The 123,390-nt window shown below is 27.4% G+C and overlaps 7 protein-coding genes across 12 annotated transcripts; 6 read left to right on the plus strand and 1 right to left on the minus strand.

The window, feature by feature from the left end:
* The first annotated feature begins 1,622 nt into the window (after nt 1-1,622).
* Nucleotides 1,623-5,119, plus strand: LOC112694161 (pre-mRNA-splicing factor SYF1). Its single transcript, XM_025569553.1, has 2 exons — nt 1,623-1,855; nt 2,489-5,119. Exon 2 carries the CDS (start codon nt 2,500-2,502, stop codon nt 5,047-5,049), a length of 2,550 nt encoding a protein of 849 aa, XP_025425338.1. The 5' UTR covers nt 1,623-1,855; nt 2,489-2,499; the 3' UTR covers nt 5,050-5,119.
* Nucleotides 5,120-5,990: 871 nt separating this feature from the next.
* Nucleotides 5,991-9,215, plus strand: LOC112694163 (leucine-rich repeat-containing protein 45-like). Its single transcript, XM_025569554.1, has 10 exons — nt 5,991-6,073; nt 6,157-6,420; nt 6,491-6,669; nt 6,776-6,904; nt 7,814-7,964; nt 8,072-8,306; nt 8,368-8,416; nt 8,486-8,557; nt 8,622-8,752; nt 8,817-9,215. The coding sequence occupies exons 1-10, from the start codon at nt 5,991-5,993 to the stop codon at nt 9,213-9,215; spliced, it is 1,692 nt and encodes a 563-aa protein (XP_025425339.1).
* Nucleotides 9,216-10,474: 1,259 nt separating this feature from the next.
* Nucleotides 10,475-17,047, plus strand: LOC112694183 (serine/threonine-protein kinase PAK 2). Of its 4 annotated transcripts, none has more exons than XM_025569575.1 (11): nt 10,475-10,742; nt 10,837-10,939; nt 10,996-11,218; nt 13,432-13,443; nt 13,943-14,102; nt 14,167-14,623; nt 14,692-14,878; nt 14,944-15,136; nt 15,859-16,055; nt 16,114-16,251; nt 16,770-17,047. In XM_025569575.1, the coding sequence occupies exons 2-11, from the start codon at nt 10,884-10,886 to the stop codon at nt 16,851-16,853; spliced, it is 1,707 nt and encodes a 568-aa protein (XP_025425360.1). In that variant the 5' UTR covers nt 10,475-10,742; nt 10,837-10,883; the 3' UTR covers nt 16,854-17,047. The 4 variants fall into 4 exon arrangements, with proteins under 4 accessions (XP_025425360.1, XP_025425358.1, XP_025425361.1 ...); XM_025569573.1 differs by having other exon boundaries at nt 10,475-10,695; XM_025569576.1 differs by lacking the exon at nt 13,432-13,443 and having other exon boundaries at nt 10,477-10,695.
* Nucleotides 17,048-20,643: 3,596 nt separating this feature from the next.
* Nucleotides 20,644-52,454, plus strand: LOC112694188 (collagen alpha-1(I) chain-like). The gene is made up of 55 exons (XM_025569584.1): nt 20,644-21,248; nt 23,242-23,976; nt 24,052-24,092; nt 25,350-25,431; nt 25,508-25,710; nt 25,826-25,915; nt 26,353-26,451; nt 27,069-27,114; nt 27,294-27,355; nt 28,163-28,226; nt 28,398-28,474; nt 28,650-28,688; nt 28,836-28,899; nt 29,418-29,471; nt 29,732-29,829; nt 29,910-29,964; nt 30,088-30,150; nt 30,317-30,370; nt 30,435-30,479; nt 30,605-30,649; nt 30,713-30,748; nt 30,855-30,949; nt 32,076-32,150; nt 32,300-32,345; nt 33,096-33,140; nt 35,705-35,775; nt 35,849-35,903; nt 35,960-36,022; nt 36,180-36,259; nt 38,103-38,156; nt 38,244-38,298; nt 39,146-39,181; nt 39,414-39,530; nt 39,651-39,722; nt 39,787-39,822; nt 39,904-39,993; nt 40,108-40,187; nt 40,274-40,310; nt 40,384-40,473; nt 41,505-41,583; nt 41,644-41,707; nt 41,980-42,024; nt 42,085-42,130; nt 42,231-42,302; nt 45,838-45,890; nt 45,959-46,048; nt 46,111-46,192; nt 46,519-46,581; nt 46,697-46,750; nt 50,789-50,851; nt 50,922-51,055; nt 51,110-51,299; nt 51,355-51,533; nt 51,593-51,814; nt 51,883-52,454. The coding sequence occupies exons 1-55, from the start codon at nt 20,954-20,956 to the stop codon at nt 52,027-52,029; spliced, it is 5,127 nt and encodes a 1,708-aa protein (XP_025425369.1). The 5' UTR covers nt 20,644-20,953; the 3' UTR covers nt 52,030-52,454.
* Nucleotides 33,470-58,601, minus strand: LOC112694189 (disintegrin and metalloproteinase domain-containing protein 10). 3 transcript variants are annotated; one of them, XR_003149544.1, is made up of 17 exons: nt 58,365-58,601; nt 58,030-58,302; nt 56,913-57,113; nt 56,569-56,822; nt 56,364-56,510; nt 56,015-56,210; nt 55,766-55,950; nt 55,524-55,698; nt 55,279-55,456; nt 55,042-55,219; nt 54,732-54,965; nt 54,555-54,671; nt 54,201-54,365; nt 54,041-54,137; nt 53,900-53,981; nt 35,711-35,788; nt 33,470-33,711 (listed from the first exon to the last, which is right to left on the minus strand). XR_003149544.1 is itself a non-coding variant. In XM_025569587.1 (16 exons), the coding sequence occupies exons 1-15, from the start codon at nt 58,420-58,422 to the stop codon at nt 53,902-53,904; spliced, it is 2,538 nt and encodes an 845-aa protein (XP_025425372.1). In that variant the 5' UTR covers nt 58,423-58,601; the 3' UTR covers nt 35,709-35,788; nt 53,900-53,901. The 3 variants fall into 3 exon arrangements, 2 of the variants coding, with proteins under 2 accessions (XP_025425372.1, XP_025425370.1); XM_025569587.1 differs by lacking the exon at nt 33,470-33,711 and having other exon boundaries at nt 35,709-35,788; XM_025569585.1 differs by lacking the exons at nt 33,470-33,711; nt 35,711-35,788 and adding an exon at nt 53,346-53,446.
* A 385-nt stretch (nt 58,602-58,986) lies between these two features.
* Nucleotides 58,987-62,299, plus strand: LOC112694192 (eukaryotic translation initiation factor 2 subunit 2). The gene is made up of 7 exons (XM_025569589.1): nt 58,987-59,090; nt 59,861-60,005; nt 60,371-60,513; nt 60,587-60,695; nt 61,355-61,562; nt 61,633-61,906; nt 62,180-62,299. Exons 1-7 carry the CDS (start codon nt 59,073-59,075, stop codon nt 62,222-62,224), a joined length of 942 nt encoding a protein of 313 aa, XP_025425374.1. The 5' UTR covers nt 58,987-59,072; the 3' UTR covers nt 62,225-62,299.
* Nucleotides 62,300-81,983: 19,684 nt separating this feature from the next.
* LOC112694198 (GILT-like protein 1) lies at nt 81,984-99,620 on the plus strand. The gene is made up of 5 exons (XM_025569597.1): nt 81,984-82,370; nt 98,509-98,649; nt 98,733-98,894; nt 99,160-99,312; nt 99,384-99,620. The coding sequence occupies exons 1-5, from the start codon at nt 82,200-82,202 to the stop codon at nt 99,549-99,551; spliced, it is 795 nt and encodes a 264-aa protein (XP_025425382.1). The 5' UTR covers nt 81,984-82,199; the 3' UTR covers nt 99,552-99,620.
* Nucleotides 99,621-123,390: the final 23,770 nt, after the last annotated feature.

Below are 123,390 nucleotides of genomic sequence, written 5' to 3' on the forward strand. Positions count from 1 at the left end.
GCAAACAGGAACAAAGAGACAATAGATATTCACACTACGAGGGACACAAACAGAGAGAACGACGGTGCCGACGACATTCACTACGAAGGCTATGACCGCCGGACACCACAAAATGAATATAAATGTCACAGTACCACCACATTAAACCAAAAAACACGAGAACTTACGAAACTGTGTGGTACTGAGAACATCACTAACTTTTACTAAAACATAACTGAAAAAACTTTTAAAACGTAGAATAACATTCACAAGCGACGATAACAATGCGATACGTAACGGCCGGTCAAACATGGAGGCTTATCACCACCGCCGACGATGGTGACGGATGTGCAACGCACCGCTATGCCAAGATTTATAGATCAATCTACAAATCTTATCGCTATGCATCGCATGAAATAATTTTAATGCGGCACATAAAGTAATCTCCGTTACTCTTTGCCACGAACTATGATTATAATCATAATATATATCATAGTTAAAATCATAATTCGTGCTCTATGTGTGACGAGCGTTTCCCCGCAGTAAGGCATTTGGTTGGCTTATCATAAAAGAACGTTATTAGAACTTCAAATTGTAAAATGTATATGTAAATGTAAATGTAAAATGTAAAATGTAGGAGCTAGAAGATCTCTTTTGATTTAAAAGGTATATATTAATATACTATTAGGTATATTATAATGTATAGTTTTATAAATTCTTTACATTTGATGAATATAAATTATATTATGTCCTAATGTATATGGTAGGTAGGTAATCACGTAGCTAAAGGAGGGCCAGGGTGTGCCTGGCCTACCCTAATATGTGTTCGGCCTTATGCCGGCCCACCTAAAGTATTGAGAGGGGCTCATTATTATATGATTGCTTTTAATTTTTACCAAATTTTTAATATTGCCTAAATATGATGCAAATAAAACCAAATACATCGGGTTTTAATTATAATCTAAGTAATGTAACTTGTAACTAAATTTAAACGATCGATTAGGAAATAATTGCTATTTATAGCTAAATACCGGTACTATACCACAATGTCAAGTTGTTCTTATCATATCTAGACAGTGACTACTGTATACTTGTATGTCTATTTTTAAAATATTTTGAGCGAGGGTATTGTCATTATATTGATTCATATAGAAATATAGAATTATATTATGGTCTCCGATTGGGCACTTACATTCACATTCAGCACACGTCGCACTTATGCTAACGTCACCTGCGTTAATATTTGTACAATTTATAGTATTTATACATTTTATCTTATATATTTAATATTTAAATTAATTTTAAAATGGCACCTCTCAGTGGATGTACCAAAAGAAAACTAAAATTACAAAGAGAATAGCAAAATGATAAAATATGGTATTATTAGGTTATATACTATGTTAAGAGTTAATTCCATTCTTGTAAAAAAATAACTACATTTTTCTAGTAATTAATATGTAATAAAGTAATTATATTTAATAACTCAAGTCTCCATTACAACTATTCATTTGCTCTACTACCTACCTACCATATACATTAGGACATTATATAATTTATATTCATCAAATATAAAGAATTTATATAACTATGATAACGTTCTTTTATGATAAGCCAGCCAAATGCCTTACTGCGGGGAAGCGCTCGTTATGTGTGTACCGCAGCAAGATTACAGTTTGGTATTGATGTTATAAACAAGATTTATTTTATTCACGATATAGATAATCTACATCGTGGTTTTATTTCTAACATAAACCTTAACAACTTTATCAATTACCACCAAAATCAAACGTTATCAACTGTAGTATTACGAACATTTTTTTGAAGTTAAAAAATTAATACAGTTGTTAATTGGAAACTGTAGCGGCACAGTAAATTGGTACGAATCTTATATAAATAATATTATTATTATTAGAACTCGGAAGTTAAGTTATATTAGTGGGATTCACTTCCACCGATCGAGTTGGGAATTCAATTTGAATAATGATGATACTGTAAATGATTGTATACTTGGTTGATTTTAAAAAAATAGTTTTAATTTTTATGTATATTCATTTTTAAATATCGTTTTCTAAAAAAATTTCTTAATTTATCTTATTTTATTAAAAACGTGTTGGAAAATCAAATATTCTCGTTATATTCTTTGTGGTCAGTTGCCTGGTACTTACATCAACTTTTATAAATTTAATTTTTCTTGAATTTAGGGCTTTGTAATCAATACTTTTTTAATTAATATTTATATTATTTAATCATAATTAAAGATTTTCAAACATGTGTTATGATAATTTTACATCATAGGTGTAGTTCAGTTGTTGGAGTATAGTTTAGTATTTATTTAAGCATTGAATTTAGAAAAATAGGACTTCCCATAAATCAAATTTTGAACTGATGACTTTGATAATTTGCTATTTTAATTTGTTTAGCTGTTTTTTTCTTGTGTAGTGTATTGAATTTACAGTTAGAAATGTAAATATGATAAATTCATTATTAATTGTTCTTTATATATTTATAGATTATACCAAAATGGCACTTGATAACAATATGGTTCAAGATGTTAATACTGTGAGAACAGAAATCTTTCAAACCTACCACCTTAACAAGAGAGATGTAGAATTTGAACAAGATATTTTAAGGAATCCTAATTCAGTCAAATGTTGGATGCGTTACATAGATAATTACAAACAAGGACCGTTTAAAAAAGTCTGTGTTCTTTATGAACGAGCATTAAAACAACTTCCTGGTAGTTATAAACTCTGGCATTGTTACTTAAAAATACGTCGTAAATATTTAAAAAAAATGGAGGATCCTGATTATGAAGAGGTAAACAATGTTTACGAACGAGCATTGGTATACATGAATAAGATGCCTCGAATCTGGATTGAATTTTGTACATTTATGCTAAAACAACCTAAACTTACTATTGCTAGGCGTCTTTTTGATAGAGCACTCAGAGCTCTACCAATTACTCAACATGTTCGTATATGGCCATTATATTTGAATTTTATTAAAGAAAATCATGACCCTGATGTTGCTGTAAAAGTATACAGGAGATATTTAAAATTATTTCCTGAAGATTCTGAAGATTATATTGAGTACTTGACTTCATCTGGACGACTTGATGAAGCTGCAGTACGTTTATCTGAAATAGTAAACAATGACAGTTTTGTATCAAAACATGGAAAATCTAAACATCAACTTTGGAATGAGCTATGCAATTTAATATCAAAAAATCCTTTGGAAATTATTTCATTAAATGTTGATGCTATAATACGTAGTGGTTTAAGACGTTACACAGATCAACTTGGTCATTTATGGAACTCATTAGCTGATTATTATATTCGTAGTGGATTATTTGAAAGAGCTAGAGATATCTATGAAGAAGCTATTCAAACAGTTACAACCGTCAGAGATTTTACCCAAGTGTATGATGCTTATGCACAATTTGAAGAATTAAGTTTACAAAAACGAATGGAAATTGTTCATGCTAATCCCAACAGTACTGATAAAGATGATTGTGAGATTGATTTACGGATGGCTAGGTTGGAAAATTTAATTGAAAGAAGATTATTACTTTTGAATTCGGTACTTTTAAGACAAAATCCTCACAATGTTAAAGAATGGTTAAAACGTGTACAGCTTTATGAAGGAAATGATGTTCAGATAATTAATACATTTACTGAAGCTGTAGAGACAGTTGACCCTCAAAAAGCTGTTGGTAGGTTACATACACTTTGGGTTGAATTTGCTAAGTTTTATGAAAAAGCTAAACAACTTGAAGAAGCACGTTTGGTGTTTAAAAAAGCTGTTTTAGTTTCATATACTAAAGTTGAACATTTAGCTAGTGTTTGGTGTGAATGGGTAGAAATGGAATTGAGACACGATAACTTTAATGAAGCAATGAGATTAATGCGACAAGCCACTGCTATACCTTCAAGAAAAATAGCTTATCATGATGATACAGAAACAGTTCAAATACGATTACATAAATCGTTAAAATTATGGTCCTTATATTTGGATATGGAAGAGAGTTTTGGCACAGTCAAGTCAACAATGGCCTGTTACGATCGAGTTATAGATTTACGAATTGCAACTCCGCAAACTATTATAAATTATGGACTATTTTTAGAAGAAAATAACTATTTTGAAGAAATGTTTAAAGCTTATGAAAAAGGTGTAGCTTTATTTAAATGGCCAAACGTTTTTGATATTTGGAATACATACTTAACAAAATTTTTAGATCGATATGGTGGTTCAAAACTTGAACGCGCCCGTGATCTTTTTGAGGAATGTCTTGAAGGTTGTCCTCCACAATTCGCTAAATGTATTTATTTATTATATGCTAAGCTTGAAGAAAAACATGGTTTAGGTAGACGAGCAATGGCTGTCTATGAAAGAGCTACTGAAGCTGTTTTACCAGAAGAAAAATTCGAAATGTTCAACATTTATATTAAAAAAGCAGCTGAGATATCTGGTATACCAAAGACCAGAGAAATTTACATGAAAGCATTAGAAGTTTTAACTAATAATAATGCTCGTACTATGTATCTAAGATTTGCAGAACTTGAAACAAAATTAGGTGAAATTGATCGAGCTCGAGCAATATATTCTCACTGTAGTCAAATATGTGATCCTAGAATAACTGAAGAATTTTGGCAAACATGGACATCCTTTGAAGTAGCTCATGGTAATGAAGATACTCTTAGAGAAATGTTGAGAATTAAAAGAAGTGTTCAAGCAATGTATAATATTCAAGTTAATATGATGTCTGCTCAAATGATGTCTGCTATTTCAGTAGAACCTGAAAAAAGTGGAATGAAATTATTAGAAGAAAAAGCATTAGAAAACAAAGAAAAACCATTGGAACCCATCAAATTCGTTTTGGGCAGTGAACAAGATCGTTTACCAATGGAAAAAGTACAAAATCCTGATGAAATTCACTTTAGTGATGATGATTTAGAAGAAGATGGTGATAAAGAAAATGAAGAAAATGATGACGATTTACCTGCTAAAAAAGAAGTGCCAGCAGAATTATTTGGTAATTTAGGAGCATATACTGAGAAAAATACTGAATAGTTTTTTAAGTGTATTTACCTGTATTGAATTTGAATGATTTTTTTGAATATATTTATTTACGCCAATCTAACATATTATATTAAATTCTTTATTTGATAATTAATTAAGTAATACATAACTTTCAAAAAGTCACACTCAAAGCAGTCACTTTCAACACCGTGACAATAGTATGTTAGTAATATAAGAGTTTATGTGTGTTTTATGGATCACTACAGAGACTTCAGAATTATAAATATTGACTTTTTAATGAGTGAATAATTGTAAATAATTAATTATTATTACAGAATTATAAGCTCTAATTTTATTATATAATAAATATTGTATTTTATATAAAATTGTTTTAAGATTTTATTACTCTTACTAAGTTTGAGAGTTACTCTTGATATTAATAATTAATTATAGTCCATTTATCTCAGCTGTTTAATCAGGCTAAAAATATTACCTCCTGTGGTAAGACAGATGTTAAATATTTAATTGTTTAAAATCATTTAAATCATTAATTATTTCTCAGAAGCCATTTTTCTATGAAAATATTGATTTTAATATTAATTAATTATTAACTAAAAGTATATTTTATGGCATATATTTCCTTTTTGGTTAAATTTTTACATATTTTATATTAAATTATTGACAGATAATAAAGGACATATAATTGTGATGATTATTTAGACTACTCGTAATATAAGGTCTATGGATATTATCCAATACATAAAAAACTGATAACTTTATCAAAGATGGTTATAAATGTACACTTTATTACTTAAATTATATTTTTAAACTATAATATTTTCATTAATTGTTTCATTCTTATGATAGTGGATTATAATGTAACTAAAATATGTAATATTTATTTAACATATACCAAGCTTATTGATAAAACATTCAAATATTTGTGAAATTTAATGCAAGTTAAAAAACATTAGTATATTATGTGTGCAGAAATGTGTAATATTTATCGAAAATTATGTTTCAAAAACAAAAAATCAATTGATGAAATTATTTTATCCCGTTTGTATTATGCAAGGTAATTAAAATAAAAGTATATAATAAATGTATGAGATAAAAAAATAACCAATTCTTTACTAATGTTCAACTTTTTTTTTTCAGTTTGTATGATGAATTAGATTTGAAAAGTATTGAAATAACTGAAACTTCTTGTTCATTAATAGCTGAAACTTTAAAACTTGTACCCACAATAAAAATTTGGAATTTATCTGATTGTTTACTTACGACCAAGAGTTTGAAATTATTTTTAGATGTTGTATACCAATTGAAAAACTTATCACAGTTAAATTTGAAAGGCAATCATATTGGAAATAATTTCACAACTTATATTTCTAATATATTATTAAATAATTCTTGTATTACTGAGTATGTTTTAATTGTAACCATGCTAAATTAATTAAAAATTGTAAAAAGCACATGGTATTAATTTTCTTAGGCTTAGGTTAGATTGGAATGACCTTGGAGGTTCAATAAATACATTTTCTCAGTTTTGTAATAGTTTAATGTCGAATACAGTTTTAAAAACTTTAAATTTGGCAAATAATAATTTGTGTCAAAAATGTGGATTTTATTTAGCAGAAATGTTAAACGTTAATAAATGTTTAAAAGATATTGGTAAATTATCTCTAATTAGACATTTAATATTTAGATTGAACCATACTGTTTAAATTTTTAATAAATTACATAAACTATACAAATATATTAAATAAATACATTTTAGATTTAAGTTGGAATTGTATAGGAGAAACAGGAGCAACTTTTTTATTGAAATCTTTAAAAAAAAATGAAATTCTTACAGTACTAAACATTCAAGGTAACTCTGTATCAATGGAAATAACTAATTTAATAGGTAAGTTAATTTAATAAATTAATAAATATTATTCTTAATCCAATATTGATTTAGATAGGAGGCTCTAACGTAAATAAAAACTATTTTATTTTATTTATAGATATATTTATAACTTCTTGCGTTTTTTAATTTCTTATAAATCTTTGAAGTCATTTTATCTGTTTAAGTTTATAAGCATCATTAATTGAAAAATAACTATAAGTGTACAATAGTACAATACAATAATTGTCAACAGAATAATATTGTTTATGAGATTTATGTTTTATATTGGTTATCAGTCAAACAATGTTAGTTAAAAAATTAAACATTATGAGAGCAATTACAAATTTAATTTAAATAAAACCCAAACAAAATGTATTAAACTCAATTAATTTAAATTAAATTAAATTTCAATATATAACTATTTCTGATGAATCAATATTTTAATACATAAGTCTTTATGAAGAACAAATAGAACAATTCATTGTTTTTTTACATATATTATATTATTTATATTTAAATAATTGGTAGGTATACAAGTACTAATAGTTAATCAATTACTATGAAAATATTGAAATTTATTAGGGTTTGTCATATTAATGTTACCTGAAATATTGAAAATTCAGGAAATTACTCGTATAACTTATAATAACAAACAATACAATATTTATTTTACGTCAGTAATGTTTTTCTAAAAAAATAATAAACTTATAAGAAATGTATTGCATTAAATTCCAAACGTAATCTCTCTAAAGTATAATATACCTGTGTTAAAATTATAAATGTTAATTATAAAAATATATTAGTTACAGCATGCTTGTATAATGTAATGTATATCTCATATTTGTATTTTTAATTTTTTGTAATCAACATTTTATTAAAAATACTCACACTTAATCTATTTCTTATTATTATGAATAATATTTACAGATAAAATATTAGAAGAAAAGAAATTGCGTTTAATTAATCAAGAAGAAAATCGGTGTAGAAACTTAAAAGTTGTTGAACAAGTAACCTCAGTTACTAAAAACTACCAAACACAGTTGAATTCCCTTAATAATCAATATCACCACAGAATTAAGTAAAACTTCTATTTATTTAATAAAATATTTAAAATCATGCAGTATAATTATTTAAATATAGTTATTTCAAATGTCTAAAATGTATAAAGTTATGAAATGTTTATAGTGAATTAAAATCAGAACTACATCTTCTTCAAGTAGAAAATCAGCAACAAAAACAAGAAATTGAAGAGATGAAAAAATATTGTTTAAAGGAAAAAGAATCTAATACAATAGTTATAAATCAAATAGAAAAGATGAAATCAGAATTGTCGTTTAAAAAACAAAGTTTAAATTCACTTATAAAAGAAATAAGTTTTGAATTACCTAGTTCTGACTTAAAAAATATAAATTCTTTAGAGGTTTTTAAATGTTATAAAATCACATGACCTTATATAAATTTAACATATTTATATTTTACAGGATTTAGAAAAGTTGACTTATATTATCAGAAAAATAAAAATTAATAATAGTAATACAAACGTAAATAAAATAATCAACCATCAAATATTATTAGAAACTCTACCAAAAATTAATAAAGAAATTAATACATTTAAATTCTTACTTAAAAACTTGAAAGCTTTAATGGAAATTGAATTAAAGAAATATACTGGTAATAATCATTATTAATTTTATTAGTTTAAAAATTATCTTATCTGTAAACTTTCTCGTTATAGATTATTTAACGGATATTAAAAAATTACTTCTTATACATACAACTCGTCATTATATGTCAAACAAAATTCACAATGACATAAATATGAAAATATTAATGGAGCAAGAAAAAATAGATGATTTTGAAAAACAGGTTCTATACAATTATAATTATATTTAATTTATGTTAAATTGTATATATTGATTAAATATTGCAGACAAAAGAGTTAGTCTTATTGAATATGCAGACAAAAACATTACAAAAAGAAAATACGGATTTAGAAATTAAATTAGCCAAAGCTGAAACACAGTCTGTAGAAGATAATAAGAAAATGAGAGAACTTGAAAATAGTTTAATATTAACTAAAGATGAATTAGTAAAGGCTTATCAAAAACACCTATCTGACAAAGAAATTCAAAATTCAAATACTCAAGCATGTTTTGATGCATTTTCAAAAGATATAGATACTCTTAATATTTATCTCACAAAGAAAGATCAACAGTTACAACTTTTTAAAATGGAAATACATCAAATGAATATAAATCATAAAAGTGAATTGTCAATACTTAAGGAAAAATTGCAATCAGAAAAACAAAAATTTACAATAAAAAAGTAATTATACTTAATTAAGGCTGTTAAAACCTTCTAAATAGTTTCATTAATATCATTCATAATTAAAATAATGGTACATTTTACTCTAAACCAATTTTACCAATTATATTAGTATTAAATAAAAGTAAACTATAACATTTTATGTAATCCATTAAAAGTTCAAACTTCAAAATATGGCAAATATTATTTTCATACACATTGATGATAAATAATTTTTTTTTTCAATACCTACTTTAATTAAATTACTAGTTCTAATTCATAATTATTTTTCAAGAATGGTAATTTATTATTGCTGCTAAATTAAAATTAAATTAATGCTCAATACAGCATTATTGCAATTGATTTGTAATTTAAATTAGTACCTAGGTAGGTACTTATCTCACCAACTTATTACATATTTTTTAGTGAATTTTTGTTATTTATGGTTAACTTATGTTTTATTAAATAGGAAAGAAGATGAAAAAAAAAATTGAAGAATTGTATGAATTATTTACCCAGTACATAACTAAATTAAAAAAAGATAACTTAAAAGACACATAATATTATAATATAGTTATAGATATTGAACATATTAATTAATTTATTTAATAAACATGTTTATGCTATACATATATATTTATATATCGTTTTTATTTAATATTAGTATTATTATTATTATAATATAATATTTTTATTATATTATATTATCTTATATTTTATTAATTTAATATTAAATTTCTTATATAACAACTTTAAGAACACATGACAAAATTATTCTATTATATAGAATGTCTGATTTATTATCAAAATAAATTAACTACCTACCTATAATTGAATATTTACCATTCATAGAAAAGAAAAAAATATATTTTTATATAGTATGTATAGCAATCATTTTTTCACCGTTCTACATTAAATCTCAATTTATCCTTACATTATACATATTTTCAAGCCTTCAAATTTATCAACACGGTCAAATATAAATATACTATGTTTTAAAAAGATTTAAATATAATTAAAATCAAAATACATAATTTATTCGCGTTGATATTATAATTAATTTTATCAAGTTTAATTGAAAATATTTTAAAAATATAAATGATTTATAGTATATATTCTATATCTTTATAAAGTGAGTAAATTAAAAAAAAAAAAAAATGAATAAATTTGCCGCGTTATTTACGAAGTCTTTGGGCATATCTTAAATTCAGTTTAACCAACCAAACATGGTTTGGTATGATATGATTTTTTGCGATAATGAATCTTGGAAATTAGGATCACTGATCTGCATTCAGCAGTCTTTTACAGGATGTGATATTTAGTTCATTTTTTTTATTGCTTCCTATTCATTTTAACTAGATAATAACTTGTTTTATATTTTAATTTATGGTTAAATTAATTAGTTTTAAGTGTATAATTATATCACAGCCAAAATGATTATGTCCCATTTAACGATTATTTAACATTTTTACGCACCTATGGGCCCAAGAACACTCATGTTTAAGGTAATCTAAAAATAGTCAATGTTTATTTAGGTGGAGTCAAAAACAATGTATGTATATATATATTTATATACACAAAATAATGATCAGTGGATACTAATGATGTGTTTTCCGCAAACGTAAATTATTTCTCTATTGTTTTAGAATGTTTTAATGTCAATCAGTTAGTATTTTTTTTCTAACTCATTAAAATGTCTGATGATGAGGACAAGCCCCCAGCTCCTCCAGTCCGTCTCACGAGTAATAGGTAATGGTTATATTAAGTGATTAATTTTTAATTAGTTATTTTATAGTATAAATCAGTTTTAGAGTTGCTCGTGGAGATTCTGTATCAAATTTGGATATTATGCGGCCTCTACCAAAAGAACCTGATTCAGATCACAAAAAGAAAACATCAAAAAGTCGAATGACTGGTAGACTGAAAACGCGGGGTACTGGGTGTGAAGATAAACCAGAAATATCTTATCCAACTAATTTTGAACATACTATGCATGTAGGCTTTGATGCACATACTGGCGAGTTCACTGTAAGTATTAATACTTAAGAATATTCTTATTAATTAGTCATATGGATATAAAAATAAGCTAAAATATAGTTTAATTTGCACATTTTACATTTGCTAAAATATGCTTTGCTATGTAGTCTAATTGAAAAAACATACATTAATTTCTTTCGGTTTAAAAATTTGAATAACTACATTTTAGTTAAAATATTTAATATAATTTATAATATTATTCATTTTACCAGATAGTTGTGAGGCTCCAAATTTTGTAAGGACTGGAATATTGAACAGTGGACAAGAAAACAGAATAGAAGATGAATGTTGTGGAGATTATATTAAAATGATAGAAGGTAGATAGGGTATAAGGAATTAATACATTTAAATGAGATGTAAGAATAACACCAGTTCTGTAGAAATAAGAAGAAGTAGGTTTGGATGATTCGGGCATGTTATTAAGACAGATGAGATTACATCAGTAATTGGTGTCTTGACAATCAATTCAATTGGAAAGAGGAGAAAAAGATATTGTTGGATAAAATCGGTTGTACCTGGAGTGCAGGGAGTAGAAATGAGAAATAAGCAAGCCCGTATTTAAAAATTTAGCGCCCCTGGGCATATAATTTATGCCCTCCCCCAAAATAAATAATAATAATATAACACTTATTGTTTTGTCCGTAATCGAGATTCTTTAATATTAAAATACAACTTATACATGAAAATCATTTAATACTTTTTTTAACTAACAAATTATAATATAATAAAAAATACAATTTTTTTTAATTTACAAATTATAACATAATAAAATATACTATTTTCTTTTTTTTATTGTTTTATTTTTTATTTTTTTTTTCATTAGGTACATAATTTTTAAATTAAATTTTGCTAAAATATTTTGTCGCCTCTGAGATTTGACGTCTCTGGGCATGTGCTTACCCGTGCCACCCCTTAAATACGGGCCTAGATATAGGACCGTGCAAAGGTGAAGGATAAAGATGACCAACCCAATATTGTTTGGAGAGAAGGCAAAAAAATAAAGTCAATTATAATTTCATAGTATTATGTAAAATATAGTATATATTGTATAGTATAATAGACTTTGAGCACTAGTTTATAGGTATAAAAAAATTTCACTGACAGTTTAATAATCATGAACTATTATTTTGTGTGTGAATACTGAAAAATGATTAAAATTAATACTATCCGAAATATTAAGGTTGTACTTGTTCCATTTTTATTATTTTCTGAATAAATAATTTGAATATAGACCCTTTGTATAAAGTTGTGCCTAGAATCAATATTAAGTATAGTCCCATTTTAAAGTGCAATTCAAGTTAAAATATCATATTAAGTATATTGGCAAGTAGATGTTTATTTTTTTAAATTGATTGATAGTTGGATCATTATTGCAATTAAAGTATAGAAAATTATTTTATATGATTTTAAATATTCATGTAAAATGTGTCTTTTTTTATTATTATAACATAAAAATATTAAAATTATAAGTATTGATATAATAAGACATAAAAATATATTATATGTCATTTATAATAAGATAAAACATGCTGAAAACAATTATATGTATTGTTCCAAAATATCAAAAAAATCAATAATTGTTTGTTATTAATTAATCATTAAAAAAAAAAACAGGTATTTTACTGGGTTCAACATTATTTCCAATGAATAAGTATAAAAATATATTTTTAAATTATTATCTATTGTATATTTCATTATTAAATAACAAAAAATTCTTGAAAATTAAAGAAATATTTTTTTTACACTACTAAATACTTCATCAGCACTTAATCTACTTTTTTAATCCTATATAGTAAATAATAATTCACATTTGCATGAGAAATATGTTGATTATTTTTTTATAACAATATTTTTATTCAAAATGTCTTAGATTTAAATAACATTCTGTTTTTTTTCATTGTCATATTTTATTGACAATGAAAATCAAATCTTAAAATAATAATTCAAAATTAACTATAAATTTAAAACGTTTTTTTTTTTTATAAAGCATAACTTTAGGTATAGGTACTTATTATTTAACCTAGATTGCTCATAACATATTTCATATATTTTATTAATGCTTAGGATTATTTACATAATATATTATAAATATTTGCTATAAGGAAATTAATTTGCTGCATGCATTAAATTAAATTACTATATTAATATCAGTTTGATAGACAAATGTCTCTTAGAATTTTGTGTTTATTTTTTCTTGTTTCAAGCTGCCATATAAAGTGAGTAACACCAACAGCTTTGTGAGTAGTTGTAAAATATTGTAGACATAAAATGTGTTTAATTTTCTTGTAGTTTGCAGCATATTATTACATTGCTTGTGAACAAATTGTAAAATATTGTTATATTTATTATTTTTTGCATAGTGAAAGAACATTATAAATTATAATTTAAACTACACTTTTATTTTATTTTTGTATGTTCAAAATTTTAGTTAATAAAATATTTGGAGTATAAACATTAAATATTTATAGTCCGTACAAAACCCTAAATTAAAATTTAACTAAATATTCTATTTTAAATATACTATGTGGATTCTCATTATAAATATATATTGTATTGATATGCATTATATTTTTATATATACCTTATTGGTACATTACTGTATATCAGATTAGAAATAATATATATATTTGTTTTTGTTTTTTTTATTACTTTTTATTTATACACTTAGTTTTTTTAATGATATTTATTTCTTTTGAATTAATCTTATTAATGCAGGGTATGCCAGAAGCATGGGCTCGACTTTTAATAACGTCTAATATAAGCAAACAAGAACAAAAAAAGAATCCTCAAGCAGTTTTAGATGTTCTTAATTGGTTTGATAATTCCAGTAAACAATCAAAGACTTCCAAGTATATGACCACAGCTTCAAATATTGGTAATTTAATTTAATATTATATTAATAAATGAAATTAATTTGTTATTTTATTCAACTGATCTAGTACAAACCAGTTCTCAAACTCCAGAAGTATTAGAGCGTAGTGCACATAGTGGGGGCAGTTCATCATATTCGGGTGTCAGTAGTAGCCAACCATCTTCATCAACAGGTAGCACTAGTCCCTCACTGACAACCACTCCTACAACAGATGAACAAACATCTCCTCCACCTCCAGTATCTGTACGTCCAGAACGTACAAAATCTGTATATACCAAACCAATAGAAGAAGATGAACCTAGGTCTATCACCCAAGAAGAACCTAAAGTAGTCTCACCAGTTCCACTTCACCGGCCTAGTCAAACTAATGGAACCATTCCAATATTGGATAAAAATAAAAACAATACAACTGCTACTACCCGTAAAAAAGTTGCAGATAATGAGATATTAGAACAACTTAAGACTATAGTAACAGTTGGTGATCCAAACAGAAAATATACCAAAATGGAAAAAATTGGTCAAGGGTAAGTGTTTAAAATTGATATATTTTATATATATTAATAATTTCATTTAAATATTTTTGCTATTATAGAGCATCTGGAACAGTGTATACAGCTATTGAAACATCCACAGGAATGGAAGTGGCTATAAAACAAATGAATTTAGGTCAACAGCCAAAGAAAGAGCTTATTATTAATGAAATACTAGTCATGCGAGAAAATAAACATGCAAATGTTGTGAACTATTTAGATAGTTACTTAGTACAAGATGAACTTTGGGTATTTATTTATAACAATTTAATAAATAATATTTAAAATATTTTTAATTTTCACATTATTTTTAGGTTGTAATGGAGTATTTACCGGGAGGTAGTTTAACAGATGTTGTTACAGAAACTTGTATGGATGAAGGTCAAATAGCTTCTGTATGTCGAGAAGTACTTCAAGCCCTTCAGTTTTTACACTTCAATCAAGTTATACATAGAGACATAAAGTCTGATAACATTTTACTTGGATTAGATGGTAGTGTTAAACTTAGTAAGTATTTTTAAAATATGTTGTTAACTAAAATAATTAGAATAAATATATCTAATTTTAAGTTTATAAAAAATAATGTGCATATTTTTGAAATTCATATTATTCATAGTAGTATTTTGTTATATGTATAATTTAAATTTTACTAAAAATAATTTTTTTTGTATTAGGTATAAGAGGTATAATATTGCTTGTATAGCAAGATAGAAAATATTGAAGATGCTTTTGTCCTTTTTATGTAAAAAAATTCTAATTTCTATATTCATTATATTTTTTAAGCTTTAGTGCTAAGAAATATAATACCAGTATTTTCCTCTAGTTTTAAGTATTTAGTTATAGATTTTGAAATTTTTACTTAACATTTCCCTATTTCGCTTACAATTACCAAGAATCAGTATGATTTAAAACTTCAGACCAAAAATAACTACTTCAAATAATTATTTAAGAACCATATTATTATAAGAATAAAATGTATATAACATATATATTATTATTGTATTATGATCATATTATGATCCTTTATCATTTTGTAACTTTTGTAATTTTTAACTTTCATAGGCCATCATTATTTTCATTAACCAAGTATATAAATAGCAGTTAAATAATAGTTTTTTAATTTATTTATTTTACATCCTGGTTACTAATTATTGTTTTTAATAAAGTTTTACACTTAACAAAGCCATAATTATTCTATGTTTTTATAAAATATGTTTTAAATTATTTAGCTGACTTTGGATTTTGTGCTCAAATTTCACCTGAGCAGTCCAAACGTACTACAATGGTTGGTACACCATATTGGATGGCTCCAGAAGTAGTTACGCGTAAACAGTATGGTCCCAAAGTTGACATATGGTCATTAGGTATAATGGCTATTGAAATGATTGAAGGGGAACCGCCATACTTGAATGAAAATCCCTTAAGAGTAAATAATAATTTATATTGTAATTATATAACATGTGTAATAACAAGAATTTGTTTAGGCATTATATTTGATTGCAACTAATGGAAAACCAGAGATCAAAGAGAAAGAAAAATTATCTCCTATTTTTCAAGACTTTTTGGATCAGTGCCTTGAAGTAGAGGTTAAAGATCGTGCATCAGCCTCTGAACTTTTAAAAGTAAGTTAATTTATTTTGTCTGAGGTCTGTTTTTGAAATTTTCCTAAAAAATATATTTAGGTTAAATTGTGTTTGTATAAATTTAAAATAATATGTTATATGCTTCTTTATTCTTATCTACAAATGTTTTTTATTACAAAAATAAATTTACCTATTGAAATTGTTTATCTGTTAATCTTGATATAACAGTAAAATTCATCATCCAACTATAACTAAATAGGTTAATAATCTACAATACTATTTAAAAGTATTATCAATTAAAATCATTTTACATATGCTTTATAATATTCAATAAATGGCAACAATTATGTAAGATAAAAAAATAATTGTATTTAAGATAAATGTTTTACATATAAAATATTTTAGATAACATTTAACCTTTTTTTAAATTTTATTAGGATTTTTAAATAAAAACAAAATTTGTTGATGAAACAATGTTGAAATGTTATGATTAAAATCTAAAAATCTGTTTCATTTGTATATTAAAAGATTTTTTTATGTTTTAACATTGTTTACAGCATCCATTTTTGAAGCTTTCCAGACCTTTGGCTAGCCTGACTCCTTTGATAATGGCTGCTAAACAAGCTGCTAAAGGTCATTGATACTTGGGGTGGAAAAACAAAAAGTGTTTCTTCAGTTTGAATCCAGCCATATTATTTTATTAAACAACGAGCCTGTCATCTATCAATCTTATTGATTTTTTATTATTTATAATAATGTAACATTAATTAACAATTATTATTAGTTATGGTCAGAAATAATGTTTGAATACATTCTCTTTTTACATATCTTCTCAGCCTGTGTTACTTTTTCTTCTCTTTTTAAAGTCATTTTGAACATATTTTATTGTATAGTCAATTTTTTGATACTTGATAATATAATAATTAAAGTTTCAGACTATGTGTTAAATCACCATTATTTCTGACATAATAAATAATGTGTGCAGAAGTACCTAAAACACACTGCAACATTTTATTTATTTTATTTCTAGCTATTTTTTGTGAGTTTTATTTATTTATTATTTTAATTGTTAAACGAATAGTATTTTTATTATTTATACTCATCTAATCAAAGCTTTATTATATACTCCGTACTGAATTAAATTTACATAATATATTTAAATATATTTTAGATTTATTCAATTTTTAAAATTAACTTTTTTATTGAAAATTTAAACCCTAATTTACATTTATGTATATATATATCTGACTATATATATTTATAGAAGTAGATAATTAGTAATGTTAATTATTAACGGGACGTTCGATAACAGGAGGACATTAAAAATGAAATAATCACATACACAGATGTCTGAACTTTGTGTATTTATTAAATACACCTAAAGCCTAAGTTATTCGTGAACACATACTATTGCTCAACAGGTTAAAAGGGGACTGTTATTTAGATTAGTAAAATTTTATGTAATTAATATTTTAGGCAACTGGAGTGAACAAGAACTCATTTTTGTTTTGATATGATTTTTTCCTAGTTTAGAGTTTTTAATAAATAATAAAATTAATTAAAACTTTTTATACATGCCATAATTTAATAAAATTAAAGTAACACAGATTCCTATTGTTTTTAAAAATAACGGAAATAATTAATTATTTACATTCTTGAAAAATTAAGAAGTAGGTAGAGATATCATGGTTTTGGTTAATAATACATTTTATTTTATCTTAAATAAATCATTAATTTATTTACAAAATTTACACAACTTTTATCAAATTTGAAACACATATTGTATAATCTGTTAGAAGCAATTAATTAAAAGTATATTATTGCATAATGATTATACAATTTAAAATCTTATGTTTATTTAACAGTATTTTTTTCCTATTATACTCGTTCATAATACTTCATATTTATTAAATGTTTAACTAATTTATACATTGTATTTAAAATAATAACATGTCATAATAATTATCCATCAATTAACGATTTTTAGAGCAGAATTGAAGAGCTATACATTTAATTTAATAAATAAATTTTTTTTTGGGATTCATATAAGTAATATTAATTAATCTAATGGTTGGTTGCCTGTTACAAAGCTTATCTTTTACATAATTTATTAATACAGGAACAATCTTAATTTTTAACTAAAACATGATTCATTCCCTTTTCATATTATACGTACCATGTGTACATACATTTAAATCACATTTGAAAATTTTGTTCGTAATTAAAATTAGAATATTTGCCCAGAATGGTTGTATTTTTTGCATTCACGTTTATATTTTATAAACAATAGCAAGAAGTATACAGCGGAAATTCCTATTTTAAATTAATTCAATAATTTATTTGTTTACACTTTTAATTACGCTTCTTAGATATTATTTTTGTATTGATTTGTATTGTCTATAAGTCTGGCTGTAATTAATAAATTAAATCTAAAAATGATAAAGATCTGAAAATAATAAAAAAATAATAATTATTAATTATTATTTATTTTTGCTGTAATAATACTATCCATATAATATAATCGATCCATCATATAAACGTGTTCGTTTTTTAAGACAAAACACTGTTGGAAAATATTTGTTTATGATTCAATAAATTATATCACATTTTTAACGAACTTTATAGCATGTGTTATTTAGAGTCTGAATCTAGTAAATATAACTAAATCTATTATTTAATCAAATTTAATGAGTGTATCGTTCCGAGACTACGTAGGTAAACGAAACTGACAAAATACGTGATGGTTGATAAATAATAGGTTAGGATTAAACTTGAAAATTCAAGACTTAGGTTTGTAGAACAAGGGATTCGGAAAACACGTGGTTGGACTTTGAGCTTAGACCAAGGCGCGAATTAAACGGTTGATAATGTTTTGAGGCGAAATTAATTACGATCCGAAAAAAATGACCCATGTTGACTTTGGTAAATAGTAGCAGCGAATGTTGATTGATAAACTTAACGAATAGTAGATAGTGTTTAGGATTAATTTTAACTATGGCGCGGCGGAGGAGAATATATACGTATTTTGTAGTAAATATATTAAAGTAAATAATAAAGTTGAAATAAAATTAGTTACAGTAATCAATAATTTATTAATAGGTATTAAATTGTTAGGGTTTAAAAGATTTTTGTAAAACTATGAATACATATACACGATTGATTTTATGAATTGAAGTGCTTAATAGATTAAAATATGATTTTTCTTCTGAGGACTACAAGTTATCAAGATTTCGTAACTGACTAATTAAGAATTGAAATGTTTTGATTAGATAAGATTGCTAATAAAAAAATAAAAAATGGTAATTGAATATTCCTTTACGAAAAATGTACGCGTTTCATATTATATAATACCTATTACAGATACTTCAATATTAAGTTTATCAAGATTTCTTATTTCTCTTTCTTATTCTATCGTAATTAACAATGCATACAACATCAATGTTGAAATTTTCGTCAATAACGACAACATTATCTAACGCGATGTTTTTTTTTTTTATTCGTCGCCGCCGGGTACGTTTTTCCGAAATCACAGTACCCATTGTCCCTGCACACGTCACCGAAGAGGACATCGTGACACCGAAGTTGTTTTAAAGTTATAGGACAATAGAGTATGATATTTCAACCGGGCATCATCTATTTACATGGAAAAATACCTTCATAGTAAAACTGATGAGGCTGATAAAAACGTGTGGCGAGTGACCCCGAGATACGCACCGACTGCCCAACGCGTAAACACGGGTTTCGACGCCGCTGCAGGGAGAGTAGGCAACACTATCCCGCGGCAAGTGCGCGTACGATGGCGATCGGTTCGCGCGGTATGCAAAGGATCCAACGGGAACGCGCCGTCGCGCGCTAAGAACAAAGCGGACGTGCGCAACTCGCATTACATGTAAAGAAAAAAAAAATGCACGCAGCGCTTAACGAGGTACACGAAACCGACCGCCGTCGTGGTCAATTGCATCAATTGCACGGCACATTCGATTCGTCTCCCTGAGGGCCGTGCATGTGGTGCACCGCATGTCATGTTGTTGAGTACGACACCGGTGCGCGCATACGCATGCGACGCATGCACGTCATGCACAGGGTTTGTCGTACAAACGCGGAACACGCGGTCGACTGGACGCAAGTCTAACGGAAGCCGAGTCGGTGGCCGCGCGGCGAAGGGTCATCAACGCCCGCGGTCGGTGGCCGGCTCCGTGTGCGGTACAATCTCGATAATGCGTGTACCACACGTATACGCGTTACGATCGATTACGCTTGATATTATTAATAGTAGTAGTACTAGTACTAGTAGTAATAATAATAATTTACATCTAATAAAATATCCAACATAATAATAATAAAATAATGGGACGTGATAAACGCGCAGCGCTAATTGATTGCGTTTGTCCGCGCGGCGCGTGTGGTTTTGCGTGCGCGCGCCAGCTTGTGCGCCTTTTCGGTGCCGATTTTTTTTTTCCCAATCACATTGCAGGCGCGGACCACCGTACCGATTGGACGTGTTGTCGCGCGCGACCGTTACTTTGAGCCCGTCGATCGTGAAAATCGTCAAACCAAAAGAACGCGGCCGCACGTGTCCGCCAGCGCAGTGCACAACAACTACGGTAGTGCAGTGTCCGGAAAAGCCGTATACGTGCGTAGAACAGGTAGTCCGTTGCGCCAGGTGTCTCCGGCGCAGGAGTTGTACAAGGCGTGTGTTCGCAACCACGCGACCCGCGCGCGCAGTGTCCGCCGGACCCATATGCGCGGTTTTAGTAGCGACGCGGTCGTCGTGACGTCCGCGCTGTTGGCCGTCGCGCTCATCCAGTGCGCGATGCCGCCGCCGGTGGCCGACGCGGCCGCTTCGTCGGTTGGCCATCACCGGAATCGCGCCCGGCCGTCTCGACCGCGGATGGCCGCCGACCAGCCGAGAAACGCCAGCAACGCGGCGGACGCGGCCGCCGACGAATACGATGGCAACAACTACGACGACGAAGATTACGACGAGAATGGCGTAAACAGCAAACGGCCGACCACTACGTCCACCCCCGACCTCCGTACGACGTGTTGTGTATTGTATTAGTGATGTAGATGTAAACCCCGCAAACACCTCTCCGACGGTCGATGTTGGGTACAGGGTCTTCCGGGGAAATGGGAAATATTTAAATAACTCGTACAAAAGTAAAAAAATGAGTTCATATAATTTTTTCATTGAAAACAGAATCTACATTTTATGTAATTTAAAGCTTAAATGTTTGAAAACTATTAATGGCATGTGATGCAGATCCTGTTTTTAACAAATTACGTGAACACATTTTCAACTGAGCTATTTCAAATTGTCCTAATCTTTTGGAACACGCTTTATTATGTTGTTGCGTTGTTAAAGTATAACGAGCATTACTGGATTATCGTCTTTCATCATCATCCGCAGGAGTGTGTGTCTCAGTGTAACGTACACTCGAATGTTTTACTTATAGTCTTAAAATAATTATAAAAATAATTACTAATATGTACACATATGGCACCGGATAAATATCTCGATATAGTAACGGATTCAGGAAGGAGTGGAATTGGTGCTTACCAGCTGAACCACTCATCATACCGCGTTGATCTAGTTTTTTGTTTTGTACATTAATTGGGTATCGTATTATATGTATTAATAATTATTATAATCTCGACTGGGTAATTTAAAGAAGGGTTTCTTAATTTTCTTTTTTGTTGAATATCATCATAGGAATTTATAAATAGGGCACCAGGGGTGGAGAGAGCTTATAATCTTTTTATAGAGTAATCGAAATACATGCACATGTACAACTAATTTTCCTGGTTATTTAAGCCCCAAATTATTAATTTGTTTTTACTTTGAATTTGAGCATAATACATATATTAGGAAAACTATTAGTTAAATAGTACTCACCATAAAAAAAATCTTAGATTCATCATTGTTCCAAACAAAATGTCCAATTTCAATAAAAACTGATTGCGATTTGGTAGGTAACTAACGCCAGGAATTATTTCTACCTATATGGCCACGGTTGAACTACAAAAAACCAATTTCTTTAATCGATTTAATTTTAAAGTATATAGTATGTATATAGTGCAATTGTATTATTATAATGAGCAGGAAATCGTAATACTCTTATCCATAAAAATCGTGGTAAAATTATTCTAATCATTTATAACTTATAAGCAATTTCATAGAAGTTTACAGAAATATTAACGAATAATCATTTTTAATCAAACTTCATTGTTTAAAGTAAGAATCAAATATATTTTTGAAAACATTTCAAATTCCGTATATTTATTTTTGGTATACAGACAAGTGCCAACACGTTACCTGTATTTTTATGCGTTGAACAAACTACGAGTTGCTTGGTATATACTCGTATTAGCTCCTTGACGTTTCTTACTATCACTTTTTGTAAGTGTTATTATCACGACTGATATATGATTTATAATACAATGGATATATTCTATTATAATTTCGGAATGCTTTTTTTTTTTTTTTTAGGTTCTGTAACACTTGGCTTTCGTACCAATTAGGATTATACGATTATTTTATAGAATTTTTTTTTATAATTTGTATCTATTTCTTTATTGTTAATTAACAGTAAAATAATCACTTGTAATTTATCACACACATATTAATATATGTAAATCGATTCTTGAAATAATACCAAGGCTTGAAACGACACGTGTTACATAATAAATTATAATTCATTATAATTATACGTTGGTGGTTTTTTTACTGATTCATCATCTCTGTCATATTCTAGAATTTAATTCATATTATGTTTTATTTAAAATTTGATTCTTACTTTTAAGCAAACCTGATAGAAACTATTAAGCATTGAATATATGTTCTTCTTTTTGACATAAATTGTCGTCTGCTTAAACTTTATGCTAATTATGCATCTATACATACGAAGATAGAACAAATGTATACAAGTGATTTACGTAGTACATATATAATTAAATTAGATTTTAAAGCTTTAATACATAAATTAAAATGCAGTAATATTTACGTTTTCTTTGAAAAATCTGTTGTAGAAGTAACAGGCAGGCCTTCTTTGACACTGGATACGTATTCCTCAAATCCTCAAGTACCTAATGAAAATTACCCTACGGAACCCAGTCAACCAGAAGAGTATACGGAAAACGTGTCAGAAAATATTATTTTGAGATCCAATCAGCAAGAATCTGAAATACCAGTTGAACTACCAAAAGTAACAGAAGAGCACATAGTAAAACCAGAAGAACCATTAGAAATATCAGCTGAAACTACAGAAATATCAGGGGAACCCACAGAAATACCCGTAAATCCCATAGAAACACCAGAAAAATCCACGGGAAAATTAGAAGAACCTACAGAAATATCAGGAGAACCAACAATACAACCAGAAAATCCTGGTGGAACACCAGAAGAATCTATAGGAAGGTTAGATGAATTTAGAGGAGAGCCAGAAGAACGATTAGAAACACTAGATGGATCCACTAGAAAATCAGAAGAATTTGATGAAAGATCAGAGGAACCCACAGAGATCCCAGAAGAACATACAGTAAAAATAGAAGAGAACACAGAATTACCCGAAGAACACTCAGAAATAATTGAAGAATCCAAAATTATTGATGTAACTGAAAGACCAAATAATGCAACTAGATTACCACCGTTTAATTTTTCAACTCGTTATATACCAGCACCAAATAAAACATACACTCATAAGAAACAATCAATTACAAAAGAAACAAATATCTACTTAGACAATAATTTCCAAGAAGTATTAAGTATGTCCAATTACAAAATAATCAATATATATTCAATATTAATGTAAATTATATTAAATATTATAATTTATGCAGGCACGACAATGTCATCGTTCTATGCAGTTCCTAAAATTAGAGTAAGTACGATTTACGATTTTGTTTTTAAAATTTTGTTCAATATTAATTATAATAACATTCAATTTATAGTACACACAGGTGGATTAACGGTTTAGTCGACAAATGTCGATGGGGCTCCTCCAAATCGTGTACTGAGGCCACCTAAATTATATAGTTGCTCCTTTTAAATTTTGACCACAAAAAAAAAAAAAAAAAAAAATCCAATACAAATTGGACTAAAATTTACAATTGTTTTAATAATAAAATAATTATAATATATATTAATATAATGCATCACAAGTAGAAAGTGTTTTAATCAAAAAAAAATAGAAAATGTTGAACAAATAACTTATACATGAAAATCAAAGTTATTCTATAGAATAAAGAATACCTACTACCCACCAACATTGATCCCAAATAAGATTATTTATAATCATCATCGTTTATATTGATACAGCCTACTAATCCCTATATATGCACAAATTTATGATTTCATGATCAATTTCGCAACATGATGTTTTATCTTAAAATTATATAATATTATGTACCTACTATTTTCGGTTTACCAGTACAATACAAATTGAAATACATCAATACCAAGAACTCTGTTATCGTGGAAACTAAAATAATCATCACCAGGTCACTAGTCTTTTATGAGTTTATAACTTATGAAATCTATTATTTGATATTCATTGTCTGATGCCTCTAATGGAAACTCTTAAAAATACAGTAAAAATAGAGTAACACAACTCCTTGATATGAACTATCTTATTAAACATTTTTTTAAGGCTTAAGTTCGCAGAGGTTCTCAACTATAATCTTATAATTTTATTTTATATACCTATTATTATTGAATTAAAAATTAAATTAAATTGAAAATTAATATTAGTTGAATATTATTTATCACGAAATTATCGGTTTGGTAAAAAGTGGGAAAGTATTGAAATTATTGATACATTTTGTACGAGGCCTCTCTTAAGGATTTTCCAATTTTATTTAAACCCTTAAATCTGCCATTGGGTACACAGATACACTATGTTATTGATTAATTAATTAGTAAAATGTATTCAAGGGCAGTAGTAAAGGTCGTAAGTATACCCTATCCATATAACTGGTCACATTTATACTTCTTGAATAAATTTTACCAGTTACCATATTAAAAGTTAAAGTGTGACGACTAATTATGCATTGAATTATAAACACAATAAATAATTGAAATTATATTATTGTAAAAATAGTAGGACAATTAATATTATTTTTATGACATAATAATGTAGGGTGAACCAGGTCCACAAGGTGAACCGGGAAAGCCTGGGTCAATTGGTGAAAGAGGTGTTCCAGGTACACCGGGTGTCCCAGGTTAGTAACTTAAAATTATTATTTTAAAATAAACATTTAAAATATTGAACTCTATTAAAATCAATATATGTTTTAGGAATTCCTGGATTCCCAGGACCCACTCCCGATGTTAGCACATATTATCAACAGTTAGCTCAAGTCCATGGAGGTCAAGATAAAGGTCCAATTAATAGTGGTTATCCACCTGAAGCATTTCACACTATGCAAGCACAAGTTGGTCCAGTTGGAATGAGAGGACCTCCTGGCCCTCCTGGACCTCCTGGACCTCAAGGATTTCAAGTATTATTTTAGTTTTAAATTTATTTAAAAACGTTATTAAATTATTTACTTAAAATTATTTATTTATTTTTTTAAATATTTTTAATGATTATAAAAATAATTATATTTTTTTAAGGGACCCCGTGGAGAAACAGGAGACGTAGGTGCAATAGGCCCTCCAGGTCCAGTTGGTCCAAGAGGAATTCCTGGTTTACCAGGCAGAGATGTAAGTAAATATTCTACTTCATACAATAATGAATAATTTGACACATGCGTTTTATTAAAAAAGGTATTAGTACCTACTATCTTAGTACCTACCTATTCAATGATGTTATATTAAAATAATTTAATAAAGATAATGTTGATGTTAATTTTATTAAATCATGAGACCTAAAAATATTTATAATATTTATAATTTTTAAAGACGGTTCTTGAATAGTACATAGTATAAAACGATTATAGTGACTCCCAAAAACTGGGAAAACCCTTCGTAACAACCAGTTGGTTATATAATCATTTTATTATGTAAATGCCATTCCTTATTTTTAACATGCATTTTTTTAACCAAATTTGAATGTAATTTTTTATTAAATTATATAAATCTTCACTTATTTTATTCGTATTTAATACACTGTATTCATATAAAAAATATTTTTGGTTTAGGGTGAACGCGGACATGATGCAGAACCAGGACAGCCGGGTACTATTGGTCCTCCTGGACCTAGAGGTTTACCTGGAATGCCAGGTATACCAGGAATAAAGGTGATTTAGTTTTTTTATTGATTTAACCTTATTATTATTCAGTTGCATTTTATTATTTTATACCCACAAAAAGCATATTCATAACTATCTTTTATTATATAATTTACATACCTATATACTTCATACTATGAAATAACATTTTGTAGAACATTTCTTTGTTTTCGTAAATACATATTCATTTTATTTGAATATCACTTTTCAGTTTTAATATGAAAATTTTTTTTTATGATAGTATGAGTAGGTGTTTTAAATAATAACTAGATAAATACAAAAGGTTATTAATTGTTTAGTTATTTTGGATTACTTTTTTAAATTTCTTTACTTTATACCCTAAATAACTACAAAATGAATAGGTAAACCACTTGTATGATACTAAGTAAATATTTAAGAATTCACATTAATTACACATAAAAAATTAAAAAACCAATAAAAATAATAGTCTCTTCAAGAAATCAAATAAAAATAATAAATTTATTATAAATAATTTATTTATCTTAAGAAAAAAATGATGACCTATTCTCAAATTATAGAAACAATTATTTTAAAATATAAGAAATTTAAATCATGTGATAAAAATTATAATTATATATTATTTACTCTGTATTTATATATTATAGGGCCATATGGGATACCCTGGTGTAGATGGTATAAAAGGCGAACAAGGTAATTTATTTTAAATATTCGCAATTTAAATTATATTTTTAATTCTAAAATTAAAAATTATCATTATCAAATTTAGTTGGGTTTAGTCTAACTATAGTGTTATTTATATAGATATATTCTTTTTTATGATTTAAAATTATTGTTTATATATTTATTATTATTATTTATTTTTATTGAAGGATCTGCCGGTGAAAAGGGATCCATAGGGTCCCCTGGACAACCTGGCATCACTGGTTCAGTAGTAAGTGTTTGTTTCAATTAATATTATAAATTCAAAATAAAACATTTATTGGTTAAGCTATTTCATAACTTATTGTCGATGAAGTTGAATAAAACTATATATTTTCGGTAAATAATATAAAATATAAAATTAATTTTTCAATCTTTAATCTATAAAAATAATGGTGTAACGTATATTTTTTAGGAATAACTAAAAAATCTATGAAAAGTCAAATATAATACTATCTAAAATAGTGATTCCCAACGGGGCTTTTTTGTTTTTGAGGGGGTGTTTAACTGAAGGGGGGCTCTAAGGGGGGGATTCAATTGCGGCTTTCATTTTTATTGTTCATAACTCATTATAATAAAATGACATCCATTGAGCCAAATATCATTTTGTTAGCAGGAAATCATCAACCTCAAGGTAGTCAATAGTCAAGAGTAATTTTTCTGAAATTATTTAATAGTCAACTTTATATTATATTTATATAATTAATATTATTAATAGATTTAAGAATTTAGTATATTAAAATAAAAATTGTTTATAGGGTTTTATCTTTTGATTAAACTAAATAGTTAATTATAAAAATGAAACTATATTTTTTTTAATTTGTCAAAGGAGATGAGATTTTTAAAAATCTAAAAGGGGCGTTGAGTAAAAAAAGATTTGGGATTATTAATTTAAAATATACATAAAATAAATGAAAATTAAATTTTTACTGTAAAAAATAAATATTTAATGTAGATAAATACATTCAGTGATTTTTATATTACAGTACAATTTTCAAGTTTAGGTAATTAATATAAGTTTTTTATTTATTTATTGTAGGGTCCAATCGGTCCTAGAGGGGAACGAGGCAGAGAAGGAGCACCTGGACCACCCGGTCTTCGTGGTTTGTTTTATAACCATTTAATTTAAATGAAATATACCTAAAATTCTATAGTTATATTAAATAGTTCGTTCTTATATATAAAAATTTGTTTTTTAATTTATCATTTAAATCTTGTAAATAAAACTATTTAAAGACATGTCAAGATTAAAAATATTATATTTAAAAATGTAGGTGCTGATGGTTTACATGGAGCTATTGGTCCTCCGGGAAATATTGGGAAACCAGGTCCACCTGGATTTCCTGGTTCGGTATGTTATTACATTAACTGATTTATTTATTTGCAGATAACATTATTGTTTGAAGTAAATATGAGAATTTTGTTTTATAAAATCCAATATGTTGTATTACGAATAATTATTCAAAAATACTAGTTAAAAATAAGAATAATTTTCATAAACTAATGTATCTGTATTTTAAATATAGGTTGGTGTGAAAGGCGATCAAGGATTACCAGGACCTAAGGTTTGTATCAATTATTTTTATTGATATTCGTTCAATATAGTAATAATTATAATTTGATGATTATTTAAAGTAAACTTTTTCTTATTGAATGCTTGCTAATTGTAAGATCACATTAAAGATTTAAATCGAGATTTAAAATGTTTTCAGGGTAGTTTTGGTTTACAAGGACCAAGGGGTGAATCTGGAAAATCCGGCGAACCCGGAGAAGCAGGTAAGGGCAGTATAATATTATAATATAGGCAATATAGGCTATTATAGTTATTATAGTAAAAGGATAGTATTATAATATATATAACATGGTAATTACAGCTTTAAACACTATAGTTATAACTGTAGTTACTTTGTTATGTTATGTTATGTTACGTTATTATTTTATTTTGTTACTTATTTACGTGCTGTTAACATACTTTACTTTTTCTTTACTTTTCTTTACTTTTTCACTTTTATATTTACCTATTACCTGTTTATTTATTTATTTATTTATTTATTTATTTATTTATTTATTCATATATATCTATTCAAAAACCCATTTATAAATTTATTATTTTATTTTTGTTGCTTTATAGTGTGTTAATATACTATAGCCGATGTCATATACAAAATAAAATAAAAAATTATAATATATATATTATTATTATTATTATTACTCTACTATTTTCGAAATAAATATAACTATCTTTATTTTTTATAAACAAAAAAGTTGACTGAAAAACAATTTATGTGTTCTAGGTATTCCAGGAATACCAGGAAAAGATGGAACTCCGGGAGAAAAAGGCAGTCCAGGTATATATTAACATTATAACCGTATCATAGATTGATATAATATTTAAATCAGTAACACGTAGATATAATGAATATATACATCTGCGTATAATTTTTCTCTTTTATATTATCACTTCTAAGTCACATAATTGTATTGAATACAATATTACAATTTTCAAAATTATGTATACGTTTAAAAAATGTTAAATACATCGAAATTAAAAGGAAATAAAATAATAAATGTCAAACTTAAAAGTAATAATGGGAAATACTTATTTTAGGAGCAAGTGGACCTATTGGTCCTTCTGGTTTTCCAGGACCTCGAGGAGCTCCCGGTGAACCAGGTAGCGTTGGACCACCTGGTATAAAAGGAGCTGATGTAATTTTAAAAATTTGTTTATAAATAAAACAATTATTAGGTACTCCTCGAAAATTTAAGTATTGTATGTTTAATTTTAGGGATTGAACGGTGAACGAGGTTATAAAGGAGAATCAGGAATAAAAGGCGAAATTGGTAAAATATCAATACTAGATATAAATGTATTTTTATAATTTAATATAGTTTTACTATATTATTTTAATAACTACGAGTATTATTCATTAATCAAACTCTGTTTAATTAAATGTATTTTTATAGGTATTCCTGGACCTAGAGGATTACCTGGTATGGATGGACCTGAAGGAAAACGAGGCAGAAAAGGTATGTTCTATTAATACCATTTTAATACAGCAGTGTGTATATAATCTTAAGAAAAATATTATAAACTAACAAATGATTTAAAATAAATTAAACAATATAAATTTTATATAAATAAGAAATTGTATACATAATATTCAGTAATAATATATCGTCAAATTTTATTTAGGTTCCGAAGGACCTCGAGGACTATCTGGAATACAGGGTGAACGAGGTCTTCCAGGTATATATTAAAAACAAATAAATCAATTTTTTTTATACGCAATTAATTATACTTTTATTTTTAGGGGAACGTGGATTACCAGGTCCAGATGGAGCACCTGGTACTAAAGGTAATTTAGATTGTAATTCTTAATAAATAATTATATTATATTGTTTTAAATATTATATTATATTAGATAAAAATATAAATCCAATAAAAGCTTTATAAAAATAATTTACACTAAATATTTTTCAGGATCTCTTGGTGATCGTGGATCAGAAGGACCCCCTGGTATAAAAGGTATAATTTTATTATAATTGTAGAGTTTTGTGAAAATTGGTTTAACATTTTTATTTTATGTAGGTGCGATTGGCGACACAGGAAGACCTGGAATGCCAGGTATGAAACGCCATGATTTTTCGTTATATCTTTATATATATTTATTATTTATCAGATATGTTTGTTGTTTATGTTATACAACTAATTATTTTAATATAATATTCAGGCCTACAAGGTTTAAGTGGACCAATAGGAAAACCAGGACCTCCAGGAAAATCTGGACCACCCGGTGAACGTGGTATACCAGGTGCAGATGGAAAGGTAATATTTTGAACATATTATATAGAATATACCACTTTAGTATTATAAAAATCAAAAAACGGAAAGATGTTTTGTTAAGTTAGTTATATTTAATTAATATGCAGTTTATTATCAAGCAATGATACTTTTAATTGGCTTCATACTCAATACCTGAGAACACTGTGATATAATACTTCAGATGGCGGATCGCCATTGTTTATTAGAAAAAACTTGTATAACAAACGATCACCCTTTTGGAGAGGGAGAGGATAAGATTGTCCTAGTTATACAATTTCTCACATAGAAGTGCACACTCTCAAAAAAATTAAAATTAAATATATAAACATTCACAACACTATCGAAAGTAGAAGTGGATAAAGATCAGTTAGCGCGTCCCGTTTCCTCGCCGTTGTTGATCTCGCCCACCCATATGTAGCTATATGGCTGCTTCTTTATCGGCCATTACGTCATCCTATAAATGAACCACTGCTCTCTAGTTTACCGAGTTGTCCAGTACTTATTGAGTTCACCCGGGCCAAATGGTCCGATGACTTGGACAAGACATTCCTATTTACGGTCGATGGAGCGAGCGCGGGGAGTCCACCTTTTTGGCACAACCGTCGGATGGTCCACAAAATGAGCACTCGGCCGAACGGGATGCGGCCGATGCTGTAGAGGAACCGGATGAAGCAGCTGTGCTCCGTCAAGAGTTGTGCAAGGTCAAAGATCATCTTTCCGTGCATTCTGTTCACTTAATGGCTTATCAGTTCCGGGGTATTCGGAATCCGTGTCCACTCGTGCCCACTGAGAGGTACCGTACCATAAAACCTTCGAACTCACTTCGTCACCGAACGGGCCGGTAGAAACTGAAAACCGACTAGCTGCATTACCGTTGCCGGCGTTTCCGTCGGTAGTGGTCCCTTATCATCACCCCCGGTTGGTCTTCGCGCCCTTCGTAGTACATTTTGAAAATAGCGCTGTTTTTGAAACGAAAATATGTTTTCTGCTAAGAACCTACAAATACCTAAAATAAAACCTAAAACACATAATTATTTTCTTGAAAATCGTAGAAAAATGTAAGAAAAATATTTAGGTATTTGATAAGCTCATAGAGAATGTAAATTATTCATTTAAATAATTTTCATAGATCGGTGAACCAGGAGCACCAGGTTTGCAAGGCTTGCCAGGACCAATAGGTCCACCCGGTGATAAAGGTTTAACTGTAAGTAGTTTATAGTTTTATATTATTATACAACCTCACAAATGTTTTGAAATATTACTAACTTTTAAAAAAAAACGTATTAGTGTTATATAATATTGATAACACAACATTTATACCTAAATATGAAAATAACTGACTTTATTAAACAGGGAGAACCTGGAGCAAATGGTGAAGTTGGACCTTCCGGAGCACCAGGTTTGTGTGAAGCTTTATTTTACCATAGCGTAGTTATAATATAAAAAAATTAAACCGGCATAATTAGGCGTATAGGATAACCATCGAGGTTTTTATTATTGAAAGTATGCTCCTACATACTACTATGTGTTTTTAATCTACCAACCAATCGAATAAACTTAGAGTTTCTTTAATATGTATCCAATGTCCAGAGCTGTTACAAATATAAAAAAATAAATATTTTAAGGACTTATGTATAAACAAATCATTTCCAAAAAGCGATTATTGATCAATATGTTTAAAATTCAAACATACCTATGTATGTAATAAAGAAATTATTTAAAATATAGAATACAAGCTGACCCGTGCCCACTTTGCAGGGCAACAAACATTTTTACTTGTGATAAAATTACCTTGTGTGGTTCCTAGTACTGAGTTGTTAAGATTTATTTATTTTATATATATTGCTGAAAAATATTTTGTTAACAAATTATGAGTTTGAAGTTTAAAAATGTAGATAGGTTTGGCCAGAGAATTTAAAAAAACCAAATACCAGGGGGGGGGCGATCTACCTAACGCTCTTTATAACCGCTACTGGTTGGAGTTAATTTTTGAGAACAAACACAGTGTATATAATAAAGATTTATATACATATATGTATTATGTACATATATTCAATGTTATGCACTGTAAAAACTCCTATGCCGTTGAGTAGTTAAAATGCCTATTCTTTACGCCGTTTGACTATCTTAACATACTTTTTTTGCTCAGGTCCCAGAGGCGATCCAGGGAAAGAAGGTCCTCCAGGCAATGCTGGTAAGTATACATGCAAATATTACAACAGTAAAATAAATAATTAAATACAACAGTACATTGTTTAATTATTCATACTATTTATTTATTTATCTATTTATTCGAATGGCTTAACAAATCAACTTTACAGCAATATATATTTCGAATGATGAAATTAAATAATAAATAAAATAAAATATAAAATATGAAATATAATTATAAACAAAAATTAAATTAAATTAAATTGGGTTTTAGATAGAAAGGTTATTAGGATGTGTAACATATATGATAGATTGAATATAGTGATATATATATATATATATATAATATAAAGATAGATAATAAAGTGAGGTGTGAATAGTTTACAGTTGGACGTTTAGTTCCCTTATCCACCTTAATGCTTCTGGTGTTATCTTATGAATTCCTTCGATACCCTGGTTGAATTTCCTTAGTTGACATTCCTTAATAATGTGATTTATGGTCTATCTATCGTTGCCGCAATCGCATGTTGTGTTGACTAGGAGTCGCCATTTAAACATCATATCAGCGCAACGGCCATGGCCTGTTCTAAGACGGTTAAGTACAGGCCACTCGTCTAGGCAATTCCATACCCCATTCATATTATAAAATTTATATTTAAAAAAGGGCGAGATTCCTAGGTCGGGTGATACACGGGGATGGGCAAATAAGATTTATGTATTGGTATTTTAAACTTAGAACCAATATACCATGGCTCTCAAAAACTAATATAGTAAAAATAAAATTCGATGAAATAAATAATTTTATCAAAAGTCAAAATTAAAATTTGTAAGGCTCATAAGACATTTTTTGTGACTTTTAGGTATTATTTTTGTAACAAAGAATATCTTATGAAAAATCTTGTATCAGTTTAAAAATGCGTTTGTATCTCTATGTAATATTTTCGAGATTTTTATTGTTTTATGAAAAAGTAATATTTTTATTTATTTATTTTTTTTTTAATTTGCTTTTATTGTATAAACATTACAGCAAGGCAATTATGATAATAACATTAAAAAAAAAAGGTTAGACAGACTTATTTACAAACATTATTAACATCTACATTCTTTTTTTTCCCCTATTTTAAATTAGAAAACCAACTGAGAAGATAAAATTAATGATGGAATGAATAATATGAGTAGTACGAGAGTTAAGAAGAAGTATGAAATCGGGAGTGATGTAGCCAAGGGAAAAGAATAACGAGAGAAGAAGTTGTCTTCTCGGGAGTAGCGCAGGGTAGTTGAAGATGAGGTGGTGAAAATCGCAAATAGTTTGTTCTTCGTATAGGGTACATAAGGGTGAGGAGTTAAGTTCTAGTTTGAAGGAATGATGAGGTAATAAGCTATGTCCTAAACGGAGACGAGTGTAGCTCACGATTGATCGCCTGGAAATCACTAAATCTTTAAACCATGGACGAGTCGGGATAGTTGAAACAATCTGCCTGTGCCATGCCGCAAAGTTTGGTGGGTTTAGTTTGCTAGGCACTGCGTAGAAGTTTGTGGTGGATAGGAAGAATATTAGAAGCAGGTATTTTAAAAGGAGACAGAGTTAAATGTAATTTGGTGCAAAATGCTAGGTAGTCGGCTCGTTCATTACCAATGATACTAACATGGCTGGGTACCCAAAGAAAACTAACTGTTTTATTGTCTAGACTAAGGCTATATATTAAGGATTTTATATTGAGTTCGAGAGGGGATATAAAAGAGTGGAAAGAGTCATATAAGATAGCAATGAGGCATGATTGGGAATCGGAAATTATGAGAAAGTTATGAAAATCGAGAGAAAAAACAAATTGTAGAGCACTTATTATGACGTAGCATTCCGTAGTAAACGATGATGCATGGGAATTAAGAAGTAATATTCAAAGACTTGTATTTTTTATTTTTATTTTTAAACTATGCTTGATTTTTTTCATCAATTAGTAATATAGATGGAATTTTGTATTACATTTTTAAGATCTTTTGTCAAACAAAAATTATTTTGTCGAAAACAACCATCTTGTGTTCTCGATTTTCAGATAGAGAATTTTAATAATTATAATATTTATGAAAATAAATAAATATAATAAAACATAGTTGATAAATATTGGGTTCAATGTAAAATGATTGTTGAATATTTATTTGTCCACTGACAACTCGAAAAATTGTTCTGATTAACATAAGCATCTGAATATTATAATTCACCATATGTGTGACAACGATCATGTCAACTCCAAAGTAAATGCGTACTTAAGTATATACTATAATTTTTATACGTTTGGTCCCATATAACTATACTCAATGGTGCCAAACTAAAATTAATTTTGGAGGGGGCGCCAAATTAGTTCTTGCTACTCACCATTTATTACACCATAGAAATGTATAGTAATTAATACATAGTTCTTTTGGGTAACCACTGAAAAAAAGGAAGGGTGGTCACTTCTCTTGAGTTATGGGTTTAGTGCTACTGCCCACAAAAGTATTAAATGACAAAATCTGACATTGAAAAATTGTAAATGGTTAACAGCAAGATCCTAATAAATTCCCAAATATAGAGACGTCTTAAAATATAACAAAGAATAATTATTTAAGGTATACCTGGTAAGCCGGGGTTGGACGGAGAACGAGGAACAGTTGGTCCACCAGGATCTATTGGTTCTCAAGTTAGTACTGGAACTAAAAAATTAGAATAAATAATATATATCATAATTTAATTCTATAATTAATTTGATTTAGGGTGTACCAGGAGTACCCGGAAATCCGGGTCAACCCGGCAAAGACGGTGAACAAGGTAAATCCGTCAAATATATAGTTAAATTCAAAAATTAATTATATAACTAATTATAGGTCAACAAGGACCAGCAGGAAAACATGGTGAACCAGGGGCTAGAGGTGAACGCGGATTTCCTGGTTAGTATAGCATGTATGAAAATAATAATATATGTAAAATTTATAAGTGCATAAGTTGATTTGTAATTGTTATTTTATATAAGAACTGTATTTTTAATATGCTAATTATAAATATTTTTTATTTATATAAAATTCATTAAATACAAATATATTTTAGGAGAAAGAGGACCTATTGGTCATCCAGGACTACAAGGTATTAAAGGAGAATCAGGAGTAGCTGGTCCTGAAGGTCCCATTGTGAGTATTTTAATTTTAAAATGGTTATATAAATATAAATAACAGGGTGCGTCGCGGGACTAACCGCATAAGCGAGAACTATATTTTCAGGTTAGATATTATGATGGCATGATATGATAAATGCAATTGATAATAAAATTATATCAATGTTAAGTCATTATTTTATTATAAATGCAAAATATTATTACAAAATAACAATCAAATATACATATGTCATCTTAATATTAATTATTTTATTTCACTGTTCACACTCTCTATCAGTATCACTCATTTTGTCGCGATACAAACTTCAGAAGGAGCATGCAATCACGTATAAGTTTCTTTCATAAAATAAAATTTAAAGCGGTGTCCGGCGATACTTAGTTCTCCGTATCGTATATTTTATATTATATTATCCGCGATATTATGCTCCGTGTATACACAGAGTTGTATAAAATGAGACGAAAAAGAATCTGTGCTTGGCTGCCTGCGCGCGAACAGATACTGAAGAGAGGAGAGTCGCAGCTGTTATGCGCGCGCCCCGCACCATGATCCCATCCTAGACGGACGCGGACGCGGACGTTCAACGAAATAGGTCCCCAACCAAGCGCGCGCAATAAAGTTCTCACTTTAAAAACTAAAATTAAATAATTGTGGTAAGTTTTTGCTTTCTTATTGACTGGAAGTTGTCATTTGTTAAGCCGTTACCAAATTTAATTTTATATATTACTTATTACTTTATTTTTAAATATGAATTATAATTTTTGATATTGAAGGATATAATAATTGTTTTTGAATATTTATAGAATTTATTTTCAATACTTTATTAGAGCTATGAAAATTTAAAATTCTAATCCTTTTTTAACTATCTTATTTTCCTTATTTAAATTATTGTACCTAATTAAACGAGAATTAATATTTAGCTACTACCAGATAGAGGGTTCAAATCTCTTCACCAAAATTTTTTTTGATTTAAAATTCGTATTAGATTTAAAATTGGCACATCATACATGTATCACTAGGATTAAAAGACACTAGAAAATAAAAAGGTAGAAGAGTATTTTATATTTATATTGTGTTAAGCGATATCTAATTTTAATATAGGTGCTTTCATAAAACTAAATATACAATTTACATAATAACTACAGCACTTAACCTTAATTATTTTGGAAATCGATAGTAAGTAGAGTAGTATATTGAATTTTGTTTATGCCATTGTTACTAATTACGGAGCGCCTTCAATCATACACACGACGTTTGCTTTTTGGTACATAGTTGATTTTTTATTTAAATAGTTACGATCATGGAACGTTTATTTTAAAAAATGATTATATATTCACAAACTAATTTATCATCTTGGTTTTCAATAAGGCGAAATCGAAAAACAAAAAAAATTAAATCGAAAAATTAACAACTCAGATATTTAAGTTCTAATAATCACGGAAAAGTACAATAAGCTGTTACTTAACTCCGTTAATTATCTGTTCATATTGGACAATTTGTTAATTTTTGTATTAATGATTTGAGTACCAAAGAACAAACAAGCCTTGGTGTCTTCCAAAAGAGTAAATATTCCCTCAAAATAAAGTTAAATATAAATATAAAATAAGTATATTATAAATAAAATATAATATAATATAATATTTATATTTATAAATATAGAATAAATAAATCAATGTGTTTTACAACTATGACAGATGAAACAACCAACATCATAAAAAATGTAACAACTATCTTTATATATCTGATTTGTCCGATAATTATAATAAATTTAGAATAAGAGAAGATTACTTAATATGTGTTCAAGTAATTTATGTTACCGTAGCTGTTTAGTAAAGATCAATAAATAAATCTACATTTTTAGGGACCACAAGGAATCAGAGGTGACAAAGGACATTCCGGATCACCAGGTTTAATGGTAAATTAAAATGTATAACTAGCTATATTTATTGATGAAGTATATTACGTGTATGATAAATCATATTTGTAATTTATACATTAATAGGGTTTACCAGGATCAAGAGGTGAACCAGGAATTTCAGGTTTAAAAGGAGAACGAGGTATGCCTCTAAAATGTTATTTATAATTACGGCTAGAAATTTGCAGCATTAGTATTTTTTCTCTATAGTGGACCAGAACATAGCTCATCATATATAAAATTATATTCATAAATCATAGAGTTCAAATATCTAATATTTTTTTGCATTTTTTTATGGTATTCGTAATTAAACCTATTTTTGGTAATTTTGTAACAGTTAAAAGATACTACTCTGAAATTTAATTTAATGGTTATAAAATTAAATTATTTTTAAATAATTTTTTAGACGGCTAATTAATAATTTTAGAATCCTTTTACTGTAGGTTTTCAATGCATAATTTTTCTAGCCGTTTATTTAAGTATCTAAGTTTTTAGAATTTATTATATGATAAATATATTTCCAATGTAAACAAAAATAATTCACGATTTCATAATTCTTAAAATGATGCTTTAAAACTAGTAAATTTTCAAATTGGAACATTATAGATTTTTCTAACCAAGGTAATTTATTTTTAAAAATAGAATGTAATAAATATAATCTACAATTAACTTATTACAAAGTGATAGGTAGATATATACAGTAGCAAAATTAGACTAACTTTTAAAGGACAATATACAATTTTCCAACTTTCCAATTTTTAGAAATTTACTTTCCCTACTGTTTATATCACAGTGCCAATGATTCTTAAATTGTATTTGTATTTATAGTCCACAGATATTTTTTTTATTTATGTAATTTTATTAATTTTATCAATACATTATTAAAAAAGTTTTATAAAAAAAAAGTCATAGAGAAGGAGTACGATACCTATACCCCTTAAAAATTACGTTACAAGATATATAATAATGTATTATTGCTATTATCTTAGGTTCTACTGGAGCTCAAGGACCTTCAGGATCACCAGGTAAATTTATCAATCTAGATTCTGAGTAAAACGAGAAATGTATTTATTATTTTAACTACTATTAATAATAACTAATAGTTAAATTATACTAAAAAATAAGTGTAAAATATATCACAAAACTTAACATTTTATATTTGTAATTATTTCTTTAAAAAAATTCAACACGCCTATAAATAAATGACGACAGTTATATTTTTAATTTTTTTTAATCTTAATATTATTAACTAATAAGGTCCTGCTGGAGAACGAGGGCCGCAAGGATTTGTTGGCCCAATTGGTCCACCAGGTGAACCAGCTGAAAGAGGAGAGCCCGGATCTACAGGTCCTCCAGGAGAACCAGGCGCACCAGGTTGGTATAAAATATTAATAAAAAAACAAAATCTATCAAGGCTTTTATTAAAATGTTTAAATAAAATATAATTGTTTTCTAATTTTTTTTTTTAAACTATTTACCTATATTTCTTTTCAGGAACACCTGGTGAGCGAGGACCATTTGGACCTCAAGGAGTTCAAGGTTTCCCTGGATCACCAGGATCAGTAGGTAAGATAATTTAAAATGTTAATAAATGTTAATTCAAATGCACTTAATATATTTTTGAACACAGGTATGCCAGGTCCTAAAGGTGATAGAGGAGATGGAGGTTAGTATATTAATCATAAATAACCACAAATTAATGACTTCTAAAGAACATTGGTAAATATTTATTTAATATCAACTTTAGGTATGAAAGGAGATCAAGGAAATCCCGGACCTATCGGAAAAATTGGTGAACCTGGCCTTCCTGGTGCAATGGGTTTAGTTGGCCCGAAAGGTATTTATTTTAAATAAAAAATATAGATCATCTGAATTATATTAATGATTATTTTTTATTGTAGTATTTTTTACATGAAAAAAAAAATTATAATATACATGTGTGATATTTTAGGTAGTCGTGGGGATCAAGGTATTAAAGGTGATTTAGGTTTAATGGGAATACCGGGAAGAGCTGGAGAACGAGGACCACCGGTAAAAATAATTATATAATATTAGTTTTCGACATTTTTTAAAATCTATTATTGGTCATAATAAATATAATAATACAATTATTTTAGGGATATCCTGGACCAACTGGACCTTCTGGACCACCAGGTTAGGTTATTACACTGTATTCCAATATACATACATTAAATGCTTATCTATTAAATATAATTATTTACAATAGGTTTGGTTGGACCCAAAGGCTGGCAAGGTGAACCGGGAAAACAAGGTGTACCTGGAAATATTGGAGCACCAGGATTACGAGGACTCGAAGGTAAGTAACATTCAATTATTAAATTATGTACTCATAAAATATTAATAATTTAAAATAAATAAATTAGTGATGGGCATATCTGGATTTGACAAATCCGAATTATTCGAATTTAGGAAATCCGGATTTCATGGATTATCCAATTCAATTTTGCTCTTCAATTACTCATTTTTATATTGACATAAATTTCATTATATTGTATTGTAGTATAAGTTCAACTTATCTTCAGAAAATCTTAATCAATAACCATTCAAATTTTGAAGCAAAGTTTACATTAAAGTCTCCACTTAACACCAATGGCAATTGATCTCTTCCATTGAAGTTAGCAAGGGAGGGAGAATTCAAAACCCCGCGTTTCCCAGCGGCGGGGTGGGTCCTAGTGAAATCCTGGACTGAAATACAGAAAAAAATCAAAAATGCAAAAAGGAAGGAGGGATGCTCCGTTCCTTAAAGCATAAAACTGTAGTCTAGCACCTTCGGAACGGTTCTCAGTTGGTCCGGAGTCATTAAATTCTAACCCCACTGAGTTATGGCTAACTCAAAATGAGGGGGTGGGGACTTTTATTCCCAAATGGGAGAAATTACTCTGCGGCCATAAAAACTCAGATTCCCTGGGTCCAGGGTCTCTAATTCCAATAACCGTTAAGTTGGGCTCAGAAAAAAAAAAGAGTAGTGGGGTGGTATACTGACCGTTGCGTAGCAGATATACGACGTACATGCGCCTTATTAGCGTGTCGGTCAGTCGTTTCATTCTGATCAGTCAGTCACGTGACTAAATATTTTTGTCATACCCTTAATAAAGAAATTTCACTTCAAAAGCAAATTCATAAATCTGGATAGTCCGGATACTTCAGCAAATCCAGAGAAAAATTTGATTCAAATTCGGATTTGAATATCCGGATGTCCGGATAATACAGGTATTCGGATTTCATGCCCATCTCTAAAATAAATACACCTTATATAAATTAAGAATGTCTGATACTCAAGAGAAATTATCAAATAAACATTAGATACTGATGGCCAGTTTATTTCAGGGATTAAAGGAGAAACTGGTGCAGATGGAGTACCAGGACCTGCAGGACCCATTGGTCCTCAAGGGGCTCCAGGTGAAAGGTGCCTATTTTACGTTTATCAATTCTAAATGTAACCAATATTATAATGATATTGTTTCAGAGGCCTGCCCGGTGTTCCAGGCAGTCAAGGGCCAATGGGAATGCGAGGAGCTCAAGGATCACCAGTAAGGAATACAAATATAATCTAGGCTTAGTATTTCAAAACCTAAATAAATAAATGTGTACATTTTAAAATAATGTAAATAGATATTTATTTACATTTTTCACAATTTTTAGACAAACATCAAATTCTTGGACCGTTTGAATATTTGAAGCCTAGATAATATATTTTATATTTTTTCTGAAAATTGTTTTTTTTAATATAAGCTACAATAGTTTTCTAATTTAACTAAATCTTAAATTTTTATATATTCATCAATAATTTATTATATTAAAGGGTGAAAAAGGATCACCGGGGAAACCAGGTTCAGATGGTTTACAGGTACCAATTTAATTTAAAATACCTATATAGAGTAAATAAATAAAATTTATCTATTATTAGGGAGTCCAAGGTTTAGCCGGACCTCCAGGTGTTCCGGGGCCTCAAGGTTTGTAATATATATAACATAAGTAAAATAATCAAATTGTTTTTACATTTTAAATACTAGAATATAACGAATCTATATCTGATATAATAATATTTTGTAGGTGAACGAGGTCAAGATGGAGCAACAGGTTTACCTGGAGTACCAGGAATTAGTGGAAGGCCGGGAGACAAAGGTATCTATAACAATATAATATTATGTATATTATTAAATTAATATTAATATTAAATAAATATATTAATCTATATACATAAAAATTGAGCCAAAAATGTATAACATTTCATCAATTGAGAACGACTGGGCTGATTTGGTTCAAATTTTTTTTAATTATTCATAATTGCCAGGAGGTTTTTACGAAAAAAAATGTTGGAAAAGTGCTATTGTTTGGTAAATCGTAGTTTAATTTAATAATTTTTGACCGGGTCGATAACTGCACGATTGAAAATTAATTATTAAATGAAACTATTAAAAAACTATTAAAGACTATTTAAAAACTATTAATTTTATTTTTGGTGTTAAATGATGGGTATTGCATAAATATTAAACAAGATCCCGCAACAGGTGCCAAAACAAATAAGAATGTTAGTTCGAAGGATTATTATGCATATAGGTTGATGATTGGACGCGATCGGGACAACGTTATTCTACGATGCGTGAGCTTGGTCAACAATTCATGGTCGATATGTATGTAAAAATAGAGAGCAAACGATTACAATACTTGCGATTCAATCAAAAAAAGCTGCGTGCGGCAGATTTTCAAAACAATTATTAGATATCGGTGATGGGAACGTTATTACAGATGAAACGGAATGTATAAAATTACCGACCGATTTCTGCACTATCATTGATTCACAAGATGCTTTCATTGACCATATATTTCCCAATATACACAGACAATACACGAATCATGAATTTCTGGCAGAAAGAGCAATTTTAGCAGCAAAAAATGTGGACATCAATGAATTGAATCTCAAGATACAACATTTGTTACCAGGAGACTTGGTGTCATACAAATCTATTGAGACAGTTTGCGATGCTACTATGCGTCTGTATTCTGTAAGTGGTACGCGGTGTCCTGAACAGATACTGAGCACAAGGCAAGTAGAAATGTAATACAGTAGAAATATTTGCAACTAGTAGTACTGGTATTTCGTTGCCTTGACTTGCAAAAAGTTGTTGACGGCTTATTGTTTATTTATATCTATTTAGTTTATCGTTTATTACGATTTTTCGTTCCGAAGTTTCCCGATATTTTGGAATAATTAATTTGCGCCTTGCTTGTTAAACTTGAAAAGAATTTCGTACTGTTCTGATATTCAAGGAAAACCAGTCATTATGTATAACTCTAAGAGTTCAAGAGAGAGTGATTACACGAGAAAAATGAAAACTGTTCGGCCGTTTTTTGTGGAAAACAGAAGCAAGAAAAATGCCCTATGCAACAACATTTGTAATAGCCAAATCAACTGGGCAGACTCTTATGCATCAACGAAATATAGCCCTAAATAATTTGCCACCACCAATCCAATACTCTCTGTCACAAGTTCAAAATCCAGTTTCTGAGTTTTCAAAGGTATCTACAGTCAAAGATAAGAATAATTTGATTAAAAATAAGGATGGTCAATGTGTGGATGAATCAATATCTGGAAAAACAGAAATCAAATGGCCAACCAAACGTAATATTAATAAGAGAGAACAAAAAAGCGACTCAATGTCCGAAAGCGAAGTTTAGAATGTTCCAAGAGTTCATTAATGGTATTTTATTTGTTGTACAAAGATGTACCAATTAAATTGGAAGGTCATCTACATAACAATAGCTTTGCGGTTTTTACTGCTTCAATTGAAATCGATGGACAAGTTTGTACTGGAGATCATGTTTCTAAAACTCAAGCAAAACAAAAAGCATGTGAACATTTTTTGCGTGCTATGATGAAAAAAAAAATTAATGAAAGAGCAGAAAAAAAAGTGAATGTTTCGAGAAATCAAGTGGAGGATGAAAGTGTTACATAGTCAAAACCTAAAGGACCATCTGAGGAAGATTTCCCATGGTCACACTTTGTTTCATTGACTATGCACAATTTGATAACTCAATGGAAATTACAGTCAGTTTCAAAAGTTATACCAGAAGAAACAGTAAGACCTCCACCTAAGGTTGGTGGTATGAAAAAATTTCCTAATAAACCAGAAAATTATAACCCTGTACATTTATTGCATCAAATGGCACCGGGTATTTAATTCATTGAAACAACAATTCATTCTAACATCCTAACATGTTTTGAAATAGAATGCGAAATGGATGGTGTTTCGTTTACTGGAAGAGGATCAACAAAAAAAGGCTGCTAAAAAACAGTGTGCTATTGCAACAATAATATTTTTGGAATTTTGATTTTCACACTGTAGAGAACAAATGAATTTTCACACATTTTTGTAAACTTATTTATAATTTTGTTTAGTATTATAGATTTATTGCGTACCTAAAAAAAAAAAAAATTTGCATCATATTATTATTGATAATTGATGTGAAATTTATTAAGAAAGGTTGTATTTGTATTTTTTCTAATTTATTTCTTGTACTTGAGACACATCTACGCGGTCATGTCGCCGTTGAATGCCTAAGACGAAACGAAATAGATAAAAATACCGGTTATTATAAATGTCACGTCACTGATCTATGTACCGTAAAAACAGTTGTGCAAACAATAGAAACAACTATAGGTCATCGAAAGTCAGTGGCACTGAGATGGTCAAACACACGCGGTTCTTTACTTTTGGGCATACTTAATTAGGCTTTTTTTTTCTCATGTACTGTTTGAATATGTCAACTTAACGCTGTCGAATTCGTATTAATTATTTATAATTAACTATAGGCTAACAGATTTTTTTAAACTCATTGGATTTACCAGTCAAGCCTCCGCATAATTTACAATTGAAGGTTGGATCTCCGGTTATTTTGCTTCGTAATTTGAACCTACCACGGTTGTGCAACGACACGCGATTAGTCTTTAAAAAATTAATGAAAAATGTTATCGAAGCCATCATTTTAAATGACAAATTCCGAGGTGAAAATAGATTATTACTGCGAATCCCTATTATATCCACAGATGTGATAATACAATTTAAACGCCTTCAATTTCCAATTAGATTAGCATTTGCAATGACTATCAATAAGTCTCAAGGCTAAACGATGTATGTCTGTGGCTTAGATTTGAGCATATATTTTTCGCATGGACACAATTATACGTGGCGTGTTCTCGAACCATCTAGTTTGTGTTGGCAAAAGATGGGATAACCAAAAATATTGTACACTCTGTTGCATCAAGGAATTGATATTGTTTTTCACTAATATTGTCATAATTAGCGATGTATATAATTTTAAAGGATCAATTGTAATAAATTATTAAAAAATAAATGTTTGATGTTTTTTCATTTTTATATTTTGTTACCGTTTACAGCACTCCATAACTCTTCCGCTTATACGACATTCTCGTATACCACATTCTTACACACTTATTATTAAATTAGTTATTTTTTTCAAAATAACAAAACAAAATAATGACAATACAACGTATGTCGGGTCAGCTAGTAATATATATACATATATACATAAATATACAAATATATTAAAATTATGTTTACAATATTTTTTTTATTCAAATTATAATATATTTGTTTTCATAAAACAAATTAATTAATAGACATTTGAAATTATTTAGGTCCGCCTGGATCTCCTGGTAATTTGGGTAATCCTGGTCCACCAGGAATGATGGTGAGTTTTATGTTTATATAAAAGAATATAAAGGAGTTCATTTATTTAATTAATATATTGAACTTTAGGGCCCCCAAGGTTTACCTGGTCCTATTGGAAATCAAGGTGAACGAGGTTTGCGAGGTGAAACTGGCCCACAAGGAGTTGAAGGGCCTCCTGTAAGTTTATTTAAATGAATGGTAATTTTATTTATATATATGGCTATTTTTTTTAATCTTAGGGCCTGAAAGGTAAACCAGGATCTCCTGGGATTCAAGGTCAAAAAGGAGATCGAGGAGACATAGGTCCTGAAGGAATGAAAGGTCATAAATTATTAAATTTGAAATTGTAACTAACTAAATATTACATAAAAGGACTAATACAATTTAATTATTGACATTTTCACAAAATATAGTTAAACTGGTAAAAATTTAGAACATTCAAATGTATAACTATGGATTACTAAACTAACAAAATATTTTATAAAGGTCAATGGTTTATGACCAAAAATTCAATAAAAATTGAAAAATTAATTAACTGCTTATGTAGGTGCAGTATTATAAGTTAGTAGCAATTTTTTATCAATATCATTAAGTTCACTATGAAATCAAAATTAACTTTTTTGAATAACATATTAAAAATTGAACAGGTCATAGAGGCTTAATGGGTTTACAAGGACTACAAGGTGCTCCAGGAGCTGATGGTCAAAAAGGTATGATTCTAAACAATTAAATTAATTTAAAATTACAATACTCTAAAACTGTAATAAAAAGCACTTTTCTAATAAAATATAATTTATCAGTTTTAAAATATTTTTAATTTATTAGGTGATATTGGATATCCTGGACCTGTTGGACCACCAGGGGAACCAGGATCAAAAGGTATTATAACATATTTTATATAAATAATATATCATATTTCTACAACAATACAGTGGCATATTTGAGGGGGCGATGGGAGCAATCGCCCCCCCCCCGAGAATTTTTATATAATGGGTATACTATTAAAAAACAAAAATTATGATTTATTTTATAGTACAGTCGACTCTCAGTAACTCAAAGTTCAAGGGGGAAAAAAAAATTCGACTTACTAAAAATTTCGAGTTATCAAAAACTTAAAAAGTATGTTTTTATTTTTATATAATATTTACATTAAAGAAATAAAAAAAAAAATTTACATGTTATCATTTTTAAAGAATTGGTGTAAAATTAATTGTTTTTGTTTATTTAACACTATATTGTTCTCAATTCTATTTTCTAAAATACCGAGTGGCTTAAATAAATCTTTCATACCTTCATTGCCTTCAATATATTTACGTAATGTTTCTAATGCAAGTGTTGCTTCTTTATTTGCAATGGTGGTGGATTGTACTTGTTGGTCTTCGAATTCTTCTTAGTTATCTTCGTCCAATATGTCAGAGATAATATCGTTCTCAGTCCATTCTCCACAAATATCCAAATTTTTATCGACATTGACGTATGATGTAAAGGTTTCATCATTATTTAATTTCTCCGTTAATTGATCCCATTCATCGTTATTATCATCAGAAGGTTTATAAGGAGTGTTTTCATCGTTCTCAATTGAAGTTCTAAAACAGTTTACAATCGTCCCTTTTTTTACGTGTCGCCATGCTCTATCGCATAGCCGTATAGCATCCAATATGTTTATTATGATTTGATTGTTACCATTTATAGCCGATATAATTTTTTTACCATTTTTTTTCGATAAAATATTTTAAAATTATTATGCCTTGGTCTAATGGTTGTAATATAGACGTAGTATTAGGAGGTAAAAACTGCACTTGAATAGCATTTAAAGTTGAAGTAAAATTGTGTGCAGTACAATTATCAATAAAAAGTAAGATTTTTTCACGGTGACCATTTTTTTATCTTATTTCATTAACCACAAATTAAAAATTTCAGACATCATCCAGGATTTTTTGTTCGCATGATAATCTAATGGTAATGATTTTACTTGTTTAAAACATCGTGGTTTTTTCGACTTATCAATCAAAAGTGGTCTTAATTTTTCTGTGCCCGACATATTCGCTCCTAACAGAAGTGTTACTCTTTCTTTGCTATGTTTTTCACCTGAACAAGATTGGCCTTTAAACATAAATGTTTTTTCAGGTAAACATTTGAAAAATAATCCTGTTTCGTCAACATTAAAAATATCGTCTGGAGAATAATTTTCGATGAGTTTTGGTAAATTATTTATCCATACGGAACATTTGTGTACATCTGCAGCGCCACTTTCACCACAAGCTTGTTTAAAAACAACATTATTTCTGTTTTTCTAATTTGTTAAACAGGATAAACAGGATTCTATATCAGAGTATTCTCCTAGTTTCATTTTTTTCGAGTTTCCGAGTTTTCATTAAAGTTTTTCAAAATTACCTCTTTACTTTTTATTATTGTAGATAATGTACTCGCTGGAATTTCAAAATCTTTGACTATTTCTTGTTTTTTCTTTTCACCTTTTTCAATAATTCTAAGTAAGTTCACTTTTTCTGCATGTGATAATGTTGTTTATTTTCTTTTTTGAGCCATAATAACCACTGATTTAACACAGTCACACTCGCTCAATAAACGGTTAAACGAACAGACGATATAGAACTAAAACTGAAATCTATTGTATGAAATTATCAAGGTTTAAGTTACTAATATTTAGTTGATTATAATGGCCGGGGTTTTCAAAACAAGTGATAGGCGAAAAATAATCGTCTTGATAAACTATTTTTAGTACTAAATTTGGATAAGAAAATTCGAGATATCGAAAATATGTCAAATGAATTTTCGAGTTACCAAGATTATGTAAGCATTAAGTGTAATTGTTATTTGAAGGGGAATTTTAATTATTCGAGACATAGAGAATTTCGAGTTATCAAGGTTCGAGTTAACGAGAGTCGACTGTATTACAACATTTGAAAACGTTTCAAATTTTACACTAATTTAAATAACGCAAAACGCTAAATTTTTCATAACGTTTTTATTGTCAATAACGGTAAACGGAAAATTTTTTAAACGTTTAAATTTGTATAACGTTTAAACTCTTAAATTGCATAATGTTTAAATTATTTATAGCGTTAAACGCTCAATTGCTTATGACGTTTATATGTCTCATAACGATAAATAATGTATATTATTTTGATTGAAGACCCGGTCCATACTTAGTGAAAAATTAGACAAAATATAAGTGAAACTTTCAAAACACAGATAGGTGTTAAAAAAGACCTTTCTAAGTAGATCCCGTATTAGATTAAAAAAAAAAAAAAAACCACAAATATTAAGGATTCATCTTTTATAAATATTGCCAAAAATTTTACTTGTACATTTTGAGCCTAAATTGAAGAAAAAATTTGAGTCCCCCCCTCCCTAGAAGTAAGTCTAAATACGCCCCTGCAGCAATAAGTATGAGTTTATTAGTGAAAGTAAATTTAAAATAAAAATGGAAATGTTTGGAACAGGGATCTTCAACCTTACGTATTATGTAGCAGGCCACGTATTAATTTTTAAGAATCGTGCGGGTCGCATTCGTAGTGAAAACATGTATTTTATACAAAAATTCATTTTTATTATTACAATTTTAATTACATTTTAAATTAAAAATTATTATTATAATTAAAACGTATAGATTAATATATTTTTTTTAATTACTAATTTTTAATGTGATTTACCTGATTTTTAGTGCTAATTGAGCAGTATCTGACAAATATGTACTTTTTCAAGAGCCAGTGAAGAAAAAATAAATTTAAAAATTTGTTCTTTTAAAGTACACTCAATATCATTTCCTAGTTCTTCTATACGTCTTGCTAAAGTTACTCCTGATAAACTCTCAATTTGGAAAAAAGTTGTTACTGTGCTCGACATAAAATTTCAGAGGTTACCTCTATGCACTTTTTTATAAATTCACCATCAGTAAACGGCTTCGATTTAGCGGCAATTTGTTGTACTATGGTATAACTTTGACACTGGCTTCTGAGTCTTTATGACATTTTTTTAAACTTGAAGACTGACCTTGTATCATATCATATTTTACTGCTTGTTTGGTAGGTACCCTAATGTTGGTTTAAATTATACTATTTCATCACAACAATTGATTCTCGACAAATAAAACATATTGCCTTTTCTTTAAATTGAATAAAAAAATAATAATTATTATTGGACCATTTTTCTTGAAAAACGCAAATTTCATCCGAGATTTTACGTTTTTTACTCACTGATATATTATACAAATATTATGAAGAAAATGTATGAAATTGAAACTTTAACACATAAACGAGTATTATGCTCGTTTCACAATCAATTACAAACTAACAAACAACAGCCTACATTTATATCTAGGTAGGTACTTTAATTTAACTTAGGTATCGCTTATTTCTGATATCGATAGCTTAGCCGTTATAATTTTATCGAAATAGAAAATATACATGGTAAATTTCTAATGTGATCGCGGGCCACATATTATGACAGGGCGGCCCGCGGGTTGAAGACCCCTGGTTTAGAAGATGAGTATTAATATTGACATGATAATAACCATTAATTGGATTAAATAAGGGAAATTACACTGAACAATTATATTTTTAAGATGGGAATGCCTAAACCATTAAGTTGAATTACAGTGGTACAGGTAAATAGGTAATACCCGTTAAGGATTTGTGTGAATCTCTTTAAGAATACCTACGAGATATAATGAATGGACTGAAGTATATTATGTTTAATTTTAACTATGTTACTATTAATGATAGTAATTGAGGGGAAAACAAATTAAAAGCCATATGAGTAAATTATTGACATATCTAAATTGGTTACTTATTTTCTGTTATAATTAATCAGTAATAATACTTGTTGGCTAGATGAATACTAATAATTTCAATTAATAATAGAGCAAAATTACTGAAAATAATTAAATTTTTTTAGGAGAACCAGGACAAGATGGAAATCCGGGATTACCTGGTTCAATGGGACCACCTGGACCAAGAGGTAAGTATTTTTATTGTGTTTTAAAATATTTGAATTATTATTTTAACTAGCGATAATAATTATAATACAGGACTACCTGGTGAACGAGGTTCTGATGGAGAACCTGGAGCATCAGGTTTACCAGGTCCACCAGGACCACCAGGTGAAGCCTTAGCATACGATATGGCAGCATTAACAGCTTTATTATCACAAGGACACAGTAAGGTAATAAGTATATGACTTAATATTTTACAAAATATTAAAATTTGATTGAAATAGGGACCAAGTGATGGTATTCATCAAGATCAACCAGAAGAAATGACAGAAACAGAGAAAAGCCAACTGATATTAAACGCCTATAAAAAATTAAAAACGTCATTTGAAAAGTTTAAGAAACCAAATGGTGAAAAAGATAGTCCAGCAAAAACATGCAAAGATTTATACGCTGCTTACCCTGATTTTGGAAGCGGTAAGAGTTCAATTTTAACAATCATGGCTAGGTTAATAAAACAAATGGGTTTTAGGAGAATATTGGATTGATCCCAATGAAGGTGATGTTCGTGATGCAGTACTAGTAAGATGTGATACTGTTACTAAGAGTACATGTGTAATACCTCAACCAGATCATATCGGACCAATAGATTTTAATAATAAACAACCTCAACCAGAAATCTGGTTATCAGAATTTGAAAATATTGCAAAGGTTGTAAAAATGAAAATGAAAATAATGTATACAACATTAATGATTTAATCGGCTTATAGATATCTTACAAAGCAGATAGCAATCAGATTAGTTTTCTACAATTATTATCTGTGTCAGCTACCCAGAATTTAACATATCATTGCAAAAATACGATTGGGTATTATGATGCTGAATCAAAATCATACAAAAAAGGATTAAAATTGATAGGATTTAATGACATCGAAATTACTCCAAAAGGAAATCCAAAAATGAGGTATAAAGCAATTGAAGATGAATGCAAGGTAAGAATAATTAAATTTAATGTTTTAATAGGTTGGTAATAATAATGCTATTTATTTTTCATATTTAGACTAGAAAAGAACAATGGGGAAAAACAACAATTTCATACACAACTGATCGTCCATCTCGATTACCAATCATAGATATAGTTTTACGAGATTTTAATGAAGTTGGTCAAAGTTTTAGTATACATTTAAGTCCAGTATGTTTTGTATAAAGAAAAAAAAAATCATTAGTTATTTGTTCAGCTTTTCTTTAAATAGCACAACAAACCAATTAAACACAATAATTATCTTCACAATAATATTATTAAAAGTAAAATAATTTATAATAAAAAATAGTAAAAATAAAGTAGAAAACTAAAATGGTAGGGCAGTTAACAGTTTTTAAAATTTGGTCATTGAAACAATAGAAGCTTAAAAATTATGTATAAGCTTATAAATGGTAGGAAAACCAAATATATTAAGTATAGCTTAATTAAACTACCAATGGTGTATTTTCAAAGGCGTCCATAAAAGAGAAATATAAATTAATTAATCCTATTGGTTGTAACTAAAACATTATAAATAACTTGACACAATAAATAAATTAGCTGATAAATAACTGCCATTTTTTAGGACGCCCCATATTATTATTATTTTATACATTAAATATTTAATTTATATGAATATATTTTTATACATACATATTATATATATATATATATATTTAAAAAAATGTCTTTTTCAATAAAACATATATTTGTAATACATTTAGACTAATTTATTATGATAACTTAATAAGTATTTGTGAAAATGAAGTAATTTTAAGTAGGTAATATTTTGTTCATGTGTTATACATAAATAATAGGAAGATTATATAATAATATAAGATATATAATTATATAAATAAAATATTTGGCGGAGAAAACATCAAGCAAACAAAGGCAGATTGTATAAAAAATATATACGATGTATAATAATGTAATGAGCAAAAATAATTATACAGAAAAATCATATAAGAGGTCTATAGGAAACTATAATATTATTATATATTTATTTATATCTACAATTATTTAATACTGTCAAGTTTATCAATATTATGTTATTAAATGTTATTAATATTACCAAAACATTTGACAGGAATGAAACTGTATGCAATGTTCTATTACATTTTAATGTATGAATTCTTAATATATAATTAATTATGGAATTAAATACAAAAATGCTCTGGCATTTTTTTTTAAATAAATTATTTTGGTAAGTTTTACCATAAATAGTTTACTTGATCCTAGATTTAAAATTCAGGAACTCTCAAAATAAATAGTACTATATGTATAAAGGTAGACTTTCAATAAACATGAGAACTTTAGTCATAGATATTTGGATAAAAAAAATGTTTGTAAGAAATGAAAAATATATGATTTATATGTCAAATTTTAATCTGCCTTTGTTTGTGACCAGCACCTCTCATAGGGTGATTGGACAACTATTTCATTTTTATAATTAACTCAATCACTTTGGTTTCATTCGGCTATATACAAAAAAAAAAAAAAATACATAAATAAATTTAATAGTTTCTAACCACAATGATAAGAATACCGAATATTTCGGACTGCATTATCAACTTTGGTTTAGGGCTGTCAAACTTGACAACTAAAAATTAAAATATCAATTAATTCAACACTCTACTAATTTTAGGTGGATTAAACATTTAAATAGTGGTCCTAATTATTTTTTTTTAGTACAAAAGTGAAAAAATACCAAGAAAATCACAATGAATATGGATACAATAAATAAATTATTACCATTAAACTGTTACAAAACTTATAAATGTAACTTGAAACATCATGTTTAAAATCAATTTGATTCCAAACTTTGATCATGATATTTCATTATATATCCAGTTAATTATAATTGTAGAATCTAAAATAATTTTACTTGCAAAATAAATAGTATTAAATGTGAAAAATAAAAAATGGATTCAGTTTTAAATTTAGTGTTGGACATTGTAGTTTAGTTTAATTTTTAAACTAGTTTCATCCACCTAAATAGTATTTACTATTTGAACATTTATTGGAATAGTTTATTAATTTATCATTAACTTACTATCACACTTTATGCTGTGGCTGATGCCTCATTGGGAATGCATTTCGGCGATCGGAATGACCATGAGCAGGTGGCGCAGAAGCTGTAAAATAAAATAATAAAAAGTGGGTAAATAAAATAATTGATTCAGTTATTTACTACCTCTTGGTGCATAATAATGACCTCTACCCTCACCATATCCATGAGCTGGAACCCTACTTGATCTAGGTTGTGACACATAAGCTTGAGGATGATGCCGCTACATAATAAAATGTATTATTAATTGTAAAAATAAAACTAACAACATTAATTAATAAATTACCATTCTCCGCAAAGTTGTAATTGGTCGTCTCAATGTTTCACTAAATCTTCGCGCAGGAGGCTTTTTTGGATTTGAAGACGGCGTGTGTACTGCACAACATTTTATGAACACACCCATTATAATAACAAATGTAACACCCATTAGCATACAAGCCCACCAATTTTCCTAGAAGTAATAATAATTTATTAGATATAATTAAATAAGTTCATATAGTATTGAAGTATTATTCAAATATTTATAGATATTATTCTTTCAAAAATTATAAAATATCAAATAAAAAGAAAAAATATGCTTAATATGCCTATTTTATTGAATAACTACTATTTAATACAATATATGTAAATAATAACTTACTAAAGCCCATTGTTGAAGGGTCTGAAGTGTTTGTTTGTTAAGAAGCATATTTTTTAATCTAGCCAATGGTCCTTCAGCATCAACTGCTCTACATTTGTAAAACACATCACAATAACCCTAAAAAATGTAATACGTATTTTCATTGTTCTAAAATTTTTTTTTTTTGTAATAATATACCTGAAAATTATCACAAGGTGATCCTGGTCTAAGACTAATACCACCAGGAGGTAAATTAACAGCAGCAGCAAATTCACTAGTTGACCGACAAGTTTGTGAATCAGTGCCATTCATACAAGCTAACTCGCATAGCTTGCGTTTATCAATATTAGGTATAATTTGTGATGTTAAAAAACATTCATTTAGTCCCCACTCCAAACAAATGGAACCAGTACAATCACCATTAATACAAAGCTATAAAAACAAATTTTTAATTAAACTTACAATGAAACATGTGTTGAAACAATGTATAATAAAATTAATAATATACCTGTGTTCCTTCATTACAACGGGTTTTATTAGGCTTAGGAGGAGGTACTGGACATTCAGGTGTAGTACCATCACAATAAGAACTATAACTACAGTCACCTTCTCCACGGCACATAACCGAACGACTAGATGGAATAAAACGACAGGTATCTGCATAACAGCATGGACCTTGTGAAGGACTGAAAAAATTATATATTATTAATGTAACACCAAAACTAAACTTTTCTTATGTACATACCTGCATTCAGTTGATGCTCGACGTGCACAACCTCTAGCAGACATATTACGAAACCTATCATTATCAGAAACTTGTCTAGGATAACAACATTTATCATCACACTCTTCATTATCATATCCACAATCACACTCTTCACCATCTTCAACAATTTTATTCCCACAAAATGCTCCTTCACTAGCTGTTTTATAAACAATAGGTTATTACATTTCGGTTAAATTAAATAATATCTAATACGAAGTATGAACCTTTAAAGCAATTTCTTTTTTTATTATCTTGTATGGCATCCAATACACTACTGATATTAGCTATGCTGCATGAAGAAAATTTACTGTTGTTTGGACGGTCACCACTTGTGGCAGATGCAAACATGATGTAATTACCATTCAAACCACCTGGTCGACAATCTGAAGGATAATCATGCTGCAATGAAAACAAAAAAAATTTAAATTAAATTAAATTTAAGTTTTACTTTAAAATGTCTACAAACCGGTGATCCAAAATTGTGACCGATTTCATGGGCTAATGTCAACTGTGAAACTTTGGGTGGAACTCTACTATTGTAATTAACAAATGTAATAATACCTGTATTTAAACTACGTTTAGTTGATTGATATAAACCACCTATAGTTTCAGTATAAGTTTTGTATTTTTCACAAATTCCACCAGATGCTCCTGATAAGAAAATAAAATATATCTCAATTTCATTAACATTAAATTACTTAATTTACTCAATTACCAGATGCACTAGCAACCCAAGCTAAACCTAAAGTTCCTCCAGTAAAATCTCTGTAAGTGAACACATATGCCAAACAAAAATCCTCATGGTTCCCTAATGAATGCAGATTTAAAAAATTACTAACATCAATATTTTCCATACAAAATGGATTTTGTTCTCCAGACCACTTGTGATCACAAGGCTCATCATCATCAATCTAAGAGAGAATATAAGGAATAAGGAATTATTAAAAACAAATTATAAAATAATCAAATATTATTGTTAAGTTATTAAGTACTATTTACTAAAGTACTATATAATAAACTTGAGATAAAATTACATTATTTCCTATGTATTATTAGGTATTTACTTTAATTCTTTGAACTTCAAATTTAATATTCCTGTGTTCAATACGCCCATCAAATTTAGTATCTCTATAAATATAATTCACTGCTGTTACATGATGAGCTATTAATGATAATATCTCTTCTCTTGTCTTTGTTTTATCATAACCAACCTATATAAAAAAAATATTGATTAACAAAAATATCAATAATAACTTTTAAATAAAGTACTTGTTCTTTAATGTGCCTCCATAATAAAGGATCAGTCTGAATAAACAGAGAACAAGTATTACGTTCTTCTTTAGGTTTAGTAGCACGTTTAGTTCTAACTGGTCCATGGTGTTGCTTGTCAGCTGCTTGCCTTGTATATTTATAAGCAGGTCGTTCTTCATCTGGCTGTTGAACATTCCATGGATTACTAGAATATTGAATTGTTTCCATATTTTGTTTTGTTGATCCTACAACTCCACATCCGCTAAAATGACCTAAAATAAGTAATTTATAAAATAAAATATTTAGTTTAAATGTATTATTAATAAAATATTGTATTTTGTAAGATAATTTATATTCTTTACTAGAAGAGTTATGATATGGATTATCTACATCATTTTCTTTATATATAACAGAATGAAAATCCTCATTATCTTTAAGAAGACCATGAGGATGGATGTATTTTTTAGATTTTTCTACAAAATAATTTCCTTTTTTGGGTGATATGATTTTTCCTTCAAAAACTCCATTAATTATTGAACCAAATACAGCACTTTCGGCTTCATCTATTTAACAATAATAACAAAAATAATATTATTTAATTAAATATAAATTTACTGATTTACTGACTACCTTTAATATTTATAAATCTGTAGTACAATTTAAAAAGTGTATCTAATAATATATTATTTATACAAATAAATAGTATATTAAATCAATAATAAGATAATTTTGTATTTATCATAATTTAGAACCAAATTGTAATTAAAATTTTAATTCTTACATAGTATTAAATAAAATATTTAAAACTATTATTCTAAAATGTTCAATGTATACTTAATTATACAAATATTATAAACATTGAAATTATATTATTACAAATTAATTATTTTAAAGTATTAACACAAATAGTAATTGTTTATATTAATTATTAAAAAAAAAAAAAAAGACAATTTTGAGAAATATTTTTTATAACTGCATTCTGTAATTTTTTTTTTTTTTTTTAAGTACAGAAGTAAAGAAGATGTAATATATAAGTTTCAAATATCATATTAATTGATAATTAATAAATCTTACAACAGTTACACTTATATTATTTGTTTATATTAATTATTTAAAAATAACAAATCTAGTTAACCAATTTCATGAAACATTGAACTATTTAATGGATAGATAGTAGATATATTTAATTTAAAATAATTATTAATTAGTTTTAATAAAATATGACTCATAACCAATTAATATTTAGTTTTTTTGTTTTGCTAATATTCAATTTTGTTTATCACATGTTTAAAGATTTGAACTACAGTATATAATTTATTTAGAATTAATTCAATAAAAATATATTAAAGATATATTATGAAATTACAATCATAGATTTTGAATAAAACAATCACAATTTTATAACTAGAGTAAATTTCAATCAAAATTAATGCTACAACAGTCATTATTTTAAATTAATAGAAAATGTAAACAACTTACCAATGATATGTCCATGATAAATGTGTGAAGTATCAATATCATTAGGATGTAAATGATTACCAAAACTATCTAATACTTCAATAGTATTTGAAAATGTTTCCAAATCTCGACGAAGTCTTAATTGAAAATTATGACCATGCGCCTTAAACGTCACATGCACAATACTATCGCTATTAGTTACTGATCTTTTAGCCCTATCATGACTATAGGCCAAATGTTCATGATCATATGTAACAGGTTCATAATGCGACACATAATGGCTAAGACGTTTCCCTTAAACAATTTTACAAAATTTATTAATTTCAAAAAGTCAATTTATTATATGAACAGCTTACCATTAATATTACTGATGATTATTAGGAGCACAACGGCCGTAGAGCTTAATGTATACATACTATTATAAATATAAAATATTTGATCACAGGCATAAAATTTGGTTTTTTTTTACATTTAATTAATACTTATAACTATAAAGGTAAACTAATAAATTTTTTAAACAATAGTCAAAAAAATGATTGAGAAAATGACAAGATCCGGATTTCCATTTTGACTGACATTTAGGAAAATTTTTCTTTTGTTTTATTGTTATTCTTTTTTAGCGATAATAATAAAAAAAAAAAAATAGATAAAGCAACACAGTGCCGCCTTTACAGTAACAATGTAGTTCCATTAAATATTTACCTTATTGATATTGTACAATTACAAAATACAATTTACGTTCATGTAAATATGATTTCCTAATAAAATTATATTTATAAATTATAAAAACAATTTCGGATAAAATTATTTTGGACTACAATTCATAATTCATTTGAATACAAATTATTTTATCAATATCTCAATAGTCATATCGATAAAACATATCGCCCGTTTTCCGTCCATTGGTCACATTGGATGGTTGCGGCTGATGCAACATAATTCCACACATCAGTCATCACATTTTTCTCTTATAAGTTGTCCAACACATTTTTAAATACTTAAGTGTACCGTGTATCAAATTTTGTTTTTCATCTTTAAGTTATTATAATTTGTTACAATTAAAAATGACTGAAGAAGAAGCTGTAAGTATTCAATGTTTGTCGTTTATATTTTGATAAATTTTAAGTCTAGGTAATTTGTATCATTGAATCATTGAACAACATTCTAAAATATTAAACTTAGGTGCTCACTGGAATGTCCTGTTTTTATTACTATAGCACTTTGAATAGGTAATATTTTTAACTTTCATTTATCTTATTAAAATATTGAATTCCAAAATCTAATAAGCAATTTATTAAGATAATAACAAAACCCAATTACTGAAATTACATTTGGAACTATACAAATAAATTATTTAGGATTATAGCTAACTATAGTGTATGTTAAAATCTAGTGAGTGATTTAATTAATAATTTCTACATGTAAACAATGTATTTTTGGAACATAGATAAATCTTAGAAATTTGAAAATTATGTTAAATTAATTCTCATGTATGGTATATTACTTTTATAAATTAGATTATTTTAATGTTGCTTTAATTTCAAAATCTTAGACATTCAAAATGTAATCTTGACTTAAGAATGCTTTTAACAATAGAGCTTATTCAATAATGTAATGAAAAATATTTTACTTATTGAAATTTACTTACAGTACTGTAGATTTTTACTAATTACTATGTTATTAAAGTATTCTATACTAATTATTCTATGTTGTTCTTATGTTATTTCTATTAAACAACAATTAATTAAAGTTAAATCCTTAGTTTATTTTAAAACCTAATTTGTTCATTCTTAGCATACATATGATATATATATATAATTGTTTACATTATATTGAATTGTATTGTTTTTAGTTATTTGATCCTTCTATTAAGAAGAAAAAGAAAAAGAAGAAGTTTGATTTAGATAGTGCTTTAGCTGCTGAAGGTAATGATATTGTAAATGAACAAACTTTAGATAAAGAAAACCAGGATCCAGTAGATCCAGAAGAATTTGATGGTATGTACATTCAAATTATTCTAAAGAAAATATTTTAAGAATTTAAGGGAATTTGTTAAATTTTCAGATTGAACAATAATTTATAGTTTTAAATTTAGAATTTTTAATATTTTAGTATACCTAAAGAAGTATTAAATTTGATATTATGTTCCATTATAAAATATAATAACGTTGAAACAAGTTACTAAGTTGGTTAGACATAATTCAATTTATTCATAAATCTAAAACTCAACATTCTTTTCTTTGTATTTGCAAATAAATGCAATATATTAATAATAATTATTTATATATTTTTATTTATTCATTTAACACTATTTCCAAAGTCAGTTATATTATTAAAATATTTTGTGTTCAAATTTGTATAGATGGAAACCTGGATCTTGATAATTTTGGTAAAAAGAAAAAAAAGAAGAAAAAAAACATTATCAATTTAGATGATTTAGAAAATGCATTACCAGATACTTCATCAGCAATGGAAAATGGTGATGGCCAAGAAGATGCTATGGATGTCAGTTTTACTCTTTCATTAATGAAAATTATAATTTCATTTAATTATTTATTTATTCTCATTGGATTTGTAGGATGATTTTGATTTAGATATGGACTTTTCAAAAACGAAAAAAAAAAAAAAAAAAAAGAAAGACATTGATGAATTAGTTAATGAAGAGACAGATAAAAAAACTGATGACAGTAAGTGTTGAGCGCTTTAATCTTACAACAAGGTTGACAATTCTTTTTACTTTTTATTTAAATTTACATGCTTTAACGATGGACAGTGGAATTTTGAGTCTGGTAAGGGTTTTGAAGGTTTCAGTTATTGTGTAGAGAAGTACTTTTTAATTTACTTAAAAAAAAAAAATCATCATGTTATATATATTTCAAATTTAAAACATTCTTTATTTTTGTAGAAATATATATATATATATATATATATATAAGATCACTAAAGTAGAATATGCTTATGTCATAAAGCTAAATAGAATACCGGTTAAGTGGTGTACTCTACACTTAATTTAAAAAAACCTTTTAAGACCAATTGGGCTCAAAAACCCAATAGCATTTTTATTTAACAAATTATTTTAATTTAATGATTTTCAAATAGATTCAGTAAATATATTTTTTACTGTTTCCATTATTTTTATATTTCTAGGCTTCTAAATAATAATACAAAATGTCTTTAGTTCTACAGTTTAGAATATTAAATAATAATTAAATGTTTATAACAGCATTAAAATCAAAAATATTTGTTTCCAAATGGAATAAATACTTAAAAATTAAAAATTTGTTTTTAAATGTCTATTATTTTTGTACTTCAAATTCTATACCAAAATATAATTTTTTTATTTTAGATACCGATGGAGAGAGTCATACATGGTTTGGCTCTGATCGAGATTACACTTATGATGAATTATTAACTAGAGTATTTGAAATTATGAGAGAAAAAAATCCAGATATGGTTGCTGGTAAAAAACAAAAATTTGTCATGCGCCCTCCACAAGTAGTTCGGATAGGTACCAAAAAAACATCATTTGCAAACTTTACAGAAATATGCAAAACGTAAGCATTAATACTTTTGTACTAATAACTATTTTTTATATATATATTTTAACATATTTTTATTGTACAGATTGCATCGTCAGCCAAAGCATTTGTTAGATTTTTTATTAGCTGAATTAGGTACCAGTGGTTCAGTAGATGGTAATAGTCAGCTTATAATCAAAGGTCGTTTTCAACAAAAACAAATAGAAAATGTACTACGAAGATATATTAAAGAATATGTTACTTGTCATACATGTCGTTCACCTGAAACCATTTTACAGAAAGATACTCGTTTGTTTTTCTTGCAGTGTGAAACTTGTGGATCACGTTGTTCTGTTGCCAGTATTAAATCTGGTTTCCAGGTAAATTTGTACATTCTAATTTTAAATGTAAATCAAACTCGAAATCGTTTAATTGAACTAAATAATTTCTTAAAAATGAATGAGGTTGAAGAGTTTTTTTTATTTACTCTACTTGTAAAATCATAATCTTGTAGTAATGTTATAACGTTATTTATTTTTATACTTGTTTTTAAATATTTTTAATTATTTAATATTTATCATATATTTTACAACATTTGAATAGTTTAATTAACATTTTGAATTTTTCATTTAATTTTTTTTTTTTTTTTTTAGGCCGTCACTGGAAAACGTGCTGCCATCAGAGCAAAAACTGCATGAATACTAAAAAATGTCTCTTGGTTTCTTTTTTAGTTCAGCATAACTCAATAAAAATCACTTTTTTACAGTTTTCAAGATATATTTATATTAAAATTACTACTCTATAATAAACCCTGCCATTATTAAATAATTTTAATATAATTTTCAATTGCATAGGTCTTCTATATTTAAAAACTTATTAGAGAATTATTGAAAACCATAAGAATTATATAATATTATTATTTACATTATTATTTGAGTTTGCGATATTTTTTGTATTCTTCTATACTTACGTATGATTTATTAAAAATTTGAGCAAATGAGATTGGAAAAATAAATGAGAAATTATTATTATTTGTAACAATTGAAAGTGGACATTTTAGTTGATAGAACATTTTTTAAACATTTTTTTTTTTTATTAAATTTGAATCACTAAAGCCTTTTAACAATAAATGTAGATTTAAAGATAATTGGTCTTAATCATAAGGAAATTATTTTCTTACAATTTATTGTTATTTAAAAATTAAAAATTCAATTGATTTTTTAACTATAAATTTATGTAAAAATTCAAAATCAAGCTTGGAAGTATGTCTTTAAAGAATCACTAATACCGTATTTATACAGAAACAATTGTATTTTTAAAAATAAATTAGTTCCAAACGTTATCAATGAACCTTATTGATTGTGTGTGGGCAATATTATATTAATATCCAATAGCAACAATGTTTTGAAATTTTGTGATTTTGATAACATTCAGATAACTTTTTTGATTCAATTTTTTTTTATTTTATTTAGACCAACATTATCTTCTTGTATGTTTTTTAAAAGTTAATCTATTACTTGTATATTTCTATTTTATAAAGTTGTAGTTGTAAACAAATATATCCAGCACCTAGTATCTAGTATACATATTACATTCTACAGTAATAACTGGTTTACAGAATACATTTGTGGAATTAAAAAAGGAAATACAAATCAAATGATAAACTAATATTGTTTTTGTGATAAGTTGAGTTTTATTAAAATTGCTTAATGCTGGATTATTAAATTACTTTTTGTCTAAAATTTGACTTTTCAAAATCTATTAAAAAGTTTTATGAAAATTGATGAATATCAAGAATACATTTTACTTCTTCCCTAATGATGTAAGCTAACATATATATGTATAATAATGATATAGAAGAATTTTTGTTTCGATAATTTAATTGCATGTGTGGGTGGATATTGAATTTTAGGCTAATATTTCTCTATATTTTGCCATTAATTTATTTCTTATTTTAATGAGATATAATTATTTATATGTGATCATTAAAATTATATAATAAATATAAATATTATATCATGAGTTATGACATAATTTTGTTAATAGCATCAAAAATAATTTGGACCCTTGTAATGATCACATTAAGAAGTTGAATTCACTGTATCTGTAAATTATAATTAAAAACTTTAAATTTTAATTTTTAGTTCACTATTAAAGAGAAGTCTCATAATTGCAGTGGTGTATTTACAAACAATTTTTGGGGGAGGGTGTCATACATATTTTTTATAAATCAGTATAATATGGTCAAGATTAAATTTGTATCTGTTTTATTAACTCTTATTGAAAAATAGAAATTCATTTATGATAAACTTTAGCTTCCTTCTTTTTTTTTTTTGCCAGTTTGTCAATAACTTCATTGATAGTAATATTTAAATCTGGATGATTCGATAACAGATGGCAAGGTCATTAAATATTTTCTGAAACATAATGCAATCTTCATGCAACTATCTCCACAATTGGTATATAACAATTTTCTGCAAACTACAGGCTACAACAATAGGCATTAGCCTGTGAAGAGTATAATGTGTTTCGACTTGTTCAGTCAAAATTACCAATACTATTGTTCCTGGACTTAATTAATTTTTATAAAATTAATACAATTTATAAATTTTTAAAATTTTTCCTTTATTCGAATTTTAAAAATTAACAAACTTCAAATTGATCGAAATTTAAAAATTTAAGGTCTGGAAATCATTAAGAGGGAAACTTCTCCACCATAAATACGCTACTGCATAATTGTATGAAATATGTTTATATTACCTAATATAAGTGCATTCAAATGCATTTAAATATTATTGAATATTAAGATTCCAGTCTTTTGCAGAGTTGCTCTTTTTATTTGGCTCGTCCAATGGTAATAAAAAATTTTTATACAATTATAGTAAGCAATAGCTTATATGCATATTAAATTATACTATTTTAATATTTTTTATTCGTCAAAAAATAAAATTCTACAAACTAATATCATTGATTTGTTTTGAAAATTTATGTGAAAATCAAAAGTTATTTAATAAGAAAACTTTAAATAAATTAGTATTTAAAAAAATAGAAGTTACCTATAAAAACTTCTAATAATAATTAGAAAATATAAGTCGTGTTGTGATCATCAAATTTAGTTTTTATTATAAATACTGCAACAAAACATAATAATTACTAAAACGAGTATACAATCAAAAACATGTAGGTACACAATCATATTCGGTTGAGATTTGTCTGTAGACTTATTTTGTGAAGTTTGATATTTTAATCAAACGATAGTTCGTCCATATCTCTTCCCTTTTCTTAATGGGTAACATTAAAATTTGTATATAACACAATAACGGAGCATTATTTTTCTCTGATAAATATTTTTTCTTTTAATTTACAAAGAAAATATTAAGTATTGCCATTGTATGCACTTAATAAATATGTATTCATATTAAACATATATTATTAGTTTTATATAATTAATGATGAACCTACATAATATTATTATTGCAATAATTTATTTACAATTATATAATATTAAAAAAATGAAACATGACTAGTAGAAATAAGAAAAATTTTATTTTTCTCAATATAAAAAGGTAAGTTTTTGTTTGAAAAATAATTTATCAATTTTATATTAATTTTGGCTATTAAAATAATAATTTACAGTTGTACTGATTATATGCAATAAATTATGTGTACAATCTGTTCTTAGAATAGTTGTATAAAATCAAAAAAAAACGATGGGCTTTAGTTAAATTCTTTAAACTTATGTGTTGTTAAAACTCCAAATTAAATACTTTATAAGAGTATGTAGGATTTAATTGTTAAATTTTTTGTTTATTCTTATGACACCAAATTAACCCTAAACATGATTTACAAATATTAATTTGGCAAGTATCGAATGGCTAAACCCTTTCTTGAAAAAAAGAGAAAAAGTACCTACTTAACAATTAATAGACTCCGTATCAGTCACACTCGTTTAACGGACGGATATCTCATGGCTAAGAACTATAATCCCAGTGTTCGGAACGTTCATTTGAAAATTGAATTCGTTCACGTTCTATGCGTAAAATAGGAATTAGTTCACGTTCATTTTCTTTAAAATGTTCACGTTCATTTGGTCGTTCATTTTAATTTATAATTTTATATTTATCAATCGCTTACATGCAATCTGTATAATTTTTAAATTTTTAATACTAAAATAAGCATTTAAAAAATTTAAAATTAAGCAAAAATATTTATTCAAAAAAAAAAAAAAATCTAACAAAATAAAAATAAATTTTCACTTTCAAGACTAAGGATTTTATGGATTTTCTAAGAAATTTTTCTGAAAAATAAAATGTAAACTGTTCTCACTGTTCTTGATTATTCTGGCGTTTGACACTCAAATCTATTTTCAGCGTTGAAAAATCGTTGTTGCGACGAACTACATGACAACATAGATAAGAATTATTTTTAATTTTAATTCTATCAAAAATGACTTTGCAGGAGAAAACTATTAAGACGTAAAAAGAACTGGTCAAATAAGTAAAAATAATCAGAAAAACTGGAAATAAGCATTTTTTTGAAAAATTGCTGAAAAAAGCAAAAAAAAAGCACTTTCAAATATCATAATTGTACGTGTTATAACTTGATATACACTTCTATAGCACTCTGCTACATTTTAAGTCAATCAATAAAAATAAGCAAATGCTTTAAGTCCCGAGCCCTGCTAATAACCATTGCTGCCGATCTTAATAAAATATCAATAAAAAAAAAATAAAAAAACAAAATATTGATTTACCAGAAAACGTATTTTATTGTTAATTATTTTATAATAATAATTATAATAATAAATATAATATATATTATTTGTAAATTATAAGTTCAAATAATCAGTGATATTTTTAGAATCTTTAAAAAATAACCATTATGAACAAATCTTATGTTATAAAGAATAATGATCCCTTACGCTCTTTTTTTATTACTCATCATAAATAATTCAAAGAATTTATTTATTTATTGTTGTTATCTCTAATGATTATTTAATTGGCACCATGTATACGTTTAATTTCATAAAACACGGTGAACCGTAAAGTTGGGTATACACTAGATCAGTGTTTCCCAACTGGTGTTCCGCGGAATCTAAGGGTTCCGTGAGCTTGCGCGAAGGGTTCCGTGAGAAATTTAAGAAAATATAAATTAATTAGCAATATTTTAATTTGGACTATGATTTGAACATAGAACTGGAATTGACACATTTCCCGATATGAGGTGCATAGTTTGTAGTATTTCGGCGCATACAAAGACAAAGAATAAGTTTCGAAATCAACTGAACGCGGCTTCAGACTTACGAATCTCATTTTCAGGAATAACTCCAGATTTAAAAACAGTTATGAAAAAAACTATGAAAATATTCCAATCTTCTCATTGAATATATCTTAGAGGTAATGGGAGACAAATATTACATTTTATGCTTTAATATTACATTTATAATATTGTAATAGTTATAAACAAAATAAAATGTTAAAGCCGTCTTTTTTTTTTATATTAATGACACTCTTGTGCCGGAAGTGTCCGATAACTCACTCATTTAAGTGTACCAAACATTTGCCTGTATTAAAATTATAGAAAAAATATTGGGGTTCCACAAAACGTTCAAGCTCCTGCAAAGGTTCCGCAAGTAAAAGAAGTTGGGAAACACTGCACTAGAATAGCGGTTCTCAAACTGTGCACCGCGGTGCCCTAGGAGCATCACGGGCAAAGGCACCGCGGTCTACGGTTCATAAAAAATTGTTTTTCCTTATTGTTTTCGTAAAAACTTTATAGCAATTAATGTAATATTTTCTATTGTGTATTCGCGTATTTTCATTTTAACCTTATAATATTTTCATATAATAATTATAAACATAATAATAATAATAATTTTTATTTATTTATTTTTTAAGTTTAAAAATTCATTAATCTATAATTAAGTTAAATTTGAATAAAATTAATAAAATTGGATATCAATAAGTTTTTTTTTTTTATTCTGTCTTTAATGTTATTCACAGCAGGGCACCGTGGCTAAATTGGGTCCAAAATAGGCACCGCGGTAAAAAAGTTTGGGAACCGCCGCACTAGGACAATTAAGTGTAATGTAACAGATTTTATGTTCGATTTTATGTTAATGTTACCAACGACACGTAGGTATGCAAATGCGTATGAGTACTATTCAGTGGTTCGCCGGTTAATCCATCAGCTATTATAACATTCACTGTTTGTTTTCATGTAAAATTGTGTGCAATGTCTTATTTACAAGTAGCATGTATTTTAATTCATGCTATTTTTTTTTAAAAAAGAAAAAAAATGAAAGAAGATAGTGACACACTATTTTAATTAAATCTAGAGTTATGTTTAGTAGATCAGACAGTGCCGGATCTAAGTCTTAGGAGGCTAGGGTACAAATACTAATTAGAGGCTCCTCAAAATATTTTTTTTCATTTTTTGTGCATCCTTTTTAAATATGTGTTAGACATTCCAATTTATAAATTCACTATCTATTAAAAGTTGTAGAATGAAATACAATGAATAAAAAAAAAAAGAAAAAAAAAAGAAACCAAACAGATCATTTAAATTTTGGTTTTTGAGATCTTGGTGCATTGCACCCCTGCTAAATCCGACAATGGGATTAGATTTGATTATTAAACAATATTCAGCAACAAGAAATCAGTGGAAAATTTAGAAATTTCAAAAGAATATCATCTAATGGTTTTGAATACTTAATAAATTTAATCTATCCAAATATTTAAAAACAAGATACTAATTTCCGAAAAGCTATTCCTGTGCAAGAAAGGTTAGCTGTCACGTTATTATTTTTAACCATAGACGCAACTAGGGTTTTATTATTAGGAACTAATTTTTTCTTATTTTTCATATCACTTTAGTAAATGATTTACTTTTTAATTTGTATCTATTTATGTAATGGGAAGAAAAGTTACACTTTTTTTAAGAGAGGGGTAAGGTTCCCTTTATCCTCTACCTAATTTCATCTATATTTTTGGCAAATGAAAAATTATATCAAAGTATATAGTAACAGTTTTCATAGTTCAGTAAAATTAGAGTGATTAGGATGATTAGGCTATGAGGAATTTGTTTACTATACATACTAATGGCGTATCCTTAATCCGTAACATTCCTTTAATACCAACATTCGAGTGGATCGATGGCGTCGGGAGTCAAGCGCTCTTGAATGATACAGTAACCCGTATACACTTTAGAATTAAAGCAGGGGTGTTATTTTAAGGAGGATAAGAGTAGGCATTTTCCCAACCCTAGATTTGAAAGTTGTTTTGAGCCGGCTGCCGGGTTCACATTAAGAGCAGTGGTAAAACATTACAACATGGTAATTTTTTTCATAATTGAAAATTATCTTAATATTTTATCAGTAATCTTCTATAACTTATAAGATGTATTAAATATATATTAAAATAAATAAATTATAATAATAATAATATTATTTGCATCAATATAAATAAAAAAACAAATTGAAGAAAGATTTGTCTGAATAAAAATCTTTTAGCATTTTACATAAAAACAACAATTGGTCAAGGTTTTAAAACAAATTATACAGAGTTGAGCAAAGATATAAAAATCTTTTTTTTAGCAGTTTACAGGTTAGTTTGTAGAAAATGCCTACATAAAATTTTTAAATTACTTGTACTTTATACATTTATTTTTGTTTTTTTTTTTTTTTAGTATAGTGAATGAATTAGAACAGACATTTTGAGATTTACAATGGACATTTTTGTTTATAGATGGTTGCTATTAGTTTCAATAATAATAATAATAATTAGTGTGAAAGAAATTACTATACTTGAATTTGTTATTATATTTTTACCAGCTGATGAGCTAAATGCTTATCAATGTCTCAAATCATCAATTTTATGGCACCACGTATATAAATTTAACTTGAAGAAAAATATGCGTGTACATCTACAAAATGATGCATCAGCCGATGGTTTCACAAAACAATTGTTGGAAATGGGGAATAGTAAACAAGCCATCGACGAATTAACACAATGCATTATATTGCCAATTAATTTATGTATAATAACAGCAGCGATCAATAAATTAATTGACAAAAGTTTTCTCAAATCTACCAAAAAATTACAGAAATTGTCAGTGGCTCAGTGCACGGGCTATACTGGCAGCCAAAAACTATGATGTAAATACAATCAATATCACCATTCTAAACGAAATTCCAGGCGACACGAAAATGTAATGAAGTTACCAAATATCCAACTGAATTCTTAAATTCATTTAATTGACCAGGTATGCCACCACACGTTCTAACATTGAAATTTGGCATGCCCATCATTCTTCTACGAAATATCAATCCACCTTGACTCTGCAACGGTACCAGGCCTTCAGTGAAAAAGTTAATGAACAACATTATCGAACCTACAATTTTAAACGGAAATTTTAAAGGCAAATATGTACTGTTGTCACGCATCCCAATGATTCCAACAGATATGCCTTTCGAATTCAAATGTTTTCAGTTTCCGGTGCGATTCGCCTTTGCAATCAACAAAGCACAAGAACAATCTCTATGAGTGTGTGGACTGAATTTGGAAAATCAATGTTTCTCACATGAACAGCTGTAGGTGACATACTCACGTGTCGGAAAACCTTTCGATTTATTTGTGTACGCACCAAATAGAAAAACAAAAAATATCGTGTATCCAATGCACATCAATAAATATCATTCAATTAAATACTTACTTGAATTGTCAAATTTTTCTTGATAAAATGAATAAAATTACATAATGATAAACTAAATTTAATATCGTTGTAAGGTTATTACGTAATATATTTTAACCGTTATCTATCCATATGTATAAAAATATTCAACTAGCATAATCACAATTAACTAATTCAACACACAGTTTGTGACATATAAGATGTAGAATTTTTAACGGATAACGAAGTGCATGGGTTCAGCTCATAGGCATGCACAAACCTCTTTTTGAGGGTATGCAGAAGAAGGTTGCAGAAGGTCTCTATCACTACCCCCTCCCTCATAATGGAAGTTATCTTAAGCGTTCAAAATTCTGGTAAATATATACATTCAAATATCTAAATAATTGTTTAATTAAAATGTTTTTCTAAAACAAATTAACTCAATGGTCATTTCTTTTTTTTTATAACTGTCTTTATCATTATAATTTAAAATAAATTACGAGAAAACAAATTAAATATATAACATTTCAAATGATTTGAGTTTTATATTTAAATATTGTAAATAAACCAAACTATACTCGATCTTATGCTTCAATGAAAAAACAAAATAAATTTAATAAATAATTATAATTGATCATAACACAATTCTACGTTAAGTCGAATTTTTGAAATCATCAATAATGTTATCAGGATTTATATTTCTAGTCATTTCTTGCTCTATAGTTAAAAACATTAAGCTATTTAATCTATCTTGAAGCATAGTATTTCTTAATTTTGACTTCACCAATATTAATTTAGTAAATTATTGCTTACATGTATAACTTGTAACTGACAATACTGCACATTTCTTTATCAAAAATTTCAAAAATAAAAAGTTCAAAAATGTAATGTTTATCAAATTATTTTAACCATTGAAGCCAAACCCAAAGTATTTTAGCATCAAAGTTCACTTCAATTTTTTTTGTTGTAACAACAACTTTATTTCGGCTATCAATTCATCTTGATTACACTTAAAGTGTTAATTTAATATTTATAAATGTGTTAAATGAATAAATAAAATGAAAAAATAAAAAATATAAATGAATTTCTTTATTTAGCAAATCTTTGTTCTTTGGTTAGCAAGGCTATGTGTTCAGGGTATGCAGCTGTATACCCTGCATAACCTCTGCGCATGCCTATGGTTCAACTAGTCTTTAATAATTATTAAACACAAATCAGTGATAATAAGATGACTAAACTAAGAATATTTTTTAGTATTAAACACTTATTCTTATTGGTCTGGTCATTATTATGCCCTACCGTAGCAAATATTGAAATTATGCCCCTGCATTATAGTTACATAACGGTGTCTCATTACACCTAATTGCTCCAATTTGTACCAGCCTTAACAATAATATAATTTTGTAAAAATAATTAAATCTTAGCACATTTCACCCTGTCCTAATTGATGAAATGTTTGAGTAGTAAGATATATATGTAACATCGTAAAAAGAAAGACTATTATTAAAATATTAGTCTTTCGACAAATATTGACCATCATCAGAAAATTCTTTTCGAATGTCCTTGATTAATATTTCCATATGCATTTCGATTATTATTTTATATTTGACTTTATTTTATTTGGAAAATATATTATTTAATATGTATCAGACATCAGTATATAATATTCTGTTAATATTAAAAATAATAATACTAATTGTAATGAAACATGTCGTATTATTAAAAGAATTAAAAATGTTAATAAACTATAGTCAGGCGTGGATACAAAGGGGGAGCTATGGGGGCTGAAGCCTCCCCCTTAGACAAGGACTTCGATACTTAAGATATTTCAAAAAATAATAAAGACTTCGTACAAAATACAAATCGACATGCGCAATGAATAAGTTAATTCATTTTTATAATTTTTTTTTTTCAATTTAGTTTTGTTGTTTTTCGGGACGGACGCGGATACATTTATTTTCTGATGTGTAGGTACGCGACGACTTTCGTGCGATGAAAAAAAGAGGAAAACGCAGGTCGGTCAAAGGCACGTCCGTGGAGGCCAATGACGATCGGTGCGTACAGAGAAATGGAAGAACAAAAAGGTAGAAGGGCCACGCAGTTGACAAAGGCTGGCGCGTTGATACAGCAGTGATGGTGAACAATAAAAATATCGGTATTTGATGTTGTTGATCGTCCATAAAATAACCTTACCATAGAGTAAGACTTACTGTATGAACCTTACTCTATGGGGTCGTCACAATGTGTTATCAATGTTATCATTACTTGTAATCTGGGGCGGATTGGCCTATCGGGAAATCGGTAATCTTCCCAATTGGCCGGTCCTTGTTTGGGCCGCTCTATATTGTTATATAATTCCCAAAAAAAAGTTTTATTTTGTAAAATAAATAAAATACATTAAAAAAATAAATATATATTTAAGGATGCATTAAGATCAAACTTCAAGTTCAAGTTGGAACTGATTAATCATTTAACTTACCCAAAACTATTATAGCTATAATTATAGTAAAGTTACTGTAAATTTTACTAATTTAGGGGTGAAACTAAACAAATTTTGAAATTGATGCAAAATAAAGCATTTTTTTGGAGGGGGAGGGGTAAAGTAGTTTAATATGCGGTTCATGGGCCGGTTTTTTTTCATATTTCCTGGGCTGAAAATAATTGCCAATTCGCCCCTGCTTGTAATTACACACTTTTGAATGAATCAAAATTTAACAACATTATTTGAATAATTATTTTTAAACTTTTAATTTTACACCTTTAAACTTAATAATTAATAGTTAATACTTAATACCATGAGTAAGAAAAAAAGAGGTGGGACATTGTTTTGATTTTTTAATAAGAAAACTAAAAATGATCCTAGTGATGATAACAGTGGCGTACATTCAATCTTGTTCTGGGAGGAGGGGTGGTTTAACAATATAATTATTTAATTATCATAATATTTGTACAGTTGTATATTTTAAGTTCAAAGCGTAATAATGAAACTACGAATATATTACACGTCATCAATTATAAAACTATTTTTTTTTTTTTTTTTGCCCCGGGGGGGGTTTGAACCCGGGACCCCCCCCCCCCCCGTATGTACGTCGCTGGATGATAATAATATTTTATATAATATAATCGATTATAAATTATTATTATTATTTTTATTATTATATTATAATCGATAAAGATATTCTAGAGGTATGAATATGTAATCTTATTTTTGGAAATAACGACCGGTCGCAATTTTATCGATATTATGTGGCTGTGATCGTGAAAATACGATGAAAACGAATTTATGTGCTATTAATAATAATATGCACTATAAAACTACAAATATGCATTGAATATACATCTAATAGGTAAAAATGTTGAAATATGTAAAATATGCAAAATAAAATTAGTGTTATTTTAATATGAAAAATCTAAATCGGGGACAATGCTCATCAGATTTCAAAAAACCTATTCCAATACATATATACATTTGTATATAAATCCGGTCCCTATTTATAACCAATGGTTTAACGTACCTATTAGTTTAAGTCATTCGTGTTTAGTCTGTACCATGTTCCTCTAGACATAAACAAACATTTAACCCTGTAGTAGTAATAATCTTAAAATAACACTGTTCGATACATTTTTTCTTTAACGCAAATCTCAACACAAAAATATCTTTCTTTTAAAAAATGTATTAAATTATATTAAAATATTAATTAATTTACTTATAAATATTAATTATATTTTCTTATTATTTTAAAAACCACATGATGCAGAGACATGGTAGAGAACTTGTCATAAAAACACGTTTCATAGTTGATAATCTCATTGTTGATTGACCGCATGAGTTTATTGTTTACGTCATATGAACAATATTGTCCACGTCATATGAACAACATTGTCCACAATATCATTGATAGGACACGCATAATAGCATCAGCCTGAAGAAATATTTCCTGGCTATTATTTTGATGGGATTAATTTCGTAGAACGGAATGCCTGAAAAAAAGAGATAAAAAATAAATAAATAAATAAATAAAACTTAAAGATTGAAATAATTCAAAGATAAAGAGAATAAATAGTAAAATAATAGTTGTATAAAACCCTCAGAAAATCACTAGGAAATGTTAAATACTTAAAATTTTGTTATTGAATAATAATGACCTTGATTGGGCAATGCTCTTTCATAATCATTATTATTTTTGTTTAATTTCTCTGACATGCAAGGCCGGCCCGAGCGAAAGTAGTGCACTAGGCAAAATCAAATTTTGCAGCATCTAAAAAAATTAATTTAACTCTTATTTGAACTTAGCCCCTTCCCCTATTTTTTGTGTAACATATCTACATAATTTTTTTTTTTTTTTACGTATAAAATGATATGTAAAAAGACTTAAAGATGATTTCCATAGTTATTACTAAAAAATCCATCACTATCATAATTATATGATATAATTATAATTATTATAATTATATCACATAATTATAATAATTATATAACTATCGGAAATGTGTGGTTATTTATATTTTCGGAACAATTGAAAATACCCAGCGTTGGTCCGTAATATAAAGTAATATAATAACTTTAGACAATTTTCTTATATAGGTGGATGCTATTACTAAATGCTGCCCTTACTAAAGTGCCGCTGTAGGCAGGTGCCTAGATCTTCTAAATTTTGAACCGGCCCTGCTGACATGTATTCTAAATTTACTCGAGCAAGTGGTTTATAATTAACACTTGAATAACTTTGAAGCAGTGGCGTATATAGGTTTTCATTTCGGAGGGAACCGATTATGTATTTGATTTTTGGGTGGAGGGGAAGGAGAAAACACACTATTACGAAAAAAATTACTTTAACACTATAAGACTTCTCGACTGTCTTTACACCATCAGATAAATAAGAAATTCAATTTTTTTTATGATTTATTATTTTTTAAAAGTATAAAAACTACATTGTAACAAACTAATTTTTATTAGTCACTCAAAATTCACTAGATATTTTCTTAAAAGAATAAACATATTTTATAAATATAAAATTTTAAATTATCGCATAAGCAATATTCTCAGTGTCGCGACAAATTTTCGAAACGCCCCAGCATAAATAATATATAATAAGACATATCTATGTTAAAAATAACAATCTTTAACAATGATGTTTTTCATTTCAGAGAGGGACCGGACACCCTCAACCCCCCCTAAATACGTCCCTGATTTGAAGTATAGGTTTCAATCAGTTCCTTATCGTTTAATTATATGTTCTATATGATAATTAATAAGTCTGATAAAATATTAAATTATTTATTTATTAGCAAGACTTATAATATTTTGAAATAAAAATAACTCAAAGCTTGCGCCCTTTGCAGTCTTTATACCAATTATGTGTGGCGTTATATGGAGCTGAATCGTGGATACTATTGAAAGCTGACCGAAGAAAAATAGAGGCTTTTGAAACATGGTGCTGGAGAAGGGTTCTAAAAATTCCTTGGACAGACCGAGAGCTAATGAAGAAGTGTATAAAAGAATAAATGAAAAAAGAGCAATATGGACGACAATCGTGGAGAGAAGAAAGAAGTGGATAGGACATCTCATAAGGAACAATACATGGATAACGACTATAATTGAAGGAAAAATCGAGTGAAACCAGGAAGAGGAAGACCTAGACAGTTATATATGAAACAAATCATGTTAGATATAAAAAGAGAGTCATATATAGAACTAAAGAGAGTCGCAATAAATAGAGAAGAATGGAAGAATATTTCATCATTCAACCAATCTACGGATTGAAAAAAAAAAATAAAAAAAAAAATACCAATTATAGGTTTACAATGAATTTAATAAAGTACACAAAATATGTATATATTTATAGCAATATTTTGCATAGGTATAAATAAGAAAAATGTACGTCATTTTCGCAGCAGGTAGAGTACGAAATATTTATTAAAGTTTTACCCATTGAACCTCAAGTTTGCTTATAGATATGCTTGTGCTGGATCTATTGTTTAAAAATAGTAGTTTCTTTTAAAGTATTTGATAAAGTATTTAAGAAGTTTTAAGACTGCATTAATTTTATTTAATGCGCGTAATACCTATAAGTTCTAAAAAAAAAAAAATGTGAAATGTGCTCAAATAAGTAAAAACTTGTTTGATGCACTTTTTTAGTAGAAATATAAAGAAATATACCTATATTAATAATTTAAATGTACAAATTTTTGTTTATAATATGTAATTTCAACATATTTATTTATACTCTCAACAATTCAATACAATACTATGCTGGTTGTTTAAATATATTTAATATTTATCTCAGTAAAAACTCGTTGATTTGAATAATTAAAAGATTGAATGAAGGTCAGTATAAAAAAACCTACGTCACGAGGTTTTTAGACTATCTTTTTTTTTTTAATTAATCGAAACTGATAAATGACTAAATAGATAAACTATCTTGAAGGAGTAAAGATAAATATTATAGAAGCTCTATTTGTTTATAAAAAATCATAATTCAGAAGTTCTAAATTATGATTATTATTTTAGTTATTTCTATAGGCTGTGCTCATTTTAAAGAAACAAAAAATGATTGCTTATTACCGGTCAGTACGAAATAATCTAAAAATGATAAGATATTTATAAATGTTAATATATTTTAAAGCAATAATTTAAAAAAAATCTTTTACCATGATGTTTTCAATGTTAACTGTACCTACCTACTTTTAAAAACGCATGCATATTACTGTTTATTGTATTCTTTATATTCTATATTGACTCAACTGTGTTTGAATAGCAATAGATCATTAGTTATAGCGGGTGTTTATAGGAACAGAAAAAAGAGTTCATGGCGCATGCGTTTTTGAGTTGACAAAAAACTGGATCATCCAGTTCGTTAAAGAAATGTGGACAAAGTATATATGCTCATATCGAATGTGTATTGCACTTGCTGTATATTACTCTGGGTATTGTATGTGCTGCTGCCTAGTGATACATTGTATAATTTTGGGAATTTTTATGTTAGAAAAATCAAGATTTTTTATAGCAGAATATCAATTTTTAGGGTCATTTTAATTATATTCATTAATAATGTTATATAATTGCCATTATATTAAAACATTAAAAAATAATGGATGCATTGGATTCAGAAATACGTTAATTAATTAATTAATCCAGTACAGTTGTATATAATTGGAAATTAAGGTTCATATGGTATTTTTGAGAAGTATTTTTCTATTTTTTTTTATTAAGATTGTTTTTAAAGGGTGATAATTTATTACAATATTTCAGTGACATATTTTAATTTTTTTCTAAGGTAAATAAGTTTTTCAAAAGTGTACATATATAAATTCATAAACTATGGTTTTGTATTCCACTATATAAGTTCATTAGATCTTAAAAAATTATTTAAGTTCTAGGACGGTCAAAAACTAATGAAATCGTTACTTTTGTAATAAAATATTAACCAAAATTATCTGAAGTGAACCATCTATGTTAGGCTAAATATTCTATTATCTTATCCTTTAATAAGAAATGTAAAGTGGACGGTGAATATTAATTATGCTTTATATTCTTACTTTATTACCGTCTGTATTAGTAGAATATTTTTATAAGTTCTATTCTTTGATTTCTCAGGGAATAATAGTTTGATTAAAAAAATAAAAACAATAGACTTTATTTTATATAATGGTATGTCAAAAAAGAAATACACATGGAGATATGTCTGTATCTTGTTGGTACGATGTGAAGTATGTTCTTGACGTGCACAGGAGTTACTTATAATAATCTCTTCGTGTGTTTTCTTCTTAACAGATTTTTTATTAAAAACAATTAATTGATAATATATTATGATTCATTAAAATTATCTAATGTGTGATAATCAAGAGACATATATCTAATGATTAATAACTAATGATTAATAAATATTATTTATTAATCAATAGTTATTAGTTATTATTTATTAAATAATTGAAAGATATTATAATGATATTAGGTATAAGATAAGATTTTGAATATTATGTACTATGATTGTGACTCAAATGCAATCTTGGTTTTCTCCAAATGTATATAATTGATTAATATTAATTTGATTAAATGCTATTTTAAGTATGATTATGTAATACATTTATTACTAATGTATAATTAGAATTAATTACATTTATTAGGTACTAGTGTATGACTACAATATGTATATGTATTGTACATGGTGACATATATTACACTTTAAAATATAATACGTTAATTTAAGAGCTTTGAGGTTGAGAAGGTTAAAACATAATCATTACATATTATTTAGCATTCGTATTTCGTTTTGTAAGTATCATTTTTACTGTATATTTTATCTTTTACTTATATTTGTAAATTTAAAGAAAAATACGGGTAAAGAAAAAAAAATGTATTAATGATACAAATGTTTAGCGACAAGTAAGACTGAATAATTAATGAAATGATAAGTTATAGACTTAATTTTTCATAGTATTCTGTTTCGGCACATAAAATATGTTACATTATTTGAATAATTTTTTATTTTGGATTATTACTTACACAAAAATTATGACATTATGTGCAGCTATTTATTAGTTTTGAATTTTTATATTTTTTTTTTAAAAATTCTGTACTAAAATGTACTACAAAGTGCATAATGCATACAACTATATATAAACATAAACTACAAGCACAATTAAATGGCGCTTATCAATGATTATCACCAGTTAATTTTTTATTCGCTAATTATGCCAATGATTATACAAGTTGTTCTGTATAATTAATAATTATTGTTAAAATTTCAAAAATATTTTAATAATTATTAATTATTCTAAATTGTAAGTACAATTATGATAGCTACCTATATAGAAATGTTAAAAAGAGTTTCAACTTTATAACGATATTTAATTGTTCAAACATTTTTGATTTTTATCTAATGACTTTTTTCGATTATCTTTTAATCTTATAAAATGTAAAAGTTCAAACTTATCGTGAAGTTTTAACAATACTTTGAATATTTTTACAATGAGTTCAATTATAAGCATAATAAAAATATATTTTTCCATGATGAAATGTTTGTGTTGTATTTTATAAGGTACGTACTTATAACAAATACAATTAATTTTCAAGTAGTTGGGAATGCATTTTATTGAAACGGATTATTTTAGATAATTGTAAGTATAGATTATAGAATTTTTTAGCATGAAAATATTTTGTCATAAAATATACTATATTGAAAAGTAAATACTATATTATATTAATGAAAGACTATATTTATTACAATATAAGTAAATAATTTAAGTTACTTTTTGTCACCATTTAAAACAATAATTAATTTTATAATTTTATTTTTCATTATAAAAATATCATTAATTTAATTCATTTCAACTTTTAATTAGATGTAGGAAAATCCTGATTTTGTAACATATTAACAACATACTTTTGTTCTATACAAATGTTCATATATAATCGTATATTATCACATAAATTATTCTTATGAGTATATAAAACGTTGACGTTAAATAGTTGGTGTTTTTTGTTTTGATTAACATAATTGAATAATGTATAATACCTTCTTGTTTTTCTAATTTATTAACAAACAGCCCATATGCCTAGTTGTATAATATATAAACATGTTGCAAATATTCCATTACTTATTATTTTTCCTTATTCATTATTAGTTATTACCTATTCAATACATTTGCACATTATCAACTCTGCTAGCTTAGCAGGTTTTAGCCAAAATTCTAAGCTCAAAAATAAACATAGCATTATAAATAAATAACTACTGTGTTATTATTATAGATCGTATTGTTTACAATTTCTAATTAAAATTGAGAAATAATAAATACATAGAAAATATTTTATGAATGGATTATATTGTTCAAATGAACAATATGTATAGAATTTAAATTTGATTTATTATATTTCATGTAAAAAATCTTACTAACTTAAATTAATACTTAGTAATGATAACATAATTACAGTATATTAATTTAAAATAGGTAATATAATATAGACATATGTAATTATTTGTTTATATATTATAGACATGTATGTATTACTTTGAATTTTACAGTGTGTAGGTTATAAGTAGGGTAAAGTAAGTTACTTTCGTAGTATAGGCAATTTCGTGAAATTATTTGTTAATGGATAAAGGAATTCTCTATTAAATGATTGACTTAAAAACTACATTGATCCTTAAAAACAATAATTTTAAAATTATTGTTTTTAAGGATCAATGCAATTTTCACCCTACTAAAAATAATATTATTACTTATAAAACGCTCGATTTGTAAGCAACTAATATTACAGATGTTAATTATAAATTACAATGCAATATTTATAAAAAAAATATATAAACATGTTATGCAAATGCTAATAATTGAAATTTCATATTTGATATTTTTTTAGTTCGTACCCCCTTGCACGATACAAGCATAATTTAACTCCCCTGTTCTCACTGGAAGGGCAACATTATTATATTCCTCTATTGTATTATAAATATTTCATGTATACATGGACGGCGTAAAATTTAAAAAAAATTGAAGCGACAAAATTAGATAAATATCGACAGCAGACGACAATAATTACTGTAAAGCGTCTTTACTATTATCGTATTAGCTCCAATAGCTCACTGTGACTGCCAACGATTACAACAAATTATAATTGCGATTGGTAATATCTTTAATAAAAAGCAACAATATAATTTATGGTTTAGAGCGGAAAATATATAAAGGCAGACCTGTATGGATATATATATGTATCAAAATAGAAAAATTCTTGCATTATAAATTATATTATATTGAATAATAAATTGTCAAAAGGGATTCAATTGAAAATGTGTGCAGTTGGATTTCATTTTGGAGTACTTATGTCTTATATTTACTTGAGTGTGAGTAAATTATTACAAATTTTATTGTTATGTACCTATACATATAACAAGGAACGTTTTCTACGTTCAAAAAATGCAAAATATTATCTCAAGATTTCGACACAAGAGGTAAATAATATAATCACTATACAAGCACTCTTAGAATATATCAATCAAATTGAATAGTATTAATTATATTTTGTTTCAATTGGTCGAAATAAAAATAATAAAAATTAGACGAAACAAAAATGTATAAGCAATTTATTATATTTTTAAGTTTATCGAAATGTTGAAATTTAACTCTTCCCTCCTTATGAAAACACCGTTGGTGATCTATAAAAAACGTTAACATTCAAAACGGTTCCTGACCCTGGAACTTTTTGAGTTGGGTAACTTATCAAGTGTCTATTTTTTGCATTACCTTCTTCCTAGCATTGTTTCCATATATATCCTCCATTCTGTCAGAGTTATTTTCTATTGACCAGATTGCGTTGTATACACAGGGAAACTCATTGATCTGTTAATTTTCTGTAACAATTTAACGGTTGCGAGATATCTTCGAAGTTTGGCGGATTGGCCAGTAGTCACAACACCACAGACGTTATAAGGTCTTAAACATCACCGAGTTTAAATTTCGAACGCCTGGTTTTTATTTTTTATGTCCATCAGTAATAATTGCATTGAAGTACCATCGATTTTATTTTCGGCAATTTCAGCATGCCCAACGCTTTGGCTCCAGTTGCGCCACCGGTCGCAGCTAGTACGAGAACACGATTTCGTCGTTATTGTTTCAAGGAAATTTTCAAATTTCGGCGGTCACACGATTTCCCCGAGCCCCGCCGGGCAAACGTCGTACCGGTTTCGGTCGCCAGACGTCGCGACGGACGCGCGCGCACCCGTACGTTTCCCCCACCGGCCGATGCGTTCCGAAAAGCGCGGCGTCCCATCGGCATGCCCGGTTTTTTTTCCTTTCTTTTACGCAGACAGACGCCGGTTTTCGAAGCACGTACCAACACGCAGCGGAGCCAACTCGTCGTTCCACCGAACAACTCTCTCACTACTGTACCCTGCCCGTTCCCCGTTCGCATCTCGCCCATTGTTCATCGTACGCGAGCAAACCTCGTACGTTTCCTTCAAAATTCCCGTCGTGTCCATCTCTTACCGCGCACGGAAACTCAACGAAATGGAACAACACCGGGCAAGACTCACCACGTTCATGCTGCTGGCACTCGTCACGTTCGCGCGCTGCGACCCGGACGGACAGTCAACGGCCGTCAACACCGAGACCTCGCCGACGGCCCCGACAAACGCTACGGCCGTTCCCGTGTCCGTCCCGATGAACGCAGCCGCATCGGTGAGTATATAATACGTACGATGTCGTAACGGTCGTTGATACTTCACGGGGAGACGCGGTCAATGTGCGCACCCGGCGGGACTAGCGGGCTTGTCCGGTCCGGTGAGTGGTAGTGACTGTTCGGTTGTGATGAGACCACGGGGGAGCGATGGAATGTTCTTTAAAGAACTTTTATTTTATTTATTTGATTGTTATTATTTTGTTCCTTCGTTCAAACCTATATTTTTGATGTAAGTAATTTTATCGCACTATCAGTGCAAGAGAGCCATATTTTAAATTTACGTTTTTGGTATCTCTGAATTCGTAATTTTTTCTTTTTTTTTTTTTTTAGAATAGTGCCATCTATGTAATTATATTTTTAAATCGTCAGTTATATAAATAAATTTATTGCACTAAGAAAGATCGAGAGGTAGCTGAAAACAATAAAGCCGTAATACGAAATGTGGCCTTTAAATTATACTTGTTAATAACAATATTATTAGAAAATGTCTGGTTTAGTTAGTCATATTGATATTTAGCAGAAGAAAATTACAAACTACTATAAATCATCAAACATTAGAAATACTCTCCTGAACAATTTAATATTTTTGATATATGGCCCTCTTGCACTGGATAGTGCGTCATGTTAAAGTACCATTTTTTTTTTTTTTTTTTTGTCAATTTGTCTTGCCCCGAGTAGGTGCTCAAATATAACCTACGTCAATCCGTATGAAATATAACGAAAACCGCGGTCAAATGTTTTTCAGGATTTACGATTCCATGAATTTAAACTCTCGGTTGATCCGTCGAGGGTGCCAATTTTTTACTGTCTTCATGGGCGTGTACAAAATGCATTACCCATAGAATTACGACCCACGGCCGTCCTACTTGTATTGGTTGTTTTTAAGTACATCCAACCCCGGTATTTCCGTTAATTAATACTCTGTGGTTGTCACCTGGTTTATTTATACTGCACAATTCTGACTTTTGAAGAAAAGTTTTATAGTTAATTGAGAATTGTAAATTAAGATAGCATTTCAAGTTATCGATAGTTATAGATTTAGAATTGGGAAAACTTGCGTGTTTTCAAAGTCTGGACGTTTTGGTATGGTTAATTTAATTAATCTACGTCTCTTGTTCATTATTTATAATTTATAACGATTTCTATAATAATATTTATTTATCACATAAGACTTATTTCAATTATTATGACATAATATTTTTATTTTACTGTACCTACGAAAGTGTCAAACAGAAAATCTTATATATATTGTGAACGCATATTTATACATACATCTTGAACAATAGCTATGTATTTACAGTTTTTTTTATCTTACCCTTATGTGTTGATCATCTTAATCTTTATAGGTACCTTTAAACATTATTTTATCAACCAACTAAATTTAATTCTCACGTGTGCATTAAGTTATACAAAACCTATCTTAGCAGGTATTTCGAATTTAATAGAACAAATTAATCACACATTATCAGTAGGCTTGAATATTTTTATGAGTTAGGGTACATAAACTATTCACATCTATATTAAATTAAAATTGATACAAGTATACATAAGTCATCATACGGCTGACGATATGTAACAATATGATTTATATTATCCGTGTTTGCAAAATGCATACTGTTAAATAATATGCTGTTTTATGTTAGAAATACTATGATACGTACCTACTAATATTTAATAACATTCATAGAGTATTATTTCTAATTTTAAAATATTAATTTATTAAATGAAACTTTTTTTTAAAACTATTTGTGAGCTTAACGTTAAAAACTATTCCTATGTGAGTATCGACTTAAACTGTCTAGTGTTTATTTTATGATTTTTAATGATGTATCTTTTTTTACCAATGATTATAAATTATAAATTTAGAAAGATAATACCTATAGAATTTAAGATATATAATATTTAATTAATTTTTCTTAATGTTTAGCTGAACATTTATTTACATTCAATCATTATTAATGTTTCTTTGTAATTCTTCGTAGCCAAATGCCAAACATTTCACGCACATATTTATTTTTTTAAATAAATATTGAAAATAATAACGTATTATGTACACTTTGCATGCAATATAATTTTTAACAAAGCAGTTTGCCAACGTAAAGACCAAAAGCGCTTATAGGTGAATAAATATCGGAGGCAAAAAAATTAATATTAATATTTTATTGATAATAACAATAATTTTATTATTTGATACCTAACTCTTAAAGTAGAAGAGTTGTCTTCTAACTGCGTGAACGCTCTTGGTTATTAAAATGGCTACCTAGTAGTTAGTAGCCGATTATCATTTTAATGGCACCCATAGGTTTTCCATAAACGCGTGCAGTTATAACTGTTATTACATCCTCCTCCCCATCATGTATTTAGGTTTTTAGTATTACCGCTTATCCACCCTTATCCACCTTTACTCTTCTTAAGAGGACGTCACACCCACATGTGTTTTCTCCGTCTAACATGTGTACAACATAGCAAATTTGCGTTCAGTGATTCAAATGTAGTGAAGTTAGCTTTAATATATAGCTTTAATAAGTAAACTGACCTATAATCAAACTTTAAAGGAATAACATTATCTGTGTTTCGTTGGTCGATTTTTTCCAATATTTTAATTTTTAAGTGTGTTATAAGTATGTAAAATTAAACATTAAAAAAAACATTATAACTCGCTAAAAAATTTAAATATCGGGAAAAAAGGACCAAAAAAAACACAGATAATGTTCCCTTGAAGTTTGATTATAAGTCAGTTTACTCTAATATTAAAGCTAACATCACTACATTGGAATCACTAAACGCAAATTCGCTATGTTGTACGTATGTCAGACGGAGATAACACATGCGGGTGTGACATCCTCTTAACGATTTAAGATATATCTTAAATCGTGGTCGTCCTTCAGTACAATTGATAATTGATTATCTACGTGGGCATTAGTGCGATAATTGATTTTATAATAAATTGTATTTAACATTTCGTCATAAGAATCTTAAAATCAGCTCTCGATTTAAAAAAAAAATCTAAATTTTCGTTTATTTCTATGACAGTTACTAGGTAAAAAAAATTTAGGTTTGTGCAATAGATGATTCACTAAATACAAATATATTGTAACAAACTATAACACCTGTTTACACTGTTTATGCATTTTAACGAATCATAAATGAACAAAGTATTAAATTATTAAAGAAATCTGGTTTAAAATGCTTGTACCTATGACATAATATTTTATAATTTGTGAATGTACCTACTGATACTCTCTTTAGCATTTACTGAATATCCTTGTAATTTTTTTAGGTATATTATAAGAAAGAATCTTCAATGTACATTTTTATGAAATTCAGTAGCGTTTACATGGCTTCTTCTTGAGTAAGAAGTAAGGTTTAGAATAGGTCACAGCAATTTAGGTAAATTATAATTATTTTATAATAAATATGGTAATTATTTTATCGTAACATATAACTTTGCTTATTAAATAAAACATTTCTGACAATAGGGTGGATCAATAATAAAAATACAGGTTCATTAAAATATATTAAAATGTATATACACATAATAAGACTTAAACATTTTGTTAGTTTTATTTTTATCAAAATATTATTTTAATGGAAAGTTGTAATATTTTCAATTTTAATAAATTAAAAATATACATGTATTTGTATGCATGAAAGTTTGTCTATGACTTTCCACAGAATTGAATGCTATTACAAACAGTATTCGATGAGTCATACTCTTATAAATCCACGTAAATTAAAAATCATAAGGTTACTTAACTACACGTACTTCTTTCTTGTGTATTATATGTTTTTAAAATTTAAAGTACTACGTATTTCATTTGTTAAATATTTACATAAATAAAACAAAAATATAATCTGTATTTTACAGATAGTTTGTTCCAGGAGATGAAATTTAATATGCTCTAATTTTATCATTTACATGAAAAATGTTAATGGGCAATTAGCCATAAAATAAAATATTATTTATCAATAAATCAATATTAATTCTAGTTTTGGTATAAAGTATAATCTGTAGATTGTGATATACAAGAAAAATATTTAAACTTGCCGTCATTTGTTAGTGAAATAAAAATAATATTGGCTTAATAACTTCAACTATACAATAACTATACAGTCCTTACGAACAAGTTACTTATTAGTATATGATTAATAGCCATAAATTAACCTAGTATTTTCATGATACCTAATCTTTATTATTCTTTGTTTGTGTTAACAACTATATTTTTAATTTCTTATTATGCATTGATTGTAATTTCTCAGTTGATTATATTTCAATAAACTTTCTAAATAAAATATGCGCGAAGTTATGGTTCTTTTAAGATTTTAATACTTTTGTTTAAAAAAATTTAAATAGCTAAACATTAAGAACTGCAGCACATATATTACTATTCTAGACTTATTTAAAAAAAAAGGTGAAATATTTTGAAATATTTGCTAAATTTAAAATTTTTTTCTACATAAATTATTCAAAAATAATAATATCCCAATTACTTAAACATTGAAATATATTATCTGATCCACATTAAAAATTGATCAACAGAATATTAACAGTTTTTTGTTGCTTAAATATACAATGAGAAAGAGTTTGCAAATGTACAATTTAAAACAAACGCAAATGTACAGGTGTTGAGAATTGAACTAACAGTTGTCATACTTATAATTAATACTTGGAAAATAACGATTATATAATACAGTCATTGCTTGTGTTAAACCTGTAATAATATAAAAACAGAAATATTTCATTTATTAAAACATAATCCTATAAAAGTTTTTTAAACTTTTAATATTTTATTTTTTTAGTAGTTAAAACTTAATAAAAAATTTTAAAAAAATTAAACTTAAATTTTTAATGTTCTAAATTTTTGTACATGTTAACAATTATTTTAATACATCATTTCAAAACTATAAAAATGTACTTGACTTTGAAAATAAAATATTTATAATATTCTTATATATTTTTAACTTTTATTTTGATGTATTCCTATTTAATTATTAATGGACAATTATTTAAAATTTGGCAAAATTAAATTATTTTACAGTTGAAGAATGCATTTTAAAAATATACAATTTATTTTACTTTATTTTGAGACGAGTAAAGGTTTAGGGACAAAACTCATGACCCAATAATATAATAAGTTTTAATTTTACAAATGGAAATATTTACTACGTTTTTAATAATTTGATACACATTATACATATTACTATATAAAGTATAAACATAATAGATATCTTTTGTCACCTGTCAATTTTTGTGTAGCCATTTCAAAATGCATACAAAAGACTATGTATATGCAGTGTATATTAATAGGTATAGACATATTTTTTGTATTCATGTGTAGTAAACATAAACTTGAACTTTAATAGCTTTTATCATTTTAGTCGGTCATTAGGTTAAATAAACATATACAATCTTATAGTTCATGTGGTATAGCTAATGGACACAAGGTAAAATCATTTTTAATATAATGAAAAGCTACTACTATGATTGTTTTGTAAGTTTTGGTCGATTTTTTATGTATTTGTGTAAGTCAAATAAATTCTTTAAATATTTTTATTTGTCAAATTTATCAAATGGCTCAAAGTTTAGATTATTTTGCTTATTATAAGAAATTAAAAATTAAAATATAAGTTATAAAGTTAGCTGTTTGTATTTTTCAAGAAGTTTTATAAAATTATAAAATTCTATAAGAAAATATCTAGGTAATATAAAAACAAGAAATGAAGTTCGTGGAATAAAGTGGAATGTTTAAGGAATATATAGTCGGGAGAGTAATAAAGCGATATGTATATATATATAGAATCAATGATACTACAAATAATAATTAATGTGGTAATTTGTTAATTTTTGTTGTTAATTAATTAATACATCTTAACAATAAAATTGTCTCCGTTTTTGAAAATGTTCAACTAAACAGACTTTCACCAAAATTATGAAACAATAGGGTAGAAAAGTTAATAAAGTGTACTTTTTAAATAGGAATTACTTTAAAATAAATCCAACAGTATGTAATTTGATTAAATTCAATTACCTAGTTTAACTAAGATTTCTGATCAATCGGCAAGTGCAGCATTAGCGGTGTAATATAATCAATGCTGGAGACCACAGATTTACCGGAAAAATTATTGTATACAATCTGCGGTCACCAAGTATCATGGTTATCCAAAACAGTTATCGGGATAATGGGATTATGAGTTACATTATGTAGAATTAAATGTTGCTGTTATCCCATTAATATTAATATTCATTATATTATGTTTTTTTTTTCATGTACGTATTTTTCTGAAATAATTAATGTTTAATAATCATAAACGATGAAAATATAATAAGTGATTGGATATAATTAGTCAAAAATGAGCATTACTGTGTTAAATATGTACTTGATATAAACAAAAAAAAAAAAAAAAAAACTAATTGGATTTTATAATAATAACTTGTAAATAAAATAAAATAAACTCAAATAGTATTTTCAATTTTTTCTAGACTTTTAAGTTAAAATAAATGTAATTTTCTTCGTACGCAAATTACTTCTTCCCTTCACCACTACAAATGTTAAATAAATTCAGTCTTCACAAATTGTAGTTTCTCATTTTATTTCGATCGGCTATGACTTTGAAAGGCGTACCTAATTATACGAAGCAAAACGTATTATTTTACGTAGTTTGAGAACTTCGTTTAAACAAAATTTTTAAGTCTTGCAAAAGAGCAGAGGAATTTCGAATGCAGTAAATATGCCACCGGTTCACCGACCGTTCACGAAACATTTTCTGTGTGCTTTTTGATCGTTAAGCCTGCACGCGGCTTGCAACCGACATAATAATTTATTGAAGAAGATCGTTAGGGAGACTACGTGCCAGGCAGGTAGAGTAATTACGTTTGTCTTTTCGTAGTCTCAAGGTTATTTTGTATGTATACGTGGAAATAGAACTCTTTAAAATAGAAGTGGCATTATAATTTTCTATTTATTATTTAATAAACGGGTTTATGTGCATAATCTTTCTTAATTATTTTTAAATATATACCTATAAAAAAATTACTTAAATAAAAGAATGGTTATGTCTTTTGCATATAATTATAATTAAATCGTCTTACTCGGCGGTTTTCAAATTTTTTTTCTGCGATGCCTTTTTTTGGACTCAATTTAGCCGCGGTGCCCTGCTGTGAATAACATGAGAGACAGGACAAAAAAAATACTCATTGATAACTAATTTTATTAGTTTAAAATTAAAAAATTAAATAAATAAAAATTGTTGTTATCATATAATCAATAATTATTACATAAAAATATTATAAGGTTAAAGTCAGAATGTCCGAAAAAAAAAAATATTTAGATATTTTTCTATTTACAATAGAAAATATTTCATTATTTGGTATAAAGTTTTTAAGAAAACAATAAGGAAAAACAATTATATACATTTTACACTATTTTTTATGAACCGTAGGCTGCGGTGCCTTTGCCCGTGGTGCTCCTAGGGCACCGCGGTGCACAGTTTGGGAACCGCTGATCTAAATATCCTAAAAAAAACATATATATTTTCCATTAGAAATCAAAACTAATTATTTCGCATTAAAATTCAATTATTATTCATTAAAATATCTATAGGATTGTAAAATAATAATTATATTTTTTTAATTGAGCATTAATATTATTAAATACTTAAATATCAAAATATATTGAAACCACAGTCTAGACAAAAAAAAAAAGTGTAAATAAATAAATTATAATAACATATTAATTAATAATTAATGCTTTTTAAATGTTGATTATAATACTAATTTCTAGTGTTCTTATTACCTTTCAGATTTACAATGAGAATATATTTTTTGTACTTTTCTTGATGCATTTTATATTTCCATTTTTAACTCATTAAAAATTTCTGCCTTTGTAATTTCTGTAAATTTTTAATTTAACTAATAAATATATTTAATTTAATGATTGTACTTTTGAACATATCTATAATATATTTTTTACAGGATTACAAGAATTTAAAATTGTATAAAATATTCATACCTAACTTAATATAAATTATACATCAATTAAAATTACAAAATATTGTTCATATGATCGTATAATTAAACTACTTAAATATATACCATTATACTAATCGGCAATCACATATTTGGTTATATTTACTAAATTTCAGTATGGAATTGATGATATATTTATAATTTATAAACTATACAGTTGTAACTTTTAAATTATAAAATATACTTTTAACATTTTATAACGGCGACATGGGTATTTTTTGAATATTAACGTAGAAACCAAATTAGAATGTTTGAAGTCACCTGGAATATTCCCATCATATCTGAACCCTCTGCTTCCATCTATATAATTAACTCTATTGTACATGTTTTTGAATACATTGTTTTTTTTTTTTTTTTAGTTATTTTTGTTAAATGAGATACACACTCACGCGAACTACTACTTATGAATACATAAAAAATAATTTAAGTCAACGTACTCTAATATTATTGAAGAGTTTCCATTTTTCATCTTGGTATACTTGTGGAACAATATGATATAGTCATGCGGAATAATATATTTATGAATATTACGTTATACAAATTAAAATTAACATTTCTGTTATTTACATTTCAAAATTTTTGAATATAGCTATTATAAATTATTATCTAAATTAATTAATATTCCATACAAGGATAAATTTGTTTCTCATTATATGGATGGTAATTTAATACTTTTTTTTTGAAAAAGTAAGAAAATTACCCTTTTTATCGAATAATAGTCAGTATGATTGAAATATTTTATAATCTTATGACGAACTAGCCCACTTATTATCTATGATTGTAAAAGTCTCTGTAAACATCGATTCCTTCTTTAGGATCATGACACAATTCCTCTTCAACACAATTTAACGACTAGTACTGACACTTGAGACGGTGTTACCCATAAATTACATAATGTATAACTACGCATATATTGTGATTATCGTGACCTAAATTGACTTTATAATAATTTATATTTGATAAAGAATTCTATAATTTCTCACAAGCCACATGTTGTATTCATTTAGATTTTACTTTGTGTTTGACACTACTATCTTATCCCTGTGTGGCAGCTGTAAAGTCACTGATAAATTTATTGGTCAAAAAAATAACCTTTATCATATTATATATATTATATAATAAATAATGTTACTACATGGTCAAATTTAGTTTTTTCTGCTGTGTCATTCCCATTTGGATAACATAATGGCTTTACGCCTTGAATCTAATTGTTTTGACCTGACTTGTGTATGCAGAACATTTACTTATTATGTATTTACAATCAGTGGCGTATTTCCGTGACGGGTGGGGTTCCCGGGTCTCGACCCTCCAGAGGAAGAAAAGGTGACAGTTTAGCGATGATATTAATAAATAAAAACCACTTAATAACAACTGAAGGTGTTTACTTTTTTATTATAAATAATTCTTCATTTATATTTATTATAATAATAAAATAATATAATTATTAATTTATACATTAAATGTATTTATTTTTTTATTAAAAAATGAACTCTCCTTTCCGGCAATAAATTTGAAAATACGCAACTTTTCACAACTATATTTAATGTTAACACTTCCCCCGCAAAAATGTTTAGGTGTATAAACTATTGATTTAAAACTAAAAAAAACATTTAATCAAATGCTTGTAAATTATAATTGTTACAATTTTTTGATAAAGATCGCAGAAGTCTCTGTCGTTGTTACTTTGGTAAGTAACAAGAAGTTTCACGTTATTAAACTAAAAAAATAAATCTGATTTTTTATAAGAACTCTAAACGTATACATACTTAATATTATACACTGTATATGGTGGTTGTGGAATACTGCATTTAGCTATAAAACGTGATAACGTATGTAAATGTCAAAATGCCGTATATTTTAATGTTATGTCACATATGTCAAAAGTTATTCAATATTTACTAAAATTATAATGGGTCCTACCTAAAATATGCTATATATTATATAATAATGAATAATGATCATTTATCGATTATTTTATTTCACTATTTTCACTATGTATAACAAACATGTATCCATACTAAAACAGAAACTGATTAATACTATTAAGGCCGGCCGCACACCAAAAAAGCAAAACTGCTTTAGTCATCGTTAGTCATTTTTGTCTAAAAACAACTAAAAACAGTTTGTTTTGGTCGGTCGTACACCAAAAAAGCAAAACTGTGTAAGTCATCGTTAGTCATAAAATTGTAGTATAGTATTTCAGTCACCAAAATGTCTTCCGACGAAGAAGAAGTTATTGTTCCTATTTTGTGGTCTTTGTTGTTAAATATCGAAGAGGATGAAAAACAAAAAAGAATGTGGGTTCATCCTTTAAATAAAAAACGTACAACAAATAATTTAATCAAATGTTTTTTACGTGAATTACGTAATGATGATTTAAAATTTAAAAATTTATATAGGTATACAAAATGTATAATGTATAAAAAAATTTGAAAATATATATATTAATATATAATATAATATATAAAATATATATATAATATATAAAAAACAGTGATCATATATTATTATTAATTATGAATTATAATTAATTATATTAATGAACGATCGTTCTGCAACGTCAGTGGTATCCAACTAGTTAACCATCTGATACCGGTCAAACTGGCGGTTTGACTAATAAAAATTGTTTTGTTTTGACTGACGGAATAGAGCATGTTCTATTTCGATAAAACACGATTAGTCATGACTAGAATTGACTGAAGAGTAAAAATGTTTTGTTTTGACTATGACTTATCAGTGTGCGGGTTTCACTGAATTACATGTGTTCTATTTTTAATTAGTCATAATAAAGCTGCCTCAGTCTGCTTTAAGCAGTTTTGCTCTTTTGGTGTGCGGCCGGCCTAAGATAACGTCAATCAGAAAATATCTTACATAAATAAGTATAAGATTATGCTATTTACAAGTAAATTAACTATTAGAATTTGCCTTGATGATAATTATTGAGTTATTAAAATTTTATAAACTACATATAATCAGTAAACAGCCTAATTTAAATATTTTATTAAACTGACATTGAGTATTTTAATCCTGAGTAAAACGATGTAGTGGTTCTAACATGATGTATATTTTTTGATTTGTGTACATTATTTGGACCACAATTTATTTATTTATTTCAAATATACGGATGTAAGTCCTATAACAAAGTATTAGAAGCACAGGGTGTTTATGAATACAAAGCTAAATATCAAATTATACAAATACACATACACATAAATTAATACACACACACATATATATATATATACATAAATACTCAGGATTGATTGATCACAATAAGAGATTTCTGTAAGGAAATATTGTTTATTTAGTACTTTGAGGGGAGGAAGAAGCGTCATATGTTATTTTCCCAAAAGTTTTCTTAATTATTGTAAAAACTACGAAACAAAATCACAAAATGTACGACCTATCGGTTTTCGATAGAATCAAATTTTTGTTTTCGTCGTTACAAAAAAATAATATCGTAGAAATTTGAAACTTCTACTAAATATTTATATCAAATATCATAACAAATATAAATTTATACACTCGGTCTCGTTTTTTCCGAATTGTTTTATCGAGAGCAATGATACATAAGCTTCAAGTTTAAATTATCTATAATACAGCAATATCTTTTTCCCGTCCCTATAATTTATCTTACCCTGTAAAACACCCAACCGTAGAATTCCATTAATTTCGCCTGAAACCTTAAAATAATTTGTACGTAATTTTGACGTGCATGGTTATCAGTATTTGGTAATTGGTATAACGTCTAGGTATAGACATTAAATTCACATGTTATGTAATTATACTATAATGGTTTCATAAATGTTGCGTTGGTACCTATATTTATATCAAACAACTAATGGTTGTTAGTATTTAGTAAAAACACTTGTGCATAACTATAACGAAAAGCACAATTCATTGGCAATATTTACCTAATCATGCATCTACTCAAAATCAACGTATTTACTTTTACGACTTGACATGTTGCTTGTTGCCAGTATTAAAATAAAAAGCTTCGATCAATTAAATACATTTTAGAACAAAGGCTGCTTCAATTACATTTGAAATGCAATAAAATTTAATCATTTATACCGATTTCGCTAGTGAATTGAAGTTGGATCAATTATTTAAACGGTTTGAATTATAATAAGAACTTCAAAATAACATTTAATTGAAATATGTACAGTTATAAAACAAAATAATGATCATATTATCATAGAAAACAATACGACTAACGAATTAGAAATAATATATTAATATTCTTCAATAAAGAAACTAAAAATAGTTCTGTTCGGACGTTTGTAATGTTATTGTCTTTTAGTTTAATTCAAATTCGATTAGACTGCTTCTTCGTGAATTATAGGTAACTATTGCTGAACGACACTGAATGAACTGCTGATTGGTCTCAACGTTAGATTATAACCAAACGATAATTAAAAAAAAAATTTCGTTATTGTCAAATGCGATATGTACTTATATAAAATGCACATTATATCGAGATTCGCAGTATTCTCACATGCATTGTGATGGCCGCTGCGTTTGTTTCGAAATCGAGTCTGTTTCGTATAAAGGGCACCGGGGTTCGTAACTAGCTACTGGAAAGGGGAAAATCCAAAGAGATATATATGGTAGAGAGAGAGGTGGATGCACCGATGGAGAAAGAGAGGTGGTGTGGTTTAGAATGGGTTAGCAGGGAGGAGAGTGCGCAGTGACGGGCACGGTGAGAGAGAGAACGAGAGAGATTTCGCACGCAAATAATAAAACGGTCCAGACAGCGTGCGGGCCCTCCGTCACTCGCCCGCCCATCAGTCTGCCTCGCAGACGGGCCTACGGGTGTACGCGGCCGATTAAAGGGCGCGGAGTAGGAAAAAAAATGTCCAAACCCTCCCCCTCTCCTTCTTTCCAGACCAGACATGCCCCGTTCTTCTGACCGTCACCGCTGTGCAACGTTACCCTATTGAATTTCCGTGTACGGTAAACGAACAAAACATCACATCGGCACGCTACCCCGTGCGGGCATCGAGCCGATGCGACGGCGTGTCTCGTCCAGGGTACTTATACACACAAGCACACAGTGGCGTAGCCAAGAGAGGGTTAACGGGTTATAAACCCCTCCTCCAGAAATATTTCTCTTATTTTGTAAAGTATACAATTATATTAAGGCATAGGTATAATGTTATATCATGTCGTCATTACTTTAGATACTTTAGGGGGTTATTTTACGAATTTCCCATAAGAAGTGTCTAAATAAATGTAAAAATGTTGATGAAAAATCGTAACTTAACCGATAATTATCGGAAAGATTTGAAATGTTCACTAAATATTTATATCATCGTTTATGATGGATTCATTAACAAAATATTTAATTATTTAATTATTTCTTATTATTTGAATTTTTGTGCTATTTATTAATATTTTAATATGTTGTGTTTCTATAGTTTGATTTAGTAAAGCATTGATAAAACTATTTAAATTCCTCATTCATATTTCTTATTGTTTAATAAAAACAAAAAAAATTGAACTTCATTTTAGAAATAATTTTGATTATCTTTTGAATATTAGATTTCTCCAAAACTCAATATAAATCACTAAAATACGCAACATTTTTATAGTTGAAAGTTAATAGATCTTTAAATGTTAATACTTTGAGCTTGAAAATTGAACACAAGATTTTCTTTGTAGCAAAAAAAATTTTATAAATGTTAGATAATGAAATCTTACCGAAATCGGCTATTTCATCGAACTTTGATCATATAATATCAGTTATTTGGTTGTTATTCTATAAATATTAGTCGTATCAACTTGGAACATTTACTGAGTACTTACATTACCGTTTTGAAAATATTTCAATAAATAAATAAGATATAAAACTTAGTCTGCTAACATAATGTAGCAATTTTAATTGATAAGCTCTTTATAAGATACTATCACAATCTAGAAATTGATTTAAATTATATTCATATTGAATCCCATAGTCAATATAGCAGTTGAGCGAGAAGAGCTAAAGCACCTATCTCCTTCTAATATCTTTGAAAAATTTAAGAGTTGGTACTTCTGGGAAATTTTGTTTCGATTTAATAAATCAGTTATATACGATTGTCGTACTCGTACGTTAATTTAGTATTTGCATACGTGAAGACTCAACTTTTGATTTAAATATATATGGACTTGTAAATTATTGGTGATAGTGCTAATATGACCAAATTAATCATCTTCTTTTAAGACATTTGTTTATTGTTACGAATAGATATAACAGACGAATTATAGTCTTGATATCTTTTAAAAAAAAATTTTTTTTTTAATATGAATTATTTAAGGAAATAATAACAAAATACTATAACAATTTATCACTATTCAAGTAGAATATATGATACTGAAAGAATGTTTTTTTGTATTTCATTAAAATAGGTCATTAGAAAAAAACAATTATTTATAAGAATGACGGCATATAATATATTGTTACAAGTGTTACTTGTTCAAATAATCAAATACAAGTAAATTTTTCACCCATTTTAATGAATTCGTTGCTTGTTAAATTATATAAATTATTTTATAATGTTCATATATCAACAATTTAAAACCATTATAATTAGTAAATATTGTTTGTTTTTTTATTGGATTTTTAAAACTTTATTAAACTATTAATGATTGCTTAAAAAATGATTTACAAGAAGAATGTTATTGCTATAATTTACATTAGATTAAAATGTTGGAACAATCCGGAGCATTGAACTTTTTCATTGTGATACGCAACAATAAGAAATATGCCATTTCAAAAATAATTCTATGAGCTGTAGTTGTGGGGTGTAGGTAATCCTATATAGATGTAATCGAGTGAAGATTGAATTGTAATCATAATAATTGAACAAACTCCTTATTATCCAATAGGTACATTTTTTATACAGCAGCCTTCCTTTCAAGTATAAAATTTGACCAGTACCGTTTTATTTATTTATTTTTATCCAATTAAAACGAACGAAGAATGTAATATGGTATTATATAAGTTATAATTTTAAATAATCATTAAAAATCTGTTTACGTCATTAAAATGTAAATACTATTTTGAATATGAACAAATAAAGTATAATGTTTTATTATAAAATATACTATAATAAATACCTTAAAGTAGGTTTTATCCTTTAAATGCATTATATTACATTATTAGATTTTGTGTGATACCTTATATTTTACAATAAAAAAAGTTTAAAAAAATGTAATAGAAAACATTTTTTTGTATGTTTTCATATATATGCTAAGGTAATTACCATATTTTCGTTATGAATATCGACAGGCGTAATTTCATTTTCTAGTGCGTAATAGACACACATTTGGCATATTTGTTTATGACGATTTTTTTCAATAACGTCCTTGTTACTGTTCAATACTGTAAAAACAATCTGCTGAATATCCTGAAAAAAGCTGTTTATTTTTTTTTTTTACAAATATTTATTTTCGATTTTGATTTTCAAATAAATAATATTCTTTGTATAATACTAAAGTTAAGTCATACAATGGCAAACGTCCTCCTATATGCAAAAAGCGATTCTATAAACGACTATTTCAGTTCTGCTTAAAAAAATTTCATTTGAAATGTTTTGTTTTCTTGAGTTATGGTTCTTAGGTTGAAAATTAAAATATACTACAAATTAACAATAAAACTCCTACATTTAGGTACTACTTCTTTATAGTAAACTCATAATTTACAATTATTTTAAGCTTATAAGTTTATAACTATCATAATTTAAAAAACTTTAGTTTTAATTAAATTATTATAATAAAAATATTTATTTTAATTTCAAAGATGATATTAAACTCTAACTGTATGTTATTATTATCACTTTTATATACTTATTCCTTTTTTATAAAAAATACAACTATCATCTTATAAGTGTAAAAATTATAAGATAATAATTAACTATTATTGAATATTTTAATTGAATTGTAGGATACAATATTTCTTAGTTCAAGTAGGTACTAATATTTTTTTTACCAACAAGAAAAGAGAGAGAGTGAAAATACATTAAAGCATTCATATATTTATAAATTACTATTATAATGTTGTGATTATTATCACATTTTTAATATTTTTTTTTTTTTTTTTTGTATTAATGTGTTCATATCTATTGCAGATAAAGCCTGTACAAATTGAAATATACTATGAAGCACTATGTTCAGACAGTGTCAATTTTGTTAAAGACCAGTTAATTCCCGTTTACAGAAAATTTAACAAATTTATTGATGTTACATTCAATCCTTTTAGTCAAGGAACTGTAAGTTACTATTATAAAAATAAATTAAACAATAGAGTATTCATTTTTAAGAATTGAATGAAATTCATTTTTCTTGATTACAGATAAAGGATAATACTATACAATGTCGTCGTGATAGAGAATGTGATGCTGATAGTATACATGCATGTGCTATTTCAAAAATTAGTGACAAAGATAAACTAGTTGAGTTTTTGAACTGTGCCTTGTCCGAGGGTTTTCAGAATAAAACTGTACCAATTGAAAAGGTTTTTAAATTTATTTATCAAAATATTTAGCGTAATTAATTATTTAATATTTTGAAAAAAACATTTAGTTTTTGAATAAATTAATATATAAATAATAATAATAATAATATTTAAAAATTTTAATACTTTGATGTAACAGTAAATTTTAAATAATAGTTAACATTTAAATGATCATATATAGATAAATTTTTTTTACAGGTTTATAGGATCATTATATTTGATACTTAATTATTAATTATTATTATTCTACTATTTACATTTTTAGTGTGTTAAGGATAATAAAATTGAAGAAAATATCATATCTTTGATCTCTAAATGTGCAACAGATACAAATGAGACTTATCCATTATTGGTTAATTATAGAAATTTGGCTACTGCTGCAAACGTAACAACTGTACCCAAAATCATTATCAACAAGGTAATTTCAATTAAATTAAATCAATTGTATGTATTTCCTCTAATTATAATTTATTTTCCAACCTACTTTAGAATTATTCTGAATTGTCTTTAACAAATTTAAAGAAAGCTGTATGTGATAAGATTCCAAGCAAAGATTCACTGCCTGAATGCAAGGACATTGTAAGCGGATCAGATAGAGTTGTTTTTGGTGTATTGCCAATATTTATTGGTGTGTACTCTATCATAAAAATGATCTAAATTCCAATTACCATTAAAATATTCATAAGTTTATGTTTTAAATTAACTATTCATTCTATAATCTATTAGTTTGTATCTATTTTTTAATTTATTGATTTAATATTAATTATTTACTATATTTAGTACTGGATAGCTCTTACAGAAATCTAATTAAATATTATTCTGTTTTAATTTTTCTCTTACAATTTATTTTTTTTCACTAAATAAATACAACAAATATACATATAAACATATAAAAATAAGTAGCTTAATTATTGTAAAAATATTATCAAAATATGATTTCAAATGCATTATTTGAAAGAAAAAGTCAATGATTAAAAGAGTGATATATTTTTTTTAAATTTATAATTTCAATAGTCAGTATTACTGAAGAATATTAATATCTTTATGCAATCAATTTTTCAATTGTAATATCTTGTAAGTGTATACTTTTAAGGTAAGAATCTAAGATTATTTATAAGTTGAAAACAATTAATTTATTATATTTTTAATCATACTTATTGTGAATTATTTATTTTTTATTATGTATACAAAAAAAAAAAAAAATAATAAGTGATGAATACTAAATTATGCTATACAAATTTAAATTTTAACAACCCGTGTATTTTATATTTAATCTTTAATATATATGTAATAAATTGATAGACTTGTTTATTAATAGCTTATGCTGTAACAAATTAAATGAGAGTAATACCTTAAAATGTATAATGATTTTTACTACAATTTTGAATAGGATAATAACATATTTAAAATGTAAGTATAGAGGTTACCTATTATTTATACAAATAAAAATATAAGATGTTGTGGAACATAAGGCTTAATGTTATTGTAATTTGTAACTAAGCACTGATCAATGCTAACGTTTTAATTTTATAATAATTTACAAACTTAGAAATAGCTAAATGAAAATAGAAAATTACAAATATTTTAATTACTTTTTTGAATATTTCCATGACTTTATAGGATAACAATATTTAAATTGTTGAATAAAAAATAACTATATACATATAGTCATCTATATCTCAAATACTTATCATGCCTATTTTGTATAGATTGAAAATTTCAAATAGAGAAAAAAATCATAAATTATTATAAAAATAAAACATGAATTACAATATTGGGATATTAGCACTAAATATCTAAAATTAAGCACTTAAAAATTGCTTACTTCAAAAAAACATAAATTATTTTTGAAATAATATAAATTATCCATTCATTTTTTTTACAGCTATATTTTATTTTTTTGTTATAATTAAAAAAAAAAAAAAAAATAGATTTTTAATACTATTTAATATTATTCTTGAGCTTTCATGAACTACATATAATTTACATCTTTGTTATTAATTCATTTTAAATCTAAAATTTTTGAAACAAATTTATTCATTAAATGTACGAGTACTAAGAAGATAAGAAAGAAAAGATAATATAATTTCTATTTTTAATTTTATATATATTTTCCATTTAGAATTTTGATACATTCTAATATTATGTTTTATAATATGCCCAATAAAATAGAAACATGAAAAAATATGATAAATGTACAAAAATATGCAAAATAAGATTTTACATATTTAACCATGGTATCTTGAAATGGATTTATATGTCATCTAACGTTAAATACAACTTTGTAGGATTTGTATACAAATGCATAAACTTACGACGAGCCCTGTTGATTACTATTTATACATATTTAACATTAATGCAAGTTGTCATTAAGTCAAAAATCTGGAAGAAGAAAAACAAGTTTATATAAAGAATTTTAAATCAGTCACAGGTCATAATAAATAATTATAATTCATAATTATTTTGTAGGTCATAATTTTAATAAATGTCTTACACATTATAAAAAAGATCTTTTTTTCGACCAAAAGCAATTCGATAATTCTCCTACATTTTTTTTTATACAAACATACCTTTAATGTCAGTTAAGATGTATATTTAACTTAATTAAGGCGCATAAATATTTACCATCTTGTATAAATGTATAATAATAATATAATGTAATATGTTTATCATATACAATTATATTCATGATTACAAAAATAGTATAATTTTAGTTTTAATTAAATGAAATATAAATAAATAAAATTGGGTTTATTTTACCATATATGCAATCAGTGAAAAATATTCGGAGATTTCTCTGAAGTTACATTTTATCTTATTTTTATTGGTCTTATATTATTCTTTTTTATTATGAATTGAGAATAATAATATTTTATAATTATAGATAAGTGTTTTGTTCTTTTTTACTCCCTTTCATCTTACGCAATGTGCTTTCTGGCTATTTTTAATTCTTACATTAGTCATTGTTTACTATTATTAATAACTATATTCAATACTGTAAATTTAACATAACTCTTATTAAATACTATTTTACTTTAATTTTAAATTAGTTAAAAAACTAACAGATAGAACATCTGGTGGTCGACCATTTGTATAGTTCGATTACCATTACAAATCAAAATAGATGAATGTGTTATAACTAGAGCCCAGATTTATATGCGTTTTAAAAGTGTCAAATATGATGCAAATATGCAAAGAAAAAGTGGCTAAATATGCAATTATATGCATTATGTGACACATAAGAATATATGTATAACATTTTTTTTTTTTTAAAAATCACATTTTTATACCAAATAAAATTCTAAACATTTTATCAAAAACAAAAAAAATTATATTATCCACTGCTTTATATTTTAAATCATTTAAATCAATCTAAAACTTCTAAGGAACTTAAAAACGAGAATACAAAAAAAAAATAAAAAAAATATTGTAGATTTTATAAATATTTTAGATCATTTGAAGTACCAACTCTCAAAAAACTAATAGAAAACTTAAAATAATTTTTTGATACTTAATACTTATCATGTCTATTCGTGCTCTATTCGAGGCGATTACAAAATTTATTGTAAATTAAAATAGTTAATTCATTAAAAACCCATTAAATATGTATATTATATGCATTTTTGAACAAATAAGCAATAATCTTCAATATATGCAATAGTAATAAAACTTGATGCTTAAATTCGGTGTGATATGAATCGTGAATATTTTAAACCTTCATAGACGTGCATACGCTTAGTACAAACATGCAAATACATATAAATCCGGGCTCTAGTTATAACGTAGTAATGAAAATAATATATAAGTATTAAGCTCTTCCAAATAAAATATGTAAAGCTAATAAATAACTTAAAACTGAATGTTTTTACGTGTTTAAGTTTTATAATTATATCTTTTTACATTGTATCAGCACTTGTACAGTTTTACGGTTGATTTCAAAATGACATTTTTTTTATACATCTGAGTAGTATAGATTTGTAGGTTTTGAGTCCATTTTTTAACGTTCTATTTGAGGGTTCGGAGTCCATTTTTTTTTCTCAAAATTGTTCCAATAAAATAATATAAATAAATTAGGAAAGTTTATAAAAAAAAAATGAAAAGACAATTTTATTTTTTGTAAACAAATATTTTATTTTCTTAATGTAAACACAATTTTTACAATATATTTTACAATATTATGGTCAGCATTTATACAAGTTTTTTTACTTTTCTGCTTAGAGGTATATATTCTATATATAATACGATCGTGAATCAAAAGACAATATGCACTTACACCGTCTAGATTTTCTAAATCTTCAATTTCTATACTAATGTCAACAGTCGAAGCTGTACCTGTATTTTTCTGTTTAGAAGTATTTATCACAACAATCGATGCTTTAGCCTCGAAATCAACTGGACTTTATCGATTTGCCTTCTTCTTTCCCTTAATACTGTGTTTATGCTTGGTTTTTTCTTTTTGAGAATTTCTTCTAGCTTCTGGCAGTTCACTTTACTGGTGTTCCAGGTAGGTGGTTTCCGGTTAGTGACAGTTGATGTGTTTATCTTGAAGAGGATATAACTGTGGTCGCTCAGCGATATCGTGTCCATAACTTCCCATTCAGTTATTTTGGCCACCAGAGACGGTGTTGCAAGCGTTAAATCGATGATGGAGGTTCCGTTTTGATTTCTGAACGTGAGGGTGTCGCCCGTGTTGCATATAAAAAGTCCTAAGCCATTGATAAAGTCAGATAGTGCTTCACCTCTTTTGTTACAATTTTTTTTACCCCAGTCAGTGTGGTGCGCATTGAAGTCATCTGTGACTAGTACCTGCGCTTTATTTGATCTGATGGTTATCTGGAGCCTTGTTAAGAAATCCGTGAACTCCTATAGAATGGAGTTTGGGAACCAATAGCATGAGTACAGTCTGATGCTGTTTGACAATATCCAGCAAAAATCACGTTCGTTCATCTCTATTTCGTCAATGCTGGTTAAATTGTTGTTGACTATCGTGGCTTTGTTTGTGCTGTCATTTATCCAGTTGAGGCCTTCGACGTGGTGTAGTTCTGAGACCATAATGAAGTCGGCTGACACTTCTGTTGCTACCTGTCGTAGTAGCGACTGCGCTGCCTTGGAGCAGTACAAGTTTATTTGGAATATTGTCTTCATTATTTTGATTTTGTTGCTTCCAGTGCGCATTTATACGCGTGGCATCTGTAGCTCCCAAGTTGGCGGTTGGAGAAATCCTACGAGTGACATGCACAATTCTTGTGCCCCTCCGCACCGCACCTCCAACAATGGTTCTTCAGTTCTTGGCCTTCGCAATTTTCTCTCGTGTGTCCAACGCCCTGGCATTTGTAGCACTTCTTGATGTCTGTTAGGTGGTGGACTCTGCAGTTAACGTAACCTATTCTTAGCCTCTATTTAGTCATACTGGCGGCTACTTTTGACGGGACAGTAATGATTATGGTCTGCGTGCCGCGTCTTGTGCTCCTCTCTGTTAGCGGGACTGAAGCGCTTAGGTTTTCTGTCCTCTGTAGGATGGCCTGCATCACTTTTTCTTCAGCAGCTTCTTTGTCCACATCTCTTATTTCGATCTTCGCCGCGTCCGAAAGTAGCTTGTAGGCATTTTCGTTACCAGTTGCTTAGTAGACCGCGTTTTTAAGGGTGTCTGCGTTACTGGCATTCCTAAAAATTTCGATGCGGACATATTCTAATCTAGTCTTGGTTATAGTGTTTATAGCCTGGCTCGCATCTTGGAATCTTTTATCAGCCTTTATATTTTTCAGGGTTTCTGAGTACGAAGTGCCTTCTGTGCTAATTATAATCGAGTCTGGTCTGCCTCGAGGCCTGCTTCTTCCTGTTAGTGTTCTCCAGGTGATGATTCCCTTGAACTAGTTTTAAAGTGTTGTGATCAGGGCCTTGATCTCCCTTTTTGTATTTGTGGCATTTACACACTCCTCGTCTAGTTCTTTCGCGACAGTGTAGGTCACTTGGAGGTATTTGAAGAATCGGGCGTTTGCTTCTTTCGCCGATACTTCGCTTCCATTGGACGTCTGGCTGGTCGCTGAGGAGGCCATCAGTTTCTTCTACAGAGTCAGCGACTTGCTTGATGTTTGACCAGTCATCTCTGGGGTGTACACCTTTTGAACGGTGGGTGATCTGCTGTTTTGCACCAGTTGGCCAGCTAGTGCGCCTGGGATCTTTTTTGGTGTATCCATTTTGTTCCCATGCGAACACAGGATCTATACGTCGACCGCTGCAGAGCCCGATGCAGCGGCAAGCCTATATACTGTTAGGTGCGGCAGGTACCCAACAGGTTCCACGCCGACATAATTACCTCTGTGCCAAGTGTCACCCCCATCAAGGTTTGGGGGTTGAGGGAGCCGGTTTTTCGTTTCGAAAGGCATGCTTAGGCCTCTTATCTCCAGTCAACCAAGCCCAGGGATGAGTCGAAGTAGTCCGGGGGTGAACCCCCGGAGGTGAGCTTGTCCGCAACCACTTATTCGTCCTGTTTATTTTTGATTATAGCATAAACCATTTTAAATATTTTAACAGTGACGACCTTTTAAAAAAATTTTATTTAAAGCTCTCCAACCACCACGATCCGTCAGTTGAACCTCGTTATTTTCCGGATCAATTATTCCTGGGGGCTCATAAACGTTAATGCTATTAATAGTTGCTCTTACTAAGCGGAACCAACCATTTTCTATCCTCAATATTACCACAAGAAATGTATTTGTGACTCTTATTATTGCTAAGTTCTAGCTCTCAGTGTCGAAGTAGCGAACTTCTCCGACAATTTGGTTACTGATGATGAGTACGGCGGCGAAACGGTCGTAGCGAAATTTCTGGGTCCGCTCTCTTACATTAAGGGAAACTAATACGAGGTCGAAAAGTCTTCAACAGTCATGTTCCGTCTGTTGAGACTCGTTATCTTGTTGATTAGGCATTATTTTTCGTTTTTAAACCTCGAATTACTCACCATCAGCTTCAGAGATAATACGGCTATTGTATCATTTATGAATCGTTTGCTGGTATTAAGATGGAGACCGGGCATGGTTTTACATTAAGTGTCGAAGCAGCGAACTTCTTCGATAATTTAGTTACATGAGTGAAATAACTTAACGAAAAGGAAAGAAGAACAAACACTCCAAAGACAACCTCCTTGTTAGAAGAATAAAAAACTTTATAAAGACCTTATAAAGAACTTTAAAACAAAATAAACAGAAATGGAAAAGAAGCAAAGGAGAAATGGCTGGAAGATAGATGTCATGAAGTAGAAAAATTATTCAAAGGAAACAAAATTTTGTTATTGCTAAAAGTGTTTCATAAAAATATTACAGATATGTTGTTTATTATTCCTGTTTGTTAAATATAATAATACATTTAATGAGACCAATGATGGTTGTTTTATTTCGGATGTATATTAATGCCTATAATCAACATTTTTTCGATAACATATTTAAAACTGATAAAATAAAAAGTTATATGTAGGTAACACAAAAAACTGCACACGAACGAAGCCGGGTTATTTAGTTAGTTTGTACATATAAGTATCTGGTAAAAAATTTCTATTTGGATACCTATATTCTATGCAAAAGTTATTGTTTATGGTCTATTGATTTTCTGTTGTACCTCCAAATGTTATACATTTTCAATTTGTTTTAGTTTATCATATGACTATTTGATCTTCTTTTTATGTCTTCGTTCATTACATTTTCAAATTACTTTGCTACCTATATATAAACTATCTACTTACGAACTATTAAATTTCTGTCTGAAAAAATTAATCATTAATATTATTATTTATTTTGATCTACGCCCAATATTAATTTACTAAAATTCATCGTGTGTACATATTTATGAGATATGAAATTGAATAATTATTATTTGCTAATTGAATTTGAACGCGCGTGCACGAAGGAATATAATTGTACTTGCTATTTTGTTTGAAGCATGTCATTTTTTTTCTCTTGTTAGTGGATGTTTATAATATATACTCAGGGAAGCGATGAAAACTGCGATGAACAAATGAACAGTAGTAATAACGTTTCAACCTGTTTTATATCTGTATACATGGTTTGTAAAATTGGATAAAAAAAATTTAAAGACTAAGTAATAATAATAAAAAAAAAAAATTAGAAAAAAAACTTAAACGTATCCACCACTCATTAGTCCGTGACTATTTAATTTAATTACACGGTGGGCAAATCAACCGAAGTATATAACGGGCAGAGCATCATCTCGAATGGTCTACTTTTTTTTTATCATTTATCTGTTTATTGCGATCTAAGCTAAACGATCGAACAATCACTTTGTGTTTTTTCATCCTTTACTGTATTGACTTCCTGATTGTTGCCAGGTGTAATTGTTACCGTAGAAATGTTATTTAATCTTCTGAAGAGTTTCACGTGTACGCTTTCGCGCATGAACTACAAACATCTTCAAATATTATTCATTTCATTTTGCAATCAATCAAATTTTTAATATGAATTAAAATAAAAAATATCTCTTTTCGGGTTTCCCGATTAGACGTAGCACCGTGTCACAAAATAATATGTTTAGGCAAACATTTATCAGTAATGAATTTGGACACGTAAATGAAATATCAAACGTCTTATCTTTTTAATTTAATTATAATGAATAAATGACGTCATAAACTGATGCAATGGTTATTGTTTACATATGCAGTAAGTGTAAGACAGAAGCTCGATAGCGTCATCAACAGTTGCCACAATGCACGAACGTAGCAGTTAGGTAATCATCATTTTTGACTACCGGAATCTAATACTCCTCATATCTAGCCACGATCAACATATTTCTTATATTGCAATTGTAGCACTTCCATCAAGTGATGGTTAGAAGATGATTTAAATTTTATTTGAATCTTAAAGTTTTTTCGGTAAACATAATTTTCTTTTCAAGTTTCTAAAAAGGCGTGATTATAAGTAAGTAATACAGTAAAGTTTGAAAAATGAGTGAAACCATGTCAAGCTCCTCCAAAACAAAAATCTTAGATGTTTTGTTCAACCGATGAATAGCGTTTCTATACATTATTATAAATTTATGACACGTTGGAGATCAATGATGAACCATCGTATGAGTAAAACGATTTTTAGCGGAATTCAATTTACTCTGTATAGTTGACATCATTGTCTTTTATCAAATTCTAGGTATGTATGTGATCGTAAGAAACATTATAAATAAGGTTTTTTTTCAAAAATTTAAAAAAAACACATTATTGTAAAATTAATAAACCATTTCATTGTTACGTTCTATATATAAAAGAATATAAAAAACCGTTTCAATAAAATGATTTTATTTATTTGACTTAGTATAAAAAGTAATAAATATATGGTAAATATATTGTGATTTTGTAATTTTTACAAACTGAAAATCCTTAAAATATATTCGTCTCTCTAGGCCCTTAGGATCCACATTTCTAAACTATTTAGATGTTTAAACAGATCACCGGATCTTGTTAGCTAATTAAATAAATTTTATTTCTCTGGGATTTTATCCCATTTATTCTATTAAATTATGTCTGATGTAGTAACGGACTTCATTGAGTCATTCGTGTATTTAAATATCATAGTACCTACATAACAACAAAACCTGATAACAAAGACAATCTTATTGTTTTGAATGTCTAATTTATTTTTATTTATTATAAAAACACTATAAAACTTATAAAAATTTTAAGAGTACAAAAATTCCAAGTTACTTTAACGTCTCTAAGATCCCCAACTTAAATGGTATACATTGAAGAAATAAAGTTCTATCGATAATGGTAATTATTTTTACAAATATTTTATTAAATAAATACGAAGTTGTATGTATTTTTTAAATTTTTATTGTTATTGCATATATATTTAAAAAAATTATTTATAATAAAAAAAATGCAAAACAGATGTATATAGTGATGAACGTTGATTTTGTAATATATATACAATAAAATCAATATTGATGAGTGATGAAAAAATTACAGTGAGATATATATTTATAAAATAAAACATTAAGAGATACTTATCAAATATTTAATAAACTGTAATTTATATGATCTAATAATAATTAATATGCTAAAAATATCCAATGGTTATTTTAATCTGCATGAGTGCAGTTTTACAATATAAACATAAAAACAGTTAAATACGCTTATGACTATCTGTAATTTTGTAATGAAACCAATATGGCTGACATAGAAATAAAATGCCTAATATTCACTCCAGAAAAATATACCAGCATGACTCAATTTTTTATAGTTAAATTAAATTTTCGTACTATTCAATGAATCAACTATATCGTTAATTTTCTCTAAAATACATAGATATATAAATATATTTATTTTACTTGTAGATGTATGTATTATATACTATATAACTTATAATCGCTTATATACATTTTATATTTCTAAATTTGGTTTATGGTAGTCCAAAAATAAAAAATTTAAATTTATAAATCTAGACGTGAAAACTTTTAAATGATCGACATCTCTTATAGGTTATTAGACATGAGAAAAAATAGCTAAATCATGGAACGGATTGATGTATTGTGGTTAATCTACCATTAAATACGATCTATATACAGTTGAATCCGATACCTTTATGGATGATTTACATAAAATCAAAGTGTGTCACGAAATCTGCACATTTAAAAATATTCAAACAAAAGGTCCGATTCTTAGTTCAGGTGGTTTAAAATGTACACTTTATTCTAAGTATCACAATACAGTACCGGTATAGTGATGTTGGCAGTTTTATATTTACGTATATACCAATATAAATTAGTTTTTTATTTAATTATTTGACGCTAGACGGAAATATTTTTTTGTTGCATTAATAGTTAGTATTTTTATGTGTTTATTCCTTTTAAATATGCATATTATACATATAGGTATTAACTATAAAAGATAACATTAACATTTTTTGGTTAAGTGTAAAGCATTAATATATATGTTACGGATAGTGCCTGAAGGACGACTAATATTAAGATCAACTAGCTTATCATAAGTTAGCATACATTTTTGGCTAATGACAAAATGTCGGTTTTAAATAATTCACTGTCGGCTAATGACTAAACAACATTATAACTAATTATAATAATAAAATATTTTGAAATTTAAACTTGTATTTATATACTGGGTGTTAGATAGTTGGGTGAGCACAAACCATGCATGTGATAAGTGAAATATTTTTAAAAATTGAAATAAATGGAAAATATAAATTCTATATTTTATATTAATTATTATACAGAAGTGTAGCATAATTATATTTTTAATAGTATTTTTTGATATTATTTAAAAATTTATATTAATTGTAAACATTTTTTGTATTCGGTTTCATACAATTATGTATCGATAAAGGACGCCGTAGTTATCCATGACTCAAATACTCAAATTCTTTATTCCGTATACTTCAGTAGAGTAGTATTAGGAAAAACTATATTAACATAACAAGTAACTTCCATGAAAGGATTTTTTTTTTTAATTTACCGGTATTATAGTATTTAAGTGAATGTATTTAAACATATATTCGTTTAAAATAGCTTACTAACTATTGGAATTTTAAATAAAAATACGATTGGTGATTTTAACGCACGTTTGAAGGCAACAAAAAAAAAATAACTAAGCCTATACTTTTTTTCTAATAACGATCAGTACAATCACTAACGTTCTAATTATACAATTGTATTTTTTTAATAATTTTAGTTAATTTTTTACTAATTGCTATAATATAAACTTAATAATATTTATTTTAGAAATTAAAAATACATTTTTACATTTTAAAAATTGAATATATTATTAAAAATCCCTCATGCTTTTCAATCATTGTTTAACTTATATTTTGTTTATCTTGTTAGTAATTTTATGTAAACAATATATTAGATGGAAAAAAACTTCGATATTGGTTGTTTTATTTTTTTATTCCATGTTTAGTGAAAATGCAGCGTTAGCGTGATGTTTGACCGTCGATAATCGGATCCGTGAAGAATTCCAAACGAGGCCAATGTCCAATGTGTGAGTAAAAAATGCTATTGTTCCTACTATTGAACTAGTTGAATGTTAAAAATAGTAATAATGATAATAATAATAATAATAATAATAATAATAATAATAATAGTTCATAAAAAAACAAAATCCATCCTTTATACGAATATCACCAAAATTAGTTTTAAAACGTATCTCGGTAGAGTAAATTATTGCCGTTTTCAACGAAACGTTATTCATTAGTCATTATGATATGACAACATATCGTAGATCTAATTAAATCGATAAAAAAGCTCTAGTTAATAGAAAAAATAAAAATAAATACCTAATTTATTCCAATGTTGCTGCCGATTTTAAATTATGAGAATTTAAATATTAAGATTTTAAATCGCATCAAAATATTCATTACATAGGCGTTTTTATAGTTTTACAATATTATGTTAAAAGTCAATGACATTGTGCATTAACGTAACTATTTTTAATATTTTTTTAATTGTTAGAAATATCTAATACCTAAATTAATTAACTAACCAAGGAAAATCATTTATAGTTATTGTTTATAAGTACATGCTATAATAAAGATACAAACACGTAAAATGTGTTTTAGATTTTAAATTAAGTAGCGTGGAAATTATATTTTATAGTTATTCATATTATTGGCTGGGAGTTATTTCATAAATACTCTTTTGAAAATGAATACCATTAAAAATACAATAGTTTCAGCGACATTGAATATTGATTTCAACAAATCATTTTCTAATTACTTATATTAAAGAGAAAATTTTTAAAACGAATTGGTGAAAATATTATTATACTTATAACCATGCTATTAAATCTTGAAATATTATGGTAAACCGAATTTTACAAGTATAATAAATTATTGACATTTTAGTATAATGCATGTCTTATATTCTATTTCCAATGCAACGAGACCAATATTAGACAATATATATACGATTTTAAATGTGTATATATATATATATATATATATAGAAATAAGAACTACATTTTTACTAATAAACTTTAAATATCAAAATAATGCAGTAAGTATTATGTATGATTGTATTATCTTAATATGAGTACTGAAAAATAATGAGAAAATTACCACGTATGCAGTTCTTTCCTGTTGTCGCATATGTAATGAGTATAATGACCGATGTTAAAAATAGTGATAATATTTAACTGTGCTACGTTAAAATAATTTTAAATACCGTTATTACACTTAATGTACGACGAATTAAATTAACCTATAGCAAAACGAAGTGTTGAGAAAGACACAATATATCTACCAACGATTCGTTTTGATGATATCAACTGTATAAAATGTTATCATTTTTTAAGAATTACTTTATAAAAATGTACACATTACATAAATCTAATATATATATATATATGACTGTCAATATGTAGACCCTTTTTAATAGATCGCTACAATACAAACACTCAAGTTTAGTCATCGTACGTGATTCGTGAAAATTTTGAATCACGCTTGTTTAAGATATTATATCATATAATCTTAATACGTATACAATAGGACTGAACTAGGTACTGACAGTCAAGGCTAGTCAGTAACTCGAGCTATGTATCTGAAATACGTAACTGAGTTACATTTGTAACTTGTATCTTGTATTTAGTTACATTTTTATAAAGTAAATTGTAACTTGCAGTCCGGTTTACTCGGACGTGAAGTTCTTACGTATGCTGATATACACTCCGTTACCAATGAAAAGATCAAAGGACAGCGTCATTACGCGCACGATGCGCTATGAAAGAGGAATCTCAACATCAGAACAGATATGGTTATCATATTACAGCACATATTATCAAAAAATCTCTCTACTCTCTATGATTCCAATGGCGAAGTGATTCTCTTCCAAAGTATGGACGAAAAATTTATCGTTATTCTTGACCATAAATTCCATACCACGCAACTTCAAAAACCAAAGTTACTCGCGTCACCAAACCGGATTACGGCAATCGAAATGATTCTAATAACGATGTGTTTCCGGCGTCAAGCGATAACAGCTCAACAATTACTACATAAGAACGAAATACTATCTCAAACCAGCCACACGTAAGCACTGCTACTACTTTCCTTCCTTCAATCTAAGTTAAAATGTAAATTATATTACTTTATTCAAAAATTTGTTATCAAGCATTTTCGATATCAACCAACTATCTTTTAAAGCTACCCAGACATACTTAAGTGTTAGTCCCAAAGACCAAAAATTTTTCAACACAGTCATTACTTTTTTGAGGGTTATTCAGTTGTATTCAGGAACTTATCGAACGACACCTATCTCTGATATTTCTGAAGCTTTGGCCACCCTCGGTCATACAGTTACAAGGATCTCAAATATACTAAAATTAAACGTTACCCAACCACTTTTTTTTGTGGAATTAAAATTCACTGAAAATAACGATATTTTTAATATTTTGTTCGTCATTTAAATCTCTCCAAAAACATCAATCCAGTATCCATCGGATTTCACAAAAAATCCAAATATTCATATTTTTTATATACTAATTTGAATCCTAATCCTAAGGATACTTTTAATTCACATGCCCTTTCTGGTTCTGAAAATAATAATAATTTTTTCATAATCCAAACATTTTTATCAAAATTCTTTTTAAATTACACTTAAATTATTAACCCTTCTTATCTCCGTCCTAATTAAAATTAACCTACCATAAACACACTAGTGATATCTCTAAATACAATCATCACTTTACATTATATCTAAAATTAATTATTATTATATTCATTGCACATTGTATAATCACCGATCAATGTACACAGTTCAAACATAAAATGAACGGGTACTTAACTTATCTTAAAGTGTAAGATACACAATTTAAATTCACCTAATAGATATACCATAATTTATATATAATCTATAATAATCGCAGATAGTGCCTTGATGGGAATATTCGTACAATAGGGTGCAATACTCGTTATCGTGGTAACCAAAAGAAAAGTTATTGGTAATTTACAACATTATTCGATGTACACTTGTCTGACAGTTCGAGATTCTTACTTCATATAGTAACTATTAAATAATACGTCAAGCCTTAATGTCAATTTATACAGCATAATTTGTATGTAATCAGGGTAGTCTATACAAATCGTCGATAGCAATTATTATATTATTAAATCCTAGTTCCGCCTTTGTGTATACGTATCGGGTGAATTATATATGAGTCGACAGAGTCTTGTAAAAATATATATGATCGTTATTTTAAATAATTATCAACAGTCGTTGTATTATTAAATTTTTTAATGGTAGAACGAACCCCTAAGGGCCCCACGTAGCCTAGTTTGGGAACCGCTACATTAAATAGCAGGAATAGTAGAATGTAGCAACGAAATTACGTTGGACGTATAAATTGATCGATAACATCAAGGATTGGGTCAACAGGAGCTACAGTGAAGTGAACTTCCACTTAACCCAATTTTTAATTCGTCATCATACGATTGGCGAATACTTATTTCATTTTAAACAAAGGAATACAGACACTTGTCAGTTATGTAGAGTGAGTTCCGACACTCCAAAACATGCGGTACTGCAGTGTGATGCATCCCTGGAATCCTATGGAATGCAATCCTACTTACAGGGTTGGGCGTATATACTGGAGAAACCCTGACGATGTATAACATAGTGAAAGTTATGGTCGTATCCAAAGAAAAATGTAATAGGATAAATGTAGTTAAATAATCTAAAATGTGGACCAAAGTTGTTTTGGAGAGTAGATATATAATATTAAAGTATAATATAATAATATTGTTAATTGTATTTAAACAAAATGTCATGAAAAAATCGAGTCATCACACTGTCTCCGTGTACGCACTTCGGTTCGGCTATCGACTGTGTATAATATTGTTAAGAAACTAATAATTACGAAAGTATAATTTTAGTTTTGACATTGAAACCTTCATGAACTCGATTAGTGAAACGTTGATATTAATTACTCAATGGCAAAACAAAATATCCTCACGCTTCATGCTGTTCGGACATTCCTACTAAGATAATCATTTATAGCCATAGGTTATTTTGGCACTGGAAAACAAATTTTTATAACGTGATAATCTTACATTTGGAAAATACATCTTATACGGCCTACGTATGCTTGTAACGTTTAACGTACGTACGTATTTTTATTATAAATATTCTGTATAGTGGCCTCCTAATAGTCAAAACGATTTCTCTTCGACTATACACATCGCAACTCTCTTCGCGATCACTCGAAGAAAAAAATCTATAACTTAACAGTTACCGATCGTGAAAAAATATATCATTCAGAAAATTCGAACGTAAATTATACTCACTATAATAGATTACGGACATGATTTTTTTGTTTATATTATCGCAACGTCGCACTATGTAGGCGAAAGGAAATACATTTTTATTATATATTTTACCGCCCCCGTCTCGATGACCAATATAAAAAGTGATTTTTTCATTCTTACCATTGTGTCATTATTTCGTTATTTTGTTACTTCCGATTTCTATTTTGGTGTCTATTTCGCTACATTTTCTTGATTATAATTCGGGATTATGACGTAAAAAAAAAAAAAACCGAAAATGTATTGTATATGTATCGAGTCTGTTGTTTTTTGTAGAGCCTAAACTGATTGGTGTTCTCCAAGTACCACAACGTCATTATTTTTATAATTTTTGATCATAAAGAGAAGAGTATTAATATTTTTTCGGATGAATCACAATTAAAAAAACAAATTAAATAATAAATAAATTCGGATAAGACCTTTTCAAACATCGAAACCGAAGCATGTGAAGATCGTTGTGAGAATATCTTTAACTGTTCAATATAATAAAAATTCCCATATCTCGTTGGGGATAATATCTGAAACTATTTTTGAATGTTATCGTTTTATTAATTTTTCGATCATTTTACAATAAATTATATACATATGGTTACTCAAAATAAATAGGGAAGAGATAGGAAAGCCATATATTTGGATGTACCATTGATACAATGTCACTCAGTGACACTTTTCAACGTCACTATTGAACTTTTCCTAATTATGTTTTTAAGCGCTCTCCCCAAGTTCCTTGACTTATTTTAAATAATTTTTTAAATCTAAGAAAAGAAGAGGATTTTGTACACACATTCTAAATGTTTATTTTTTATGGTAGGTAAAACGAATTCCTTTATTATCATTTCCCCAGTTGTTTTTTTTTCAAATTAATACCATTGAACTCTAGTATACTCTTAAATTCACTAGGTACTAAGATCAACTATAAATAGTTCTTCCGAATTCCTGCCTAACTTGTCGCAATCTGTAGTGCACCAATTTCGTTTTTAAAGCAAACGTGTACTATAAAAAAAAAACAAATCTTTGATTCACAAGCGATGCCTAATAATTCAACTGATATAGAGTAGAAAAACACATCGTCTGAATATTGCCTTTGTCTGTCAACCAGGTTTTGGTAGTTTGAAATTATTTTTTATGCGTGGTTATAAATTATTTATAGATTGGATTCGTGCCTGCAGATAATCGTTGCACACGGAGACATAATATCATGACATCGCATTATGTGCATCGATCGTTTTATAGTGTAAGTTCGTTTCGTAAGAATTGCGGCCGACTGAGTGCAATGTAGTTTTGAGTCAAGGGCATGAAGATGCCGTGTAATGATGACGTGATGTATAACATACAATATTAACATGTATCGATTATCGATGTGTGTACTGCGGAAAACGATTGATTGAACATCGGGCGCATGCATTATATTTCACGTAAACCCAGAATGATAATAATTTTTTTTTTTCGCGAACAATTGTTACACAATATGCAGAGTCGATTCGCCTCGCGTCCGATTTTAGAAGGAAATACGCGGAAGTCTTTATTGAAAATCGTCGGTTTAGAGAAATCAACCATGGCGATCACTTCACTCAGAATTATAAAACATATTAGTAGCCAATTGCTTATATGATGAAGAGATGAACAACAATAGTGGATGGAAGTGTTAAGACTAATTATGTGGTGAATAAATTATAGAATATTCACAGGTAAAATACTATAGTACAGCGTTCACCAAATTGTAAGGAGTGCCTCCCTTAGGAGACACAAGCAATTATTGGAAGAGGTATGAGACAAATATTTATATTACATATTACACTATCATATATTTATTTATAGATCGATATATATATTATATCAATATATTTACTAATATTTAAATAATAAAAACGTTGTTTTATTTATTCATGGGAGGCAGGATTATATTTTGTTAGTTTTTATGACCTAAATAAGTTTGGGAACCGCTGCTACTTGTCTTATATGTCTGTTATTACATTTATTTCAGTGTCTGGAACACCTATCTGATCGACGAGTTAATAGGAATGATAAAAATATCCAAATACACAAAACGCGATGATAAATGATTTCATAAAATGTCCGAAAATATTCCATTTAAATAACCGTAATTACTTCGTGTGTATTAATGTATAACAAGGCTGTAAGATGACAGCCTATACCTCTCGACTACGTGTAATAATGCATGTTATTATATGTGCATTATAGTCTATGTATTTTTTTATGGAAACGAGCTTACACAGTATAACGTGTCAAATACATCACCTTGAATTAGTGTTCTAGACCGTCAGTAGGTAATTCCTTTAAAACATTGTCAAGGAAACATAGAATTTTTGGAATAATAGGAATTTTGGTTTATTAATTATTGAAAATAATGACTATCTTATCAAGGATTCCGTGGACTGTAGAAGATTTCATTCTTGGTTTATTTTATAAAAATAAAAATGATATTTTACTAACGGGCTATGACGTTTATTATAATAATATTTTTGTTTACAGAAAATAACACTTATTCTAACATTTTCCCTCGTGCGATTTTAGCAGTAAGTTGACATGAATAAGTGTTACTGCATTACATTCTATTAAAATAAAAATATTGTATTATATTATTTTTAAAATGTATTTAGTTGATAGATAATCGTTGTTGAATCCAAATTTAATTTGTATGTACTTATTATTCTCTATATATTAAGATTAAGGGCTAAGGATGTGTTTTTAGAAATCCATTTCTTTTTTTTGTGTTATTATTTTGAGCCTTATTTTGTCTTCATTTATCGAACATCAATAGCTAATCAAATTTAAACTCTCATCAAGAAATTCTACAACTTTCTTTACATGATCACCCGTGGGTTCGTTGCAACAAAGTCCAAATATCCGATTTTATAAATAGCAGGCATTTTTTTTTCATACGAAAACCGTAATATAAACAAATATACATTTTTGAAAAAGTCATAACTCATAATCGTTTACTTAAGTTCCATATTTTAAACTATAAAGAAATATAAGAAACTTATTATATGTTTATAATGCAAACGACTTAACGTCTATGAACTGTTTAGAATCTGAATGACCTTCATGTACTCGTGAAGTTATGGATTATATAGAAATGAGATGGTAAGAAGTCCCAAAGAAATATAGAAAAATATTAATTTAAATAAGAATTACTTCGTCTCTGTAAAGTTTTTAAGATTTAAGTTCTAAAATAATATCACTAATTTCGCTTATTACTCATTATAGTACATGTTATTACGTATTACTTAAAAATGTAACTTTAAATTTGTAACTTATTCAAACAGTTTTGTAACTCTACGTTTCCATACATAATAAAATATTACGTTTATTATATTACTACATATATTAGGGATGGGCAATTTAAAGTAACTTAAATTACGACGGCTAATTTTTAGAACTTTAAAATCTGGCGGTCTATAGTAAAAAAATTAAAAATTAAAAAAGATCATTGAAATTTACCATTAGCATTTATTTTTAACAATTTAATTTTACGACTGAACCTATACAATGAAATAAGTGCCTAACACTTATAGCTATGTTAGCTATACCGATATAGACATATATTATGATTTAGCTGGAGTTAAATGCTAGAAAAAATATAATAACTACATTTTACGATCAACGTAATCAAATTAAATACTGATAAACTCTAAAATGTTATGAAGTGATTTGAAAATGTAACACGGGCCAGAAGAAAAAAGTACGTGGCCTGTTTGCGATCCGCGGACCGCCAGTTGCCTATTCCCTGATATATATTATTATTAATTTATTGAAGATATATTTTTCAAATATTTTTGAGAAACGTAGTTCTAAATATATACAGCTTAAAAAACAAGTATATGAGCGTAATTTTACATAATGGTTCGCTCAGCAATAGAAAAATGTTTTATACCTACAAAATATTGTATTGTATATTTTTAAAGAATATTCATGCTCTAACGCGTCAATCTAACGTTTTAAAGCGATCAAAAACAGGAACAATGGCGATTATTGTTCAAATAAAAAAATAAGAGTGAGGAAAAATTGGAGGGTACAGTAGTATATTTCTACTAAAAAAGATCATTTGTCTTCCAGGGCCAGATTTTTTTTTGTCTAGTACTATTCTTTAATGTATAATTGTTTATTTTGAAAAAAAAAACAAACATTTCAATATATATATATATGACTTTATTAGTGTTACGATATATGAATGATTCATGAAGCTTTTTTTTATTTTATTATATTCTTAATAAAAAATAGGTATATCCGTATTCGTTTTATGTAAGCTATAAAATTATAATGTACCCAGTACTCATTAATCTCTATCATCTAAAAACTGGAAATAAATAGTTTTCTTGTTCAGTGTTCAAACAACGAAAAATTTTAATTTGTGTTGTGCCATTACGGTGGATTGATATTAGAAGCGATAATTTATATGAATATAAAATTAATTTTTACTGATTTGAGCCAATTTTTTACTGTTTAGTACATCTTAAAAATTAAATTCACAAGAAATAATACAAGATTGTTAATCATTGTTCTAGATAAATAATTATTATTATAGTTCTTTCAGTTACACAAAGTATATTCATTAAGTATACCAAATGTCTACTATATTACTATAATATTATTATGGTTCATATTCTATATTCTATAATGATAAATTTATAATTTTAAAGTTAATATTTGGCCAAGTTTTCTCAAAGCAATACTAAATTTGAAATATTATATTAAACCGTTGAATTACTGGAAATAATTTATGCAAATATGGAAATAATATAATAATAACACAACATAATAATATGTTTCCCCATGATTACAAATTTTATAAAATAATATAAACATTAAATAGTTTTGGTGTCTAATTTATTTTATTTTTATGAATGTCTTAATATAATTGTGTGTCGGGATATGTAGATAAAATATTATGAATTATTGTACGTCCAAATAAATTTTTTTAGCAAATTCAATATGATTGCAAATAATTATTATTTAAAATCATTTGTATATTAAAATATTTTGCATTATCTGATCGATTTGAATATTAATCATTATCAGTATTGGCGATAGTGCGTAGCCAGTGTTGATTGCTACACCTACATAAGGCAATATAATATTTATATTTTACCTACTTATTTAAAAATATAAATCATAGTAAAACATATAATAAATATTTTTGTATACAGACTATGAAAATGTAAATATAATGGTAGTAATGTAATACTGATGGTATAGTTATAAAATAATTTTGAAATTGTATGATATAGTACCTCATCATGATTTAGTGGTGTAAATAAATGGATACAAATCTTAATAATAAAATATATTTAGGTTTAGGAACAGAAGAAGAAATAATAGTAGTTATGTAATTTCAAAACTATTATGGTAGATGCATATGTTAACATAATAATGTAAATACAGTAAAACTTCCATTTAATGGTCACCAAAGGGATTGAAAATAATGACCGATATTTAGAGATGGCTGTCCTATAGAAGTGATCGTTAATAGAAGTGCGATTCTTCTGGATGACCAAACCCGTATTTAGGGAGGGGGGCACGGGTAGGCACATGCCCGGGGGCGTCAAGTCTCAGGGGTGGCACAATATTTTAGCAAAATGAATTTTAAAAATTATGTTCCTAATGAAAAAAATAAAATAAAACAATAAAAAAAAAGAAAATAGTATGTTTTATAATGTTATAATTTATTTAATTTATTAATTAAAAAAAGTATTAAACGATTTTCATTTATAAGTTATATTTTAATATTAAAGAATCTCGATTATGGACGAAATAGTAAGTGTTATATTATTGTTATTTATTTGGGGGGGAGGGCATATATTATATGCCCGGAGGAGCCAAATTTTTAAATACGAGCCTACGGATGACGGCTATTAAACTGCATATACCAAAAAATGTATTAATAACATATACAACATTAAAGAGTTATTTACTTATATTAATATACAATTTCAAATTAAAAAGCTATGTATATTATAAATATGTACATATGTAAGTATTAAAATTAAAAATATTGAATAATATTAGTTTGTTTTAAATTTTTATTATTTACATAGATTTTTTTTTAAATTAATTTCTGCTGTTTTTAATAAATTAAAACCATCTAAGACATCTTTTTAACAGTAAAAACATTTAATTGAGTTATTTGATTACTTCTTACTAATTTGATACATTGCCCACAGGTTTATCAGTTTCTTCGGTTTCGTTGGTTTCTTTATTATATCTTCCTCATCATTATCTCTAGTGACAAGTGAATTGAAAAGGAAATAAATATTTTTATTGTGGTTAGATATGTATCGTATTAATTAAGAGAACAATGTTTACATAAAGGTTTAAGAAAAAATTAGAAATTTTATTTAAATAATTTGTAAATACTAGAAATGTCCCTACAGTATACTTCGTATCGTCAACCGTATTTTCTAACACTATTCATTCACATAAATCGTGAATAAGATAGGTTCAATACATTTTTTGAGGGTAAAGAATGCCTTCTTTTGAAATAATGTTATACCCATTGTTGTAACCATATTGTAAACATATGAAACCCACCCATCACATGAGTTCATTTTTCTTCGGGTCAATTGTGTCATCGGATTAGTGCCCTCTTGAACTACCAGGAATTCATGTGACTACACAGTTGATCTTACAACTTAGATTACTATTGCTATATCCCAAATAAATTGTTAACTTTCATAATCATGATTTCAAATGCTTGTGAAAATCAACAGGTCAAAGTTCAAAATTAACCTAACAATTTACTGAATTCTTACTTCCTTTATTTGGTTCTTTTTAATATTTTGAACGATATAATTCTGACTTACGAAAAATTCGTGAAAGTGCTGTTCACATGATTTACTTATACACTTTAGTTACAAATGTGTTGTAATCGAGATAACGAGGTGTTTTTCAAGTACTATTTTTGTTATAATTATATTGTAACTGATTTTACGTATTCATTATCATTAAATGTTATTTTGGAATTTAAAATCTCATTTATTAATTAAATTATTCAAATGACGTAAAATAATGGTGTTAGATGTTTTAAATTATGCACTTCTAACACGAAAAAAATTGGTATAGGATTATACTATTTTCAAAGTGAGATTGTTCTTTTTTACTTAAACCACATATTATATTTATTGAATATTATATGCGTACCTATATTATATTTGATTATATAAGATGATTATGTGATTATGTATATGATTATATATATATTATACATTATTATATAGGAATCTATTTTGCAAGCAAAAAATATTGATAGTAAATAAAACAAATTAGTCAGACGATATTTTAGAATTATATTCATGACAAATAATTTTTTTTTCCGTGAATATACTAGAAATACAGTTTATAAACACTGTAAACTATTTTATAGCTCTGCTAAAATAATCGTTTTTTAAATACAATGATTAATCATAGCGTCGAAATATAAAGTCAACCTCTCCAATTTCTTTAATAATTTACCTCCAAATTCCAGTATCAGCATTTTTAAAACCATTTTTTTTACCAATTCTTAATCGTATTGTAATATATATATATATAAGATAATTTGTTAAACATACATCCTTTATTTATACAACTAATAATAATTTAAATAAATCTATCTAATATTAAAATAATTAGTATAAATTAATTGTATGTAAGTACGCTAACATGGTTATTTAATTTTAATAGTTGGTGTGATAGAATGATGAAAAATAAATAATAGTATTAAAATTTTAATTCAAATTGTTGAATCGTAATAGCTGATATTCGTGGATTTCATAAATTGGACCATCTAAAAATTAATATCAAAAAGCAATTATTAAACTAGTTACTTTACTTTTAAAATTTAAAAACAAATCATACTTATTGGAAAACGACAATTAGAGGAAATCATAACCTTTTTAATTTTTCATCATTTTTTCTGACAGCACGAACTTTAATAATATATCTAAAAATTATATGTTAGTACTTGATATATTATATATATTATATTTCATACATTTATTAATAACTCAGAATCTAGATATTTTAAAAATGTCTTAAAAACTATCAAAAATGTAGATACTTGTGACTCGCACTATTATATTACATTTTTAAATAGACATTGAATAGATCTGTATTTATTTATCAAGCATATTTTAAAATAATTATGAAATAATTATTTGGAGAATAATGGATCCACAAAACATAGT

This window comes from Sipha flava, unplaced genomic scaffold, assembly GCF_003268045.1.
Source record: "Sipha flava isolate LNK unplaced genomic scaffold, YSA_version1 124_pilon_pilon, whole genome shotgun sequence".
NCBI lineage: Eukaryota > Metazoa > Arthropoda > Insecta > Hemiptera > Aphididae > Sipha > Sipha flava.

Bases quoted from the DNA above. Each gene is read 5' to 3' on its own strand.
- LOC112694163 (XM_025569554.1), top strand. From the start codon at position 5,991: ATGTGTAATATTTATCGAAAATTATGTTTCAAAAACAAAAAATCAATT. The intron at 8,307-8,367 runs GTTTTTAAATGT...TATATTTTACAG, and splicing joins AAAATATAAATTCTTTAGAG to GATTTAGAAAAGTTGACTTA. The intron at 8,753-8,816 runs GTTCTATACAAT...TAAATATTGCAG, and splicing joins TAGATGATTTTGAAAAACAG to ACAAAAGAGTTAGTCTTATT.
- LOC112694198 (XM_025569597.1), top strand. From the start codon at position 82,200: ATGGAACAACACCGGGCAAGACTCACCACGTTCATGCTGCTGGCACTC. The intron at 98,650-98,732 runs GTAAGTTACTAT...TCTTGATTACAG, and splicing joins ATCCTTTTAGTCAAGGAACT to ATAAAGGATAATACTATACA. The intron at 99,313-99,383 runs GTAATTTCAATT...AACCTACTTTAG, and splicing joins CCAAAATCATTATCAACAAG to AATTATTCTGAATTGTCTTT.
- LOC112694183 (XM_025569575.1), top strand. From the start codon at position 10,884: ATGTCTGATGATGAGGACAAGCCCCCAGCTCCTCCAGTCCGTCTCACG. The intron at 10,940-10,995 runs GTAATGGTTATA...AGTATAAATCAG, and splicing joins GTCCGTCTCACGAGTAATAG to TTTTAGAGTTGCTCGTGGAG. The intron at 15,137-15,858 runs GTAAGTATTTTT...TAAATTATTTAG, and splicing joins AGATGGTAGTGTTAAACTTA to CTGACTTTGGATTTTGTGCT.
- LOC112694161 (XM_025569553.1), top strand. From the start codon at position 2,500: ATGGCACTTGATAACAATATGGTTCAAGATGTTAATACTGTGAGAACA.
- LOC112694188 (XM_025569584.1), top strand. From the start codon at position 20,954: ATGCGCGGTTTTAGTAGCGACGCGGTCGTCGTGACGTCCGCGCTGTTG. The intron at 28,227-28,397 runs GTTTGTTTTATA...TTAAAAATGTAG, and splicing joins TGGACCACCCGGTCTTCGTG to GTGCTGATGGTTTACATGGA. The intron at 39,723-39,786 runs GTAAGATAATTT...TTTTGAACACAG, and splicing joins TGGATCACCAGGATCAGTAG to GTATGCCAGGTCCTAAAGGT.
- LOC112694192 (XM_025569589.1), top strand. The intron at 60,006-60,370 runs GTATGTACATTC...AAATTTGTATAG, and splicing joins AGATCCAGAAGAATTTGATG to ATGGAAACCTGGATCTTGAT. The intron at 61,563-61,632 runs GTAAGCATTAAT...TTTATTGTACAG, and splicing joins TTTACAGAAATATGCAAAAC to ATTGCATCGTCAGCCAAAGC.
- LOC112694189 (XM_025569587.1), bottom strand. From the start codon at position 58,422: ATGTATACATTAAGCTCTACGGCCGTTGTGCTCCTAATAATCATCAGT. The intron at 56,511-56,568 runs GTACTTTATTTA...TTTTTTATATAG, and splicing joins GGAGGCACATTAAAGAACAA to GTTGGTTATGATAAAACAAA. The intron at 54,138-54,200 runs GTAATTTATTAA...TTTATTATGTAG, and splicing joins TTACAACTTTGCGGAGAATG to CGGCATCATCCTCAAGCTTA.